This window comes from Xiphophorus maculatus, chromosome 6 (genome assembly GCF_002775205.1).
Source record: "Xiphophorus maculatus strain JP 163 A chromosome 6, X_maculatus-5.0-male, whole genome shotgun sequence".
NCBI lineage: Eukaryota > Metazoa > Chordata > Actinopteri > Cyprinodontiformes > Poeciliidae > Xiphophorus > Xiphophorus maculatus.
In genome coordinates this window covers 29,210,455-29,354,010 of record NC_036448.1, presented here as the reverse complement: position 1 = coordinate 29,354,010, position 143,556 = coordinate 29,210,455, and the positions used below count along the sequence as shown (strand labels likewise).

The window sequence follows — 143,556 nt, the reverse complement described above, 5'->3', positions numbered from 1 at the left end:
TGATCAGACCAGGAGATCAATAAGGCCATCGGTTCCGTCAGTCTAACTTTTAGCCCACCTGCTCTTGGTGGAGCTGACGATGGACATGGGGTGGTTGGTCGCGTCCTTCACCACGACGATGTTGTCCTGAAACAGAGAAGATCTTAGATGACGGCAGACATTCACTGGACTATATGACAAAGAGAGACAAGAGACAAAACTCAGAGACGTGACAAAGTGTCCAGTGACAGACAAAGAACCGCGAAACACGCCGGGGGAAACACGCCATGATTCAACATCAGCCTCATTCTCTCCAGCCAGTATTTTGTCCCTCTTGCTGCACCATACTGTAGAAACTCACCTTGTACTTGCGGAGGATGGAGGAATGATTCATGATCCTCTCGGTGTCGACGCCGTCACGAGGAACGACTACGATGCCAAAATCACCAACAATCACCTCCATCTGAGAGCAGAGAGACGACATTCAGGGTCCAGAACCTCTGACAGAACCAGGTTCAGGCCTAGATGGTCCAACCGGGCCGGACTCCACCCTAAACCTCAAGGTGGAGTCATTAATCAGTCCATTCAGAAAACCAGCTAAATAATCCTGGTTTCATCACCAAATAACCAACAGTAACAGACAAAATCATCACATTCAAACCTGTTTACAGATATTATAGACAAACAAGTGGATTTAAAGGTAATTACCCCACTTCACACAGCAGGGGGTATTATTTCTAGCAATGCACATATTTAGAGAAACATGCTGGATCTGTCCTGAGTTCAGATCTACAAACATCTGACGGGTTCATCTGACGTTTAAAGGATCATTCCAACATTTCCATCTAGAGTTTTTATCATAACTATAAAAACATGGATGGAAACCAATTTAATTTTCACCTTCTTCCCTGAATGTCTGATTAAACTAAGAGTTTTTTGTTTCCATTGAGTCTCGGCTAACTGAGGGGAGGGTCTACATGTAGTTGGGCGGGGCTACATGTTGGTGGGTGGGCTTATGCATGTGGGCGGGGCTACATTGTGCTTACATCACTGTCCTTCCACAGGCCAGGGATGCAGAAGGACTCCAGGAGATCACTGCCACACAGGAGCAAGATGCGTAACTCTACAGAGGACGGACAGGCAGGGAAAGAGACAGACACGTCCTCAGTAAACATGGCGTTTACTCGCTCAGCGCCACGCTTTCTCCGTAAGCATCATGTTTACTGGATCCCAACAAGACCAGAAGGAGTTCAGACAGGAAGGAAACCAGAGGATCCGCTCAGGTCTGGAGAAAACTCACCGATCTCCTCGTACCTCACCGCCGTCCCCAGGTTGGCGTTTTCATCTGAAACACAAACGGAGATTTCACTCTGACCTTTCAACTCCAGAAACTCTATTGTTTCTGTAGCGAATTGAAACCGCTATATTTTATTAATCAGACAGAATAAAGTCAGTTTAGCACAAAGTCTCTGATAATAATGATGGTCCAGTTTAATGCAGCTGCATTTTTATCTTACAAGCAACAAAACCCGAGACGGCTGGACTGTGGTTCTGTCCTGCAGCCATTTACTGAGTTCATCTGTTTCTGCTTTAACAACCTGGTTTGATTCCAACATTAATGTTTTCACATCATGTTGAATCATTAATCCTCCAGATGAATTAATTCACTTTCCCTGATGGATAAAAATATTAAATAATCATTTTTCTTAGGCAAAACATGAAATAAAATCAGATTTTCTTACCAACAAACGTGAAGCGCTCCATGTTGGGACGGACGCAGCACATTTTACCCAAACTCTCACTGATCTTCCCCCAAACTTTGACTAGACAGAAACAAAAGGTTCACATCAGAAATTCAACTGGAACCAACATGCCAACAGTTTCATAATAATGATACATTTATTATGATATGAAGTTAACCAGCAGCAACACTGACAACCTCAGGCTCAACTATCAGAGTTTAATATTCTAACAAGTAACTAATTATTAACAAGCAACATTTCTATTCTTTTCTAGTCTAGTTTATTCTACTCTATGCTGTAGCTCTGGTCTTTTTAGACCCAACTCATGAATATAGTTGGTTTAAGACAAGTTTTACATAAACTTCTGTCTTTCCTTAGCAGGTTACCAAAGTTAAAAAAATGACTAGAAATCATGCTTGAATTTTATTTATATTTTCCTGAGATTCCAGTTTCAGCTTGTGAAACTGGAATAGCATTCTACCATGCTATGCTAGGATGCTATGCTACACTATGCTATGCTCCTCTACTCCTCCACCCAGTGTAACAGCTGTAGCATCCTGTAGCTTGGTTCCTGGTGCCTGACCCCGGCTGAACTGTGGTGTTGGACTCACTGGCTGTGGGTTTGTGGTTCATGTTGTTGTGGTCCTGGTAGATGGGCGGAGTCTGGTTCTGTGGCTGACCAATCACAGGAGTGGTGGAAGGCGTGTTGACGTTGGACAGGATGCAGCCGGTGACTCTCTGAGGGGCAGAGACGCTTTAGAGGTTTGAACTAGGCCACACTGGGTTTCCTGCCTCTGCTCTGGGTCAGACATGAATCAGATGAAGCTCCATGTTTAAAACGTCTATAAAGCTCAGTAAGATGCTGTTCTAACCAATGACAGGTAGAATCTACTGGTGGATGAAACCAGTCCCAGATTTAAACTGGTCTCACTGGTTTGCTCCCACTAGCTCAGGTTATAACAGGAAATAATATTAGCTACCATAACTATGCAGATGACACACAGCTCTACATTACGATGTCACCAGGTGACCTTTGACCCCATCCAATCACTGAACAGAAGCTTAGAACAGATAAATGTGTAGATGTGCCAAAACTTTCTCCAGCTGAACAGAAACAAAACTGAAGTTATTATTTTTGGACCTAAAGAGGAACGATCTAGAGTTATAGGTCTAGAGTCATAGATCTAGAGCTATAGATCTAGAGCTATAGATCTAGAGCTATAGATCTAGAGTTATAGATCTAGAGTTATAGATCTAGAGCTATAGATATAGAGTTATAGATCTAGAGTCATAGATCTAGAGTCATAGATCTAGAGTCAATGCACAGCTTCAGTTATTACAACTGAAAACTAGCGATCAGCCCGAAACCTGGGAGTAGTGATGGACTCTGACCTGAACCTCCAGAGCCACATAAAGACAGTTACAAAGTCGGCCTTCTATCACCTGAAGAACATTTCCAGGATTAAAGGACTAATGTCTCAGCCAGATCTAGAGAAACTCATTCATGCGTGCATCTTCAGTCGTATTGATTATTGCAACAGCGTCTTCACAGGTCTGTCCAACAAATCAATCAAACAGCTGCAGCTGATCCAGAACGCTGCTGCTGGCGTTCTGACTAAAACCAGGAAGTTAGAGCACATAACACCAGATTTAAAGTCCCTCCACTGGCTCCCTGTAGCTCAAAGAATAGACTTTAAAATACTGTTGTTAGTTTATAAATCACTGAACGGCTTAGCACCACAATACATTAAAGATCTGCTGTTGTTATATCAACCTTCCAGACCTCTCAGGTTCTGGTTCTGGTTCTGCTCTGCATCCCCAGAACCAGAACCAAACGAGGAGAAGCAGCTTTCAGCATCTATGCACCACAAATTTGGAACAAACTTCCAGAAAACTGTAAAACAGCTGAAACACTGACTTCTTTTAAATCTCAACTAAAAACCCACCTGTTTAGGATTGTATTTGAAATGTAATCAATTACAAATTTATTGATGGAACTTGACTTAATGCTGTGTTTTGATTATTGATTCTATGTTGCTTTGTGTTTCTGTGTTTGTAATGATGTAAAGCACTTTGAAATGCCTGCTGCTGAAATGTGCTATACAAATAAAATTTGATTGATTGATTGATTTTATCCGGACTCCATCAGATAAAACCACTGGTTTCTGTTCTGCTTATTTTATCCAATTATTGTTTGGTTTTATTTTGAGTTTCATAATTTTTCTCTTTCTTTACTCATGTTAAACTCAGACTGTTTTCATGTTTTATTTTCTCTTTATAACTTTTTCCTCCTTTGTTGTTTCTTCACAGCTTTTTTTCTGTCTTTCATTTTCTTTGTGTTTTTGCTCAGCAGTTTTTTTTTTTTTCTGTTTATAATTTTTTTAGAATTAATTTTTCTAGCAGGTTAAGGTTCTGTTTCCAGTGTTAAGAGGTTATATTTTAGTTTTTACTTATTTCCATCGGTTTTCTTCAGATTTTGTGTCTGTGGATGTTTCAGGTCTCTTTTGGTAGTTTGTGTGATTTTGTTGTAACCTGTAAGTGTCACGATTTACGGTAATTGGTGGTGAGGAAGACGAGTTGGATGGTTGTAAATGAATGATGATGTTTTTCATGTAGAATGTCAGAATATAAAGTCCAGGCAGCACAGGTGAGCAGAAGGATAGGAGCTCAGAAACTGGTAGCTGACAAATGCCATGACACGACAGAACAGACGTGAGACGGAGACCCAGAAAGGAACAAGAGACACAAGTGGGATTAAATACACAGAAGGTAATCAGGGGAAGGAGACACAGCTGGGATCAATCCAGGGTAGACGGGACAACATGGAGACTCAACTGAACACAGAACCTAAAACAAACATACAGAAAAACCAAGTTCTCACAGTAAGTTTTTTATTGTGATCACTGCAGTTTTTCTGACCTGTAATTTTGTTGCATCTCTTTGCTATTCAGTTTTCATTTTTCAGTTTTTAATCTACTTAAGGGCAAAGTTTTTTTGGTCCTTTGACCCCATGTGACCCCTCATCCATTCATTAGGCCTGATTATTAATCACTTTAGAAACAGATTAAAATCCTCCTTTTTCTTCATTCTGTAAATGAAATTCTGACCCAAAGCCAACATACATTTATCAGCCAGTTTGAATCAGCAGGTGAAAGAGTTCATCTCTTGATGTGATCAGAGACAGACCAGTAAACATCCTTTAAACCAGTTTCTGTAATGGGAGTGACTGACCTTCATCAGGTCGCGGTGGTGCTCCAACACGCTGCAGGTGGTCTGCCAGGTGTCCTGGTAACACTCCCAGGGGTCCACCCTGCAGGAGCATCAGCCTCACGTCAAACCCCCACCACTCACAGCCTTTAGAGGAACAAACTTACACTTCTTCTTCAGTTAAAACAGAAAACAAACTGGGTTTAACAACATAAAATGATCGTTTCCCCGTTAGAGGATCACCTGATCCAGTCCGAGGACTGGACGGCCAGCTGGCACATGGTGAGGCGATGGCGGCTCGACACCAAACCCTGCAGAGACACAGAACCAACCATCAGATCTGCAGCAGGAAGGAGGAAAACCTGGAGCTCTGAGAGGAGATGAATCCAGAACCAGAGCAGGAACCTCAGCAGAACCAGACGGTTTTAATCTGGACCTGGTCAGAACCAGGAACAGAACATTTCTCTACTTTATCTTTTAAACCTGCAGCTTCCTGTAGATTTCTCACCTATTGATACAGAACTGATCAAACACGGAGTTAATAAGGTGAAAACTGACATGGATCAATAATTAATGATCAATCTGCTCATCGTTCAGCGGAGAGAGAAGAAAAGTTTCCTGTTGGAGCAGAAAGTGGATTTTTGCTGCATCAATAATTCATGTTGTTTCTGTGGAGGCAGAAAGAAAGTAGGACAAGAATTCATTAAATCCTGCAGAGCTGCAGCTGCAAACACACCGAGGAGATCAGACACAACAGAACCTCCCAACGGTTCTGATCGGGCCCAGGAAACCCGGTTCTGATCAGAGGGAATAGAGGGAAACAAACCGACATCCCAGCAGAACCCGGTTCTGTTCAGAGAGGAACCCAGTTCTGCAGCAACTGAAACAGTCCTGAATAAAGATCGGGTCGGAGCGGACCGATCCACATCCTGGTTCTGACTGTAATTCACCTTGAATCTTTTTTCTCCTTCACAGAGAATCAAACCCGTTTAGTGGAGATGATTTAATAAATCATTACAAACTTATGATCCAACTGTAAATATGAGAATCTGGATTCACGGCCTGATGAAGTAAAAATCACTCAGAGTTTGAATTTTACATAAAACCTGAAATTACTCAGAAAATATTTCAAATCAAATCAATCCAGTCATTTAAATGAATTCAGAACCAGTTTGATGCTAAAGTTAAAATCAGTTTATTAGTTCAACTGATAATCGAGACTTTACAGCAATCCAAGCATATGGCGACAGTGGAGAGGAAAAACTAGAGGATTCATCTAGAACAGATGACCTCTGACCCCAGGGGAAAACAGAGCATGTGTTTTTCTGAACAGTTTTGTTTCTCTGAAATATTCCTAAACTTAGAGAATCAAACTTTTCTTATGAAACATGATAGAAATATTTTCTGCATGAACAAAACGCTGCAGGTTTGTAGAAACTGATGATGAGGAACAAAAAAACTTCCAGTGGTTTCAGTTAATAATGTTATGAAAAACAAAAACATTTTCATTAAAACACTTTTCAGATTTCTGTCAGGTTCTGCTGGTCCATTTTTCCTTTAGAAGAAAACAAATCAGATGAAGGAGAAAGAGTTCATGAGTTTCAGGTTTTACAGTTTATAAGAAAATTACAGAGTCTAACTTACAGCATGGAGACATTATTATTATTATTATTATTATTATTATTATTATTATTATTATTATTAGTGCGTCTTTCTAAACGTTTGCGTCATTAAAGCAGGATTCTGTCGAGGTTCCTGATATGATATAAAACTAATCAGGAAGATAAAGTTTCTCAGACTAAATTAATATTTGATGTTTTCTTATTTTTCTGATTTTCAGCCTGAAATTTAATTAACAAATAAAAATAAGTTCTGTTCATCATCAACATGAAAAGCGTTTCTGGTGATTCTCTGAACTGCTTCATTATTCTGCTGCTTCACTGGAGGAAACACTGCCCCCATCAGGTCACCTTGTGAACTACACCTACACGGATTAGATTATAATCTGGTAAAGTGAAATCTGGCTTACAGGTTTTCCATAGGAGTCGTGAACCGGTGAGATGATTCCTCCGATCACGATGAATCGTCCCGATTGGTGCAGATATTCTCTGGCTTTTTCTGGAGGAACAAAAACAGAAACAAGGAGCTGAACTCAACCTGGGGTTTCAATAAACACAAAAAAGATTTATTTCATGTTTTATCAGATTAAAATCGGTATTAAAATGTGATTATAGCAGAATGAGAACTGAATCCATGGAAACGGTGTCAGATCTGCTCCATGTGAGGCTTCAGGTCTGATAATCCACCAGGAACCCGGAGGAGACGAGGAAGAGGAGATGAAACAGTTTAAACATCTCCAAACCAGATGTTTAATCAATGTTTAAACATCTGGTTGAACATCTGCAGACATCAGAACCAGATTCAGCTCCAGATGTTGCCTGTTCATATCTGTCCTATTGAAATCCTGGATTCGTCGCCATCAGATCAGCTTCAGGTTTCAACCTCATTTTTATTTATTTTTTTTATTCAGGTTGTTTTAGTAAGATCAATATGTCGTTTAAACACAGATCTGATTTTATAAAAACAAACAGTAATAAATGTTATCAGATTATTTTAGGTTTGAACAGAACAAACATGAGGAATCTGTCAGGTTTGGTGTTTTTGAATCAGATTTAAATCATCTTGTTTTGTTTTCCTGTTTCTGAATTATTCATGTTTTCATTTAGATAAAATTAAACTTCGGTTTCCTGCTTCTTCCCATTTCTGACGTTTTAAAAGGCGTTTAGTTGGAGAAGAAGGTCAGAGGTCGAGGTGAACGGCATCCTGATGGTTTCATGTTTCAGTTCATCTCATTTAAATCTTTTACTGGTTCTGGACCTGAAATCCCAGTTCACCAGTTCTGCTCCTCCTCAAACACCAGTTACAGTTTCTATCAGTCAGCCTCTATTTTGACCCAATCAGAAACTGGTAATTAGACACACCTGGAAGGAGGCGGAGCTTCAGGCCACGCCCCCTTTTACTCTAACACCTGATCTGATCAAATCCAACCTGGACGCAAATTTATGAGCTTAGATTTGTAAATTATGAGTAAAATGATCCATAACCTGATATTTGTGTGTATTAATTAGCTGCGGTGGTTTTAATGTTTTCTCAGTGGAGACAAAAATCTGAAAAATAAATATTCATAGAAATCCGCTTTGATATAAATTTGCATAAATATAATTATTTATGTAAAATCCTCCAGATATTTTCAGATCAATATTTTCCAGATGATAATCAATAAATTAATTCTGATATTTTTTAAATTTGAGATGATTTTAACATGAAATGTTTCCAAACACCAAGAAACGGTTCTGGTTCTGTTGGGCCTGTTTGCTCATCCTCAGGGTGTTCTCCCGAACTTCCGGTTCGGTTGTTTGTTGTGTAACGCGTTTGGACCCGCAGAACCCGGAGCGGTTCTTTCTGCGCCAGAACCGAACCTTCGATCTGACCCGTACTTGCTTTTCTGTCGGAACCGGTACCGCTGAATGTATCAGCAGCTGGTCCTGGGTTGGGTGACGTCATTTCAGCACCACCGTGCTGGACAGCACCAGCCGAACCCAGCGCAGATTCTCCGCTATTTTCAGGGCTGGACCGGGCCCAGATGTGTCGGACCGGTACCAGAGGGGGTCCGGCCTGGCCCCGGCCCCCAGCGGGCCTCCAGATGCTCACCGAACATGTGGATGTGTCCCTTGGTGATCGGGTTGAAGCTGCCGCAGGACAGCAGGATCACGTGCGTCTTGCTGGTTTCCGTCATGGCGCTCCGGTCCGATCCGATCCGGTCCCGGTCCAGTCAGGTTCTGTTTGTCAGAGAGAGGCGAGGCTGATGGCGAGTCTGCGGCAGGGCGCTGAAGGAAGCAGCGTCAGGCCTTAAAGAGACAGGAGCAGCGCTGCGGGAGGCGGAGCGGGATGGAGGAGCCTGTCGCTTTAAATCCGAGCTGCAGCCGCCATGACAGGAGGAGGAAGGCTCATCCTCTTCATCATCACTGAAGCATGATGGAAACTTCAAGGCTGTTAAAAGTGAAAACAATGTTAAATAAACATCGGACTACTGTGTTCAGTCTAATAAATATTATAAATGTTATAATAGTTATTTCTGTTTTCCCATAATGCATTAAAACTCACTGAACCAAAAATGAAAAGTCAAATCAAAATCAAAATAAATAATAAATGTTGGAAATGGTTTCTGCAGGTAAAAATCTGACCTTCAGAAAACCTGGAGGAAATATGCTGATCAGGAACATCTGGAGGGCTAAAGCAGATTCTTATGGAGTTAAATTTTAAAAAAATATATTTCAAACAAAAAAAAAAACTTTAAAATTTTTTCAATTGTAAAAAAAAAAAGTAAACAAAAAGAAATGTTTAGAAACCTTTTTTAAATTGAAATCAATCTTTTGATTGCGATTCTCGCATGAACATCCTGGGCGGGGCATAAAGACAAGCGCTGTGTTCCTATTGGTTAGCGCGGACTAAAGTAGGAACTACGTCGCTCGTCTTCAGGCCCCGCCCAGGATGTTCATGTGAGAATCGCAAGTAAAAGATTGACTTAAAGGTTCTGGGTTGGGTGATTGATTTAAAACAAAGATTATGTTTTTTTGTTTGAAACATTGTTTTTTATTGAATAATTGTGAAACAAATTTAACTCCATAGTTCTTAAAGTACTGAGAAATTAACCTGAAGCACAGAGACTCAACACGCCACCAGATGGCAGTAGTGAGACAATGATGCGCGGTAGAAAGCGTGGGCTGTCCTGTCTGTCCTCTGACGGCCCACTGAGTTCTGGATGTCTGAGTCTGTGTAGCAGGCAGTGTGTTCATTCAACCTCAGAGTCAGAGGTGGAGAAACCATCAGAGAGCCGCTGGAGGATTCACACACACCTGGAACCAACAGGTACGCAACTCCTGCAGGGTCCCAGAGGGAGCTGGAGGAGGAGACACTGGGAGGACTGGGAGATCAGGAGAGCTGGAGCCAGTTTGACCTCATTATTAATTACAATGATGAATATTTAAAGACGCTGCAGCAGAATCTAAATAAACTCATATTTATGTCTTTATGAGCTTGTTTATAGGTTCTCATAACAGTTTTACTTTATGAATTACTATGATTTAATAAAATAATACAGAACAGAAAGCTGCTTATGCATTTAGTTCATTTAAAATCCTAATGTAACACATGAGGATGCAGCTCAGCGTTCTGGTTCAGCTGTTTCTTGATGTACAGAACCTGAGAATCGATCCAAAGCCCTGATGAAGCTCCTACATTAAAACTACTATATAACTAGTGTTAGAATTGTAAATAAATATCCCATATAAATACCCATTGATACCTTTAAGAACTGTGAGTTGATCAGTTCCTGCATTGTTGCTACAGAAGGAAGTAAATAGCGACTGAACTTTGCACTTTGCACCATGTCATCCTGTGGGTACAACACACCCATATCTCAAGATAACAGGATAACGGTCGAAGTTTATGACCCAGAGATATGGGAACTGCACTTGAGACCTCAGATGCACAAAGGAAACTTTATTGTATTAGAAAACATTTATGATTGTGTGTTGGCGTCTGGTTTTGCCCCACCTCATAGATGTTGTTAACATCTATGTAACAAAAGGACCGCCTAAGGAAAATAAAAGAAAGTATGCTCAAGAGCGGGTTTGGGAGACTGAGATGGAGATGTCTTTTTTCCCGCTCTCCGCTCTTGAGTGAAAAATCTAAAACACTCGTTTCTCTCTTCCTTTCTGTGGGTGCTCAGGTTCTTTGAACCTGACAACTAGAGACTAAACACTGACTCCAGTGAGGAATCGACTCATTCTGGTCTCCAGTTCATCAGAGTTTGGAATCATGTTTCCATACGTAATTTCAAAATTAAGAAATCAGTAAGTCACATTTTCTGTGGAACAAAGATGAAAAGAGAAACAATAAACGGCTCCATAAGTTTATATCCTTTTTAAAAAGGTTTGAACTGAAACTCTGCAGTAGACATCCTCCGAGTTCAGCGATAACTAGTGTGTGTGCGCGTGCGTTTGTTTCTAATACCTTGTGGGGACTATTTTTCTGACACATACTACTTTGTAGGGACCCTCTGCTCCTTGTGGGGACCAAAGCCTGGTCCTCACAAGAAGAAACCCTGTTTTTGGGTCAGGGGTCAGATTTAGGACTAAGGTGTGAATTGAGTTTTGATAGGGTTAGGGATAGGATAAGGATAAGATTTAGGCTGTAGAAATGAATGGAAGTCAATGTAAAGTCCCCACAAAAATAGCCACACAAACACCTATGCATGTGTGTCTGTGTGTTTGGGGTAGGAGGGTGGAGGGTTGTGTATGCGTGTGTGTGTGAACCAGGTTTTTATATGTTCATGGGAACGTTCTGTCCCTCTACATTGTGGGGACCACTGCTTTTTGTGGGGACATTTCTTGGTCCCCATGAGGGAAAAATGCTGTTTTTGGGTTATGGTAAGGTATGTGATGGGGAATGAATGTTTGGTCTGTGAATGAATGACTTTCAATCATTTTCTGTGAAAATGAATGGAAGTCACACAACCCCCCCCCAGCCCCCCTCCCCAACACACACACATACGTATATCTCTCTATCTTTGCAGGTACTTTCCATTGACTTCAATTAATTTCTACAGCCCAACCCCAACCTTAACCAAAACTCAATACACATCCTAGTCCTAAACCTAACTTTTAACCCAAAAACACAATTTCTTGAGGGCCATATCCTGGTCCCCACGAGCGGCAGTGTCTCCACGATGTAATATGTGTCAGGAAAATGGTACCTCAATGCACCAAATACATGCTAACACACATGGTTGTGTGTGTGTAAAAAATAATTCACAAGTGGAGAATTACAGCTTAAAATTATTAAACTTAGACTCCATCCATGGAAGTTCCTAACACACTTAATAGACTCCTGTTTGCTCATTTCTCATCTGCATTCAACACCTTGCCTCTTCACATCAACGTTATAATTATTACATAAATTCTCCTTTTTATGGTCCCTGTACTCTGTACAAGATGAGATTGCTTTCATATATTTCTTTAGATTTTTGATTTACATTACAGTGACATATTTTTTCTCTTTACCTTCAAAGATCCAAACATTTGTGGCACTTCTACATCTTCTTCCAGGGAACATGGATAAAGAGACTTCAGCAACACCTGAGAAACAGACAGGTAATGAAAAACTTCTTCAGAGTTCCTCACAAGTAAAAGCATGGACCTGGGGAGTCAAACAAGTTTAGCATTAAACCAAATTTGACTTGGGAAAACAGATGACATGTTTTAACAGTATCTTACTTCAAAGGGGACCAAATTTAGATTAATTTCTCAATCTGTCTAGAACAACAGTGGACAGGAAACATTAAAGAAAGAAAAAAATCTCACTGAAACACAGATGTCCTTCAAAAAAGCACAAAACCCTTAGCTTAGTGCAATCCTCAGTGCCAGTAAGTTTTATGAATCTGAAGAAAGCTTTTCTGTATGTTTTGTCAGCACAAGGCTGACTGGAGGTGCAAGGGCACATGACGATCAATGACAGTAAGGACTTACATCAAAAACATGAAGCGAGCAAGTGGGAGCCAGTCACACCGCTAATTCTTAAACATTTTAATAACTCATCTGAAGAGAAGTGAGAATTTGTTGAAGGTTGTGTTGTTCTGTTGACAATGAAGACAAACCTTGCACACCTCTGGTGACAAACTACAAGCAAGGGAGTACAGAAACATGAGAGCAAAAAACAAAACCTCTGACAATCGTATACATTAACAGAGTTCATGACAGACAAAATTAAAAATGTTTGTGTGGAAGTGTCCTCAGGCATAGATTGTTTGCAGTTTTCTTTATGGGACATAATTTTGGTGTTGAGTTCAACTCTAAGCTATTTTAAAAGGGATATTCTGTTTTTCAAAATGTGAAAAATGGGAGATTTGATTCTTTGTTTTGGACATAATGATTTAGCTGTTTTTTTAAATGATGGGGAAATACTCTAATGGGGCACAAAAACACTGAAAATCTCAAAATGAAATAAAAACAGAGCTAAATTGTTGTGTCAACAAATACTTGGCCAGCATTATTTTGTTGTATCATAATTAATTTGTTTCACTGTGTTTTCTTTCTTTTTTAGGAGTTAAATTGAAGGCAGAGGATGTCTTGAAAGCTTTAGATGAATTAAGTGAGGATGAGTTACAAAGATTTGAGTGGTTCCTGCTGCAGCCTGACACCGTTCCTGGGCTCCCACCAATCAAGAAGGGTTACCTTAAAAAGACAAAAAGCCTCAATATTGTGGACGTGATGATGCAGACCTATACACTTGAACGATGCATGGAGGTGACCAGCAAGATTTTAGAGAAAATTCAAAGGAATGACCTGCTCCAGAGATTGATAAAAGATTGGATGAGGAAGACAGATGTTGAAGATCAGGAGATGATCCAGGAGAGACAGCTGAAGATCCAGGAGATCAGAGAGTCGGTGAAGATCAGTAAAGATGCTGCAGACAGAGAGAAAGCAGAAGGTGTTCAGGTCTTCACGGCTCTGATAGAGTCTGCTGAGAGAGGCCTGAAGGAGCTCCTCAAGGAGATCCAAGACAAACAGGAAACTACAGAGAAACAGGCTGAAGACTTCATCAGAGATCTGGAACAGGAGATCTCTGAGCTGAAGAAGAGGAGCTCTGAGTTGAATTTCCACCAAAGTTTCTCCTCCCTCTCTCTGACAAATGATCCACCAAACAAGAACTGGGTAGAGGTCAGAGTTCATCCGCCATCATATGAGGGGACTGTGGTGAGAGCTGTGACTCAGCTGGCAGAGAAGATGGGGAAGATGCTGGACATGAGAAGAGTCCAGCAGTTTGCAGTGGATGTGACTCTGGATCCTGATACGGCTCATCCTAAACTCATCCTGACTGATGATAGAAAACAGGTGAAACATGGAGATGATTGGAAGAAACTTCCAGACAATCCAGAGAGATTTTCTAAGTGTGTTTTTGTTTTAGCAGAGCAGAGTTTCTCTTCAGGCAGATTTTACTTTGAGGTTCAGGTTAAAGGAAAGACTGAGTGGGATTTAGGAGTGGTTAGAGAGTCTGTTGACAGGAAAGGAATACTTGCTATGAGTACTAAGAACGGTTTCTGGACCTTAGTGTTAAGAAATGAAAATCAGTACTCAACAGGGGAAAAGACTTCGACCCTTTTCGATCTCCATCCTGGTCCTCAGAAGGTGGGGGTGTTTGTGGATTATGAGGAGGGTCTGGTCTCCTTTTATGATGTAGATGCTGCAGCTCTGATCTACTCCTTTACTGGCTGCTGCTTCAAGGAGAAACTCTACCCATTCTTTAGTCCTTATCTGAATAATGGAGGTCGAAACTCTGCTCCTCTGATCATCTGTCCTGTCAGTCGGGCTGGTCGTTGATCTGAAGAATCTCCATGAAGAATGAATATAAATGACTGCTTCTCTATTACTACAAAATTGTACTTCTCACAATCTGGATTATTTTTGTTATTAAACCTTTACTGTGTAAAAACCTTTTTTTGAGTGGATTTTGAAACAATTATATTATTCTTCTATAGACTGTGCTATATAAAAATGCCATATACACAATAAAAAAATTACTAATATTTTCCTTATTGCCTATGTGTTTTCTTCAAGAAAAAAGCAACAATGTTCTATTTTTTCTTGCACTTACCCTGGGTGACCTTTGGTTGAAGATCACTGGAAGAAGTTGCACCAATCTCTCCCAAACATCCTGGACAGGAGCAAGCTTGTCAGATTTGATTCAAGGTGTCCAATCTTTGGGTACTTGAAGGTCTAAAGTGACATTGTTTAGACCTGGTAAAGCTGGTAAAATAGTTATACCACCTTATGCATCCCAGAGGCTTTTTATGGCCTCATTGCTGGATCTGTACAACCCAGCAAGAAGAAGAATGATCCACTATGAGTATCCAGGTATTCCTAATCAAAATCAGTCCATTTGTCACCATGGACTCTGAAAAAATGTGAGAAAAGTCATATAATTACAATCAGATGTGGAAGGGAACAAACTGACTTTCTGAGGGAAGGTAAATAATTAGCACAACGTAGCTGAACAATAAAACGAGAGGAAAACACTGATGAAAGAGAAAAAGCACAAATAACTCTACACAGTGCAGCAGAAATGTGCCTCTCTCACTTTCCTGTTTGGCATTTTCTGGACCAAGTAGACCCAAACCAGTCATCTTCTGCAGTTATCATCAAAACCGTTAACCATCCATCCATCCATCCATCCATCCATCCATCCATCCATTTTCTTCCGCTTTATCCAGGGTCGGGTCGCGGGGGTAGCAGCTTCAGAAGGGAGGCCCAGACTTCCCTCTCCCCAGCCACTTCTTCTAGCTCTTCCGGGGGAATCCCGAGGCGTTCCCAGGCCAGCCGAGAGACATAGTCCCTCCAGCGTGTCCTGGGTCTTCCCCGGGGCCTCCTCCCGGTGGGACGTGCCCAGAACACCTCACCAGGGAGGCGTCCAGGAGGCATCCTGACCAGATCCCCGAGCCACCTCAACTGGCTCCTCTCGATGTGAAGGAGCAGCGGCTCTACTCTGAGTCCCTCCCTGATTACTGAGCTTCTCACCCTATCTCTAAGGGAGAGCCCAGACACCCTATGGAGAAAACCCATTTCGGCCGCTTGTATCTCGTTTTTTTGATCTCATTTTTTTGGTCATGACCCAAAGCTCATGACCATACAGTAGATGAGGGTGGGAACGTAGATCGACTGGTAAATCCAACCTTTAACATACAGTATGTACATATTCTCCTGTGAGAATGCGGACGCATATTCGCATACTGATTTTTTGTATTTACCAGCTGTAAGATGTTCTTATCTGTAATCCAGTTTGTTTTGAACTTATAAAAAACTAGAGGTGCAGAAAAAAATTCTGGATCCCATCCTGCAGGGCATAAATAAAAGCAGTGGTTGCCAACCCTGGTCCTCAATGCCCCATCTTGAATGTTTTAGGGGTCTCCTTGCTGCTACAAGCCTGACTTTAATAACTGGATGATTAATAGGATTCAGTGGCACTTGATGCAGGAGGTCATGCACTCATTTAAATCAGGTGTGCTGGTTTAAATGAGCACACCTCATTTAAACATCTAAAACATGTGGGGGGGCTGAGGACCAAGGTTGGAAACCACTGAGTTAGAGGAACACAAATTTTACAAGTTAATATCAGATTTTTCAGCCTTTAATGCAGCTGGTACAGTGTTTGCATGAGAAAGTCCATATGCACAGACGAGTATCCTTTAATAATGTTGAGGGCCATGGTCAGAGGCTTCATCACTACAACATTCACTGCCTAAACTTATATTTCTGTTGGATACAACCTTCAAGCAAAAACTGAATTGTTGTTATTGTTGATACATAAAATACACATGGTGAATGTTGCATTAACACAAAATAAATAAATGTTGACAAAAATTTTCATCATGTCCGCTTAAAAAATAGCAAATATTTTTTAATATACTTTTATGTATTATTAACATAACCTTTGCTAAAATAAGTGGAATTGCCTTTTGGAAATTTGTCCAGTAGTATGTCACCCATCTTTCCTGGAAAAAAATCATTCAAAGAAAAATGAACAATTTACAACTGGCATCCGAGGCAGGCTGGTTGTTAGCCTAGCCAAGGCTAATGATAGCCTATCCAATGTTTATGTCAGCCATATTTGTGCTAATGGACGTTGACAATCCAGTGGTTGGTTAATCCAGGCATGCTAGTCACCAATCTCATGCAAGCTTTGCTCCAGCTCTATTTCTTTTTGTATTTAATCATAAGAAATCAGTCAGGCAGAGTGAGAGAGAGAGTTGCCAAGCCATGAAACAGGAACAGCAGACTTCCTGAAAAATGAGGAAGTAAGTTTACAGTCTGCAAATTTATAGTTGAGACTATTCCTTATTGCCTTGCATGAGTTTTAAAAAATCTATTCTAAACAGTGAGCAATTGAATACAACACAATGTAAAAATAATTATATTGATAAAGTTTTAATGCTAAATCAGAGAAGCTAAAGACGTTATAGATGTGATTTTGACAATGAACTTGAAAGGATGTAAAATGTGTAACTGCAATCAAAGATCACTGATGTTGTGTTGAAGACAGATAGAAGAGCAAAATGTGACTGAGTGGAGCATGAGATGCATGAACCAGCACAAAAGAGGAACCAAAGAAAGTGGAGTGTGCTGTTCAGAAAGCAGATAGAGGAGAGAAGGAAAGAGAGCCGGTGTTCTGTTTATATGTGCTACCTGTAAATCCGTCCTACCTTGTGGTCATGCTCACATCGATGCTACGTCACAATCTGCTGACTCAGCAGATTTCTTATAAATACGTCCTACCTGTGGAAGTTTTGTTTCATGTGTTTTATTTCATCAAAGATTACGGTTAGCTTTATTTAATTTATTTTATAACTTGCTTTTATTAAGCTGCTCTATAACTTCATGTTTTTACTTTACATGACAGCAGCTTATAAATGGCTTCAGTTTGTCGTCTGCAAAGTCATTATTACTGTAAACAAGTTATTGTTTGGCCGTTAATCAGGACGAAATACGTTGTTTTTTTTAGCTATTTTGTCCCTATATTTTAAAATATTTTAGTTTAATCACACTCTTTCTTATTATTAAACTTTGCTAAATAGATGTTAGCGATACTATGTGGGATTGAAGCTGTGTAATAGTGTAATATTAGTGTATATTAATCATATCCTATCATTTCAGGAGAACAGTGACCTGAGCAGTTCAGTGACACATTGTGGCTGCGCTGCATTTGATAAAGTCTGTCATACAACATATACATGCGCAAAAAAGAGTTGTATTGATCTGTGTTTGTCTGTGTTTAATTTAATTCCAAAAAAAGTGTTTCCCCTGTCTGATACTGTTTTGTTCTTACACACACCTTTGAATTTAAAATATTTTTTAACAGGTAGGATATTCTAATAAAAAGATTAGTGCATACTGCTACAGCTTTTCATTTTAAACGGGTAGATATTTAGACGAAGGAAAGGATCTTCTTGTGGTTTCATCATGGATATAAATTGTTCCAATGCTAAGCTACGCAGAACCCCCAAGCTTCCATTTCAGTTCCGTCACTCAAATAAAGTTATCCAATGTATTTAATGTTATCCAAACAGAAAACTGCCATAGTTTTTTGTTTGTAAACATGACATAGCAATTTTGGAGGCGTAGCACTGAAATTGCTATCTATCCTTGCTATGGTACGAAAATCTGATAAGGTAGCACTGATAGTCAGAATACTGGCTAATTTGGAGGGTGACCTTTGAGTAGTCCCTGGAACAAGAACACAAAACAATATCTCCAAGGCAAAGGTGAATCTGAGATACCTAAGCAGACAGCCAATAAAACAAGCATGGCAACAGTGCCAGTCAATGCAAACACGTCCATAGGGTGGATAAACCCTATAAAAGGCAAATTCAAAAGGGGAACCTTTGGTTGGATCCTCCAGACAGATTTGAGCCAAGATCGAGATGGACAAAGATGGGGACCAACCCATCAGCCCCGCAACATGTGGCTCCAAATTGGACTTCTCTCATCATCTGAGTTCAGATCCCAAAGCCAAAGGTCAAGACAAAGGACAAAGACAAAGAAGAGAAACCTACAGTTCTAAATCAAGATTCTTCCTGCCAATAGCCAAGGCCTGAGGAACCTCAGCATCCATGCGGAGGTGAAAGCTCATCAGACCTGCAGGGATGTCTGTCTTCATCGATCAGCACTGTGAGCCTCTTCCTGCTGGGACAGATTCTTCATCATCAGGCTGGTTCCGAGGTTTGATATTCCATACTCAAAGTTTCCCTTTTTAGTTCTCAGTGTCAGCATTAGGGAAAGATAAATTAGATTGAGATGATTTATTTTTCTTATTTGATTATTTCTGCTACTGAATTAAGCTGTACTGACCCTTGCAAAACATTGCCTCAGCTAATAAATATTTATTTAAATAAATATTCTAAAAGAGAAATTACCGCAATAGTGTTGACTCTGATGTCTTGTTCTAACAAAACAGATCAATTCTTACTCATTCAGTTGGTATCCTGGACTAATCAATTCACAAAGGGTTACACTTATTGGCGAGCCAGCCAGGAGTTTAGTTTAATGGCTTGCAATCTTCAACCTACACAATAGTTGTGTTGTATTTCAGAAAATTGATCTTTGTGAGTAGTTTGGGGTCAATAGCGTAACAACCTTGTACATTTGAGTCAAGCTGTTCTAATGATGACAGTTTTAATGTTTTTTGCTGTTAAAGCTGCAGTATGTAACTTTTACAGAAAATGTTGGGTTTGTTTTTTTTACATATTTGTTAAAATTACCACAATGTTTCCACAATATGGCTTAAGACAGATAATCTGTGAAAACATCAAACTCCTCCACATCCTCCCAGGGCAACTAATGACATGTACAGAAATGCACCGTTCCCTGTCAACGAGTCAGAGCCAGGAGAAAGGTCTTTGCACTGCCAATCTCCTTCATGTACACACAGAAAAACAACTTACTGTTATAGCACAACTGTTTATCCAATGAATAAATTAATGAATGCATCTACTTTTTGAATCCCCAGGGGGAAAATTGACATTGCAGTACAACTCATCTAAAAAATATTAATTATAATAAAAAACAGTTTATCCCAGTTAAGAACCAGTACAGTCAAGTTCAGTTTTTTATTCAAATTAGTTAAAATCTAAAGAAATACAGCAATTTGCAGCTTTCAGCATTCACTCCTCCAGAACTTTGAACTACTTGTCTGTTAATGTGAGGAGAAAAAACACGTACGCGGAAGTTTTGCTATTCTGTTCTTGTATCGTGGACAGTTTCTCTGAGTCACTCAGCGTAAGAAGGTGGGCGGGATCAGTTTTATCTGGGAGGGTGTGTGTGCCAGGAAGGAGAGTTGGTGGTAGCTGCATAAAGTTGTTTTTAACTATCAGATTTGTTGGAACAAAGCTCATCTTCGAAGGTGCATATGAGGGTTTAGAAAAGTGCACATTTTTATTTTAAACAATTTGAGTTAAATATTGGAAGTCTATTCAATGACTAAATTATTGAGCCTGGAAGTGAGATATCAGTTGTGGAAACTAAACGTCATAAGGATTGTCTTACGTGACGCGGTCAATGGAAGGAGGAGGACTGTATTTAAGGTGGGACTCAGATGCTTCCAGTTCACTTTGCAGCGAAACAGCAACATATGGATCTGTAACCAACATGGGATCAGTAAGTTCAGTTATTTATTCACAGACCTTCTACCAGAAGAGCAAAGATAAATATAACATCTTATTTTCTTCTTAATATGCAACTTTTCTTTTTACAGTTTTTTTGTAAAGTAAGAGGAAGTGATCGGAATATGTATCGACGTAAGTATTTTTCAAATTGTCCAGTTCATCTCTAATTCTCTGAATGTTGAAAACATTTGTCCTCAGAATTTTATTTATCTGTGAGTCGTTTATGAGCAGCAGGCTGTCATCTTCCTGATTGGAACATGAAACCCATATCTGATCATTTCTGATGTCTTGTGAGCAACAAAAGAAAAATATTTGTGTTTAAAATTTGATTGACTTCATATTAATTTAAGAACATTTTTTCTGCTCCAGAAGAAACTAAAAGCCCTGCTGTGGGTGGAGTCGACCTGCCTCCAGACACTGAGTGTCATGCTGTGGGTGGAGTCGACCTGCCTCCAGACACTGAGTGTCATGCTGTGGGTGGAGTAGATCTGCCTCCTGACGTGGAGTGCCAGGCCATCGGTGGAGTCGACCTGCCTCCATTTGATATCCAACATTTGGACAGTGAGCACAGTGCTCTCGGTGGAATAGATGAATATCCCAAATTCACTCAGAAAGTGGGATAGATCCACCTCCTATATTAGATCTGCCAGGTCTGAAATGACAGGTGAGTGAGTGCCAGCCAGTAACTGAAATAGTTAGTGTTTAAAATAACAGTAGAAAAAAGGTAAAGAAAAAATCTAGTTAACTTGTAAGAACAGAAATGCCAAAGATCCACAAAACAGAACCTTAAGGAGAAGATACTAGAAAAAATTAAATCAGAAAATCAACTTGATAGGAAAAAAAATTGGTGCAGACTGAATGGATTACATTTCTTTTACAGGTTCACTGTGTTGGTTGAAGATTCATAAATGTAATTGATCAAGAAGGAATTCACCTTTAACAGACAGCAACAATTTTAAACAAATATTTAACTATAGGACCATTAAATATGTTTTAATCTTTATGCTGGTGGAGCAAGCATTGAGATAAAGTCCTGAGAAGTTAAGAGCCTGTCAGTCATTAAATCTATGCTGAAATAAACTGGAAATATCTTCATGTTTTAATCTCAGATCATCTATTTTCATCTTTCAGAAAAGAAGAACAACAAGAAAGTTATCGTTCTGACTCACTGGGCTTCAGAGGAAATAAACTCTGGTGATGCCTTTCTAAAAAAAATACAAATGTTGTAGTCTGCAATAATAGACCCTTTGATCAGTTTTATTTTACTAATGGTTAATTGTTAATGTTTGTGAACTATTGAAATCTCATATTTTCTAAATAGATCTATATTTCCTTTTTGAAACATGTTTTAATGCTTAATCTCAGCATTACACAACGTATAGATTTTTAAAAAATATTAAAAGATTTTCACACAAGTATGTAGTTGTCTGAATTTTCATCATGAATTTTATATTTATATTTTATATTATATTTAATTTTATACATAAATTTCCAATATAAATATATTGCAAAATAAAAACATAAGTGAGGGAGATTATTCTGTAGATGTTTTTAAAGCCAGTTGTTCAATACACCTATTGCTTTTTTGTTATTTTATGTTTTTAATTTGAATTGTTTAATTTTAGTTTTTGTACCCTTATATTTGTTCAGTTCTTTGTTTGAAATTGCTTCATAAATAAAGTTATTAATAAAATAAAAGAACTGTTTTATGTCGCTGTTTAGACTTTGGAACTATTTTTAACAAACAGCTTTTAATATTTTGTTTATACATTTTTATTTGTCAAAATCTTGAATATTTAGGAAATGAACATGTGAATTAATCAGACATAATGTATTATTACTAGCATAGTAATATAAAGCTAGAATAAATTCTTAAAAACTAAGAAATCAAGGGCAAAGGATGCATTAAGGAACCTCATGAAATAGAACGTCATGAGAACCAGAAAAGTTTCAAATCGCTGAGCCAAATAAGAAAAAGGAAATTATTTTTCAATTTTGATGAAATAACTGAGGCCTAACATGAATCTTTGTTACATCCTGATAACTTTATGCTTACAGTGTGGTGGTTCAACCAACACAACAAGTAACAAAAAACCTTTCAGGTCAGGCTGGAAAGAGATTTCTATAAAATTAAATTTAAATACTTAACATATAAAATAAAATACTTAATGTTCATTAGTGATTTAATACATATTCACCTCAGTAGGAGCTCACCTCAATGCAGTGACTGTCATGTCCAGTGGATGTGGCCAATCACCTGAGGATTCGATCATCCACACTGTAAAAAAGAGACGCGATCGTCAGGTGGAGAATCTGTTCATAGATACGGGTGAGGAGGAGAGATCACTGCAAAAACATGAAAATATGACTGGCTGCAGTAAAGTTACTATAATTATTATTATTGTTATGATTCTGTTGGGTTGATTTTTTGCAGTGGTTTTTCATTTGATTTTGTGCTAAATAAAAATTAAATATTGGATTAAAATATTGCACAGAATTAAGAATGCCTTCGTTCATAACAGACCACATACATCAAATCAGACATTTATAAGGCTTCTAATACTAAATGAAAAAAGATTTATTAAATGTACAACATTCATATTTACCAAGTTAAGCTAAGAAATGAGGCTACAGATAATAACAGGTTAAGAGCTGCTTGAGAAATAACAGAACCTTCTTTGGGAGTCAAACCACAGGAAAAGATCAATTCTTCCCATCTCTAAATGCAACCAAGAACTCAGTGCAGAGAGAAGAGATTAAACACTGAAGGAGAGGTAGAAGTGGCAAAGGAACCTGAAGAGCAAATCAGAGAGGAGAGAAAACAGCTGATGGAAAACAGCAGCATTGAGAAGGTTGAAGGAAGGAGGAGATAAAACAAGTAAACAAAGGAAACAGCTTGAAACTAACCTGAACAAAAATATTAATAATATTAATAATTAACCTAAGTCCAAAAACACAATAAATAACAAACTAAGAACTAAACACTAATGATGACCAAATGAAGCCTCATGAAGCAGTGAAGCTTCCTGGCCCTTTGCTTCACCCAAAGGTTCATTACTCGGTGGTTCATTCAGAGACAGAGACATCTGCTGTTCAAACTGTGGCAGGACTTACAGTTTTGTGACTGATGGAGTAAGACGTGGTGGAGGGAGCTCCTGCAAATTATCTTTTCTACAAGGTGCATTTGGTCATTTTCGTGTACTTTGCCTGTCCTCTAAATCTTACAACTCTATTACAGCCTAAGATGCCTCCAAAGCCCAAAAATACGAATAATTCGACAACTACGGTGGCGAGGCCTGGTCCACCGCCTACATCCCCGCATCGGCCTGCTGAGGCCGATCCACCGTGGGGCTCGGCTACTGGGCGACCGCCTTCGGAAGAATCTTCCACGGCCCGGAACGTATATTCCCCGGACTTTAAAGCTGAACTCCTCATTTCACATCGGGCAGAGATGGTGGACATTTTCAAGACTGAATTCGAGACGGCGTTGACTAACAATCTGACCCAGATTAAATCGGAACTGCATGGCGTGAAGACCGAGCTAAGTGCTAGCATTGCGGCTATCAGGTCGGAGGTGGATGCACTAAGGGCGACTGTTGCAGACATGGAGGGACCGCTGTCTTCATGCACTGATGATCTGGTCTCACTCAAGAGCAATTTGGACAAGCTATCTACGCAGGTCCTCGCTCTTGACCGTAAATGCGAGGACTTGGACTTCTAACAACATTAGAATCATAGGACTACCGGAGGAGCGTAACCCAGTCAGCGCAGACACGGTTTCCACCCTGCTCAGAGACGCCTTCGGCCTGGAGAAGGAGCCGGTTGTGGACCGGGCGCACCGATCTCTACAAGCAAAACCGAGGCCCAGTGAGCGGCCCCGTCCCATAATAGCTTGTTCACATTATTATGCAAATGACGTGCCAGAGCCCAGCAGCGAGTCAAGGTGGGGGATTCCACAATTTCCATCTTCCCTGATTTTACCGCTCAGACTGCAAAAGCCCATGCAGCCTTCAACGACGTCAGACGCCAGCTCAGAGAGGTTCCGGACATCCAGTTTGGGCTTCTACATCCAGTTCGTCTCCACATCACCAGAGGAGGTGTCACGAGAGAGTTTACTTCACCTGCAGAGGCGACTGCCTTTGTGAAAACACTCAACATGAAATAAATCTGGCTTCATCACCTTAGAGCTAATTTTGGTTTCGAGTGTAAGTATATCTGTGGCCAGGTTTCTCTTTACACCGGCGCATCCAAAGTGACTTTTGGCAGTGATTGCTGTAATGCACAGTTGGATGACATGTAATGTACCTGCTCTGTTATTAGTCACACTTTTGTTTTCACATGTTTGCAGGAGCTCCAACTGAGTTGGGGTGAATTGAGGATGACTGTTTGGTCCAAAACCTTAAGTTTAGTCTTTAGGTTCATGACTCCATTTGGAGTTCGTACTGGTATCCTTTTGTTTGGGGACAGGGTAGTGGTAGGTACTAGCTGGGGTGGGGTGTGGGAGGGCGGATGTGTCAGTTCAGAAATATTATCTTTTTTTTGTCCTCTTTCTTCTCATCCTTGCATCTGGTGCATGGGGGCAAAATCGGGTTGTCTCTTCAATGTTAACTCATATCTCACATGGCTAATACGAACAACTCAAATGTAAGATTTATCAGCTGGAATATTCGAGGTTTAGGGGGTGCTGTCAAGCGGTGTAGGATGTTTTCTCATTTAAAGCGTTTGAAACCTGACATTATTTTTTTACAGGAGACCCACATGAGAAATAAAGACCAGTTCAGACTTAAATGTCGATGGGTTGCAGAAGTACTCCACTCCAGTTTTAATTCAAAGGCTAGAGGGGTTGCCATCTTAATAGGTAAATCTGTACCATTCACATTGACCAAAACCATCTCAGACAGAGACGGCAGATTTCTGATAGTGTAAGGTACTCTATTCCAGGTACCCACCCTACTGGTTAACCTATATGCTCCTAATTTTGACAACCTATCTTTCATGAACAAGTTGTTCGAAATTCTACACTCTTTAAATAATTGTGTTTTGGTTTTTGGAGGGGACATGAACTGTACTATTGATCCCTGTTTAGACCGTTCTAAACCTGTTTTAACCCAACCATCAATGGCTAGAACCCTACATAGTTTCATGCTAAATAATGGTTGTGTTGACCCCTGGAGATTTCATAATCCAACCAGTAGGCAGTACTCTTTTTATTCACATGTTCACCAGATGTTTTCACGTATAGATTATTTTTTTGTAGATGCTAAACTTATGCCTAAAGTATCAAATGTTACATATCACCCAATCATTATTTCGGATCACGCTCCTGTCTCTCTCGATCTTCAGATTTCGCCCGGACCTCACTATCCCTCTCAATGGCGATTTAACACTTCACTATTATCAGATGGTAATTTTCACAAATTTATTATGGACGCAATAGAGGATTTTATTGCCTTTAATGACTCTGAATCTGAACCAATCTCTAGAGCGCTCCTGTGGGATTCTTTGAAGGCATATTTACGTGGTCAGATAATTTCATATGCTGCACATGCGAGAAAACTGAGAAGGTCAAACATTCAGAAGCTTAGAAGTTGGAATTGGTTGACCAACAGCTTGCAACCACCCCATCTGACAGTCTTTCTAAGCGTCGCTTGGTCTTACAAACTGAGTTGGACCTTAACACAACTAATGAGGCGGAGCGCCTTTTGCTGCATTCCCTTGCTAGATACTATGAATATGGCGACAAGTCCAGCAGATTGCTAGCTCACCAATTGCGCCGTCAAGCTGCTTCACGTTTAATACCTCGCATTAAAGATAGATCGGGGGTCCTGCAGGAGGACATGCAAGTTATTAATTCGGTTTTTTCATCTTTCTATGAGTCCCTATATAAATGTGAACTCCTCCAGATTTGTCTGATATGTATACGTTTCTGGATGAGCTTCAGTTTAAACTCAGAACTGATTGATCGTCTTGAAGCTGATCTGACTGTTCAGGAGTTAAATGCTGCTTTACAAAATATGCAAAACAACAAAGCTCCGGGACCCGACGGGTTCCCAGTTGATTTTTTTTAAAGCATTCCAAACCAAACTTATGCCATTGCTTCACTCTGTCTATGTTGAGTCTTTATCACTTGGTTCACTTCCCCCCTCCCTAAGACAGGCTTCTATCAGTGTTCTCTTAAATCTCAATCTCTGTACTTCCTATAGGCCAATTTCTTTAATGAATGTGGACACAAAAATTCTCACAGAAGCCCTGGCCCAGCGACTTGATCAAGTTCTCCCATCAATTATCTCCAAGGAGCAGACTGGCTTCATAAAGGGGCGTCAATTTTATTACAATGTTCGCACCTTGTTAAATGTTGTTTATTCGAGGGAGACAACAGCTGTGCCTGAGGTTGTCATATCAATCGATGCTGAAAAAGTATTTGATCGCTGTTGAGGAAAAATGATTATTTTTAGTGCTTAATACAGTTAATCTTACGGCATGTGTAAAAGGTATATTGAACATTCTTATTTTGAACAAATTTCTTAATTTTGAACAGGTTTGTGTTAAGGATTTAAAACTAAACTATTGATGGGTAAGTATTCAAAGTACAGGAACCAAATGCAGATCAAAAGGATCTCTCAATGAGGCTCCTGCTGTGTTGTCAGAGGACAGGAGGCCATAAAATTAGCATCTCCTGCAGGGCAGAATCACTTGAGCCTGGAGGAGAGAAGCCTGTTTGGTTCACAGAAGATCAAAAGTCTTCCAGAACCAACATCTGGGATGGTGTAAAACTGAATACAACATAGAATGTTGAAACCACTAACATTTAATTTCTAAGACATTTTTCTAGGTACTAATAGCATGTTTATAATGAAGATTGTATTATCTAATTTTAGAACTACTAATCTAGTAAATGATGAATGTATTTGAAAATTGTACTATCTGTGACAATATCAGAATCAAATGGAAATTGTTTGAATGAAAATGTTTTGTTTAGTATTAGAAAATTGCTCAGGATTTATGCTAAATGGGGTTTTGGAAAATGATTGTGTTAACCTGTATACTTAGGATTGAATATTATGTTTCATAGGTTAGAAAAGAAATTATACCTCATTTTGTTCTGTTGATTTTATGTGTTATTTTTGGCAAGACTTAATCTTTTGAGGTGCTGACTGTAGAGGAGCAAAACTGGGTTTTGTGAAGATAACCTTTCCTTGAACCAAATTACTGGATTTAAGTTTGTCCTGAGAATTTATGTAAGGAGAGATAACGGGAGAGACTCCGGATTCCACAGGTATCTGTGAAATCTTATCTCATGTTTTTCTTTACCCAAAATGACCGTAGAACCCAGAAGGTCAGGACGCAGCTGTTGGCTCTTTTGTTTTACCAGAGAGCAAATGGCCTTTGATCTTTGGCATAAATTAGGGGGAGTTTCTAAGTTTCTCTGAGTGTCCAAGGTAGCTTCCAGTTGGTCAACCAGAGGTACGCCTTAATTGAATATATTAAAAAGGAAAGACACACCTTCCGTATAAGAGTTCGTGCACAGGAGTAATAATTCAGAAAGCTGCCACTATTTTGCTTTTTTGCATCAGCTCTCTCCAAAGACGCGTCTTTGTCTTTTCTTTCTGTATTTTTTTCCTGTCTCAGGTAATGAATGTATATCTCTGTTCCTCTGCGGTTTTGTTGTTAATTCATACGTTGCTTTGTCGGGATTAAACTCTGTAATTCTGTGACGTCAACACGCCTTGTTGTTTTCCTTGTGGCCGCACGTCGCCCGCTGAGAGGACCTGGGATCCAGAGGAAGACAGAGCCAAACTTTTTTCCAAAGTTAATTTATAAATTATTCTTCCTTAACATCGGGTAGAATGGAGTTACCTGTTTGCGGTTCTAACTACATTTGGAATAGGGAAAAATTTTTTTATCATGGATACGCCTTCTTTATACACTGCCCTGTGCCAGTATTATTAACAATAACAACCGATCCGGATATTTCTTTTTAAATAGAGGTTGTAGACAGGGTTGCCCCTTGTTGCCCCTCTTGTTTGCACTTGCAATATGACCTCTGAGTATTTTTATGAGAACCTCTCCCAGTGGTAATGGAATCATCAGGAGTCATGCAGAACTAAGGCTATCGTTATACACAGATGATTTGCTTTTATATGTCTCTGATCCAATAGGAACCTGCTCCGCTATTGTTAAATTCTTTCACAGATTCGGCCAGTTCTCAGGGTATAAAGTTAATGTCGCCAAGAGTGAACGTTACCCTGTTAACCACTTGGCACTGCAGCTCTCCCAATCTGATGTTCCTTTTAAACTGTGCCCTTTGGGTTTTCGGTACCTTGGGGTCAACATAACCAGATCTTTTAAGTCTTTGTACTCTAAACATTTCCTCCCACTCTTTGTAGACATTAAAAAAGACTTTCAAAAATGGGGGTCCTTCCCGCTCTCTTTGATTGGGAGAATAAGTACTGTTAAGATGAACATCTTGCCAAAATTTCTGTTTCTTTTTATGTGTCTACCTGTATTTTTACCAAGAAGTTTCTTTAAATCATTAGATGCAGCTGTCACTTTCTGTGGAGCGGCAAATCTCCCAGAGTAAGACAAAAAATACTTCAGAACTGTAAGTTTTATGGCGGCCTCTGACTACCCAATTTTCAATTTTATTACTGGGCAGCTAACATAACTAAAATTGCTTTATGGTCTAATTCAGCTGATGTACCTTGGTGTCAGCTAGAAGCACACTCATGTCCCTCAGCCTCACTTTTGGCTTTACTTACAGGTCCAACTTCTTTAAATCCCTCTGGCCAAACCAACAATCCCATAGTTGCAGATACTTTGAGAATATGGTTTCAGTTTAGGAAGCAGTTTAAATATACAGGCCCCATTGTCCTATCCCCACTTTTAAAAAACCCAGTGTTTACACCCGCTCTTACCGACCCGACCTTCTCCCTGTGGCAGGATAAGGGACTAAAATGTTTCAAGGAATTTTTTTTTGATTTTTTTTTCTGTGGGTTCTAGTGTCCCTTATGTGACAGTAGGCTGACAGGAAACAGGGAAGGAGAGGGGGGAAGATATGCAGCAAATGTCGTCGGGTCCGGGAGCCGAACCCGCGACAGCCGCATCAAAGACCCAAGGCCCCCAAACATGGGTTGCGCCAACCGCTACGCCACCACGGCACGCCCCGTTTCAAGGATTTTTATAGGGAAGGGTTGTTTTGCTCTTTCACTGATTTGGCTTCTGAATTCGATTTCCCACCCTCCCATCTGTTTAGATACTTCCAAATAAGGACATGTGCAAAATCCTTATTTCCCAACTTCCCTCACCTGTCACCTGAGCAATCGTGGAGTGAATTTAAGATAAGATAAGATAAATCTTTATTGTCATTGTCACAAGGACAATGAAATTCAAAGGGTGCCATCAGTCGGTGCACATGCCCAAAAACTTTCCAACTACGAACACTAAGAGAGCTTGGGAGGGTGAACTAGGGCTGGTCTTTGATGAACACTGACAACCATTCATAAAACTTCTATATGTGCCCGCCGAGTTTGATACAGTTCAACGTGCCATTCAGATGTCATTATTCAAAAACTAGACTGGCACAGATCTCCCCAAATATGGTAGATGTTTGCAACCGATGCGGGAGCTTGCCCTGCAATCTTGCACATATGTTTTTCACCCGCTCAGCCTTCACAAATTTCTGGCTAATTTATTTTCACATGCTAGTGCGCTAGTGGCTCGTATTTTTTCTACAGTAGGCAGACAGGAAGGAGGGTGAGGACAGGGGGGAAGACATGTGGCAAAGGTCGTCGGGACCGGGAGTCGAACCCGCGACGTCCGCGTCGAGGACTAAGGCCTCCAAACGTGGGGCGTGCTAACCCCCTGCGCCACCACAGCACGCCCCGGAAGTGATAGCTTTTACCTCTTTGATCGCAAGACGCCACCTTCTCCTTAACTGGAAATCAACTATAGCCCCATCCAGCACAAAGTGGATAAATGAGGTCATGTCCTTTCTGAAAGTGTAGAAAATTAGATATACAAAAACTGGAAACTTGAACAAATTCTACTCTAAATGGCAACCATTTATTGACTTTGTTGCTTCGACGTAGAATTGTAACCCCCCACCCCCCCGCTTTCTCCTCCCTTTTTTTTGTTTGTTTGTTTGTTTTTTGTTTTTCTCTTCTCTGACGTACAGTATATGTGTTTTTTCATTACTAATTTTCTTTCACTATGTTTTACTATTGGAGTTGTTATGTATGTGTTTTGTTCCTGAAAACGTGTATCTTACTGTTAATGCTGTAAACCAGGGATGTCGGGGTCAGATACTCCGAGGACCAAAGAAGCAAGTTCCCTGTGGACCGAGGGCCAGACTGGTATGCTTAGTGAAACATATTGATATGATACATTTATATGTCTGGGGTAAGGCCAGGTCAATAGTGATATGACAACAATCATTATAATTTTGTATTGTTTTCAATTTCACATTTTTGGTTCTGAAACATCAAGCTTGTCAATTAGTTCTACTTGATCTCATGTATTACCACTGAAACATAGGAGAGGTCAAAGGAGTAATGTGCATTTCAGCTTCATAATCTATTTTAAGTGTATTGTACTTGTTACTGTAATCATATAGTTACACATTTTTACTTTTATTCATGTCTTTTACCATCAGTCTAGGAACTGCAGGTGAAAATGCAGCCTTCTTATGTACAGAAATGCTAATAATGTGTCGTCCCTGTAATAAATAAATAAGTAAATAAAAAACTGTGGCAGCCCTGTCACTCAGATAGACATATTTCAAACAAATTAGTAAATGCAATATTGTCACAAAGTTTTTGTCAAACTCATGTTTAGTAACAGGAGAGTCAATTAAATCCTATTTAACTAATCTTTTTTAGTTATTAAAAGTTTTTGTAGCCAGTCGTGGTATATGTTGACTGTCAATGGCTGTTTTCTTTTGTCATTGACTGATTTGGCAATAAAGTGTCATGATATCCTGAACTCGCCGAACCATCCATCCATCCATCCATCCATCTTCTTCCGCTTATCCGAGGTCGGGTCGCGGGGGTAGCAGCTTCAGAAGGGAGGCCCAGACTTCCCTCTCCCCGGCCACTTCTAGCTTTTCCAGAGGAATCCCGAGGCGTTCCCAGGCCAGCCGAGAGACATAGTCCCTCCAGCGTGTCCTGGGTCTTCCCCGGGGCCTCCTCCCGGTGGGACGTGCCCGGAACACCTTACCAGGGAGGCGTCCAGGAGGCATCCTGACCAGATGTTCCTCAACTGGCTCCTCTCGATGTGAAGGAGCAGCGGCTCTACTCTGAGTCCCTCCCGGATGACTGAGCTTCTCTCTCTAAGGGAGAGCCCAGACACCCTACGTAGAAAACCCATTTCGGCCGCTTGTATCCGCGATCTCGTTCTTTCGGTCATGACCCAAAGCTCATGACTATAGATGAGGGTGGGAACGTAGATCGACCGGTAAATCGAGAGCTTCGCTTTTTGGCTCAGCTCTCTCTTCACCACGACGGACCGGTACAGCACCGCTTCACGGCAGACGCTGCGCCAATCCGCCTGTCGATCTCTCGCTCCCTTCTTCCCTCATTCGTGAACAAGATCCCGAGATACTTGAACTCCTCCACTTGGGGCAGGACACCCCCCCTGACCCGGAGAAGGCACTCTACCCTTTTCCGGCTCAAGACCCTGGCCTCGGATTTGGAGGCACTGATCCTCATCCCAGCCGCTTTACACTCGGCTGCGAACCGCTCCAGCGAGAGCTGCAGGTCACGACCTGATGAGGCCAGAAGGACCACATCGTCTGCAAAAAGCAGAGATGAGATCCTAAGGCCACCAAATCGGATCCCCTCAACACCTTGGCTGCGCCTAGAAATTCTGTCCATGAAAGTGATGAACAGAATCGGTGACAAAGGGCAGCCCTGGCGGAGTCCAACTCTCACCGGAAACGAGCCCGACTTACTGCCGGCAATGCGGACCAGACTCTGACACCGGTCATACAGGGACCTGACAGCCCGTATCAAAGGGCCCGGTACCCCATACTCCCAGAGAACCCCCCACAGGGCTCCCCGAGGGACACGGTCGAACGACTTTTCCAAGTCCACAAAACACATGTAGACTGGTTGGGCGAACTCCCATACACCCTCCAGGATCCTGCCGAGGGTGTAGAGCTGGTCCAGTGTTCCACGACCAGGACGAAAACCACACTGCTCTTCCTGAATCCGAGGTTCGACTATCCGACGGACCCTCCTCTCCAGGACCCCTGAGTAGACCTTGCCAGGGAGGCTTAAGAGTGTGACCCCTCTATAATTGGAGCACACCCTCCAGTCCCCCTTTTTGAACAGGGGGACCACCACCCCGGTCTCCAGTCCATGCAATATTGCAGAGTCGGGTCAGCCAACACAACCCTACAACATCCAGAGCCTTAAGGAACTCCAGGTGGATCTCATCCACCCCCGGGGCCTTGCCACCGAGGAGCTTTTTAACCACCTCAGCGACCTCGCCCCCAGAGATTGGAGAGCCCAACCCAGAGTCCCCAGGCTCAGCTTCCTCAATGGAAGGCATGTTGGTGGGATTGAGAAGGTCTTCGAAGTACTCTGCCCACCGACCCACAACGTCCCGAGTAGAGGTCAGCAGCACACCATTCCCACTATAAACAGTGTTGGTGCTGTACTGCTGATCCCCAGCAATGATGAAAACGCCTTCTGTGTATGAGGATTGCAACTCACTGATGGTCCGGTAGAGAAAACTCATAGCCTCTTTAGTGTTAGCACTGGGGGGCACATACACGGCAGTGATGCTAACAACAGTAAACTCCCTGGGCAGGTAGAGTGGTCTGCTGTTAACAGTCAGAAGCTCGATATCCGGGGAGCAGTAACTGGCGACAGTCATGGCATTTTTACACCAGTTGTTGTTGATGCAAATACACAGCCCCCCTCCTTGGGTTTTACCGCTGAGAGCGCTGCTCCTGTCTGCGCGGAATGTAGCGAGCCCCTCCAGGCTAACAACGTTGTCCGGTATGGACGAGTTGAGCCATGTCTCTGTCAGAATAAGAGCGCAGCAGTTCCTCAGCTCTCTCTTTGAAGACAGTTCTAGTTGCAGATGGTCTATTTTGTTGTCCAGAGAGCGAACGTTGGAGAGGAAGATGGACGGAAGCGGCGATCTGTGGGGGTTAGCGTTTAGCTTAGCTGTTAGTCCAATTCGACAGCCGTGCATCCGCTGCCGGTCGCACCGCCTTCGCTTTCTCCTCCTCCGACTAGTGCTGCTAGGCGAGTCCGCTGCGCTGTGGGCCGCTGGGTCTTGCCTCCGTAGCACTCCGAGATCACGTAAACACTCCAGAGTAGTTCGTATCTATGAGTCCAAAATCACTTGATGATCGTAATTCCAGCAGACGCTGGCGATCACATGCTAACTTAGAATAGAATAGAATAGAATAGAATTCAACTTTATTGTCATTGCACTGTCACAGTACAAGCAACGAGATGTAGTTTGCATCTATCCAGAAGTGCTCCAGGAGATATAAATATTTATTTACAGATGTACAAGACTAGGTATGTATGGACTATAAGGGGTTATAGCAAGAGATATAGATATTGTGTATAAATATAAATATGGGAGCTACATGCACAGATTATACAGATTATACAAGAATGTTAGGGAATGGATTATAGATAAATAATGGCAGATAAAATGTACAGGTTGTATGTGTGTGTGTGAAGAAAACAGTCCGTGATGTGTGTGTGTGAGGATAGTCCATGTGTTATTGTTGTATGAGAGGAAAGGGGAGTACAGTCCTTATAGTTTATGTTTTATGTCAGGAGGCGTTCAAAGGCCTGACAGCTGTGGGAAAGAAGCTGTTCCGGTGCCTGGTGGTTCTGGCCCGTAGGCTTCTGTAGCGCCTCCCAGAGGGCAGGAGGGAAAAGAGTGTGTGTGCTGGGTGAGTGGAGTCCTTTGTGATTTTCCCGGCCCTTTTCAAACACCGCTTCCTGTAGATGTCCTTGATGGCAGGGAGCGGTGCCCCGGCGATATACTGGGCAGTTTTCACCACCCTCTGCAGCGCCTGCCGGTCGGAGACAGAGCAGTTCCCATATCAAGCTGTAATACAGTTGGTGAGGATGCTCTCAATGGTGCAGCGGTAGAAGTTCATGAGGATCTCTGAGGACAGGTGGTTCTTCCTCAGGGTCCTCGTGAAGAAGAGGCGCTGATGCGCCTTCTTAATGAGTTTGGAGCAGCTGGTTACATTTTACAGTTACATTTTTAGGCCTTGTTATTTTTTTATTTTTATAATAAATTAACTGGAAATCTCATATAAAATATATAAAACAAAAACTATGGAAAGATATTGGACTTTTAAACAATGTTAAAAAAAATTAGCATTCTCAACATTCCAGACTTTATTTTATTCATTTGCTGTTTTACATCTGACTCATGGAGGTTTGGGCTGACGCTCACACAACCAACACTGAGCCTTTGTTTGTGACACAAAAGAAATTATAATAAGACATGAAGAGAACATACAAATAAATTGTTTATTCAATCAAATATTTTGACATTAAGGGATTTGGTTAATTTAAAAATGTGTTCAGTTATGTTTAAAGCTAGAAAGATGTTATCGGCATTTAATTTACAAAAGTTTTTATTGTTTTAAGCTCAAGTGGCAGAAATAACTGAAGGAATTTTGATTTCAACAGTAAAATTGTGCAACTACTTTAAAACAAATATGTATTTGGGTGCATGGAGTTAAATTATGGAATAGTTTGAATGAGGATTTGAAAAAATGTCCTACTTTAACCAATTCAAAATACTTTATAAGAAAAAAACAATTCTTATACATGTTTGAGTTAATAATGAGGAGAATGATAAGTTGTTTGTAAATTATATTTCTAATGTTCTATATGGAGACATGAAAACGGAAAACATTATTTTGTAATTATTAAGAAAGGGGCAGGTTTTCATAAGGTTTTTTCTTCCTTTTCACTCATGCAGATGAATTTTATACGTTGGTGATGTCGTGTGTTTTGAGTGAATATTGATTGATGTTATTTTTGAGGGATTTTGGTTACTGATCTGCTATTTATCAGAATAACTATTATTATTTCTTAGTTTTATGGCTTTTTGAATAAATCTATTGTTGCTCAAAATCAACAAATTCCATATTAGATGATTCCATGTTTATTTTATTAATTTGTGTGACATATTTGACCTGATGCCTCTTGATGAAATTGTGAGTTCTGCTTTAAGTCAAGCTGAATTTACACATTTATCTAACACTTATTTCCCCAACATTTGAGTTAAATCAACCTGAACAAGATTTTATTTTGCTTCTGTTCATTTCTAACAGCCTGAAAAGAGAAATTTAATCAACATGGTTTCATTTTTTTCCTTACAAGATATTATTTCTTAAAGCAAAACTGTAACTTCAAGCAGAGTGTAAATAGAATTAAAAACTAATGTAGTACCATCCAACATTTTTTGCGCTAAAGCAAATATATTAGCAGCTTCATTTAAACAGCTGAGATAAATTGTTCTCACCTTCATGTCCAAATGAAACTAATGATGGTATGAACTGCAAAAAGCTTTAATTATTCACAGGTTTAACCCACAGATTATTTTGTTCCCTTTGCTCTTTGGAGTTGCAGATTTCTTTATGTAAGTGTATAAAGTATATATTTTATAATTATCTGTGACCTGACCTGTAGAACCGCTGGAACCGACCTGAAAGCAGAGAAAGACGAGTCGAGGTTCACTTCTAGTTTTCTTGTTAACTTTTTATTATGCTTAAAAAAGAAAATTAAAAGACAAAGGAGGTGGTGATCAAAGAAAAAGAAAAATATATATATCCATATTCAAATCTCTTTATACGTCTCTATTCATATATGATTACCAAAGCAAAGAAAAGAATCCCGTAGTGCTGAAGTTCAATATAGACTTTCATTATAACAAAATAGGCAGTTTACCGAAGGTTAAATATCTGTCAAAATCTCTGTTTCACCTGCGAGCGCCTGCAGGGGGCGCTGCAGCTCCAGGCGCAGCCACAACAACACGTGGTAAGACACTGACGCTGCTGACGGACGTCGCCATAGCAACTGCCGGGGTCACGCTTCGGCCACAGAGGGCGCCGCTGAGCACGACCGGCCCTGGCGTCGCCATGGTAACGAGAAGAAACCCAGAGGAAGAGAAAAAACTATTTAAGATTTAATTTAATGCAGTTTGGAGGATTTCATGTCAGAATGAGGTAAACTGGTTTTAAAAAGAAATATATTGATTTTACTGTAAACTTTGTAAATATTTATATTTTTATATTATTTTATAATCTGTAGCAGCTTTGATTAAATTCTGATCATTTTTTATTTTTAAACATTTTTTAATAATTCGTGATGTGCAACTAAGCTTGTAAAAATAATGTTTCTTTATATTTATGATTTTTTAATCCTAAGGCAAAAATGTTTTCTTCCTTCCTGAGTTTTTGGTTTTAATTAAATAATTTTATTTCTAACTGAAAATAAACATGAAAATTAAAAAAACTTTAGTAAATATTTTCTTTTAAAATAATTTAAAATAACATTTAAATTCAGAATCCTGGAGAATTTCACAGTAAAATGAAAACTACATTTATTATAAATGTGAATTTTTAAATTTCATCCAATTCATGATTTCTTGTTTTATATTAAAAGTTTTATGATTTTTGTCCCTTTAGTTTTAATTCATTTAAATCTTTGGACATAAATTGTGCAAATTTATGTTCTTTTATTTTCTTGGTTATATGAAATATTTCCAAAACTAGTTTTGGCACAATTTTAACAAGACTAAAAGAAAAATATAATTATTAATAATATTTTGTCATTAAAAATAGGATAATTTTTTATTCTAAAAACAAAATCATTAAAATTTTATTTCTAACTTTTTATTTAATTTTTTTACTAAAACTTTTAATTTCTCACTTTCTACAGCTGAATTTTATAGTATTATAAAATGTTCTGTTATTAAAATAAAAAGGTTTTCCTACAATTTCACTCTTATGATAAAATTAGTAAAAATAAACGGATGATTTTATGCTTTGTTTGATTTTTGGCACAAAAGTTCCTTTAAAACGTTTTTGAGTGTATTTAGTGTTAAATTTACCAAAAGAAGTTGTTACTTTAAATCAATGTGAATTTGACTCAGTCTAATAAACCGTTAATCATTTCTGTTTATTTTGAATTATGAGTTTAAAATCAGCTCGTTTTTCGGGGAGAATTTGTTTGGCACCCTCTGGTGGCAGAGCGCTGACCCTGCAGCTCCCTGACAGACGTCCTGCAGCAGAGGAGCGAAAATGTTAAAAACTAAACATGAATCAATAAAAAAAGAAAGAAAAGCTGTGACAGAAGCTGTGATGTCAGACGCTGAGGTGAAGGGGCTGATGGGAAATCAACGGGTTTAAACCGACATGCTGTTAAAGCTCAAACGTGCAAAGTTTTGCTTTTTGTGTCTCTGATTCCTCCGACCCGACAAACGGAGCCGGCTGAAAAAAAACCACAAAAAAAACAAGAAAAAGGAAAAAAATCTGCTTCGTACGTTTCCGAACTCTTCTCCTCCGAAGTTCTCCGTCCTTAAACATTAAGGAGCTGTACCGTGCTGAGTGTGATGTCACTTCCTGTGTGCTTCCAAATCAGGCGGAACAACATGAAGCCGTCTGCTGATCGCTGAGGGATGGATGGATGGATGGATGGATGGATGGATGGATGGATGGATGGATGGATGGATGATGGAGGGTGGGGCTGCCGCCTGCAGCTGGACTCCTCTCTCAGAATAACGTAAGTGATGAAGAGGAGCGGCGGCGCCTCATAGCTTCTCCTTGGACAGAACCCAGATGAACGGACCCGACTGATCCTCGATAATCTGCTTCACCTGATCGTAGATCTCCTCCAACGTGTCGCCCTGGACAACGGCTGCAGGAGGACAGAGGAGGCGGGTCAGTGGTCAAAAACACAGCAGAACCAATCAGAACCACAGCAGGATCAAACAAAATCAATTGGAACCAAACAGAACCTTAAAGGGCCAGTATCATCACTTCCATTCTTATTGGAGAAATCCTTCAATCTCCATGGCAACCATCTGCCCAAAATGCCTGGGGGGATCTAGCCCCGCCTCCGAGGCGCAGCTCCTCCTCCACTCAGCTCCTTCAGACTAGCCAGCAGCAATTAGCAAACAGCTGAGCTCATTATAGGAGTTGCTGCTCAGAGCAACGCTGGTAAAAACGTTAAAGGGTTAAAAGAGGAGCCATGTTGGGACGACTTCCTGGAGGCGGAGTTTCAGGAAGACCAGGAGTTTTTAAAGAGACAAGACCCAATTTCAAGGTGTTAAAATTACAAAATCAAATTTCTTTTGAGTCATTTTTGATTTATTTTTATAGCAGCTGAAGGAAACACAATAACTTGATCATGTTATGAAATGACTCCATGTGCCTGGAAAACACGACACTGCCCCTTTAAATAGAATCCTCCAATTAAAACCTGGGAATTGTTTCAGAAAGTAAAAGTTCTGGTTTCATCTGGTTTTATAATGTTCTGAAGAACTTTACCGCAGGTACGGGTCAGAGCCAATAAACAGGTTAAGCAGACCTGGTTCTGACCCAGGTGGTTCTGACCCAGGTGGTTCTGACCCGGTTCTGACCTGTGAAGTGCTCGGTGAACTCCTGCTCCAGCTTGGCGGCGCGGTCGAATGTTTTCCTTCCCTGTTCGTCCGTCAGACGTTTGTTCATCTCCCTGCAGGAAGAGCAGAACCGGGTCAGCGCTGTAGAGATCTCCGGATCGGATCGTTGAAACTGGGTCAGACCGGACCGGACCGGGCCACTCACATGATGTTCTCCACGGATTTGGGTTTGATGAAGATGGCGATGGGGTGCAGCAGCGCCAGCTGCAGCCTCTTGATGGCGTTGCCGGACACGTCCAGGATGCAGTGCTTCCCCTGAACAGAACCAGAACTCAGGCTCCGCCCCGGGCCGCAGCTCGGCCCGAAGCGGGGCGGTTCCGTACCTTCTCGGCCACCTGGCGGACGGACTGCACGCTGGTTCCGTACAGGTGGTTGTTGTACTGGCCCGCCTCGATGAAGCGGTGCTCCTGGATGTCCTTCTCCATCTGCTCCCGCGACGCCACAAAGTGGTAGTCCCGCCCGTCCACCTCGTAGTCCCGTTTGGGCCGGGTCGTATCTGCAGCGGGACACAGGGACAGCCGTTACCCGGGTCCGAACCGGTCGGGTCAGAGGAGCGGCGCCGGCTGGACGTACGTGGGACGCAGGAACCGAATTTATCCGGGAATTCGGAGATCAGGTCGTCGTTGATCCGGTCCTTCATCGGGCCGAGGATGATGACGGGTCGGGTGTAGTTCACTGCCAGAGAAGAAGAAAAGCCGTTTCTGAGGAGGTTCTGGGTTTAATCAAAAGATTTTGAATTTTAAAATTTTATTCTTTAAATTAAAAGATAAAACATTAAAATAAATGTTCAGATTTTCATCTAATTCTGTTTTATTTCTACCAGCTGTTTTTACTGCCTTGCCCAGCAGGTGGCAGCATCACCATCTGTACGACTCTAATCTACATTTATTTTATTTTCACCTTAATCTGATTTATGACTCAAATTCAATTAAAAACAATTCAAACTTGACAGATAATTAATCCTGAAACTTAAAATAGAAAAATTTCCAATAATATTTGTAATCCTCATTTTTTTTAATTTGATGAAAATATTTTTACTTTTTTTATTTACAATGTAAACCAATAAATTATTTATGTTAAATTACAGTCATTAAACCTGTAATTAAAAATACTATCATCATAAATCTATACTTAAATTTCATGAATTTATTTAAACATCACTGAAATATATTTTCATTTTTCTGTTATGTAGTTTATCAAGTTCTACATTTTATATATTAGTAAAAAATGTAGTTTTAATATTTAGTATCCAGTAATAATGATAATTTTAAACTGAGTCGATGAATCCAGAACATTTCAAGTTTTTTTTCTGGATTCTTTAATAATCCGAATCAGAAATATTTTATTATTATTCCAAAGAATCTGGAGGTTCTGATGGATGAGGAGGAACCCAGGAGAACCGCTGAGGTTCTGATTGGTTCTGAGTTAAATCTGTGATTCCTTCAGCTTCGATCTGAATCACCAGTCAGGCGGACTGGGCCGGTTCTGGAGAACTCACCTTCCTGCTGCACGACGGGTTCATACGACAGAACGTACTCATCCTGCCCACCTGAGGACAAACAGAGACGTTACACGGAGGAGGAGGAAGAGGAGGAGGAGGAGGAGAAGGAGGAAGAGGAGGAGGAGAAAGAAGAAGAGGAGGAGGAGGAGGAGGAGGAGGAAGAGTGGTGCTGAGGGACGAAGGGCAGCAGGAGAAACAGGAGAACGGACAGACAGACGGACCGGCTCCTCGATTTCAGGAAGAAACATTTAAATCAACGGCCAGAAACAAAAAAACGTTTATTTAAAACTTTACAAAGTCAGCAGAGCTCAGGTTAAAATGAGGAACCGGATCTGGAACCGGACCTGGAACCGGACCCGATTCCATCAGGTTAAATTCTGGTTTAGATTCAGGTTCTGTCTGTGGCCTGCAGCTCAAGATACAATCCAGGATCATCACATTGGTATCACCGGGTCGGTTCTGGTACCACCGGAAAGCTTCTGGAGCTGCCTCACCAAACAGAACCAGAACCAGTTCAGACTGGGACTGGTTGGGTTCATAAACCAGTTTAATTTAATCACCAGTGATAAATATGAATGTGATGAAATATGAAAACTTTTCAAATAAAATAAAAGATAAATAATCCAGATGTTTTTCATAAACATGATAATCAATAATCTCAATCTGAGGTGGAAATTAAATATTTAAAGCTCCACAGACAGAAAACTGAAACCATAAATCATAAACTTCCTGCAGATCATCAGTTTCCATTTAAAGGTCCAAAAACAAAGAAATCCAGAACCAGAACAGAACCAGCCTGAAGAAACTTTAATTAAACAGACAAACTGTGATGTCATGCTTTATCTGTCCAATCAGCAGTCAGAGTTCGTTAAGCTAATGGGTTAGCCGGTATAAACCACTCAGCAGTTAGCATTCGTTAAGCTAATGGGTTAGCCGGTATAAACCAATCAGCAGTTAGCATTCGTTAAGCTAATGGGTTAGCCGATATAAACCAATCAGCAGTTAGCATTCGTTAAGCTAATGGGTTAGCCGTCAGGCTTCAGATCGTTAGTGAACCAGAACGGCGGGAAAACTTACGGTAGCTACTTTCACTATCGCTGGCGTTAGACGTCACATGTTCTGAAATCACAGGAAACAGCCAATCAGACGCCAGTGTTCCCACAATGCTTTGCTCCAAGCCGGCATCGACGGCGCAGAGTTTTATGAGTTCACAGAAATATAATGATGCACAGATGGTAACAGAGTCATTTAAACACACAACCAACCAATCAGGAGCCTCCAAACTGAACCTTTCACAATAAAAGCCTTGATTAAACATCTGAGGTCAGCTGGACACGTCCAGCAGCTCAGAGACCCGATGACCCGGTCCATGAAGCTGGGTCAGAACCGGGTCAGACTGTAGGTTCTGGTTCCAGATCATACCACTGGGGGAACCAGGATGGTCCGGTTCTGTAAAGTCCAGCTGGACAGAACCAGGTCTGAACTCTGATCCAGCTCTCTGATTGGTCCATCACTAAGAGGTCCAACATGCTCTGGCTCTGGTTCTGGTTCCACTCTGCTATCCTTCTGGGTTGGAAAGGTTCGGTCCAACCGACAGCTGGAGCTTCCTGAAGCAGCAGAACCTATCTGAACCCAGATGTAACTTCCGGGTCAGATTCTGATGGAACCAGGAAGTTTCTGCTCCATCTGGGAACCGTCAGAACATTTCCGTGGTTCTGGCTGGTTCTGTTCCAGACCGCTGTGCAGCTGGAAGGATTTCTGCTCTGACTTTACTGCAGTTATGATGCGTAACCATGGCAACAAGATGCTGTTTATACACCTGGAGCAGCAGATTAGAGTCTCAAAAGCTCAAATAATCAAATGAACTTTGACCCCAAAGGCCAGAGGAGTGAAAAGTTTGATGGAGCAGCGAGAAGGAGGAAGTTCAGAGCATCACTAAGAGTTTTACATTCATTCAGTGGAACATAGCTGAAGGATCTTATCCCCAACTCCAGCATCTCTCTGACCAAACAGTCAGAGGAGCAAAAGCAAGGGAGGTGGATTAGCAGAGCTGCTAACAGCTGGTGGAGTCATCCAGTGTGTTGCTGTGGAACATCGTCTCTGCTGGCTGGATACTGAACTGTTAGCATGTTAGCATGAGGCTGCCATGCAGTCTTCAGTCAGAGGCCTCTTCAGATTCACTGTGAGACTGACTGCTACAGGAGTTCCTTCCAGCCCACAGCATCACCGTCCACAACGACTGAGGATTCTTAAACTGTCTGAGATACACCAACATTTAATGTCCCTTTGGCAAAAATAAAGTTTAAATTTGAATTATTGAATTTTGAGAAGGTCCAGGATGTTGGACCGACTGTGGAGCAACGAGACGAAACGAGACGAAACGGAGATGAGAAACAAACAAACGGATCCATGAAGGTCTGAGGAGGAAGAGGAGGAGGAGGAGGAGGAAGGTCTCAGCCTGCATCTCCACCAGGATAAAAAATATAAAAACATTTTACTTTTCAGAATCAATTCTGAGCTGCAACTGAAAAAAACCCTGAAAATTTACTAAAAAGCTACTATAAAATATTAAATATTTATAATTATACATAATTAATAAAGGAATTATGAATCCAATTTTTCTAGTTTTTTTAGCTGCAACCCGTCAGAAGCCGGTCGGCCCTCAGCAGCACGTCCCTCCAGTAGGACGTCCCTCCAGAGGGACGACCGGACGTCCCCTCAGAGGGACGGCAGAATGTCCCTCCAGCAGGACGTCCCTCCAGAGGGATGACCGGACGTCCCCTCAGAGGGACGGCAGGACGTCCCTAAAGAGGGACAGAAGGACGTCCCCACAGAGGGACAGTGGGAACGGCATGGACAGGCGTCCTCCTGGTGGAGACGCTCGGCCCGCCGCCTGTTTCTACTCACTGTGGCTCTTGTTGGACGGGTCGTCGTTGTTGTCCTGCGGTCGGCAGAAACAGAAACAACCAGAGAAACACAGAGTTACTGAGATCCGGCGGCAGACGAGAGAGCAGAGGAAGCGCAGCAGGTCGGCAGGGCGGCCATGTTGGCTCCCGCAGGAAGAGGAAGGAGGGACTTCCTGTCTGGGGTTCTGGATCGGTTTTAGCCGTTAGCCCAATCTGAGAGGTTGTTGGGAGCTCAAGGCTGTTGCCATGACGACCGCTGCGCGTGCCGCCGCCAGCTGATCTCTCCTCCTGCCGCGGAGCAACGGGCCGGCGGGAACTTACGGTCGGCGTCGCTGGTCTCCTGCTCGCTCGGCTCTTTGCTCTTGTAGAAAGGAAACTTTCGGGTAAAGAGGTTCTTTTTACGCTTGTCATTGACGGACTGCTGAGGAAGAGGAAGGTGAAGGGCGTGAAAACAAAACGGGAGAGGAAGAGGGCTGGATGATGACGCGCTGATTCTCTGGTGCTAACGGCACAGACAGCTCAGAGGTCAAAAGGTCAGGCCCTGGACCACATCCGGGTCCCGGAGCCAGAGGTTCTGGTCCCGGCCCGGTCTGATAACTGTGGTTCTGTTAGAGCTTCTGAGGCTGGGATTTCCTCAGAGTCAGTGAAGGCAGCACAGCGGTGAGGAAGAGGAGGGAGGGGGCATGCCGAGGACGAGCAGGAAGTTAGAGGCAGCAGGCAGGAAGCTGTGGACCCGTCCTGGCCAGGCCCGGTTCTGGTTCCACAGCTTGGTTTGGACAAACGGCTCCCCTCCTCCGCCTGTTGCTGTCAGTCAGCTGGGCCATCAGTGTCCCGACTCGTTAATTCACATCCAATCTGGATTTTAATCCATTAAATTAATTTATGCAGATTAAACTCAGCTGGATGTTAATCTGAAACATGATCTGGTCGACCAGAAGGACTCGCTCTAACCAATCACAGCTCAGCTAAAATGACGCTGAGCAACATAATCAATCATAGAATAAAACAAGTTAAATATATTTTAATTAAAACAAGATAATGAAAACATCATTTTCTAGAAATATTTAGTTATAAATTAAATCATGTTTTGGCCACCAGAGGACAGCACTGTAATTTAATTATTCTTAATTAATTTAGGATAATTTAATAAAAAGCTGCTTATTTCTACATGTAACTAAATGATAATAATTTATTATTTTGTCTACAGTTTAGTTTTTTATTCTCCTTTTAGTCTCCAGACATTCGAGCTGCTGGAGAGACCGATGGGATCAGAGAGAGGAAGAGGAGGGAGGGACGAAGCAGGCAGTCAGACATCAATGTCAAGCGTTTCTTTGTGAGGGGGTCGGAGGTCATGCAGGCTCTGTGGGCGACGCGTGTTAAAGTAGCACATGTTCTAAAGGGAGAGCTGCTGCTGAGTCTCAGGTGGGCATGCTGCTAAAGGCTAAGAGGCTGCTAACGGGTCAGATGCTGCTAATGGCTAACAGGCCAGAGGCTGCTAACGGTCCAGGCACTGCTAACGGCTAACGGTCCAGGCGTTGCTAACGGTCAATGCACCAGAGGCAGTTAATGAACAAGAAAATACTAACGGACAGGAAGTTGCTAATCTCTTGTCCGTTGGTACGGATCAGAGGCCAGGTCAAAGGTTAACAAGCCTGAGACGACTAACGACTAACAGACTAACTGTTAACGCTGCAGAAGCTGTTAACGGACTAGAGAATGCAAAAGGTTATCTGGCCTGAGGTTGCTAATTGTTAATGAACAAGAAGCTGGTAACGGTTAAGAGGCTAGCAGTGGCTAACAGTCTGTTAACAGGCTAGCAGTGGCTAGCATTCGGTTAATGGGCTAGCGGTGGCTAGCATTTGGTTAATGGGCTAGCGGTGGCAAACGGTCAGTTAACGGGCTAGCGGTGGCTAGCATTCGGTTAACGGGCTAGCGGTGGCTAACAGTCGGTTAACGGGCTAGCGATGGCTAACAGTCGGTTAACGGGCTAGCGTTGGCTAACAGTCGGTTAACGGGCTAGCGGTGGCTAACAGTCGGTTAACGGGCTAGCGATGGCTAACAGTCGGTTAATGGGCTAGCGATGGCTAACAGTCGGTTAACGGGCTAGCGGTGGCTAACAGTCTGTTAACGGGCTAGCGGTGGCTAACAGTCTGTTAACGGGCTAGCGATGGCTAACAGTCTGTTAACGGGCTAGCGGTGGCTAACAGTCTGTTAACGGGCTAGCGATGGCTAACAGTCGGTTAACGGGCTAGCGGTGGCTAACAGTCTGTTAAAGGGCTAGCGATGGCTAACAGTCTGTTAACGGGCTAGCAGTGGCTAACGGCCAGAGGCTGCAGACATTAGTCATTAGTAGGTGGAGAGATCAGGTGGCAGCAGCTCAAACACTTTAAATCCACATTGCTGGAGGCAGAGGGTCAAAGGTCATGCAGCAGATAAAATGTTTCAAACATTTGATCAGCTCTACTCTAAAAGCAGAGACCATGGTACTTTAAGCATCTTCTGGTTTCTTTCAGCACTCACCCCTCGGTCTCTTGACTTGGCGTTGAACTTCACCGTCTTTAACCTCGCTCGCTCCTTCTTCTCCACTCTGCAGAAACCACAGAAGAAGAAACAGTTGAGCAAAAAGCGTCGAGCTGCTGTCGTCAACCGGAGGATCAAACCAAGCGTAGGATCGTTCTGGTCCCATCAGCAGGTCCCACTGGGTCTCCGCTGGGACTCACCTCCTCTTGCTGGGGATCACTCCCACCTCCTCCTGCTCCCCCTGAGGCGTCAGGTGCCGGGCCTGCCACCACTCGTCGTCCGAGGCGTTCACCACATGCAGGATGTCTCCGAACTTGAAGTTGAGGCCCTGGCTGGGCAGACCCGAGTCCCGCGTCTTGTCGTACTCAAACAGAGCTCTGAGATGCGAGACAAACGCAGTGAATGAAACGGGTTGGTCTCTGCTGACCTCCAGGTGAACCACCTCACCTGACGTAGAGAGACCTCTTCTGACTCGTCCGCAGCGACCCGGAGCCCGAGCTGATGCTGCTGTTCATCATCTGCTCCCGCAGGTCGTGGATCTTGGCCTCGAAGCGGCTGTACTCTGAGCACAGAACACGGCGGTCAGTGATGCCCAGGTGAGTCCTGAGGCCGTCCTTCCTCAGGTAGCCTCACCTTCTGGCCTGTAGTGGGCGACGATGGTCACCGTCTGGCCGGCATTCTTCAGGGCGGCGGCGGCCTGCTCGTGCGTGGCGTTCCGGAGGTCCACGCCGTTCACCTGGAGGTGGAACATCACCTGTTTGTTGGAACCAATCAGAGTGCGGGACGGTTTAATGGGCGGAGCTCCTACCGACACCAGGCGGTCTCCTTTCCTCAGCTCCCCGCTCAGGTCGGCCGGACCGCCAGCCAGGATGAAGGAGATGAAGATGCCCTCTCCGTCCTCGCCGCCCACGATGTTGAAGCCCAGACCCGTCGCCCCGCGGTGCAGAACCACCTTCCTCGGCTCCCTGCGGTCATACAGCCATCGTCATCCTCAGGTCAGGTGACCTCTGGTTAGCAAAGCAGCCAATCCAGGAGCTCCAGCCGTTTGTATTTATTAGCTTCTGTAGTTGTGATAAATGATTCCCACTGTGTGTGTTGATGTATAATGAGAAATATTGAGCTGTTAAAATCTGCAGTAATATCTGACTCTTTTAGAGGGAGAGTCAGGTGTTTGTTACAGGCTGTGAACCTTGACCCCGATGGTTACCAGGGTTCACTGTAAACAGCTAAAGCCTGCAGTTTGTTATAACTCCTTGGCTGATCGTTTATTTTTCATGTATCTCTTTCTGTTACTGTTCAGGTTCTAATAAAACTGGAAAAGTGAAAGTTAGGGGGAAATGAAACCTGAAGCGTTTTGTTCCCAGAATCAGCCGGGGTTAAATAACTGAACCATCATCATCCATGATGGTTCAATATAGAAACCCTCAGCAGTTACTGAACTACAGTTCATGTTAGCCTCACTGGTTCTGATCCGGAAAACCCAAAGAGAGTCTGGCTGCTGGAAGCAACAAGCATCAGGAAACCTAAACGATGTTCTCACCGTGTGACGTCATCTTCTCCCAGAATGCCCTTCGGCGTCGGCGAGTATCGCCCAGACGACGCCGGCGGGGGGACGGCCTGGCCCAGGAAGCTGGGGGGGCTGATATGGTTCTCCATGTGCTGCGTGTAGGCTGGAACAGAACCGGAGAGAGGAGCAGGTGAATACAGGACCCCACCTGGCCCCTCCCCCACCTGTTGGCGCCGGTTACCACCTGATGACCGGAGCCGTCGGGGGGAGCCAATCAGCTCGCTTTGCTTCAAATAAACTCAGAAATAACCGGAAGGTTTTTCATATTCCCAAAGATTTTTCAGATTTCCACGATCATCAGGAATTAAGAGAAACTCCAAACAAAAAGAAAATCCCAATAAATCCAACATCTCTCCACTTCCAAACTCTCTCCAAACTCAATTTAAGAACTTAAAGTGAGTTTAAGTTTGGCAGTCAGTTTCCATATAACTGTCAACGCTTAGCCCCGCCCACAAATTTTAGAAACAAATGCACCAAAAGGGGCGGAGCCAAGATAGCCTGATGGGCGTGGCCAAATGAGTGGAGGGGCGATCGAGGTCAGGACGAGAGAAACATCGATACCAACTCAGCAACTTTGTCTCTACATGTAGCAACTTTTCAGACGCTCCAGAGATTTTCTTTTATAGCAACAGATCTAGTGAAATTCTGTTTGGTTTTTGAAACTAATGACAAATCTGGCAACTTTTTTCTGTTATTGGAACATTTATGGCGACATGTGAAAGCACCAATGGCTCTGTAGAAACTGTTGCTGATTCCAGAGATTCCCAACAAACGGAGGGAATGTTTGGTGATCTACTGGAGATCTGGCAGCAAGAAGGGAATCATTTAAGGAACTTTCAGGAACCAGAGGAAGGTTCTGGCGGCTGCAGCAGCAGCTGGACTCACAGTTGGTGAGGTCTGGCGGGGCGAAGCTGTCGTTCATGAAGACACTGTTGGGTTTTGCCACTTTCAAGTAGACAACATCAGGAGTGTTTTTCAAGGCAGTGACGGCGTGTTCGTGGGTCACCTCCTCCAGACAGACGCTGTTCACCTGGAAACATAGAGAGGAACATCAGAGGGCGGCCATGATGGACACCAGAGCGCCCGGCGGCCATGTTGGCTCTGCGGTTCAGTGACTCACAGCCAGCAGCTTGTCTCCGATCTGCAGCCTGCCGTCCTTCTGCGCGGCGCCGCCTTCGATGATCTTGGTTACGTAGATGCTGTTGTCTCCGGGGATGTGCTGGTTCCCGACGCCGCCCGCGATGCTGAAGCCCAGACCTTTGGGTCCTTTCACCAGCTTGATCTCCATCATCTTCTCTGACAGCGGTTTCCTCCGCCGGATGTAGAGGCGCACCAGAGACCCCGCCTCCTTCAGCGCCTCCACGGCCCGGCTGTGGGTCACGTCCCGGACGTCCACCTCGTTCACCCGCAGGATGACGTCGTTCACCCTGAGACGCAACGCAAACACAACAGGTATCAACCTGAGCTCATCATCATCATCATCATCATCAGGGCCGGCCTTCCCTGATGCTGAAGCAGAACCAAACAGTTTATGAACATCAATTATTGTCGTGTCATAAAATCCTGACCCACTTTATTCCCACCTTTAAAATATTTTATTAAATTTCTTCCTTATTTTGTTAAAACAAATTAATTAAAGTCCTGGGAGAAACGTTATACCTTCATCAGAATTCAATAAACCTTTTTTCAGTTTGATTTGGATCATGTGTTTAACTGGAGTCAATATTTCATAAATACACATCAGTAATGAGTTATGAACTTTACTGCAGAGGAAAATAAAACATCCAAACTGATTCAGTGGAAGTAAAATATAAGATGGAGGCTTAAAGCTCAAGCATCTGAAGCTAACGGTTCGTGCTAACGGTTCACGCTACCTTTGCTTTACTAAGATTAACAGTTTTACTCATGTGAGATTTTATGCTAACAATAACACCAGAGTGTCATTTATCAAGCTGACATGCTAACCGTTATCCATGATATTTTCCATGAGTGCAGCATATTAACTGTCTAATCTAAAATTAGTAAAATTATCTTAGTACAACAACTTCACATATAAAAGATTAAACTCTCCAGCATAACAATGTGTGATTAACATATTTAAGAATGACATATTTTAATGAATTTAATGTATTTATAGAAACATTAATTTAAGACTGATGTCTGGACACCTGAATGAGTTTTTCTGCTCATTAAGAAACAAAGTCGTCACGTTCTCCGTTTCCTTCATGTGTCTGGTGTCTTACCCACAATGCTCTTTGGTTAATGCTGGGATCTTAACCTCAGATAAACACTAGCCTACAACCTGGAGCTGCCATTGTTCTACAGTAGCTGCAGTTAGCCTAGCCGCCAACATGGCGTAGCGATGCTGTTCCCTGATAATCTGTTTTCTGAAACGTTTAATCAGGATAGATGTTAAAAATCTGAAGATCTGGTTGGACGGATCTGAGCGTTGCCATGGTTACAGCATCACGGTTAAACCACAAAGAGAGGATCCTCATGAAGAGCGCTGCTACCTGAGCCGTCCATCCTGAGCGGCTGCCCCTCCAGGGATGACTTTGGTGATGAAGATGCTGGGGTCTTCACCGATGTGGGGGTTGTCCGTCCCTCCGGCGATGCTGAAGCCCAGCCCAGAGTTTCCCTGCATCAAAACCACAAAACATGCTCAGCTTCCATGTTTTTATGATGATAATTGAAGTATTTCTTAGACTCTCCAGTCTCATTAAATAACAAAAACATCTCAATAAAACACAGTAAGTGCTGAGTCACACCTACAGCGTTTCTGTCTGGTTTGGGACGGATTTACAGAAACCTGCTGCTGCTTCCATGTTGGAGGTTTTACTAAACTTTTTAGGACTTTTCTGAGACGGCTCCAGATTAAACGAGTTTTAAACCCAAATTTCCGGCTGATGTGAGACTCTGAAGCGCTGCAGCTTGTTTGACTCGGATCCAGAGTTCCTGATGAATCACAGGTTTAAACTCTGAAGCAAACGGCCGCCGGTTCTTACCCTCTCCAGCGTGATTTCCTCGTACTCATATTCAGCCTCCGTCCCGTTCACCTGCAGACACAAACAGCAGGAAGGTGATGAGAAACAGAGCAGATTCACACGTTCACATTGGCCTGGAGCTCAAAATGCCCAAACATTTCTGACATTACTTCACTCTGCAAAACTGTTTTTGTTTTTTACATAATCTGACTCTAAAAGTCTACAAGTCTGAATATCTATAACTGTAGTTTACAGAAGTATGTGATCAACTGAGTCACTGACTGTGGATATTAGCATTAGCATGCTAAATCTAGCACTAGCATACACTGTAAACTGAAGCCAGACTAAACTGTGGAATATATTAAAATCAGAAAAACTATTTTCTATTATCAAAATAAGTGATAAACAGAGTTAGCCTGCTAACACTGGTGCTAGCCTGCTAACACTGGTGCTAGCCTGCTAACACTGGTGCTAGCCTGCTAACACTGGTGCTAGCCTGCTAACACTGGTATACCAACACAGAACGTAAGTTTCTCTGGTGCGATCTGCGTTCACTCATTTTTCTGGTGATGAATTTTAGTTGGACACAAACTGAGTCTAAGGACAGAACGAGTAAATTATTCAAATCTGCGTCTCAATTTTAGATTCAAACAATCAGAAAAATTTTCAGCATTGAAATTATTTGGCTCACTGCTGCATTTGGAAGTCTGCAGTAAATCTGAAAATCAGTTGGTGATATTAGCATCAGTGAGCTAACACTAGCATTAGCAGGCCAATATTAAGTAAGGCTGGTTTCCGGTTGGTTTGAGCTGATGGAGACTCACGTATGGCGGCGTGTCCAGGCTGTCGGTGTTGACCACCACAGGCGGAGGATTGGCCTGAGGAGAGAACAAACATCAGCACCACCACCAGCATCCACCAGAAACCCTGAGCTCCACCCTGCTAACGCCAGGCAGACGCACGCCGCGCCTCTTCACACTGCAGAAGCAGCACTTCTGAAGCATGAAGGCTGGAATTAAAGGAACGGGACGCTGCGAGGCGGACCAGAGGCTCCTGCTTCCTGCCTCTCCTGATTGGCTGAAACCAGACGGGTTTCTGCAGCGACTGCCGACTTTAATCTGCTCCGTCCATCAGCTGGACGACAGAAACTGAGCTAAACACAACAAAACGGGGAGCCAAGCAAACCAAGGGATCACTGGATGGATGGATGGATGGATGGATGGAGCACAGAGAGAGAAAGAAAAGTGAGGGAAATAAAAAATGAAACCTGTGACGCTGCGGGGATGGCGGAGGTCTCGGCTGGGATTGGAGCGATGGGGATCACAGGGATTATAGGAGAGCAGGGCGGGGCGGCCTCGGCCTGCTGAACAATAGCATGGTGAGGGTCAAAGGTCAGACAAACACAGATGAACAGCAGGAGGATGGAGGATGCAGTAGAACTGGACTGAAAACAGCTGGAAGGAATCGACCAATCAGAGGAGGAGTTCCTGAAAACTCCCGTCTGCTGCTCTAAGGATCACCGCCTTACAGGGCGCGCGCGTGTGTGTGTGTGTGTCTGTCTGTGTGTGTGTGTACGTGTGTGTGTGTGTCTGTCTGTCTGTGTGTGTACGTGTGTGTGTGTGTGTGTCTGTCTGTCTGTGTGTGTACGTGTGTGTGTGTGTCTGTCTGTCTGTGTGTGTACGTGTGTGTGTGTGTGTGGGGTAAATCCTTCGTCCTGCAGGAACTTCCCCAGCAGGGGGTGGATGTCCTTTTAGTCACCACAGAAAACCAAATCTAGACGCTCACAAGGTTAAAGTTCAACGGAACGCCAGAAACCGCAACAACTGGACCAGAACCAGCGACTGGAATATGAACCAGAAACAGAATCTGAGCCGGTTTAGTTCTAGAACCTGATCAGTCGGGTCAGAACCAGTGAAACATGAGAGCAGACCGAACGGCTTCATGAATATGAGCTGAACATTAATATAAATATGAAACTATGGAATATGCTTTAGTCACCTAATTCTACTTTTTCTGTTTTAATCTTATTTATTAAACTAAATAATAAATAACATTTATTCTGATTCTGATTCACATCTGATGATGTGAATCAGAAGCCAAAGGTCCAAATTTACTGTTATTCAGGTTCAACACGTAGATTCAGAACATAAATTATTTTAGAGATTAAAATCATTTCTTCATAAACTCAGATTATGTGCAAAACCAGAAATCTCATGTTTTCACATTTTATAAAATATCTATTTTATAAAACTGTCTTAACTCAACAGCAAACTATTGCTACATAAAATCCTTGTAAACAGTTTCATTAATGATTCTTTAAGTTTTATTTCCGTCTGTTTAACTGTTTCTGTTTTCAGCTTTAAAAATGAACGAAGGAAAACCTTCCATAAACTCTCACCGCTTATCTGATTCATTTAAATGAATCATTTAAATCATTTCATTTAAATAAATCAAGCTCCGCCCCCCAACCAGGTAAGAACATCTACGGGAAGCTGCAGCGGCCAAAACTCTACAGAAAAGATGCAGAGACAAAAATCACTAAATTATAGGAAATTCTGCATTTTGGTTTTTTAACTTACACAATAATTTAAGCTAAAATAAATGGATAAACTACCAAGAAAAAGAAGCAATATTGTTTTAAAAATGACAAAAATAAAGATTCATGACTTGGGGGACTGTTTACGTTTTATATTTTTCTGTTATTGCCATGGAAACCTACAGGAGAAGGTCCTCCTTCCTTCCAGCTCTAAACGGACAGACACTGAATTAGAAAACTGAATCCTAATTTTCCCTTCAGGACGTTAAACTTCCTGCTGGTCGCTGATCTTCCAAACGTCAGGATGCAGCGAGCCGCACGCTGCCTCCATCATCGTTACGCAACAGTAAAACCTGACGCAGCAGCTGATGGAAAACCAGCCGCCGCTAAATTTAGGCGGGAACATCGACGGCATCGATCCGCAGTCCTACTTCTGGAACGCCACGGAGCGACAGCGCTCCCATTGCGGCACCACGGCCAGGAGAGTGAGCGCTCCTGAAACAGAGAGGATCTCTGTGCTGCAGGGGGAAAGTTTGAGTAAAAATACTAAAAAAAACAAAACAGAAAAATTGGAAAATCCACTGAATGAATCAGTTTGAGCAGAAAAACCATCAATGTGAGAATAACTAAAGTTGGGAAAGCAATCGGTGACTGTAGAGAGGAAAACATCCCACTGCTCTGAACAGCCCGACCGGACCGCAGCGCTAATCCAACAGAACCGGGTCAGTCCGGTCCAGACCTACTGGGACTGAGGCCCGGTCGTTCAGGTGGGCCCGGTAGGTCCGGCTGCGGTACCTTGCTGAAGGCGAAAGGCGTCCAGCGGACCTCCCTGCGGCTGTCGGCCATCTTGACCGTGCTCTTGGCCGGGTTCTTCTTCACGCTGTCGCGCAGGTTCAGGAAGCGGCTGCGGGCGCGGCAGGAAGCCGGGACGGTGCAGGAGGTGAAGGTGGACAGCGACGCCTGGACCGGCAGGCGGTTCTGGAGCTGCAGGCGGTTCTGGTTCTGCCTGTGCAGCTCGATGGCGTGCTGGCGCTGCAACGGGTGCAGGTGGGCGAGGGACTCCTGGAGAGCCGGGTCCAGCAGGCGCCGCTCCGCCCTGCAGGGCAGCGGCTGCCGCGCGTGATGCGCCGTCATCCTCCGCAGCCGGTTCCTTCAGAACCGGGTCAGCGTGTCTGATCCGGGCCGTCCAGAACCCGTCCTGCTCTCCCTCTGAGCCAACCTTCCTCGTCTCTCTGCAGCCGGTTAATCAGCAGCGGGTGGGGGAGGGGAACATGAATAATCGATGCGACCCCCCGGGTTCAACAGCAGGATGACGCAGACAGGAAGCTGCAGCTGCTCAGAGCAGAGCCCGGTACTGGTTCTGATCCACACGGGTCGGGTTCCAGGATCAGAACCTTTCAGAAAAAAAAAACAAGAACTAAAAAAACCAAAATAAAAACAAACTGCTGTCTGGTACCATCAGAACCTTCTGGACTGAAGGAAATCCGTCCTGGCATGAAAACCGGGTCATTGGGTCGAGCTGAACCCGGTTCCTGAACGCCTCATCCACAGTAGTTCTGAAGGTCCACATAAACCGGGTCAAACAGAACCTTTGCTGTTCCTGAAAGTCTGGTCTGGTGAGGCTGCAGCGCCGCCTGCTGGTCGGCCCGCCTCACTGAGCCCAGAACCAGAACCCAGCTCTGGTTCTGGTTCCAGCTGGTGGAACGGGTTCGGCTGTGGGTGCTACCACAGTGGCCGGTTCTGGAAGCTCCAGATTCTGATGCATCTGGAGAGAAAACTGAAAAACACTCCAGAACCTCCTGTCCGATGGTGAACCGGGTCTCTGACCAGAACCAGTGTCAGAACAGTGGCCTAATGTTCAGAACCCAGCCGCCTGGTGTCAGACCCGGTTATGAATTCTGCTCAGGTGGTTCTATGGGTCGGTACCGTCCTGCAGATCCAGTAAGAACCAGAACCAGAAACGACCCGGTTATGAGACACAGCGTCCGACCCAAACTCCAAACCCAGAACAGAACCGTGAGTACTGACTTCTCAGAATCGGACATGCAGATGACGGGTCAGAGGTCAGAACCGGCTGATAGTTCTGAGAAGCATCGACCCGTTTAGAACCGTCCTGTGAAAAAAAAGCAGCAGCAGAACCTCTGCTCTGATCCGGTTCTGACCCAGACACAGCCAGGCGAACAGAACCAGAACAGGAGACGGCTCACGCAGGGCTCTGGTTCTGGATGCAGCAGCGACCCGGTTCTGACCCAGCCGGGTGTGTTCTGATGTTGACGTGTTTGAGGAGTCCAGCGCATCCGGGACACCACGGGTTGCTAGGCAACGGCAGAAAGACATGTGCAAGAGGCCGGATCCTAACAGAACAGATCAGTTCTGGACCGACCCGGACCCGGCTCCGATGATCCGAGAGCAGCCGGAAGATCCGGAACGTTCTGCAGCGGACAGAACCGGACCGGATCCTGACTCAGACCCGGACCGGAGCGGGTTCCTGTTCTTGACCGGAGCGTGACGCAGCAGTGGGGGGGAACCTACCAGCAGGCGGCGGTGCAGCCTCTTCGTCCTCCTCAGGGTCCCCATGATGCGGCGGCCCACCTTCTTGGCGTACCACACCGAGTTCAGCATGCTGCCGCGCGGCGTGGCGCGGCGCGGCGAGGCGCCTCCTGCTGCTGCGGGCTGCGGGGCGGCAGCGCTGCTGCTGCTGCTGGTTGGAGAGCAGACGATGGGAGGGGGCCTTCGCTCCACCCGGCGCCCCCCTCCTTCCCCCTCGCCGACACAAACAGGGAGGCTGAGGAGGCGAGCGGACGCTGCAGCGGCGGCTTCAGGAGGCGCGGCGGAGCGGCGGAGGCGTCCTCCGCCCGGCGGCGGTCATGGCTCTGCAGCGGCAGCCTCCGTCTGTCTGAGGCGCAACAACAGACTGCAGGGCTGACGGAGGACGTGCAGCGAGCGCGGCGCCTCTGATCCCTCTGCAGTCTGACAACATCACGCTGCTCTTCCTCCTCCTCATCTTCCTCCTCCTCTTCCTCCTCCTCCTCAGCTCAGAGGGAGACCCAATCAGCTGACCTTTGTCCCACTTCGCTCCTTTTTCCAAGGAAAGAAAAAAGGAAAACGGTTCGATGGGGAAATCTGGGTCCGGAGAATCGCTGAGTCATCAGATGTGCGACCCGTCACGACGGAACCGGACCGGTTCTGAATTTACATCCAGGTACACACCGACTGTTTCAGCTTCACGCTGTTCACAGGGGAGCTGCTGGTTTAAACAAGTTAAGACTTTTTAATGAACTTTAAGACAGAAAGCCCGCGGGATTTCAGCTGTGTAACCCCGTAGCATCATACGGTTAGCAACGGAAACGAGCCAGCGATCAAATGTCATCGCAGAAAAGCTAGCTAGCTAGCTAGCGAGGGTCCATTATTTTTTATTTAACTTTTATTTTTACCAGAATAAAAACCCCGTTTAGATCACAACCTATTTTAAGTAAGTCTTGGCCAAGAAGCGGCAACAAATATAACAAAAATTAAAAGAAAATGTCAAGTTACAATAAACAAGTTAGCAGTAGCCTGAACCACAGAGTCACTGAACGCGATGGAGATGTCCGCTGCAGCTGGTCTGCCACTCTGGGTCAGAACCACAGTGGGTCAGAACCAGGTATGGAGAATATATCATCATCACAGTTTAGAGAGCAATAGTTGTTGGCTAATGCAGAGTTTTTCAAAGTGGGGGTCACAGTCCTCTGGAGGGCCACCAGGGGGAGCTATGAGGGCCTCAGGATGTTGGAGAGAAGATGAAGAAAAAAAGGAAAGATAATTTTTTTATTTTTTAAATGATCAAATCTGATCTGTTTTTCAATCGATATTATAAATATGTTTTTAAAAATGTCTTCCTACTCAGTTGCACGTTCCTTGGGTTGATGATCTGATAACTAGACATTATTTTTGACTTTAATGTAATTATTAAATCTTGTTTATATATATACACTGCTCAAAAAAATAAAGGGAACACTCAAATAACACATCCTAGATCTGAATGAAAGAAATATTCTCATTAAATACTTTGTTCTGTACAAAGTTGAATGTGCTGACAACAAAATCACACAAAAATCATCAATGGAAATCAAATTTATTAACCAATGGAGGTCTGGATTTGGAGCCACACACAAAATTAAAGTGAAATAACACTACACGCTGATCCAATTTTAATGTAATGTCCTTAAAACAAGTCAAAATGAGGCTCAGTACTGTGTGTGGCCTCCACATGCCTGTATGATCTCCCTACAACGCCTGGGCATGCTCCTGATGAGGTGGCGGATCTCCTCCCAGACCTGGACTAAAGCATCCGCCAACTCCTGGACAGTCTGTGGTGCAACGTGACGTTGGTGGATGGAGCGAGACATGATGTCCCAGATGTGCTCAATCGGATTCAGGTCTGGGGAACGGGCTGGCCAGTCCATAGCTTCAATGCCTTCATCTTGCAGGAACTGCTGACACACTCCAGCCACATGAGGTCTAGCATTGTCCTGCATTAGGAGGAACCCAGGGCCAACCGCACCAGCATATGGTCTCACAAGGGGTCTGAGGATCTCATCTCGGTACCTAATGGCAGTCAGGCTACCTCTGGTGAGCACATGGAGGGCTGTGCGGCCCTCCAAAGAAATGCCACCCCACACCATTACTGACCCACTGCCAAACCGGTCATGCTGAAGGATGTTGCAGGCAGCAGACCGCTCTCCACGGCGTCTCCAGACTCTGTCACGTCTGTCACATGTGCTCAGTGTGAACCTGCTTTCATCTGTGAAGAGCACAAGGCGCCAGTGGCGAATTTGCCAATCCTGGTGTTCTCTGGCAAATGCCAAGCGTCCTGCACGGTGTTGGGCTGTGAGCACAATCCCATCTGTGGACGTCGGGCCCTCATACCATCCTCATGGAGTCGGTTTCTAACCGTTTGTGCAGACACATGCACATTTGTGGCCTGCTGGAGGTCATTTTGCAGGGCTCTGGCAGTGCTCCTCCTGTTCCTTCTTGCACAAAGGCAGAGGTAGCGGTCCTGCTGCTGGGTTGTTGCCCTCCTACGGCCTCCTCCACGTCTCCTGGTGTACTGGCCTGTCTCCTGGTAGCGCCTCCAGCCTCTGGACACTACGCTGACAGACAGCAAACCTTCTTGCCACAGCTCGCATTGATGTGCCATCCTGGATGAGCTGCACTACCTGAGCCACTTGTGTGGGTTGTGGAGTCCGTCTCATGCTACCACGAGTGTGAAAGCACCACCAACATTCAAAACTGACCAAAACATCAGCCAGACAGCATAGGTACTGAGAAGTGGTCTGTGGTCCCAACTGCAGAACCACTCCTTTATTGAGTGTGTCTTGCTAATTGCCAATAATTTCCACCTGTTGTCTCCATTTGCACAACAGCAGGTGAAATTGATTGTCAATCAGTGTTGCTTCCTAAGTGGACAGTTTGATTTCACAGAAGTTTGATTTACTTGGAGTTATATTGTGTTGTTTAAGTGTTCCCTTTATTTTTTTGAGCAGTGTATATATTTATTTTTAGTGTTTTCTTTTGTATATCTCTTTAATTCCTTAGTAGTATGTTTTCCCTTTTCAAAGTTTCTTGGGGGGAAAAAAAGAAAGGAAACAAACTGCTTCGTAAACAGCCGTATTCCACTTCAAAATAAGAGCATGAATATAAATATCTAACTACTTAAAGAATTAAAGTAGTCTGCCCGAACGTTCAACACAGATGTTAAAGTTCATTCAACTGAAACAGCCAAATAAATCTGAACTTTATCCGGAGAAATGTATTTAAGGGAAGCTAAGTGCGCTAAATGTATTCAAAGTTAACAAAATCGCTAAGATTAGCTCTGCTATTAGCACATTAGCAGAACAGTTCCCAGCACCGATGATAAGAAAAAGTTTGATAGCTAAAGATTCAGAATAAAGGTTCTGAGATAATCAGATTAAATTATTTCTACATTTTTCCAAACAACATTCTAACATTCCAGCTCAGCTTAAAGGTGACATAATTTCCTGTCCAGTCTAAGGTCAACATCCCATCCAGAACCATTGGTTCCGGTCCGGGTCAGAGCCATGCTCCAATCAAAAAGCTTTCAGGAAAACTGGATTTTAAATCAACCCAGTGAGGAAACGTAAGAAAAATGATTCCGGATCTGACTGAAGGAACGTTACAGGAACACACGGTTCCGGTCGGACCCGGTTCTGTTTCTAAACCCGTTCTGCTTGGATTTCATGTTATTGGACAGCATATGGGAGCCGGGGGCGGGGGGTATTACCTGTATGGGGGGGTAGGGGTTGGACGAGCAGGAGGGGAGGGGGCTGTCCTCTCCGTGGGGGTAGAGGGCGGAGGGCGTGGGGGAGGGGAGCTCCGGGGGGAAGAGTCCTAACGACGAGGAGCCGTCCAGGAGGAACTCCAGAGACGCTACCTGGAGGACAACAGGGGGGGAGGGGCAACAGCTGAGACTGGACCGGTTCTGGACCTCCTCCAGGAGAACCAGACAGAACCAAACAGATTCTGACACTTCCCACTTCTCTGCCTGCTGGGTTTCCTTGTGCACGGACCCAAACCCTGGGTTCTGAACCAGCAGGGTCCACTAAGGAGAACACCCCGGTTCTGGACCGGGTTCTGGACCTAGGGGAGGCAGTCTGGGAATGTTTTGAGGAACCTCTGAGGTTCTGGGTCCTGAACACGGCCAGAACTTTAACAGGAGGTCCGATTTGTCCGAGAGGACATGATGAACCCAGCAGGGAGGCTTCAGCTACAGCAAGTGTCCACTGGGGGGCGCCAAAGGACAAGCTGGTGATCAGAACCAGGATCCGGTTTGGGTCTGTGCACAGAAACTTCAGAAGAAGAAAGCGGGTCGCCATCAGGAGGAACAGGAAGTTCAGAAACAGAAACCACAGAAGAAGAGTGAGACACATGGAGGGACAGAGAGCAGCTGACTGAGACTCTGACAGGACCGGACTGGACCGGACCACTGAGGTTCTGAAACAGGTCACATCATAAGAACAGCAGCATGCTGGCGGTTCTGGTCCGTTCCAGAGGACGGACCGGTACCAGCCAGGTTGGTTTTTAATGATGTGACGATGCAGACGGGACCGGAGACACTGAGCAGACGAGACATGGATCAGAACCCAAGACAGCAAACAGAACCATCAGAACCGTCTCAGCTGGGTCTCATTCAGAGTCCGAACAAACAGAACAAACCCAGATGGATCAGAGCTTCAGAACCAGAAACACATCGGGGTCCAGCAGGACCATCCATCAGAAACTCAAAGATCCAACGTTTCTCTGGTCAGTGAAGGCAACAGGTCATCAGAACCGGACCGCCCTTTAGTGTAGAACCGGCTACTGAGTGAAGACAGGACAGCCTGTCCAGCTTCTGTCCTCAGAGACAGACGTCCTGCATGTGTCCAACACCGCTGACGGACCTTCAGCTGGTTCTGCTTCCTACCGACCCGACCACTGGGTCCAGATGTTCTGATCCGGGAGCACATCTAAAACATGCAGAACACCGCTGCTCTGGGGACACAGACTGCTGTTTTAGCAATGCTAATCATGCTAAAAGGTAATGCTAAACATGCTAACATCTATTGCTAACTAAAGTTTTCACCTTTAGTGGATTTTGAACATTTGGAGCAACGATGCATCTGCAGACACCTTCCAACGTCAACAAGTGAAAAGCAAAACGTGTTCAACAGTTATTATTATTATTATTATTATAATTTCAGAATTGGGTGAAATGGGTCGAACGGAGTTACAGGAAACTGTTCACTGGTTTTATTATATTTAATTACTGTGCAAAGTTTGGAGCAATACTTAAAATAGAAAAACAAAATCATTAAAAACACTTTAAAAAGAGCCATAAGGATAATTAATAATGCCAGCTACAAAGGTCAGACAAATTTACTACTTTAAAAATAAAAATAATTATAATTTCCTGACCTGGTTCACTTTCAAACATCAAAAGGATTTTCAATAGAGAGGAAACTATCTAAATCTAAAACGTCTTCATGTCGTTTAAAAAGTTTCATATTTCTACATGTGGAGTGAAACTGTGGGATCTTTGATTACTAAACCATTAGACAGTAATTTCAATCATCAACTCATGTGATGAATCCACTCAGCCGGGCGGCACCGAGAGTCCAACCGGATCAGATTAAACCAGAACATGGAGGTTGGCTTCCCTCTGAGTCGCCACTGGGGGGCAGCACTGCGCCGTCAGCACCGCTGCTCCCTGAACAGGAAGTGACCCTGAGTCTAAACTCCCTCAGACTGAAACATGAAGCAGCAGAACATTCTGACCAGGTCAGAGGTCAGAGGCCGCGCTGCGGAAGAAACGACTCAACTCATGAGATCCTGAAGATGAACTGTTTTCTGACGCCTGCTCTGGTTTTTATGGATTTATTCCACTCCAGTGGATGTTTCATTTACAGATGATATTAAACCAAAGTGACTCTGGGGTTGTCATGACAACCAAACATTACAGACATCCAGAGTAGGATGAATGAACATCCAACCAGAACCCACAAGAACCGGTCCCAGCTGGTGGCCATGAGGTTCTGGACCTCTTGACTTCATCATCATCATCATCATCATCTTCCTCCAGCATTAGCAGCTAGCTCGCTAACATCTGCTCCAGGTGAGGGCAGGACACACACTGCTGGCCAGATGCATTATGGGTAGGAAGGATTCATTAATATGCGTCTGTGATGATGATGATGATGACGAAGAGCAGCTCGGTCCATAATATTAAAATCATCCTGAGTTTATCCTAAGGACATAAACCCCCCAGTGGACATCAGGTGATACTGCAGCTCCTGCAGGACGCGACACACTGAGGTTAAAACCATGACTTGGACTACACCTGGATGACTTGGACTACACCTGGATGACTTGGACTACACCTGGATGACCTGGACTACACCTGGATGACCTGGATTACACCTGGATGACCTGGATTACACCTGGATGACCTCAGAGCAGCTTCAGAGCCTGATGAATCACATGAAGGCAGCAGAGAGAGAAACATCCTCCCTCTGATTGGGTAGGGTTAGGCTAAGCCCTGAGCTGCAGTAAGGAGGTCAGAGGTCACTGGAGGAGCTCCAGCTGATGCAGGTCGGAACATGCAGGAACATGAACAGGTAAACAGGTAAACACATCCAGAATGAGCAACGGATGGACAGAGAGACAGGAAGAGAAGAAACTCCTGATATAAACCTCCAGTCCTCATGGTTAACTGGATCTGGATCTAAATAGATCAGAACTGGATCTCAAACTAAAGTGAATCAAGTTTGGATTTGGATCTAGTCAGGTCCTGGACTGGATGTTGATCTGGATCCAGATCCATACTGAACTGCATCTCAGAGAGCTGCTGCTGTGAACCCTGTAGACCTGAGGATCTGGATCAGGATCTGGATCAGGATCGAGATCAGCTGTAGCACAGAAGAAGTGTTAGGCTCCGCCCCCTACCTTCATAGGTGAGATGTGGGCGTGGGAGACGTATCCGTGGACGTTCTCAATCTGGTTCAGGTTCTTCTCGGCGATCTGGACCAGCTCTGGCCCCGCCCCTTCCTCCGTGAGGGGTGGGGAGCTCTGGTCCTGGGGGGACGAGTCCTCATCGTGGTGCCGGTACTTCTGGGGAGGACAGGAAGGACAGCGGGTCAGAGAGCCCAGAGTTCTGACTGACAGGCTTCAGCAGAACCTGCAGCAACCAGAACCCGGCCGAGACCAAGATGAACTGAACACAAACTGCTCGGTTCTGACCCGCTTCACAACCAAAAGCGTCGTGATGAATGGAAGCATGAGGAGACGATCCAGAACCATTTAACTGGATCAGTTCTGATCCGTTTAAAGTCAGGGGGATGTTCTAACTCTGACTGGTTCTGACAAAACCCAACAGAACCAAACAGAACCAGGGACAAGGTGACGGGCTGAACCAGCATCCAGCAGACTGATTAAACTGGACCAGTTCACCTCTGACCCAAATGGTTCTGATTGGACTGAACAGCTGAGAAACTATTGATTTATGATTGATATCTTTATAGATCAATAATCCTCAGAGGAAGATGAAGCAGCTGGAGCATCAGGAAACAGAAACATTCAGTTTTAAATGACAATTAAGAGAAAATTTATTGGTAACACTTTATTTGACGGGGTGTGAATAAGACTGTCATGACAGCGTCATAAACACGACACCGTCATAAACATGACATGACACCGTCATAAACATGACATGATACGGTCATAAATATGACATGACACCGTCATAAACATGACACGGTCATAAACATGACAGCGTCATAAACATGACATAATACGGTCATAAACATGACATGACACCGTCATAAACATGACATGATACCGTCATAAATATGACATGACATCGTCATAAACATGACACCGTCATAAACATGACACCGTCATAAACATTACATGATACCGTCATAAACATGACATGACACCGTCATAAACATGACACCGTCATAAACACGACATGATACCGTCATAAACATGACATAATACCGTCATAAATATGACATGACATCGTCATAAACATGACACCGTCATAAACATGACATGATACCGTCATAAATATGACATGACATCGTCATAAACATGACACCGTCATAAACATGACATGATACCGTCATAAATATGACATGACATCGTCATAAACATGACACCGTCATAAACATGACATGATACCGTCATAAACATGACATGACACCGTCATAAACATGACACCGTCATAAACATGACATGATACCGTCATAAATATGACATGACATCGTCATAAACATGACACCGTCATAAACATGACATGATACGGTCATAAATATGACACCGTCATAAACATGACACCGTCATAAACATGACACCGTCATAAACATGACATGATACCATCATAAATATGACATGACACCGTCATAAACATGACACGGTCATAAACATGACATCGTCATAAACATGACACCGTCATAAACATGACACCGTCATAAACATGACATGATACGGTCATAAATATGACATGACACCGTCATAAACATGACAGGGTCATAAATATGACATGACACCGTCATAAACATGACACCGTCATAAACATGACACCGTCACAAACATAAGTAAGTCTTCATGAATATTTATGACTGTTGTCATAAAGTGTCATTCGGTAAATCATTACATTTTTAATAGAAAGTTGACATTATACAAAATGTGTTATGACAACTTGACATTAACCCAGATATCATGATCTGTCAAATTTGTTATAAAAGTATTACTGATTAAACTTTAAAAATTATGTAGCTTTATCTGGTAATATATTGCTCTGCCATTTTGTTTAGTCTTAAATTTCTAATTGATCTGAAGTTTTACAGCAAGATGTCTACAAATCACTTACAAACTTTGCATTTGAAACATTATTTAAGGCTGTTTCAAGTGGTGCAGTACACCATCTCCACCAGTGAGAGGCAGCAGTGCACAAACAGGCGTGCAGTAAGAAGAAGTGAAAAAGAAATCTTCCATCTTGTGGGGCCAACCTAACAAGTTATAACCAAGTCCACCTCGCTGCAGCAAACAGAAAGGGGCGGGACGGACCACTGTCAGTCACATACCTTATTTGGATATAGGACCATTGCACTCTGGAAGTGAAGGGGGCGCTATTTCCTATATTATCCACGGTTTTCAACAAATTCCGTAGCTTTCTGTGTACTTCTAAATCTACTCCTTAGTCACATCTTTTTGGGCCTGCTACTGCCTCTAGTGGTTTGGGGGTGGTAACACAACTAATATAATTACGTTACAAAACGAGAATACCAAAGTCTTTATTGTTTACTATTAATTTTGCCATTACTGGCAATGTAAAAGATGAAGTGTCTTCTAAAACACCATATTTTTCCATTTTCTTTAGGATGTAGAGCTAATTAGGTGACATAAACAATACTTGTATACATTATAAATAATATCTATATACAGTATGTATATATATATATATCCATCAATTATGGGAGGAACAAAAGAAATAAGACATGAAAAACAACATGATCAACTATAATAAAAATACCATTTACAATGTATACATAAGAAATTTAATTGAGCAAAAGTCAATAAACAAATTAATTAGGTTCACAGAAGAATAACCAGGATTGTTAAACAGATACAAGCAATAATTTACATTTTTATTTTTACTGTGCCATCTTATTCTTTTGTTGATAGAGTCTTATATATAGGAAAAAATATGGTTAAACTATTTAGTCTTCCAAAGTTGAAATTTGTCTTCGACTCTAAAACTATAAAATAAAACTCTTTTATAGAATCACAATATCAACAATTTGTGCATCAAGTAAAATACTTTGGGTGCTACAGGTAAATGTTATCATTTAGTTTGGCTAAGAACAATTATTGCATTGTCAATAAATGACTTCTAATCGATGTTCTTAGTTACCAGAGGAAAACAATAAGGCCTTCATGAGCTCAAACTATTTCCTGCTATTTTACCTGCCATTGAAAGTTTTCTTTAGTTTTTCTCTGTTAGTCTGCAGCTCATGTGACCAAACCAGCTGAAAAGATGAAAAGTTAAAACACTCAACAGTTAAAACTTGAGATGAGTTAAAACTCAAGTTAAAATGTAAAGTTTTAACATTTTAACTCAACAACCTCTACCTAACTGGTTGTACACAACCTCTGGTTGGGTGACCCCAAGATCACTGGGTCTTCTAAAAAGATAAAGTCTCTGAAAACATTTCTTAAAAATATAACCAGTGTTTTCAGCAAAACTGAGCTGACTGTCCAGGAACGACCCGAGGTATTTAAAATTAGCCACAGTTTCAACAGGTTGGCCATCGAGTGAAACTGGAATCACTTTCAAGTTTTGTTTATGTAATTTAATTAGCTCTACTTACTAAAGGAAATGAAACTGTATGGTGTTTTGTGAGGGAATTTATCTTTTAAGGTTCCAGTAATGCCAGAATTAATAATAAATAATAAAGATGTTGTAGTATTCTGATTTAGTAATGTAATTATATTAGTTGTGTTACCACCCCCACGCCACTAGAGGCAGTATCAGGCCCGAAAAGATGCAACTAAGGAGCAGATTTAGAAGTACACAGAAAGCTACGAAATCTGTTAAAAACGGTGAGCTGAACTGAAGTAAATAAAAGAGAGAAGTTCAAATACATGTTGAGAGTGAAAATCCTTCCTAAAGGTAAAAATATATCAGATTTCAAAAGAAAACAAAAACCGGAGGTCGCGGATAATATCGGAAATAGCGCCCCCTTCACTTGTGGAGTGCAATGGTCCCATTTCCAAATAAGGTCTGAGACTGACAGCGGTCCGTCCCGCCCTTCCTGTTTGCTGCAGCCAGGTTCTTCTTGTTATAACGGCCAGACCTCCTGTTTAAAAAGAAGCTGAAGTTTGACACCTAATACATATGAGGTCTAATAATATGTGTCGTATTAACTACATTTTCTTTGAGAAAATAACATTGACTATGTTGTCTTTCTTTATAATGTTGGCTATGAGCAATTCAAACCAATCCTACCTTGCTGTAAGTTAATGTTAGCTAAAGTTATTAAACTCCATTACTGTAACATTAGCCCTTAATGTTAAACATATTTTAAAGGCAGATAAATGAGTTTTTCCCCTCCAATATTAACCTAACAAATTAAAAGCTAATTTGTTAGTCACAGTTATCCTTTATGGACATCAATTAGCAACTTCTCTGATGTGACATGGTGCTTGTGTTCTTTGCTTTGGCAACTTTATCCACATGAAGACCCATTTCAGCCTAAGGACACATGGGGGGGACAAAGGTGACTAATGAAGACGAGCTACAGGTGTGGAGGATGATGATGAGGACCAGCCACCAGAGGAAGAAATCCCTGTTTGACCAAAGAGAAAGCAGCAGATGAAATATTCCCCAAGAAAATTAGGTAAGTCATTTTTGTGTTACTATTTTCTCCAGGTGAGGGGGGGGGGGGGGGCAGGAATCAACATCCACCAGCTGACAAGTTACGTTTTAGACAACTAATTGATGTCAAATGTAAAACTGGTGTTTAATCTATTTATTAATAAACTTCTTAAGCCATAAGCCAGAGTATCTGGTTGGAAATAATTTTGAAAGCTCATTAAGTGAAAAGATCCTAAAACTACACATTAAGTGATGCAATCTGAAAACAACAGGCTGTATGAATTTCTGCCAAACAAATATTTGATCAGAATAATTTTGTTCAGCTCTAGTCAGTATGCTACTTGTATTAAGAAATAATTGCATTGCACTTTATAACAACCAGTCAAGTTAACTAGACATTGTCTGCCAGTCTAGCATCCTGACAGGGTGCAGCAAGGGACATTTTTGGAATGATATTTAAATAAATGCTGAATTAAAATCACATTATATTTTTTGTTTATTGGTTTTTATCTCTTTTTTTGAAGTGACCACAGTGGATTGGTCACTTCAAAGAAGACAACATGAAGATCTCCCTGTTATCAGAGCGTTACAGGAAGTCTATAGAGGAGATGGCTGACACAATCACTGCAAAAAAAATATATTAGGACTGTTGAAAGAACCTATTTTCTTAAGTTAAAGAATAAGTAATTCTGTTTTAGTTTTTCAATCAGTGTTTCACAGTTACAATATACTGACCAGAAGTTAAACCCTGTTTGAAGAACAAGTAATTTTTTGTTTTATTCCAATGTACAAAGTGTTTGTTCTACTATATGGTAGTTATCAGTAATCCAGTGTTTCTCACTTCACTTGAGGTAAAACTTAACATTAATGACTGTTAATGCTGACAATTAATTACATCTTTATAACTGTTGCTGCTTGTTTCACTTGATGTAAGAGGAATTATTAATGACTCTTATTAACTCATTTGACAAAGTAATAAAGCTTATTGAAATCTTTATTGTTGGTCCTATTTGTTCCGCCTTATTTCAGGAAGGGGGAAATATTCATTTCTGTTTCGTTAAAGCTTTTGACAGTGTAATAACACTTAATGACATTATTATGACTACTATGACATATTAGTCATAATAATATGTCATAATATGTATGGCATTAATGAAGAATTAATGATTCTTTATTAATGTAAAGTTGTGATAACAAAGACATTTTGAATAATGTCAATGCTGTCAAAGTGTCATTATTTACCAAATGACATTTTATGACAACAGTCATAAATATTCATGAAGACTTACTCATGTTTATGACGGTGTCATGTTTATGACGTGTCATGTGGTGTTTATAACGGTGTCATGTCGTGTTTATGACGTGTCATGTCGTGTTTATGACGTGTCATGTGGTGTTTATGACGGTGTCATGTCAGTCTTATTCACAATCCGTCAAATAAAGTGTTACCAAATTATTCATATTTTTGCTCTGAAATGATTCTCCTAAAATAACTAAATGATCCAGAGAAGTTGCTCCACTTGAGGAAGAAGTTAAAAACGAGAATAAAACTCATCAGGGCTGATACAGGTCAAAGGTCAGCTAACATCTCTGCAGACCCCACACATCCTGGACACATTCTGGTCAGCCTTTAACCTCCAGGTGGCGCCACATAGTTTATCTCAGATGAACCCATAGCAGCCTGGTTAGCCGGCTGCTCTGCTGTTAGTCCTTTAGTTTCATATTTCACCTTTAATATGTTAAAAAATATTGGATGCACTTATTAATATATTGCTTTACTTTTTTAAATATTCATTAATATGCATCAGTAAACAGTGGCAGCCATCTTACCGCTAACTATTGTTTTCCTCGTCTCCACTCTCCGGGTTCAGCCAATCAGCTCCTAGATTAGTTGCCATGCAACCACCAGCCAATAGTATGTCTAGCAGCATTGAGACTTCCCAACATACATTTCCTTAAAATATTTCAGGATATTTTCTGGTTTGTTTTAACAGGACAGTTTGTTTCCCAGTTGGTCCGGATTCGATCCAAACCGACTGAAGTTGGAATAAAACAAACGACCAGAACAGAACTGGTTCTGGCTCGGTCTGGCTCCATCGATTCCGTCATCAAACATCATTTCTGACTGAAGATCTTTGTTCACAGATTATAGACCCGATACGAGAGCAAACCACCAAATGAAGAAATGAAAGTCCGGTTCTGGTCCGGACCAAACGAACCAACAGACTTTCCTGCTGTCAACAAATCCTGAAGTTACAGAAAAATCCCTGATCCTGTCTGGGCTCCTGCTTCCCGACCAGAATCGGGTCCAAACCTGGGATCAGATCTTCCAGCTGGAGTCTCTGATGTTCCATGAACTCAGAGGAAAATTTATTCAGATTTAAATTATTTATTCTCATCAGTCCGTCAAAACCTGAAGATTCTCCAGAATCAGAACCGGTCCGATGTTCTGCTGGATCCACACGGCCTGCAGAGACACGCTGAGCTCCAGCAGCTGCAGCAGGTCAGTGAATGCCACTCAGAAACCCCGGCAGTCAGCAGGTCAGTGAATGCCACTCAGACATCAAAACGGTCAGTGAAAGCAGCACAGGGAGAACCGGGTTCTCGGTGGAACCAGAGCAGAACTAATGGAGGAGTGGGAGATCCACGGCGCTGACACACAGCTCCTCTTCATCCTCCTCGTCTCTGCGCTGTGAGGAAGAGGAGGGGGAGGTCCCGGCCGCCTCGTTGCTATAAATAGGAGCAGCAGAGAAACGAGGAAGAGGAGGAGGAAGATGAAGCAGACCGGACCAGAACCAGCATCTGGGTTCAGTTCTGCTGCTCTGAGCCGGAGTAGAACCTCCATGTTGGTAACAACCAGAACCAGCAGAACTCCACATCCCAGACAAGGTTCCGGTTCTGGTCTCAGTGAAACAAAGCCCAGAACCTGGCTGACAGGCAGCCAATCAGAACCGTGGTTCTGGACTTTGACTAGGCCACTGAAGAACTGCAGTTCTGGTTCTTCTCTTTTCCAGTCTGTTCTGGATCTGCTGTTGTGTTTGGACCCTGGTTCTGCTGATGACCCGGTGTGGACCCAGCTTCAGCTGGACTCATCCTGGATCTTTGGTCTACAGGTGAAACCACAACATCCCGGCCCACAGCATGAACCCTCCACCACCGTGACGGACAGCCGGGGAAATTCAGTTGAACTGGGTTCTGGTTCTGTCCAGCATGGTTCCATCGGTCCCAGAGCTCCGGAGCTTCATCCAGCCCGGCGGCCATCTTGTTTCTAGAGAACAGGTTTTGTCCTTCAACCCTTTAAAGCAGACATACGGGCTCGGAGTCCTGACCTTTGACCCCTGGCAGTCAGAGACGGAGCTCAGGTCTCTGCAGCAACGATCCGTGGAGCGCTCGCCCCAATCGATCCGGCCGATCAATCGGGTTAATTAAGAGGAAGAGGAGCGGAGCCTTCATCACCGATCTGCAATCAGAACCAAGCTGAGAGCCATCGGGTCAGTCCTGCTGCCGAACAGAACCGGGTCCAACCAGAACACTTTCCACTGCCTCTCTGATAAACAGGATTCATTGTTTTATTCCTGGGTGACCTCTGACCTCTTGAAGTATTAAAGGTCACCTATTTCCTTCCTTCAACAGGTTAGCATAGATCTATGGGCTACAGAATGTGTTCATTACAACTTTTGTACAAAATCATTCTCAGTTAATCAGATTTTATTCTGCTCAGTTCTGCCTGTTGATCTTTCAGAATGACGTTTTAGAGTCGCTGTCTCTTTAAATCCAAATCCAGAGCTGCAAACAGATGTGCAACGATGCAACTGTGTATCTTTGAAAAGCAGAACTGGAGCCTCCTGCACAACCAATCAGAATGCAGCAAGTGGTTTCTGGATGATAAGTCAATAACAGAACTTCTGTCTTTTCCAGCAGCCATTGTACAGCACATACAGCTCTGCTGTTGCTAGGTGACGGGCTGGGCTTCGCTGAAACGACTGATGTTCTTCAGAACTTTTCAGGTTGTTTATCGTCTCCAACTCTGCTGCAGATCAGCTGTTCTGATGTGTTTAGATGTATGTTGATATCACAATACAAACTTATTTCAGTTTAATTCATTAATCTGATCAATATGATGTCATATCTATCAAAACAAAAGGATGTAATTTTACTTATTTATTCCTGAGCTCTTACAGGAATGAAATAAAAAGTTCAAAGTTTTAAATGAATGTAATCGGGCCGTTAATCATTTAATCCATGGATTCATTGTTCCTCACCTACAGCTGACCTGAGGTCACCAGGTCATCTGGTCTCCAACAGAACCAGAAGATCATCCTGATTATTTCATGTTTTTAATTTTCTCTCTGAGAGACGGATTGTTCACAAAGCATCATGGGTAATGAAGCTCCTCCAGGACTCTGTTGTTGTTTCCTGTGGAGCACATGGACCTCACACATGCACCACCACGCCTGCCGCCTTCGGCCAATCACAGCTCGGCCCTCCAGCTCAGCTGGCCTCTGATTGGTCGGCTCACAGAGGGAGAAGCGACAGGCAGCTGCGGCGGCCAATCAGGAGACGGCAGGTTTAGCGTCTATAATAGGAGGTTTTATTCCCTGAGTTGAGTCTGACAGGTGTAGGACAGGAAGCAGGTCGGGATTCTGCAAGATGTTCCGGGTCAGAGGTTCTGCTGAGGCCCGGAACGCCGCAGCGCCGCGTTCCGTTACATAACCACAGCAGAACCGGGTCAGCATCAGAACATCCTGTTCCACATCGCTGCTGTTCTGAAGGAGGAGCGTCTCCAGACCAGCATCCACCCCGGCTCAGGTCAAAGGTCACCGGCCCAGTTAAGGTCCAGTTCACTGACCTCAGAATGTGGATTTATTCCAGCTGTTCCCAAAACCAACCGACTGGATGGAGGAGGTTCCCCTGCAGATCCGTCAGAACCGGGCCCTGGTCCAGAACCACCAACAGAACCGGTCTGATTATGGCTCTGGATGTCCTCCAAGCAGAGCGGACCACCACAAGGTCCGGCTGAGGAACAGAACCCAACCGGGCTGCCGCTGGATGCCGGGTCCAGAACCAGGAACAACAGAACCAGAACCTCTACTGGACCGGTGGAAGGATCCGGGAAACATCCAGAGGGGTCTGAGGGGTTCTCCAGAACCGGATCTGCTGGGCCCTCTGGACTGAGACCCGGTTTATAACTGTGACTCATCAACAGAACCAAACCTGACAGTGACCCGGACCCAAACCGCACCCAGAACCAAACGGGATTCTGACCCAGAATCAGACTCAACTCTGACCAAACAGGACTCTAACCTGGAACCAAACATGGACCCAGACCGGACCGGACCGGACCGGCCCGTGTCCTGACCCACCTTGCAGCCGAACATGAGGGAGATGGTGCTGCTGCTGCAGGCCACCTTGCAGTGGCAGAGCATCGGGGAGAAACATTCCCCCCTGCCGGATCCGGGGGACTCGGCGCCGGGACATCGGGCCGCCAGCCGGCTCCTCCGGGAGCGCCGCCGGCTCCTGGCGCGCTGCCGGCCGCTGCCATTGCTGCTGCCGCCGGCCGAGCTGCCCCCGCCTCCTCTTCCTCCTGCCTCTCCTCCTCCTCCGCTGCTGCTGCTGCTGCTGCTGCTCCCTGCTCTCACCATCCGCCCTCATTCCTGGCGTCGCTGCATGGCGGCGGGGAGGAAACGACCCCCAGAGCTCTTCCTGCATCCAGGGAGAACCCCCCCAGGATGAGCGGCGTGTTCTCTGCTCTCAGGCGGCGGCTCGGCTCCCTCCGTCTCCTCGCCGCGCCGTCCTCCTCTCTGAGCGATGAAGAGCGCTCCGGCGTCTGCGTGAGGCTCCGCTCTGTGGGGGCGTGAGCGGGGGGAGGGGCGGGGGCGACAGAGGCTGGTCACATGACGCGTCGGAAACGAGGCGCGAGGGGGGTGTATCCTGAGGCGAGGTAGAGCGATGTAGGACAGAGGAAGAGGAGGAGAGGAAGAAACAGTGACGAAGAGGAGGGATGAAGGCTGGAGGTGAGGAAGAGGAGGATCTCAGGAACTTTTGTCTCTTGGTGTTCGGTTCGGTTCGGTCCACTGAGGAGACGGATCATCTCCATCTGAACCTCACCAACACCAGCGGTTCTGATTTCCTGCAAAGTTCTGACCCAGCAACGCTACAGGAAGTGAGCCTCCGGTTCTGTTGGACCGATCAACCGGGCTGGGTTCTGAGTTCCTTCAGGTTCTGGATGAATTCAGATCAAGATGTTTTTCTGCTTCTCTGTGAGAAGCAGGGACAGGACCGGCCCAAACTGGACCGGCTGTACTGGACACCGCATTCAGAACCACAGCAGAACTTTCTGACGGTTCTGTCCATCGGGGTCATTTGGACCCACAAGCTTTTTACTCTGGTCCGGTCTGACGGGTCGAAGTGACCCCATGTGTTTTTTCTGTGTAGTTTCGGGAACTGACGGTCTGACGGGACGACCCTTCGCCGTCTGACTCCAAACACAACGAACTGCAAACGTATCAGACAGGGCGGAAAATCACATGAACCAATCACACATTCACACATGAACAGGCTGACCAATCAGCATTCAGATTAAAGAAGAAACATCTAGATTCCCAGGGGAGGGGCTACGTGTGGGAGGGGGCGGGGCTAAGCGTCTCCAGACCTGCTTTGAGAAGCATCAATTATTCCAACTACAAACCAAACTGAGGTTTCCTCAGGAGGACACAAGATCCAAACTGGGATAGAATCAAACCCAAACTGGGTCCTCCAGTGGTCTGAACTGGACCTGGTGCCCAGAATTGGACCACCAGAGGAGTTCTACTGAGCGATACTGGTCCCCAACTGGGCTCCAAACAAATAGTGGTCCATAAATGGACTTCGCAGTAGCACTACAGCGCCTAGGGGGCGATAAAGAGCTGCTTTATACACTTTCTACTCAGAGGAGAAGCTTTTATTTCAGCAGGAAATAAAAGTGTTTTCTGTTTCTTTGCTGTTCCTCGCTCTCTCTGGTCTGCTCTGTGTGGCGCCACCATGTGACCGGAGGTGTTACTGCTCCTGCACACCCAAAGGAGCCTCCATCGTTTACTACTCAGGTAGAGAGAGGGGAGGAATGGACCGGATCCCAGACGGACAGGGTCTGGAGCGAACCGGATCCCGGATCCAGTCTGGAGAGGCAGGAAGCAGAGATTCCTCCTCAGGCTGACAGCAGCAGCAGCCTGGGAGTGAATGGTTGGGATTGTTGGACCGGGCCGTTTCTCTGCACGTCCGCCCACCGTCTGTCGCTGTCCTCCGCAGAGCGTTAGTCATCCAGAGAGGGGGAGGGTCGGAGCGGGGGGGCAGGAGACGGGACAAAATGTGAGAACGGAAAGACAGGCTCCGCGTTGCCTTCAGATATCAGTCCCATGTTTTAATGTTTGATTTAAATCTGTAGAAGAAAAACCTGCTGGACGCGACCGAGATGAAGACATGCAGAGTTTGTAGTTGGAGATGAAGATGAGGAAGAGGAGGGACTCAGATGCTACTGATGAATTATAGATTTAATCCAGAACTCTGCTGCAGTAAACAGAGATTGTTGTTTCCTGAACCAGAACTGCTTCTGGGTCAGATTCATTCAACAGAACCAGGAACAGTACCTGGCCTGGAAAACGGTTCTGGTTCCTTGAAAAGCTTCAGGATGTTAACGTTAAAAAATCAATTCACAAAAAATGTTCCAAAATCCATTTGAACAAATAAAACTAATCTGCTGGCCTCCATTTTGTGACGTCCGCACAGGAAGCTGTTAAAGTGAAGCAGAGGTTCAACCGGCCCGTCCAGATGTCTTCCTGGAAGGAAAACATCTGGACAAAATTCCTGTGAAGACCGAGCTGCACATGAGCGCCACAGAGAGCAAAACGAAAACCAGGGAACCACAAACACACAGAGCCAGACAGAAACAGAGCTGAAGACGCCGTGAGCGAACACAGGCTGGGGCCATGTTGGATGCAGCCATGTTGGATGCAGCCATGTTGGATGCAGCCATGTTGGATGCAGCCATGTTGGATGCAGGCATGTTGGATGCAGCCATGTTGGATGCAGCCATGTTGGATGCAGCCATGTTGGATGCAGCCATGTTGGATGCAGCCATGTTGGATGCAGCCATGTTGGATGCAGCCATGTTGGATGCAGCCATGTTGGATGCAGCCATGTTGGATGCAGCCATGTTGGATGCAGCCATGTTGGATGCAGGCATGATGGATGCAGCCATGTTGGATGCAGCCATGTTGGATGCAGGCATGTTGGATGCAGCCATGTTGGATGCAGCCATGTTGGATGCAGCCATGTTGGATGCAGCCATGTTGGATGCAGCCATGTTGGATGCAGGCATGTTGGATGCAGCCATGTTGGATGCAGCCATGTTGGATGCAGCCATGTTGGATGCAGCCATGTTGGATGCAGCCATGTTGGATGCAGCCATGTTGGATGCAGCCATGTTGGATGCAGCCATGTTGACTTCTCGCTCCATCCAGCCGGCTGGATGAATCTGCTCGTCTTTTTATCTGCAGACGATATAAATACTCAGAGTTTTTTCTGAGAGAAATTATGTACATTTTTAAAATTCTTCACTGAAAATCTAAACCTGCTGGATGGAAATTTGACCGTCGTCATTAACGGAGGAGGCTGTCTGCAGACAGGTGGCGCTCTCTCTCTGAACGCTTCGTTAAAACAAAGCAGAGTGGATTCATGTTTAAAGACACTTTAACATCTAGTCACCAGGATCCTTCACTTACAGATTAAAACTGAAATTATGAATAATCTGAATCAAATCAACAGAGTGAAAGATTCTAGCCAACATCCCATAATAATCTAAACCCACCAAGCTGTAAAATAATCACAGTAGGAAGCCATGTTATTGTTGAATATCGCCATGACAACAGTTTCCTCATCTTCATTTTAAATACATCAGGATTTAACTAGGCCAACAGTCAGAGCCTCCTGGTGGAGGATTACTGAACTGCAGGCAGGAAGCAGAAGGTCCAGAGCTCCAGGAATCCTGGAGAACCGTCGGTCCGGACCACCTGACCGGGTTCAGGATCTGGACCGGAAGCACAGCGGCCTGAAGCAACCCGGATGAAGGTTCCACTTCCTGCTGTTTCCACCAATCAGCCGCCATCTGAGCGCCGCTGCCCGAGTGCCTCATTATCAAAGCCTGAGTCAGGCTGCGCGCGCGCGCGCACACACACACACACACCCCACACACACACAGTGACAGTGATGGCAGCTGACAAGTTCAGACGTGATGGACTTCTAATTTTACCCCACTGTTGTTTAACGTAGACCTGCTGCACTGAGGTGCGACAGCGACCCGGGGAGCCCACCAGAACACACCCACACCCACACCCACACACACACACACACACACTCAGCCACGATCCATATGATGGGAAACCCTGGAAACCAGAACTAGAGGTTCTAGAAGCTGGTGGGTGAGCAGAGGATCTGAACCTGAGGTAAAGCTCTGTGGAGGTGGCGCCCCCTGCTGGACAACAACCATCCCAGCACTGTGGATCCAAGCTGAGCAGACAGACACCTGACCGGCTGCTGAAGCTTCTTCTGCCAGACGAAACATCCTGGATAAAATCCAACAGAACCCCAAAGAACCCGATCCGGACCTTCACAAGCTCAGAACAGCAGCGTGCAGAACGGTTGGCCTGCATCATGATCACCTGAAACTCTCAGCTTCACATCGAGACCCGTTTTGACCCGACACCGTGAAGAAGAACCAGGAATGATCGGATCAACATCTGGAGCTAAAACTCTGCTCAATACAGAGAAACTTTTAAAAGTGCAGCTTTGAGAGTTTCTTCTGCGTATGACGGATTATTTATGAGAGCAGTCAGACTGAGGTCAGCAAATATTCCTATGTGAACAAAGAATATGTGTTATTTACATCTCAACCGACCCGTGTTCTGGCAGCGTTTGGTTCTGTCTGCGCTAAAAGACAATAAATACATTTTAACAATAACTAAATGTTGTTGGTGAAAATGACTTTTTTTGTGAAAATGATTATTTTTTCCACCAATCAGGATGTTTCCACAGTTCAGAGTGATGTCAGGTCGCCCAGGGCCGCCATCTTGTTTTTTAGCTGGTTTTTATGTCGACTCTGAATTCAGATCAACTCCCAGAAAAACGACTGAAAACATGTTTTCAAGAATATTTTCTGTCATTTGTTTTTAAGAAAATCGAATCTAATTTGGTCACATCATTCAGCTCAGCCAATCACAGTCAGGCCTGATTCAACCAATCACAGGATTCCTTGTAAACAAAACAACCAGCAAATAAAATTTACCAAAAACTTTCAAATTTACAAAATCTAATGTAAAAAATACTTTAACTTTTGCAGCCTAAGAATATTTGGTGAAGCATAGAAATACGCTGACTCATGATTGTCCACTTTAGGTCATGTGACTTTAATTAACGTCACTTTTAAATGTGACATAGAAATCGTTACATAGATCATTTTGAGATCTACTGGCTGATTACTTCATTAGGATTTAACTGGAGAAAATTATAGTTATTATAAATGCATTTCTATATAGTTATATTTTCAAAATTCCTGTCAACCTTTAACATTTGAACACAGAACCGCTGGTTCTGATCCAGCAGAACCAGCAGAACCTTCAGCATCTTTTCCTGAATGTTTGAAAACGTTTGAAATGATCTGATCTGGTTTCTGACCCTCCAGCAGGGGGCAGCACTGCATCAGACATGCTGCAGGTTCGTTTTCCTCCCTGGACTAACTTCTCTCTCTGACTGGGTCGACCTGCCGACCAGAACCTTCATCACGAGCTTCGTTGCTGCCTGAGGGTGAAGAGCAGCTCCTTCCTCTTCCTCCAGATGTTTATGAATAGAGACGGTTTTAGACGTGAAGCTGAGATAGAAAATATTTTATTCCTGATCAATTCTGCTGGTTCTGCAGTCAGGTTCTGACTCAGGCCCGGTAAGTCCAGGGCAGGAGATCCGTTTGGATCCGACCCGGATCAGCGGCCCGCCTCTGGAGCTTTCAGAGGAAACTCACAGGAAGCTGCAGCCGTTTGATCCGTCAGCAGAGCGTGAAGCACTTCCTGTCCAGACAGCAGGATGGAGCGGCTGCTGACGACCCGACCCGACCCGGTCAGGTCCAGACAGGTTCTGAGAGACCTCATGATGAAGACCACCAGACCTTCATCGCGCTCCACTTCCTGCTGACGATGCAACTTTTTATCCTCAGAAATCAACAAAAACTCCTGATCTTTACTGTCATCCCTCCATCATCCCTCCATCCTTCCTCTCTCATCCATCCATCATCCATCCTTCCTCTCTCATCCATCCATCTTTCCTCTCTCATCCATCCATCATCCATCCTTCCTCTCTCATCCATCCATCCTTCCTCTCTCATCCATCCCTCCTTCCTCTCTCATCCCTCCATCATCCATCCATCCGCTCTCATCCCTCCATCCCTCCAGTAAAAGCGGATCAATAATTCAAGCTGCTGCTGCAGTCGAGGTTTAAGATGCAGAGATCGACCGAATGGCGCCTCCTGCAGGTCAAAGGTCGCCGGATTTTCTCCTCTGTCTGCTGCGGCAGCTGGACCAGAAACTGAAGCCATGTGAGTCTATCTGTCTGACAGACTGGGTCAGAACCGGGTAATCAGCAGAACCATGATCCAAACAACACAGCCTAGTCAAAGACTGAACCCTGCAGCTCAGAACCGTCCAACATCTAGTCTGGGTTTCCAGGATCCAAAACCCAGATGAATCCCCACCGGATCGGATCCGGCTGAGAGCGGCTAGCTACAAACCCAAACAGAACCAAGCAGAACCAGAGGTTCAAAAACATGGAGGAAACCCAGAGAGGCGATCTGATTTTACACTGACAGAACCTTTAAAGTTCTGTTCACCAGAACCATCTGGAGAACCCGGAGATGCTGCTGACTGTCTGAGACGGTTCCAGAAACCCGCCTGGAACCAGAACCATTAACCACTGAAACCATGGAGGCTCCAGTTCTGGTCAAGCCTGAACCAGAACCAGCTTAGAACCTGAGTTACTTCTGGATCATATATCCAGATTGTCTGGAATGGGTTCCGATCATCATCACATGAAAAAGAAAAAAAACCTGATGAATAAAATAAAAAATCTAAAAAGAGAAATAATGTCATAAAACTCAAACCATCAATAATTTGTCTTTAACTCATAATTAGTTTTCATTCATCTTTAAAACTTTGGAGTTTAAAGCCAAAATCCATTCAGAGAAATTCATAAATGAAAATGGTTCCCGATTTCCGAAGAAATAAAAACTTTCGAAATCTAAAACAATCCATATTTTAGATTTTCAGTACCGTACTTTTAATTCGGCGGTAGTTTGGTTTTAAAAAAATAAAGCATTCTAGTTAATAGTCGTCTTTTTTTTATTTGATGCCGAACTCTTAATTAGCCGCGGTGGGAGACGAGCAGCTGAAAGGCTGGAGCGGACCGATAAAAAAGTACATTTTGTACCAAAAGAAAACGGTTTGATGATTTATAAACCCGCCGAATTAATCACCGACTCCTGCTGAATTAAACCTCCCGGAAGCAGCGCGTGTGCGGCGGCGTTTCCTCCGGTTTTTACCTTGGTTGTAACGATACAAATGCAGTCCATCGTTCCGAGGCAGCGGGAGGATAAACCCCGGCAGCATCAGCATCTCATCCCGCGGGTTCCCTCCACAGACTCCGCTACATCCACACGGCCCGGCCGGCTGCTGCGGTCTACCCGGACAGCCAGCTCCTCCCTGCCCGGCCCGCCTTCATACCGGACCGGAGCGCAGCGGGAGCAGAACCCCTCTGACTTTTCCGTTGCTCAAGAGCCAGGACGCGTTCAAGTGCTGCCACACAGCTCGGAATTTTCATCACTTACACACCGTTTTTAAAGGGCCAGTATTATGTAAAGTCATCTTTGAGCTTTCCATCACGTTATAATGGTCTTCCCTCAAGAACACACCTGGAGTTTTACCTTGATTTTTTTTCACATTTGAGAAATCCTTTAATCTCCATGGCAACCACTCAGCTGAGTTAAACACATGGGTGGACCTAGCCCCACCTTCAAGACGTAGCTCCTCCTCTGAGCACCCCTCCCCCCCCGCTCCTTCAGACTAGCCAGCAGCAATTAGCAACAGCTAGTGGACGTGCTGAGCTCATTAAAGGAGCTGCTGCTCAGAGCAACGCTGGTAAAAATGTTAAAGGGTTAATAGAGGAGCCATGTTGGGAGGCGGAGCTTTAAAAAGAGCAGGAGTCTTTAAAGAGACAGAGACCTCATTTCAAGGCCTTAAATTACAAAGTCAAATTTCTTCAGTCATGTCTGATATGTTCAGCATTTTTATAACTGCAGATTACATAATTACTCAATTGTGCTATTAAATGGCTCTGAACCTGGGAAACACATAATCCTGCCCCTTTAAGCAGAACAGGAACAAATATCTCCCTAATTTGTTAAAAGTAAATTAAATAAAAATTATTTTAAAACAGGCAGTTAATTAAATAGCTGAAGCTGGAAATTTTAACTGATAAAATATGCTAAAAATTATGAAGCTTAGTGAAGACGACTCAAAAACAATTTAATAATAATAATAATGATGATAAAACACCACAAACAGGCGTCATTCTTTAATTAAAATGTATAACTGAATTATCAAATTAAAGATAATTTCTCTCCAAAAAGCAGTTAAACCTCTTTAGAAAACTTGAATTTTGGTTCTGGAGGTCAGCCCACTGTGGGGAGGACCCGGACCTCCCTGGGTCGGTTCTGACCCGGCGCCGCCTCAGGGTGGAGGTGAGACGGAGCGGCTCTGATGCCACCCTGCTCCGGCCTTTGTTCTTCATCGTTAAACACACCAGCTGCCTGGAACCAACATGTATGATGACTCAACGCCAAATGGCTCAGGAGGAGGAGGAGGAGGAAGAGGAGCAGGAGGAGGAGGAGGAAGAGCGTGTGCTTCAGCAGCAGACCAGGCTGAGTGGGCGCGCCACACAAGTACCAATCATTCACACTTCCATGAATCCGTCATGCGGCTGCGTCGCCGTGTGTGCGCTTCCTCATCATCATCATCATCATATGGCGTGTTACATGGCTGGTTATGCAACAGTCCACAGGAAGTGATGTCAGCAGTCTCAGATGTACCTGTCCTTTGTTTCTCCTGTTTATTTGTAGAAATTTATCATCAGTTTGGTTCTAATACAGATAATTTTCTATGATTCTGAATCAGATCAATAGATGAATTATTGGCAGCCATAAGAGAACCGAACAATGTTCCTCTTTGGTTCTGAGAACTCAAACCGGACCCGATCGGTTCCGTTTCCACCTGGTGGGATTTGCTCGGTCTGCACCGTTTCTTCTAATACTGATGTAATATCTTCGTTGGCCTGTCACAATAACTAATGTTATAAATTATTCCAGAAATTATTGCTATAAATGATGATGTTTTGAGACCGTTTCCCAGTAATATGACGTAATAAAGGCGAAATAATTTAAGAAAACTCTCAAAGATCAATAAACTTTATATTCTAATGAACATTTAACACTTTAACTGGAGACATTTTAAATAGAAAAAAAGTAAATCAACAAAACAGAAACAAATCAAATGAATTATGCAAACGTTATGAACAAAATGATACTTAAAGGAAATGGTTAGTTGAGTCCCAAGCAACAAACCAGAGGTGGGGACTCGAGTCACATGACTTGGACTCGAGTCGGACTCGAGTCGTTAAAATCACGACTTGAGACTTGACTTGAAAAAATGCTCAAAGACTCGGACTTGACTTTGACTTTCATGCCATTGACTTGGGACTTGACTCGACTTGAAGCTGTTTACTTGAAAAGACTTGATATTTTTTACTCAAAGTCTTAAAATTTAAAACACATTATTTATAAAGTGGCGTCATTAATTAATGTCACTCATTCCGTATCAATATGCGCAGACCGTCTGATAGGTATTTTCCTTTCGAACCTAAATAAAAGAAAGAACCACAGACAACGTATATGAATTTTATGTAGAGCTTTTGCAAAAGGAGAACGCTCTATCAAACTTCTCCTCCGATCAGTTCCACAGAGCGTTCTGGTCTGCCCTCACAAAAACTCCTGTTTTTATTGTCAAAGAAGAACAGGCAAGGGGCAGTCAGGAAAAACAACAGAGGTCGTAAAGCTTCTAACCCAAACATCTAACAACCCAGGTCCAGATGTGATATCTGATCAAAGGTCTGAGCCCGGTTCAAATCTCGGTCAATACTGTCAATAAAACAAAATACGACTGCTCACAGGTGGTTACTAAATTAGGAGGTGTTCTTGCAAAAGGGTTTAAGGTCTGAGAAACTTAGTGTTATCTATTTCTCGTAAAGTTGAACAGACAGTAGTGACCTCCAGGTCATTTAAAGAAGAGAACACTTTAAACAGAAAATCACAAAGATCTATAGACTTAATGTGAACTAGAGTAAGAAAATAAAATGATAATACCAAAAAATCTCTAACACCGTCACTATGGTTTTCCTCTCTCCTTATGTATGTATGTGTACGTAGCTGCAGCACAACCAATCAAATTAACAGGATTTGGACGTTTAAAAAAACGCGGCAAAGCTACAGAGCTCAGGGAACGAAATACGAAATAACCGCTGGAATATGCTTCCGCGAGTAATTTCTTTTGGCTACGTAGGTTATGAACTTTCGACTAAAAAACGAACTGCAACTTGTAAAACATGCAAGAAGAGAATATCGGATGGAGATGCCACGACGTCCAACTTTGTCCGGCATTTGAAGCTTCATAAAGATCGGTAGGTGGCGCTTTTCTTTTGCTGTAAGATAGTTGACTTTAGCTAACTTCGTGTTAGCATGTGTACTCCGGGTTAAATTGGTGATTATTTACCATAAATCCGGTCCTTCAAATGCCTCCACAAATAATGTGCACCGTGTTAGCTCAGGAAGCCGGTGGATAGTGAGCGGGGCTCCGGAACAGAAAGCAGATTCTGGACCTGAACACAGGGAACAGAGTCTCTCTGTCCCATCATGATGATGAGCCGGGTCTAGTATCATCTAAGGATGGTTGGTGTATTTGAAGACATCTACGTTGGGAAATTATATTGACAATATATTGTTTTGACAGGTCAGAGAAAAGAGGAAAAAACTGCTGTTATGGTTCTTTGTATTGTGCTGTGGAAATGTCAGCATTTTCCTCTTTTTTTATTGAATATCAAGTTTAACAGAACTGCGCAATAAAGTGGTCCAATTTAAAAATGTTTTTTATACTTTGTGTTCAGCTACACATGTTCTATCATTTGAGATAAATACATATTTTAAAACGAACAAATGGTCTATTATTTGAATTTTATGTATAATTGCAAATAAAAAAAATAAATAAAATAAAAACGACTCGAAATGACTTGAAATTAAAAGTTCCTGACTTGAGACTTGACTCGGACTTGAGGACAAAGACTTGAGACTTACTTGAGACTTGCAACACAGTGACTTGGTCACACCTCTGCAACAAACTGAAGAGTTTCATCATCCAGTTTTTGGCAGAAAGAGAAAAATTATAAATTATGCAAATGGAAATTATTGTGTTCGTTTTAATTTATCATGTGATTCATTGATTTATTGCTTATGTTGGAAAACTATTATTATATTAAACTGTTACAAGTTAATTTCATACAAGAGTTGACAGAAGAAATGTTTCTTTAAAGAATATGAATTCATATCAGTCGCTATGAGCCTAATATATTTATGGCACTAAAATCGAATTGTTTTTTTAAAGGATTATTGTTTGTGTCACTTTCTTCAAGAAAATTGTGATCTGTACATCAGCAATCAGCTAGTAAGTCTGTTCTGCAATCGACTGGTAGTGGCTCTACCGTCCACTAGGGGGCGTTCGCCTGTAGAAGAACAGGAAACCACTCCCTGGGTTTTAAGGTGTAACAGCAGAACTTTGTGTCCAGCTCAGGTAACTTGATATCGTCGTTTTTAGCAACACAAACTGAAAATAGTGCCGGATTTAGAAACGTAAGTCGTTACGTTGCTGCTGGTCTCCACCAGACAAGAGGAAAAAGCTGCAACATGTTTCCACTGAGAAAAATGACAAACAGTAACATGTTGACAGGGAAAAGTAATCTGATTACTGGATTGGAAACAGTAACGCTTTAGATTGCTTGTTAGTGAGAAACGGGTTGGAATGAGCCGCAGTTTGTTTTAATCTGATGATTTTTGAATATTAAAGCACAACATCCATCTGTTCATTTATTTCATTTAACACACTTCTGTATTTTTTAACTTGTTTTCAGAAACATATTTTTTGCAGTGTAAATAAACTGACCAGATTTTGCTTTGGAAAAACAAACATTTTGTTTCACTTTCTATCAACCAAACCAGCACAGAGAGTTTTTATTGACCTTTTCTTTCCTTTCTCTGTGGAAGTTGTGATTGTTCAGAGCAACGCGGCGCCTCGGTTGTGTTGCTGCTCACACATCATCGGCCTGCAGAGTCCAGCTCATGTTTTATTCTCTGCTGAAGAGCAGCAGCCTGGCAGCGCGTCGCCCCACACGCTGCACATCAAACAGCACCACAATATTTAATAAACTGAACTTTCTCTGGAACGTGACTCAGGATTATTCATGAAAAATTTGCTTATTCACAGATTTTTCCTTAGAGAACATCTAAAACATCCCAAAGAAAATGCAGTTCAGGAGCAGCAACGCCATTGAGGGTCACATGACTGCTGAAGGCAGCAGAGTTATCAAAAATAATCAATATTTTGATATAATTGATGCTATAAAGTCAGAATTGACACAAATCGAGCCATTTAATTTCCCATAGCATCACACATCAGCACTGCAGACACTAAGCCCCGCCCCCTTCACCTGGCCAATCAAACTCCTGCAGCTTAAGAGCAGAAATCTGATAGTTTTAGAACTTGTTATAATTTGTTCTATAAGTTCATATTGAAACAGAAACAATCTCAGGAAATAGACTTAGTTTGAAATGCATCGCGATGAAAACAAAAGCCCAACTCCATCAGACGTCATCCTGGTCCAGAGAAACCAGTCCTGCATCCTGATTGGCTGCGGAGCCGCCACTCCAAACCAGACTGGAGTTTAGGAATCACTCACGTCTGAGATCACGCTCTGATGAAACTAAGCCATAAAGATCATTTTTATATTTGGAAGAAAATAAAAGCAGCTTTACACCATCAACAGGTTGCAGAGAGCTTCCCGTTCAGACCAGAACCTTCAACACGGGCCCACCAGAACCACTCGGCTTAAATACGTTAAAACATTAAACAGATGAGAAAATGGCCGATGTTTCTGCAGCCGGAGCTGAAACCACACAAACCAGATCCCCACCATGACTCCGGGGTCCACCAGTACAGCTCCAGTCTGACCAGAGGACGACCACCAGTACAGTTCCAGTCTGACCAGAGGGCGACCAGGAGACGGCGCCTGGATCATCCTGATCTGATTTGAAACAGCCGGGTTTTCTGGAGAAGTTCCCTCCATGAGGTTTGGGACGAGCTGATGAAAACTGAGGCACCGCCCCTTTAAGGATGTCAGCCAATCAGCTGTGAGGATCTCATGCGTTTGGGTCGTCACCTCGGTCATGCAGATGCCGTCAGAAACCGGATGGCAGCCATATTGGCCCACAGCATGACCCTCCCCCTCCTTTGTTGTAACAGTTGAAAGTTTCTGCTTTGGTTCTGATCCGTATTCAGTGGGAACATCTTTCTAGAACTCTTCAGCCTCCTTCCAGGCGGTACCAGTGATGGTTCTGCTGTCAGCAGCAGTGGTCGTCCTCCTCTGTCGATTCAGAACTCAATGGAGTTTCCAAGCAGGTGATGACAGTTCTTCATCCTCGTGACCTTTGTCCTCTAGGTCTTCCTCATCGTGACGTTTATGTCTTTATGACTTCTGTCTTTGAAGGATTTTTGTGATTTTTGTTTCTATAATTTTCCTGCTTGTTCCTTTGCCCTTGTGACGTCCATCTTCATGACCATTGTCCTCATGACCTTTGCCCTTGTGACGTCCATCTTCATGACCATTGTCCTCATGACCTTTGCCCTTGTGACGTCCATCTTCATGACCATCGTCCTCATGACCTTTGCCCTTGTGATCTTTGTCTTCAGGACCATGTTGTCCTTCTAATATCCGTCTTTCTGACTCGAGTCTTCACAACCTTCATCTTCATGACGTCCATCTTTATGGCTTTCATCCTTTTTCCTTCTGACCTGAAGCCTCTTCATGATCTCATGTTGAAGACTCCACATCGCAGAGGTAGGCAGGAAGTTGGAGTCTCTGAACGGACTCTGAGTCAGAGGACGTCTGTCCCAGACATTATGGAGGAACTGCTTCAATAAACCCGTCTTTAGCTTATTTGGGGAAAATTTGTCAAACAAACTGAACATGTTTCACATCCTGGATCATTATTAATATTTGGTCTTCAAGACGGTCCTCTCTGCAGGTTTTGTCCTGATCAGAACCAGGAGCCCCCCCTGTGGACCGGAGCTGTACCGTTCAGACCCAACAACATGAACCAGAATGAATGAAGCACAATGAACCCTGAACGCCTCACAGACCGCCTCAACGAGTCGCTGACGGTTTGACGCCACAACATCCAGAACTTTCTGTGAAACCAGAGGAGGTTCTGATCTGCTCGGACCTGGTTTCACGCCGGTCCAGACGCTGCCGTCATCAAACTACAGCGACGCACTGAGAGCCCAGAACCCCCGTCCTCCTCCCCCCGTCTGATGGTCCAAAGCACATGAGGACTGGATGGGACATGCGGCGGAGGTGGACGACACCAACAGCCCCTCTCACCAACAGCAGAGTCCGGTTCTTACCTGGCCGTCATGGCGGGGGGACAGCTTGGCCTGCGCCAAGGTGTGCAGGATTTCGTTAAGGAGAGGGGACTCCTACGGAGGTCAGAGGTCGTTTACAGTCAGAGGAAACAGGAGACAGAGAGAGAGAGAGCATTCAATGACAACAACAAGAGCAGAGTGGGTCAGAACCTCCAGTCTGGACCTTCGTCCTTCGTCCATCATCTCCATATTCATTCAACACACCCAGACCGGTTCTGTTCGGAGGCAGTTAGCCTCCAGAACCATCCAGAAATGCATTGGAGGAGGCAGAATCAGCAGCAGAACCGCCATCAGGTCCAGAATTACATCTCCTCCTACTTTCACCTCTGAGCCGTTACTGTTCTAAACCGTCTTACTGTCGGCTGCGTTTACATTGATACGGGTTCACAGGTTCTGGTTCTCCAGGTTCCCACTGACCCGGCGGTTCCACTGACCCGGCGGATCCCACCGACCCGGCGGTTCCACCGACCCGGCGGTTCCACCGACCCGGCGGTTCCACCGCGGGAGCATGAGAAGGTCTGAGATTGATTCTGAATTTCCCCTTTGTGGGACAAAATGTTCAGAGTCAGGAATCTGTTCAAAATAAAGAATCTGTTCAAAATTAACCTGTTTTTTAAGAATTTGTTGAAAATGCAAAATCTGTTCAGATTTATGACTCATCAAAAAAGAATCAGTTCAGAGTTAGGAATCTGTTCACAATTAAGAATCTGTTCAGTTTCATAAATATTTCAGAAATGGGAATGTGTTCAAATGAACGATTCTGCTGTGTGTTGGGAATCTGTTCAGATTCAGAAAACTGACTGATCTGAATGTTCTGGTTCAGGTAGAAGAACTGAACAGAACTGAACAGAACCGGAGAAGTGAATCTCTGAATTACTTCCAGAAACCTAAAGAACTGTTCATCAGACCACCTAAAAACTGAGACTCGGATCGGAACCAGATGTGGCGCCAGATGAATCAGAACCTCCAGCTGCGATGATTCAGCTTCTCAGTGAGAAAAAAAACTTTCAGTTAAAAATCTCACCTGTCTTTAAATAACTCCCAGTATTCCCAGTATTCCCAATACTCCCAGGCCTCTTGTACACGCAGGACCAGAACAGTTTCCCTCAGAACCGGACCGGTTCTGAGGCATCAATCTGAGCCTCCTCTTCCTGACAGACAGCAGCTGTCAGTTCTGCTGCGTTCCTCAAACTTCCGACCCAACAGAACCACAGAGACCCGGTCGCACGGCGTCCTCTGCCAGATTACCCATAATCCCAGAGAATCATGTAAACATGGGATTATGTGACTGGAAGAACCCGGCCGTCCGTTTCCATCACGGTGACGGGTCACTGGTTCTGATGGTCGGGTTCCAGTCGGACCGCTTGTTTACAGACAGGAGCTGCTGCTACTCATCCTGTTCACCAGAACCAGAACCACAGCAGGTCCGATCTGCTCAGATCAACAGGAAGTGACCCGGTTCTGAGCCTCAGTACCAGCAGATGGAGGGGAACCGGGCCGGACCCGGTGGTTCTGTTCCTGTCACTTTAAACAGAACCAGGAGCATCAAACGTGGACCCAGCTCCCCATGGAGCGGCCGGTCGGCGCCGGTGCCGGTCCAGTTCTATTTAAACTCCTCTGATCTATTTTTACTGCAGCTATTTTTGCGGCGGCAGGACGGGTCCATTCGGCTCAGCAGAAGACGAGCGGCGGCGCCGGTTCCGGCCCGGTTCCTACCTCGATGCTGGTGCTAAGGCTGGGCAGCGTCTCGGAGGTTCCGGTCGGGCTCTGCAGGCTGGACAGGTCCCACAGGTGGAGGGGCACGCCAGGCTCCGCCCCCCGGGAAGACTCCGCCCACCTCTGGCTGTCCGATAAGGTCACTTCGTAAAATTCCTGGATATCTGTGAGGACAGAGAGGAGAGTCCATCAGAACCGGGACCGGAACCGGGTCAGAGGTTCTGCTGAACCCAGATTGTTTTAATGATGTTCTGATATTAACAGCAAAGGTCCAACATTTAATCACGACCCGACAGAAACCAGAAGAACCAGAAGAACCAGAACTGAAGAACTAAATGTTTTTAACAGGAAACAGCCGAGGTTCTCCAACTACAATAAATAATAACAATAATAATAAATAATAACAATAAATAATAACAATAATAAATAATAACAATAAATAATAACAATAATAATAAATAATAACAATAAATAATAACAATAATAATAATAATAAAATGATCATCTGGAGCAGTTTCATCTTTATAAGCATGTTGACCAGAAATAAATTATTAAATATTATGCGATTTTATTAGTTTATCAAAGTTTAACATATTATTTTTCTCCCACGGTTCCTGCAGTTTCCATGGCAACATTCCTTGGTTTTCCAGACTCAACTTCCCAGAGTTCCCGGCTTTTATGTTCAGCTTGAAATATTATCAAAACTAAAACATATTTACTTTGAGTTTATGGAGACAGAAACCCACTAAAGAATGAAAAATGGAAACTTTTTTGTCTCTTTCATTCTGACAGAAAGAAACGTTTTTGATTTTAACACGTTTATTTTTAATATACCATCAGAGTTAAACCCGAGGAATCATTCACACACAGAGTAAAAACTAACCACAGAACAATGAAGTTAAAACATAAACAGAGGGAAAAACTCAGTCAGATTATCAGTCATTAAAATAACAAAAAACTTTTATTCTATGTTTAACATTCATGTCTCAACTTTTCCCCTGAAATTGTTTCTCTCATTTCTTCTACTAATATAAATATAAAGACAGAAACAATGAGGGAGACAAGAACTGGGAGAGTAAAGGACAGAAGGAACAGGAAGGACGACCTGAAACTTTACACAAGTTTTGATTTTTCATCTTCAGGATAAGAAACATTTCCTGGCCTCCAGGGGGCGACGGTGAGCCGAGAGCAGCCTGAACATCTCGGAAACTTTTACCTCCTCAGGAAACTTCAGGCTTCAAGCTGACAGGAATGTCTGAGCCTTTAGCCCCGCCCACTCTGCAGGGCTAACTAACGAGCGCTAACTAACGAGCGCTAACTAACGAGCTCCTTAACGACCTGCTGTCACATCCATCTGCTAATTAGAAATATGATGAAGATGATGATGATGATCTTCAAACACTTTCTGCTTCCATCAGCTTCACACGGATCGGTTCTGACCCGCTGGACCAGAGCCTTCCTCCTGGACCTCCCAACAGAACCAAGGCTTCTGGAGAATCCTGGAACCCTGATTCTTCTTCATCACTACCATGCATGATGAAGAGGACAGAACCGGGCCTGCAGCAGCTGGAGGAGACCCAGTTCGACCCGGTTGGGTATTTTTGGAGCAAGCGTCCAGAATAATCAGCCGAGCCGCTGAGGGAAGCCCGGACCGCTGCAGATGTTTCCTCATAAAGCCTCGGATCACCACTTCAGCAGCTCCTCGCCAGAACCGCCGGGCCTTAACGCCGCCCTCTGACCAGAACCACGGCGTTTTCAGCCCGGAAACCACGGAGCGGATCTATTCCGGTCCGGAGCGAATTTATCACCAGCTGCTGCGTTCCTGAGGGCTTTTACGGCCCGCCGTGTTCCAGAGCGGTTCTGTTCTATCAATAGAACCGGCACCGGCTCCGTTTTACTGCCTGAGGATCAGGGTTACTCACATCCTCCAAACCCGACCCGCCAGTCAGAACCGGACCAGCTGGAGTCAGCAGAGCGCCTCCAGAACCAAGGCCCGGCCGATCTCAGAAAAGTTCTGCAGAACGCCTGAACTTTGACCTTTAGGTTCTGAACAGCTCCTCGTAACCACCAGGGTTCTGGTTCCGGACGGAATTGTGTGAAACTCCTGAGCGGTTTCATCTTTCAGGAGCTTCAGTCAGAGGAGACGATTCCACCCTGGAGTCCCGATTTATCTCCTCCACCAAGACCCAGGAGGTTCTGCCCGACCCGGGTCCTGCTGGGTCTGCCCGACCTGGGTCCTGCTGGGTCTGCCCGACCTGGGTCCTGCTGGGTCTGCCCGACCCGGGTTCCTGCAGCAGTTCTTCACGGCGCCACCTTCAGAGACCCGACAGTTCCAGCCGGAATGAGATGAACGTCCTGCAGGCTGAGGAGAGCCTGGAGGGTAGACCCGGTTCCTTCAGAGGAATCGGACCTGAAGCAGAACCGGGTCACTGAACAATGAGGAACCGGACCTGAAGCGGAACCGGGTCGGGGAGGAACTGAGATTCGGATCAGGAAGTGAAACTGACTGACTGTTGGGAAACCAGAGAACAGATGACGGGTCAGAACCTGGACCTGATGAAAGGTCTTTGGGTCAGAGTTCTGACAGCCTTAAATCTCCCACAGCGACCCGGTCGCAGGGCGTCTCTGCCGTTCTACTGGACTGGACTGGTTCCGACCCGGTAGAACCGCCGCCACCTGCAGCCGTTCTGGGCCAAACTGTAGAAATGTTGAGAAACGACTGTTTCTGTTTGGAGCCATCTGTTTACCAGGAACCGGGCCAGCGGAGCTGCTGGTGGGGGATTACTGGCTGGAGGTAATCATCATGTCCACAGAGGGATTACACCGGGCTCGGCCCGGCTCGGCTCGGCCCGGCCCGCTGCAGGCAGAGGGGGGATTGGACACTGAGGCAGAAAATTAATTTTCAATAAACAGGCCTGGAAGACGGGTCGGAGCAGAACCAAGAAGTTCCTGAAGGAACCAATCAGAGCTGGGCTGAGTGGTCCAGTCTGGGTGGTTCTGGTTGGTTCTGGTGTGAGACCAGCAGAACCACCCAGATTACAGATTACCTTTATGCTGATGATGTGGTTCTGTTGGTGTTGGTTCAGGGTCCGCTGGAGGAATCCGGACCAGGTGCGGCTCGGTCTCTACCTGGAGGAGATTCTGAGTGATGGCCAACAGAACCAGAACAGAACCAGGTCCAAACAGAAGGTTCTGTCTTAACAACCAGGTGAGCAGGTCCAATCATCCAGGAGAAGCTGCTCCTCCGTATCTGACTGGGAGACCCCGACCCGTCACCGTGGAAACCTCAGAGGAAGACGGCGGCGCCGTCCAGACGGGTCCGGATCGGGTTCTTCATCCCATCCATTAATCACATTAGTACATTAATTTGATTAAAGTTCAGCGGGTTTGAAGCTCCAGAGTTTAATCTGACAAACGGATCCTGATGAGTTCAGAGAACTGAGCTCATTAAGCACAGAACCGGCGCGGATCGACCCAGTTGGGTCCGACACAGACGGATCAGCACCAGATGCAAGACAGAAATCTGGGAACACACTAAACTATTCCAACAGAGAGCAAAGGAACCTTCAGACAGACTCCTGGTTCTGGTTCTGGTAGCAACCGGCTGGAGTCCAAACAGAGACATTCTAGATATTATTTCTATGTAGAAACACACAGGAAGTTCTGGATCTGAGAAAAACTCCTGAAGCAGAAATAAAGATCCGGGATCGAGGGATGGATGGATGGATGGATGGATGGATGGATGGAGGGAGGGATGGATGGATGGACGGACGGATGGACGGACAGAGGGATGGATGGATGGACGGACGGACGGATGGACGGACGGACGGACGGACGGACGGATGGAAGGACGGACGGATGGAAGGACGGACGGGCGGATGGATGGAAGGACGGATGGATGGAAGGACGGATGGGCGGATGGATGGACGGATGGATGGATGGATGGAGGGATGGATGGATGGATGGATGGAGGGAGGGATGGATGGACGGACGGATGGACGGACAGAGGGATGGATGGATGGATGGATGGATGGACGGACGGACGGATGGATGGATGGATGGACGGATGGATGGACGGAGGGATAGATGGATGGAGGGAGGGATGGATGGATGGACGGACGGATGGATGGAAGGACGGACGGGCGGATGGATGGACGGAGGGATAGATGGATGGATGGATGGATGGATGGATGGATGGATGGATGGATGGAGGGAGGGATGGATGGATGGACGGACGGATGGAGGGATGGATGGACGGACGGATGGATGGAGAGATGGATGGATGGACGGACGGATGGACGGACGGACGGATGGAGGGATGGAGGGAGAGAGGGATGGACGGACGGACGGATGGATGGACGGATGGATGGACGGAGGGATAGATGGATGGATGGATGGATGGAGGGAGGGATGGATGGATGGACGGACGGATGGACGGAGGGATAGATGGATGGATGGATGGATGGATGGATGGATGGATGGAGGGAGGGATGGATGGATGGACGGACGGATGGAGGGATGGATGGACGGACGGACGGACGGACGGATGGAGGGAGGGATGGATGGAGGGATGGATGGATGTTCTAGAATGGACGACTTGATGGAGAATCTGGATCAGAACCAAATCCTTTTTTTCTGAAGGAAAACATCGGTGATTGTTGATCAGAACCCGGAAACGTTCCTGACCTTCCAACGAGGAACCGAATGATTCTGCCAGGTTCTGGTTCTGGTCGCGAGTTTCTAATCTTCCAGCAAACAAAGTGGGAATATGTGACCAGTAAGGCTGAGCTCTGAGTGGACCGTCACTGATCCAGATGCTCCAAACAGAACCAGAACCAGAACCTGGACCCCAGAACACACGATACAGATCCAGAACCGATCCGATCCTTCGTATCGCTGCCATGGTTTAAAGTTCAGTGAGATTCCAGAGAAAGTCCTGCTGCTGCTGCACACTGCCAGCCAGCTGGCCCAAAGCAAGCTCCAGAACATTAGCAGAACCTTAGCAGAACGAGCAGCAGCTTCCCGGGTCAGAGTTGCATCCCATCCGGGTCAGAACCGGAGGTACAGCAGGTCAGGAAACAGTTAAACTGTCCAAACTGGAGCTGCTGGACTCTGAGCTCAGAGTTCTGCCTTAAAGGCGGCCAGAAATCCCAACAGAACCTCAGCAGAACCTGAGTAGAACCTCAGCAGAACCTGAGTAGAACCCGACTCGGTTCTCCAGAAAGTTTATGTTTTTTTGACCCGGTAACGGTCTGAACCGGATCAGAGGAAACGTTTTGGTCACATGGAGGGAAACCGGGTTTCCTTTCACCTTCATCATCATTAATTCTGCAGGACGGGCAGAGGTCCAAACGGGCCGGTTCTGCTGAAGCTGAGCTGCATGACTCCTGGCTTGGCCTGGATCGGTACACCAAAATGATCCAACGGTTCTGTTGATGTTTCCGGACTAACCTGGGTCCAGAACTGACGGTTCATCAGCAGAACCCTGCAGATTGGATCAGAACCTTCCGGGTCAGGAACCATCAGGGTACCAGTGACAGTAATTCCAAACTCAGCAGAACTTTCAAGGTTCTACTGGTCCTCCAGCTCTGGTTCTGGTTCTCTCTCCTGCAGGAACAGAACCGGTTCTGGAGCCCGACCCGTCCTGGTTCTGACACAGAACCGTCCCGACCCACAGAACCAGAGTCAGAACAAACGCATTAAACTCCAGGAACCTGCTGTGGTTCCGGTCCGGTTCAGAGTTTCTCTCCAACCGGGTTCATTAAAAGCACAGGACGGGTCCGGAGTTCTGAATGAGGTTCTGTCAGCTGCTCGGTTCCGGTCGGCATGCGGGTCACATCCCAGCCTTTCAACCCGGTCGACGGATCAGAACCGGGACGGAGCTCAGAGCCCGGCCCGGTACGTGTTCTGACTGACAAAACCGACCGGATCGGAACAACAACAGAACAAAAGGTCCGACTCGGACGGGCCAAGGCAGAACCTGGCACCGGACCGGACCTTTAATTTACAACCCGGTTTGAACCGAGGCCCGGTTCAGGTTCTGAAGACTCATCCTGTCTGGAAAACCCTGTGACCCGTTCAGAACCAGAACCAGAGGGACAGAACGTTTCACACACCAAAGATTCCCTGGTTCTGTTCCCGACCCAACAGAACCTCCGGTCCAGTTCAAACCTGATGTCAAATTAATTCATTCAGTTACTAGAACCAGCAGAGTCCAGACTGGGACAGTCCCAGTTCTTACTGGGACAATGAACTCCAGGTTCTGATTCTGGTCCATACAGAACCCAGAAGAACCTTCATCCTGTCTGCCTGAGCAGCACCAGAACCACCTGCTGTGGAATCAGATTTTTACAGTCAGAACAATCAGAAGCAGACCCGGTTCCGGGGCCGACCCGGCAGCAGCCAGAGCCGGGTCAGAACGGATCAGAACCGGGTTTACCTATGAGAGCCTGGAACAGGTTGCTCTGGAAGATGTCGATGACTCTCTGGATGGAGAGACGCAGCTGCCGGTCCTCCGTGTGGTTCAGCTTGTTCCGGTACTCCTCCAGGAGCAGCAGGGCCCGCTGGGCGTCTGGAGGCGGTTCGGATCAGAACCGGGGCGGAGGAGAGGAAGAGGACGGACAGTTAAACTCTTCATCACATCTCAGGATGCTGCAGCACACAGGACACTCAGAGACACAGACCGACAGAACGGATCAGAACCGGATCAGAACCGGTAGCAGTTTAAAGTATAATGCTTCTGCAGATGATTGGGCCTGTTGCAATAAATCAATAAATCACATGATCAATTAAAACAAAATCAATATTTCCGTTTCCATGTTTTATCATTTTTCTCTTTCCACCAAAAACTGGATAAAATTTTTAAAACTCTGGAGTTTTGATCTAAAATAAAACTTTTTTGGAAGGAAAATTTATTTATAGTTTATTTGTTTGTTGTTTTGTTTATTTTTTGGACATTTAAAATGTTTAAGTTTCAGAGTTAAATGTTAAATTTAAAGTTTATTAATGTGATCTGACATTATTTTGCCATTATTACCGTTTTATTACTGGAAAATGGAACAAAAATATTATCACAATAACTTCTGCTGTACTTTATCGTCCAGCAGAATTAGATCCACAGAAGGATCACTGATCCACTGAAGGATCACTGATCCACAGATCCACTGGCGGATCTTATCCTGATTCCGTCTGAACCCCGGAAGACGAGTTGGACTTAAACAGGAACGGTTCGGATCGACCCGATGTTCGGATCGCTGGGAAATCCAGCATTTTATTCAGGGTCTAAATCTGCTGCAGAAATCCATCAAATGATTCCCTGAAACGTTCCGGATCAGAACCGATGATCCATCCAGATGTCAACGTCTGTCCAGGGTTCTGATTCACATGTAAAACCAAACTGGTTTATCATTTACTGGTCTTTATTTCTGACTCTAAACTGGAGCGTTTTTTCAAATCCAGATAAACTCTTCGACCTGATCCGGTTCTGGAAGCTGGTTGAACAGAACTGGGCCGGGCCCAGGATGATCTGGAGCTGATCCAGAGGTTCGACCCAATCCAACCCAGATTCATTACTTCAGAACAAAAACAAATCCAGGAAGTAAAAAGCAAATCCCAGGAATCTGACCGAAACGTCAAAAGAGCCGGTTTGGAAAACCTCAGAGTCCGAGCGGAACCAGAGGTTCTGGATCTGAACGTTCAGACCGGACCAAAACAAGAGGTCCATCTGAGAAAATCTAATCATTTCATTATTATAGAAAAATACATTCGATTCAGTTTATTTCATTTTTATCACAGCCAGTATTTTCTATGAAGTTCAGTTTTGGGACCAAAGAAACTTTTATAAAGATTTTGTGATAATTAATATTTTACATTTCCAGTAATAAAGGCTCTAACATCCCATAATTACCTGCTACCTGGAACATTTGCAACACTTTAGATTTTGAGCCTAAACTAACTTTGCTTTGTGATTTTAAATCAACTTTCTCTTCACTAACCGGTTGATTTGGATCCTCTGAGCAGAACCGCTGCAGCGTCACCGCCTGCCGCTAATGGAAACGTTTTAAACATTAATAAACGAAAAACTACGACCATCCATTATAGTTTATATTGAGAGAGAATATTTTTAAGACTTTTTCGGCAAACATACCTCAAGTTAAAGGACCTTTATGAGGACGCGGTAAATATTTTATTGATATTCCAGTTTATTTTTAGTTCCCACAAGGTGCCCCATTTAGAAGTTGGTTAGCAGCTGAAGCTAAGAGGCTAGCTGGGTTTTAACTTCACCTGGTGCGGTTCGGCTGGGCTCAGCAGGACCGAACTGAGCCGTGTTTAGCACCTTTAGCCCAGGTTCCTCCCGGGTTCGTGTAGCTCTGCATTTCTGGGTGTTTTATGTGTTTCTATTCAGCTGCAGTTGGACTTTTTCCTCCTCAGCAGGTTAGCGCACACCGCGCTGAAGTTGGCCTCTGACTGAGAGCACCTGTAAAGGGCCAGTCCACAGTTTTTAAGGCGATCGGCTCTAGAATAATGAGACTAAATTATTGCACAATACAGAGATTCAGAAAGAACAGTTTAGTTGTCAGAAAATTTATTTTAATTCTGGTTGTAAAGGTTTTTATATAATTATGATTAGGCTGGATGGAGCTTAAGAACTGGACATGGACTGGATTAATGTATAGAATTATTTGTTGCGTGACAGATTATATATAGAGAAAAAGAGTCATGGAGATTATGGAAGCAGAAAACATTATCGTATCACAAAATGTAAAGAGAACTTTAAGAGCCTGGAGTCAGATTAGAATCTCTTGATTTTGAAACTGATTTCAGTTTAAAGTAAACTTTATTTTATTTTACACACAGTTTTGTCTATTTTTGAAAAAATCAGAAAATGTAATTTTTAACTTTTTGTTTTTATTAGAGCAGAAATCTTCAGTCTAACCTAAAGGTTTAACTGTTGGACCCTGGTGGAAACGGAAAGAAAAACTTTGATTACAATAAACTAAAAGTAAACATTTTTAAACAAATTTCTCTTTAAGTAGTTAAAATATAAAAAGCCCAAATCAAAGTATCTCAGAGATTCGACTGTAATTTTCTAACTTTAAGGGTCAATTCTGATGTTTAGCAGCAGCGATTAATTATTGTTATTGATGAGATTCAATCACAGAAAAACCCAAAAATACCAAAACACAGAACCTCTGACCTTCCCGCTTCACATCTACTCACCAACTCGACTGGAACTCCTTCCCAAAAACATGAGGGCTTTACAGAAACCCCACCAAGAGAGCAGGGAGGTGCTTTTTATGTTTACTGGGGAAAAAACTATATCTATGGAGGGCCAGAAGGGACAAAAATAAACTCCACAAGTTAGAAAATCATGGCAGTCATTGCAAATGGAAGATATTTATGAGCTTTCCTATAATGACAATTCTAAGTTACGATTAGCAGACGAGTCGTGGAACTCATTGCAAAACTAGTGGAGGTCAACAAATCTGTATAAGCTCCGCCCCACAATTTTGATGGGCGATTTTTACAGATAAAATAATAAATTAAGCATTTAATTATTTTATGGCCCTCCGTATGTTTATTTATATGAAGGATGTTCACTTTAAGATGTATTAAAAGAATCAATGAAAAGGCTTAATAAACTCTATGAAGCTGTTTCCATATTTAAGCACTAGAGATTAATTTAATATTTTTAAAGTGTAGATCTGAGGTTCAGAGTTCTTAAAACCTGCGGAACAGCCCTTTATACCAGCTGCGATTGTGACACCAACTTCATATCCTTTTAGCCGTTAGCTTTCAGTCTGTTAGTCTGAAGAAGTGAAAGCGGCTTACCTTTCTTTCTAACGGGCATGTTCTGACTCGGCTCGGTTCAGTTCGGAGCTCAGAACCACACACACACTTCCCGCACAGAACAGGTTTCCAATTGTTTTTCCCGTAAAATCCAATAAAAATCCCTCCACGACGACACCAAGTTCCACACCGAGCAAACTTCCTGACCCGTCCAAGAAACACCCCAGAACCGAACCGGTCCTGAACCGGGACAGAACCACGCAGAAAACTTAGAATCCGGGGGGGGAGGGGAGCTCCGGGGAGGACTCGACTCTCCGAGCTGCACTTCCCCGCCTCAGAGGCTCCTCCGGCCGGGGAGCAGCGCTCAGGCTGGCCGCTGCTCGGCTCTGGATGGAAGTAAAGTGGGAATCTGTTTTCCAGCAGCTGGGATCCGGGATCTGCTCTGCGCCAAAGTCCGCGGTAAACACACCCAGTTTGAGGGCAGGCAGGGAGCCAGACAGGAGGAGCTGCCCGCCGCTGCAGCTGCTGCTCCGGCTGCAGAGGAGGAGACCGAGCCGCTCCGGAGCTCCGCACCTCCTTCCAGAAAACCCGGGACAAACTTCCAGCCTAGAGGAGACACTCCTAACTCTGTCCCACCGCCTAATCCCGCACCGGCCCGCAGACCTCAGAGCCCTGGAAGCCGCAGCCTGAGAGCTGTATGCGTGTCCCACTCCCCGAGTGGACGAGTCCTCCTGTTTGCTCCTTCCCACTCCTCCTGCTCCTCTCCCTGCAGCCTTCCAGGTCTCACAAATCCCAAACTTTCCTCCAAAATGGCGTCTGACAGAGCTGCAAACGTAAACCATGTGATTCCTGAATCCCTCCCTCCAACCTGGCGCCCAATCATGCAGCTCACCTACAGGAGCAGGAGGAAGAGGAGCAGGGGGAGGAAGAGCAGCAGCAGGAGGAGGAGGAGGAGGAGGAAGAGGAGCAGGGGGAGGAAGAGCAGCAGCAGGAGGAGGAGGAGGAGGAAGAGGAGCAGGGGGAGGAAGAGCAGCAGCAGGAGGAAAAATGGAAAACCGGAAAACTGAAGGAGAATCAGGAGATAAAACCAGAACCGGTCAACCAGAACACAGACTTCCTGGTTCTGATCATTTAAAATCAACCAGTCGGGTCCAGAATCCTGTTACTCCTGAACCTTTTCTGATCTCTGGGTCACCAGCAGAACCTGGACCGGTTCGGCTCTAGTCCAGGTTCTGTCGTTTGATGACAATTAATTGGAATAAAAACTGTTATTAAGGATGGATGGATGAACAGACGGATGGATGGGTCTGAGTTTGGTTGGATGAACAGACGGATGGATGTTTCAGATAAATCCTTCGTTTCAGGATCAAACTTTGAGATTTCTCTGATTTGTGATCCGTTTTCTCGGAGGCCCAGAGCTTCACAGGAACCGAGGACGAGTTCTGGGGATTCATCTACGACTGAAGGTTCTGCGGGACGGACGGATTGCTCTGATGGTTCTGTTCTGGGTCTGTCGCTGAGACCGTCCTGGCTCCACCGTCTCCATGGTAACAGTTTTTTTATTGGCTGTTGCAGCTTGGAGACTTCCTGCTGTTTTCATTCCTGAAGTTCTGGACCAACAGAACCACCTTTGAACATGTCTGGTTCTACCAGAACCCAACTGGTGCGGTCCATCAGAGCCTTCCTGATTTCAACTCTTCTTCTGTGGTTCTGTTTTTACTCTGATGTCTAACAGGAACCACTGGACCGGATGAAGGACTGAATATGACCGGTACCGCTCAGCTTATTGTCATCTATTCTAACTATTAAAACATTTCATCACTGATAGTAAGTTGGTGGTTTTGGGTCAGAACTTTTCCCGGGTTTCTGTGTAAAGTGAAGAATCGGTGAAGTCATGGTTCTGGGCAGAACTCGGACCCGTCCATGAGTTTTTTCAGGCTTTATGGGAGTTTCTCCCTCGGATGTGACTGTCAGGCGCTGAAGAACCACCTGAACCACAGGAGCCAGTGACCCGGTTCTGGACCGAAACTGAGCGGTTCTGAAGTCGAGCGGTTCTGGACCGAAACTGAGCGGTTCTGAAGTTGAGTGGTTCTGGACAGACAGCTGAGTGGACAAGGTCCAGAGAAGAACCTGGAGGAGTATCAGGAAGTCTCCATGGCAACGAGACAGGTCCAACCTGATCACGTGACCTGTTGACTGACGGGTCAGAAGGTTAAAGGTCAGGCCTGAGCTACTAAACGGCGAGGTCAGAGGTCGAGCTGTTCAATGACGGTGATGAAGACGCCTCCTCTTCCTCTCTCTTTGTAGCTCCGTGTCTCTGATGTGAGGCACTCGGCGAACTCGGAGCTCCGGTCCAGATTAAAGGAGAGGAGGCCTCCTTTATTTTTAGACCTTCATGTTTAATGGATGGACCCGCCTCCTCCTCGGGCCGCCGCCTCGTCGCCGTGGAAACCTGCAGGAAGCAGAGAGGAGCTGTCACGCCATCCTGCTGCCGATGGAGACGAGTCAGACCTGGAGGGGAGGATTCGAGTCACCAAAGCACCTGAGGAAGGGATGATCTGAGTGGGACCTGGAGTCCGAGTCGGTTCTGAACTGAACCATCCTAGTCAGACCTGAATAGGATGGAAAAAATGAAACGAGTCAGACCAAGACATGAACAAGTTATCCAAGTCAAATCTAACCAAATTATCCAAGTCAGACTTGTATAGGACAAAAAAAATAATCCAAGTCAGACCTAGATGATATAAACAGAATCATCCAAGTCAGACTTGGTTGGGATCAGTCAAGTCAGACTGGTAGGATGAAAAAATGATCCAAGGATCTGCTGGAACTTTTTATTTGATTTATGATTTTTCTTTTCTCCTGATTATTTTTACAGAGTTTTATGGTTCTGAGCTGGAGAGTTCCTCCGAGTCCAGCAGGTCCGGTCTGGACCAGCAGTTCCTCCGAGTCCAGCAGGTCCGGTCTGGACCAGCAGTTCCTCCGAGTCCAGCAGGTCCGGTCTGGACCAGCAGCTCCTCCGAGTCCAGCAGGTCCGGTCTGGACCAGCAGTTCCTCCGAGTCCAGCAGGTCCGGTCTGGACCAGCAGTTCCTCCGAGTCCAGCAGGTCCAGTCTGGACCAGCAGTTCCTCCGAGTCCAGCAGGTCCGGTCTGGACCAGCAGCTCCTCCGAGTCCAGCAGGTCCGGTCTGGACCAGCAGCTTCTTCCTTGTGACTTTTTGAAACTTTGCAGGTCTCAGTAGAACTTTGGGCTGATTTCTGTTTGATTATTGATCCCAAACTGTTTGGATGTTTTTGATTTTCCTGTATTTGATCAGAATTGTATTCTAGTTTTTTCTGGATTCTGTTTATTCCACATCCTGGCCTCACAGTTTAACGGAGTGAAATCAGATCAGATTATCCTCTAAACTCGTTCATGTTTCGGTTTACAAGTCAACACAAACTGGATTAAACGCAAAGTGTTCACACAGTTTGGACCCTTTATTACAAACAATAATTACAAACAAAACTTCAGATGATTTTATCAGGACTTTATGTGACAATTAAACACAAACTAGTAAAGTGAACAGCCTGGAACATGATAAAGTTATTTAATATTTTACAAAGAGAAAAACTGGCATTAATTGTAAAGTTACTGCGATTTCAATAGGAGGATAAAATCCTTCCTGTTTTTTCTGAAAAATAAAATCAATCAGTTTAGTTTGAATCAAAGGAAATAAAATTCAAGTTGAGAAATTTGGATTTAAAACTATTTATAAACAGTTTGTGATTGAAATAAAAAACTGTTATAAAGACTCAGATGTGCAGAGATGAAAGGACCTTTAAGGTCATCAGAACCAGCTGATCAGAACCGGGTCAGAACTCTGAAGCAGCTGCCTGAACATTAAATGGACCTGAAGAACGACTGCAGACAGGAACCGGACTCGGTTCTGCTCCAGCCCGCGGTGAGCAGCTCGGGGTTTATCCGCCCCTCTGCCGCGGTTCTGGCCCGGCTGGATGTGATTACTGCTCATGTCAGATTTCATCGGATCGGGACAACATGCTCATCATTAATCTACAGCTCAAATCTGGTTCTTGGCAGCCGGAACCAGAAACACACACGGGCCGGGATAAACGGACAGGCGGCCAGCGCTGGCTCCAGCATCATCGCCTCGCTGGCCGTTGCCATGGTTACAGACAGGACTGCAACCCGGGAGCATGCAGGGTAAAGCTTCACCTGGTTCCGGTCCAAACGGGTCGGACCGGAACATCTGAGCTAAATGTTCGGATTGTTGCAGATTTTTTGAAGGAAACTGAAGTTTCCAGTGGTGAAAACTGAACTGGAAGGTTTTCTACATGTTTGTTGATATTTCTGTATTTATTTGTGGAATCTGCAGGTTTTCTTGATGTTCTGCGTTCGGTTGCTGGGTGAAATGTTCAGGTTGTGTTTGTTAACTAGGATGATGCTGCAGTGGCCAGTGATGCTGCCTTGCAGTGAGAAGGTTCTGGGTTTGAATCCCAGCCTTAAGCAGGGGGTTCTCCCTGTGCTACAGTGTCTCTTCCTGGGTACTCCAGCTTCCTCCCACAGACTGTCTGTAAATATGTCTTGAATTCCTGTGGAACCAGCCTCGGAGCGTCTGTAGCTTTTATATTTGACTTGTATTATTTATAAAGTTGTAATTCCCGTCAGATGTTTGAAATCCACTTCATTCCAGTAAAACTGAACCTGAAGTCGCGTTCATGAGGGAAACGTTGTTCAGTTTGATCCCAGTGATAATAAAGTGTTGCAGCTGCTTGCAACATTCCCTCCTCCTGACCAAGCATGTGGTGACAGTGCACAGGAAAAACTCTGTTTTCACAGGCAGAACCAGAACCCGGCTCGGTTCTGGTCCAGTCCAGCGCGTTGCATCCAGTCCGTAATGAAAGGTTTTATGGATAAACTTGATTCAAGCTGACAGAAACGGGTTTCCAGCTGCAGCTTTGGTTCTGCTGGTTCTGGAGGACAACGAGGCCGTTGAGCTGGAGAAGCTGCAGAAATGGTTCTGGTTCACATTATCACTATATCAGTTTTAACAATCCGGTCCAATCTGACCCGGAGAACCTCAATCCGATCTGAAGGTTGAACGGACTACAGAGGGATCTGGATCAGCGGTTCTGGACAGGACTGGGTCTCAAATGGAGCAGCAGTCTGAACATACGATCAGCTGTTTTCTGCTCCAGTGGGTAACAATGCAGCATGTGAAACGGTACCAGAGCGGTACCAGAGTGTGACGGGTCCAACCTCCCAACAGAGGACCCAGTTTCTGTGAAACAATCGGATCCTCTGTCATTCTGCAGCTTCTGCAGAACAATGTTTCTGGGTTCTTCCAGAACCTGAAAGGCTTCACCTGAAGGCTCGGGTTCTGGAGGTCCACTACAGAGAAGCTGGTTCTGGAACAATGAGGCTGAGGGAGCAGCAGCTGCGTGCCGAGGATTTCCAGGCTGATTGTGATCCGTCAGCGCAGGATAAGGAGGATTAACACTTCTTATGTCATCCTCTGTTCATTCCTCCATGTGTGTGCTGCAGGTCAGAGGTCACCAACCAGTCTGGGTGGAGGCGTTACATAACTGGAGGAGGTATGGAACTACATCATGTTGTTTATGTTTTACATCATAATATAGGTAGAAAACCCAACCGGGTCGCCTGTCGGTTCTGCTGGTTCCTCATCTTTAGATCATGACTTGTTATTGTTTGTTATCGATCATTAATGATTAATTCACGGAAATTCATATTAACGTGTTATTCAAACTGCAGCTACGCGCCTGAACCAGCAGAGGGAGCCAAACACCAGAAAACATTCTGAATCGTTTTAAAAGCTGAGCTTTGGTTCTGCAGAACATTTCACTCACCGATCAGAACCAGATTCCTCTCAATGTTCTCTCCATGGACAGAAGTTTAAATATTATTTATCTATTTCTGCTCTAGTTTTTCATTTTTGTTTGCTTGTTTTGAGCATTGTGCTTTCTTTTGTTGACTTGTGTATGGAAAGGTTAAAAATAAACTAAATAAATATACACATTCTTTTAAGAATAAAAAATAAACTTATATCAATAAATAAATATTTTGCTGCAGGTGTTTGATATTTTCCTGGTAAAAGCTCCTCGACTGTCAGTGATTTATCCAGAGGAAGTCCTAACATGACTGAACCACCAGTTCACAACACAAACGCTGCACATGAATGAAAATATGGATTTATTATAATAAACTCAGATCAGACCACAGACTGACAGATCAATGAACAAATGAATTCATCCCATAAAGAAAAACAAAGGAGAAAATTATTTTCTGTTGCAGAAATGATCTGTGATGCGTTCAGGGTACAGTATAACATAGTGGTTTTACTTCTAGCTACAGAAGAACCATGAACTTTGACCTCCTGACGGATGTAATCATCAAGAAAAGTAGGCTCATCATATGAAGACTTAAACTGATGGCGCCCTCTGCTGGACGTCACAGTAAAATACAGCAAAATCAAATAATTCTCTCCAATCTGCTGTCATTTTTAAGTTCAAAGTTTTTGTCTATCCATTGTGCCACAAGGCTAAGCATGCTAACAGGGCTACCACTTCACATCCAAATGTCTGTGGTAAAACTCAACCAAGGTTATTGGCGTCTCAATGGCGTCTGAAGTGACGGCTGCAGCTCGGATAAGGCTACGTTAAAAAAATATTTCACATTTTATTCCCAAATTTCTTGTCTGTAAAATGAAAAATGTAACTTTTCACTTTGTATTTGTTTATTTTGCACTTAAAAGATGATCACTAGGGGGCGTGCCGTGGTGGCGTAGTGGTTAGCACGACCCGTATTTGGAGGCCTTGAGTCCTCGACGCGGGCGTCGCGGGTTCGACTCCCGGACCCGACGACATTTGCCGCATGTCTTCCCCCTCTCCTTCCCCGTTTCCTGTCAGCCTACTGTCGTATAAGGGACACTAGAGCCACAAAAGACCCCCTGGAGGGGTAAAAAAAAGATGATCACTAGGTAAAATAGAATACAGGGTCTGTTAGACGACAAAGTGATGCGACTTGGAGCCTTGCACCGTCGGTGTGTGAAGGTCATCCTGAGGTGTGGGAGTGGGTGGCAGGAAGGGTAGTTTCAAAATAGAGTAGTTTTGTGTCTGCAGCCAGAGCTCTGAGAAACGTTGCTGATATGACAAGATTTAATAAAACTAAAAGTCAAAGAAAATCTTTGATAGATTATTTTCCAGTTTCTTCAAGACTTTTGATGCAGATTAGGGATCCACCGACTGCAGTTTTCTGGCCGATCGGCGATTACCAATCTTTTAAAAAGCTTAACCTGCCGATTCCAATTTTGGCAGATACCATTTGTTTTTTTTGCATGAAATGTTGCTCAATATAACAAGAAAGTTGTTGAGTTGGCAATAGTTAATTTACTATTAACTTCTGTTAATTGTAAAAGTGCAGACATAACTTGGTGTGCCGGTCTGGCAGTGAAACCATTTTCACGGGACAGCAAAACAGGACAGTGGTTGATTCTTGCACATTTGCCAAGCGAGAGAAGATCGATGGATAAGATAAGTTTCATATGTAAAAGTCGGCCGATCAGCGATCTCCCAAAATTAAAGAAAATTGGCACCGGAAAATCTGTGCACCCCTGATGCAGATACTATAAACATAAAGAGCCTGGAAAGATCAAAACTGTTTTTAATAGTGGAAAAATATTTGGCGTTTTAAAAGGTGTCAGAAGGTCAATCCTGACTTTAGTATCATTAGTAACTTTCGACAGGACTGAAACTCTCCAAACACACTACTGTTTAGATGCTCACACACTTAATTAGAAACTATTTTCCAAGTGTTTCACATCCGAAGGAAGATTAGACAATAGTCTGTAATTTAAGTCACTTCTGTGATTTGGAAACTGAAGAGATGAAGAGGAGGAGGATCCATTTTTACTTCCCTCAAGAACCAGGAACATTTCATGACGTGTTTGTGTTGGATTTATATTACCTACTGAGGACCTATTCTGATGTGTAACCAGGATGCAGAGGAGTGTAACGGTACCTAGGACATTCAAAACAGGAGACGGTGCGCTCAAAGCTTTCTGCCCCTGAGAGACACTATTGCTAAGCAACGTTATCAAACACTACATTCGTACAAATCGGTTGCATGCTGTGTGGTTGGAGGCATGTGTGTACAAAACGTCATCACGCAAATACGCCACACGTTACTGGAACCCATAAGCAACCAGCTTAACGATCACATGTCATTGAACTACGGCGAACCGGTTCTGATTCCCATCCTACTTTTCTCCTCAATAAAACAATTTAGATAATCTCAAATAAAGGCAACACAGTCAATTACAGTTTTACATTTTTATTTCTGTAAATGCAAAAAGAAGGTTTTAAGGTTTTTTGTTGGCTCCAGAGTCTGACCACACAGGAAAGAGGATAATGAAAAACAGGAACACATGCGGCAAAAGGTCATCAGGTTGGGACTCGACCATGTGACGGCCACATTGAGGACTAAGGCCTCCTTATGTGGGCTGTGCTCTATCTATGTGATCAAAAGATGAAAACGTGCAGAACACAGAAGAAGAAGTAGCTGCAGCAAATAATCCAGCTGTGAACTGAACTGTTGACTTCCTGCTGAGACGTTTCCAAGCTCATTTCTCCACCAGCAGGACTTCAACCACATGATTCTTCATCATTTCATCAGATCAACGATCAGACTGATCAACAGGACAGATGATCAGAGGAGCAGAGTTTTTACCTCCATCACTAAGGCTGGGACTAAAGTATGGGTAGAGTTTCTCCTTGAAGCAGCAGCCAGTAAAGGAGTAGATCAGAGCTGCAGCATCTACATCATAGAAGGAGACCAGACCTTCCTCATAATCCACAAACACCCCCACCTTCTGAGGACCAGGATGGAGATGGAGACGGACTGGCGAGTCAGCACAAACTTCATACTCATTTACATTTCTCAACCCAACAGTCCAGAAACCGTTCTGAGGATTCAGGTTGATTATTCCCTTCCTGTTGATGGATTCTCTGGCCACTCCTAAAGTCCATTTTGTTTTTCCTTTAACTTGAACCTCAAAGTAAAATCTTCCTGAAGAGAAACTCTGCTGTCCTAAAACATTCACGTACGTAGAAAATCTCTCTGGATTGTCTGGAAGTTTCTTCCTTACATCTCCATGTTTCACCTGTTTTCCATCATCAGACAGGATGAGGTTGTGGTGAGCCGTATCAGGATCCAGAGTCACATCCACTGCAAACTGCTGGACAAACTTCATCTCAACCTCCATCTTCATTTTCATCTTCTCCCTGATTTTCTCCTCAACCAGAGCCACAGCTCTCACCACAGTCCCCTCATGTGATGGTGGATGAACTCTGACCTCTGTCCAGGTCTTGGTGGGTGGAGCATCTTTCAGTGGGGAGAAGCTTTGGAGGAGGTGGAGGTGATCTTCATCCTGTGACAGCTGCTTGACCTCAGAGCTCCTCTTCTTCAGCTCAGAGATCTCCTGTTCCAGATCTCTGATGAAGTCTTCAGCCTGTTTCTCTGTAGTTTCCTGTTTGTCTTGGATCTCCTTGAGGAGCTCCTTCAGGCCTCTCTCAGCAGACTCTATCAGAGCCGTGAAGACCTGAACACCTTCTGCTTTCTCTCTGTCTGCAGCATCTTTACTGATCTTCACCGACTCTCTGATCTCCTGGATCTTCAGTCGTCTCTCCTGGATCATCTCCTGAACTTCAGCCTCCGTCTTCCTCAGCTCTGCCTTCTTTCCTTCAGATTCTTCTCTCAGAGGAACCAGCTCGTGGTTCTTGTGGTCTAAAACAGGACAGACCAAGCAGACGCATGTCTGGTCGGTCCTACAGAACAGCTCCAGAGGTTTATCGTGCTGCAGACACATCCTGTTTTCTGAATTCTTATAGCAAGGCAATCTTGTCCGTAGGTCATTCCTGTTTATTTTTTCCAAAATCTTGCAGATCATCTCCCTGCATCGATCAAGTGTGTATATCTGCATCATCAAGTCCACAATGTCGAGGGTTTTTGCTCCTTCCAGGTGTTTTTTCTTGATTGCTGGGAGTTCAGGAAGAGTCTCAGGTTGCTGCAGGAACCACTTGAATTTCTCAAACTCTTCCTGACCTAATTCTTCCAAAGTGTTCAAGATGTCTTCTTTCGCCATAGCAGCTCCTGATAAAGTCAGAAAACAAAGTGAGACATAATCTGGCTAACCGTTTTTACAGTAAACAACTTTTTACTGTTGAATGAAATTAGCTCTGTATTTTCATTTTAATTAAAAATTTTCAGAGCTTTACTTACAGTCAGAGATAATATAATTGAAATATGCTGAAGGTGTGGAAGGTTTGAAGAATAGACTTATTCGTGCTTCCACACAACTAAGTCTCTGTTCTCTCCTCTCTAGTTGCGAATGAATCAAACCACCAGCCAAACACAGATGTCTTTAAGATCCAGTCAGATTATTCCTGGGAAATGCTGCATTCGCTGGAATACAAAATACTGTACCAAAGCCTGGACACTACAATCAGAAGAGGAGCTGCGCCACAAAGGTGGTGCTAGGTCCACCCAGGCGTCTTGCACATCTGTATGGTTGCTATACCATACAGATGTGGTATGGCAACCAAATCCTTTAATCATAATGATTAACGGATTTCTCAAACATGAATGAATGGATCAAGACAACACTCCAAGTATGTTTTTGATGAGGGAATAACATTATAACATGATGTAAAACTCAAAAAGTTGAATGTATATGTATTGAATACACATTTCAGACACGATTCCTCGCCAACAAAATCAAATTTCCAACTTTAAGCAGTACAGCTGTAGACCTACAGCTGCATATATAATAAATATTCATACATTTATATATAGCACATGCATAAAAATTATTAAAAATTCAATCTGAATTATTATTTTTCAGTAGTACCACTGTTGTTGTCTGGCAACAAGAAGGTTGTGGGTTCAAATTCCAACCTTTCCACCTGGAGTTTCCATGTTCTCCCTCCATGTCCGAGTTCCTCTGGGTACTCCAGCTTTCTCTCACAGGTCTAAAACGTGACTGGTTTAACTGGTCTCCCTAAACTGTCCTCAGGTATTGGTGCGTACATGGTTGTCTGTCCTGCATCTCTGTTGTCTGGTGATGGACTAGAGACCTGTCCAGTCACACTCTTTTCCTATTTAACACTGGAAATAGCTTCATCAGAGCTTCATGAAACTTGCTGTTGAATGCTGTGCTAGCACAACTTGTTGAAATTCAGTAACTATCAGGGGTTGTACTCACCACTGTATGATTCAGTTGCTGAGACGGGTTGTCTGGTCTGCGGCTTTGCTGACACGGTTTCACTTTAGTGAGTCTATTTCAACCTCCTCCCTGGTGTTGCCCCACCTCCAACTTCCAGTATTTCTCTAGATTTGTTTTCTCCTTCATGTTCATTTTAAGCAGTCATAAACTAAAACTTCAGTATTTCAGGCATCAAACCAATGTGCAGTTTGGCTGTATCAAGTTAACTTTAAGATTTTGTTTCACAATCCCAAAATGAACTTGTTAGTGTCATTGAGTAAACTGAACTTAGCACAGCTGCAATGCAAGCTCAAGCCTTGGGCATTAACTGTTGCTAAAGACAAAAACATTCATCCTGTCATACTGGTTGTACAGCACATCTCAATGTTCTGAGAACACTGAACAAAAGATATTTAATATATTAACTACTGCACAAGAATGGGAGTGTTTTCACACCTGATAGTCTGGTAGACTCGGTTTGTTTGAGGACCAAAATTGCAACATTTGCTACAATGGATGCTATGGATTCAGGTTTTTTATTGCTGATTCCGATACTGATCACCCATGATGGCCAATCACTGCCGATTACCTGAATTGGCTGTTAAATTCTCACTTTAGGTATAAACGCTACTATGTTGTCTGGCGAAATTAAAACATTATCTGGCAATAAATTCACCCGATTTAGACATAAACATGCAAAATACTTGCAGTTACTTTACAGCAGCTACTCCGTCAAAAGGGCAACTGAAAAACCTGCAACCAGGAAAATAATATTTGTCAGGTTCTCAGTACCCTAAATTATACAAGAGTCAAATAATCTCACAACCCTGCCTATATCAAAAAATGTCAAGTAAAAAAGGAAACATTCATTCAAAGTCAAATGCATTCACTCTCAGAGCGTTAAAGTTCCTCACCGCATTGCTTAGGATTTATCGCCGCGCGCTTCCTCAGTGTGAAGGACAGAGGAGATCAGTTGCACATGCAGACTGCGAAGTGAGATACAGGTGATCGGTTTTTGTGATGGGAACAAGAGACAATGATCGGCGATCACCAATCATACACTTTTTGACTGATTTGATTGATTGCCACGCCCCTATTTGCTACATTTTCAGCAGGTGTGATTCACTTTCAAACTGCACTGTAAATGATCCAAACTACAGTGAACCCTCGTTTTTCGTGGGGGTTACGTTCCAAAAAGAACCGCGATAGGTGAAATCCGCAAAGTAGGAACCTTTATTTTTTTACAATTATTATACAATGAAATACTCCATAATACATTGAAACCAAAGAACAAAACCTTTTTACAGGCCCACACATTTGTTTAACAAATAAAAAGTACTGTATAAACATTTATTTATTTTTTTACAAATAACTACTGTACTGTAAAATAATAATTTTAATCACCAATACAAACTGAAAGCGGATTCCCTGCCCGAATTGCAAAGATCAGCGCCGCCCCACCGCGACCTGAGTTATTGGATTAGAACGGAAGAAAATAAAAAATGATTATGAAAAAAACAAAGTACAGTAGCACAAATAGTGACTCACGTGTATTTCACTGCTCTTCTGACTGAGCCGCTGCAGCCTGACTCCGCTTTGTAGTGTTTTTTTTTCTTCTAAAGCCTGCGGTGCAGGTGTGTTTTTTCGACAGAAGAACATAGTTATCGGTAGCTGCTGTCACACTTTTTTCTTCTGGGCAAAAAGATTCTTATAAACCGACATGCCACCATCGATTAAGTTAAATTTGGCAAGCTGTTTTACATACGTGTACATATTAAACCGCAACGTTGTTGACACACAGGTAGAGAAGCAGAGAGACTGTTTAGCCAATCAGAATGCAGAACACAATGCAAATCCGCGAGACCGCGAAAGGTGAACTGCGATATAGCGAGGGTTCACCGTATATGAAAAACCTGCACCAAGAACTACTGAGGGAAACAACATGAAAACCTCAGAAGAAAACAAGTGCAAATTCCTTCTTCAAAAATGTAAACAAAAACAGTGTAGCGTCAAATTTTAGTGGTTCAAGGTCAAGCGTATTTGTGTAGCCCATTTCATCAGCAAAGCAGTTTTAGGTGCTTTACATCATAAAAACACAAAAATACAAATTTAATTGAAGCATTACATTTTGTCAAGTGTTATCGTTACAAATCAGAATGATGATTAATGTATAATTTATAATGTTTCAAAAGCAATTCTAAACTGGTGGGTTTTCAGTCTATATTTAAAGGAAATCAGTGTTTCGGCTGTCTTGCAATTTTCTGGAAGTTTGTTCCAGATTTGTGATGCATAGAAGCTGAAAGCTTGGTTCTGGTTTTGGGGATGCAGAGCAGAACCAGAAGACCTGAGAGGTCTGGAAGGTTTATACAACAGCAGATCTTTAATGTATTGTGGTGCTAAGCCGTTCAGTGATTTATAAATTACAGTATTTTAAACTTTATAATAACTCAGATTAAGCTCAATATGTGCAGAAACAGAGGAGGAGTTGCAGTAAATAATCCAGATGTGAACTGAATAACTGACTTCCACCTGAGGACTAATGATGCTCTCAGGTGAGCTAAGACTGTTTCCCAGCTCACCTCCCCACCACTAGGACTTCACCTACAGTCACACAGGTCCACCAATTATGGACATTCATCAGATCAACAACCAGCCTGGTTAACAGGACAGATGATCAGAGGAGCAGAGTTTTTACCTCCATCATTAAGGCCAGGACCAAAGTATGGGTAGAGTTTCTCCTTGAAGCAGCAGCCAGTAAAGGAGTAGATCAGAGCTGCAGCATCTACATCATAAAAGGAGACCAGACCCTCCTCATAATCCACAAACACCCCCACCTTCTGAGGACCAGGATGGAGATGGAGACGGATTAGAGATCCAACAACAGCTGAATACTCGTTTCCATTTCTCAATATAACAGTCCAGTAACCTTTCTGAGGACTCAGTGGTTTAAATTCTTTCCTCTTGATGGATTCTCTGGCCACTCCTAAATCCCATTTAGTTTTTCCTTTAACTTGAACCTCAAAGTAAAATCTGCCTGAAGAGAAACTCTGCTGTCCTAAAACATTAACACACTTAGAAAATCTCTCTGGATTGTCTGGAAGTTTCTTCTTCACATCTCCATGTTTCACTTGTTTTCCATCATCAGACAGGATGAGGTTAGGATGAGCCGTATCAGGATCCAGAGTCACATCCACTGCAAACTGCTGGACCCTCTTCATCTCCAATATCTTCTCCTTATTCTGCTCAACCAGAGCCACAGCTCTCACCACAGTCTCCTCATATGATGGTGGATGAACTCTGACCTCTGTCCAGGTCTTGGTGGGTGGAGCATCTTTCAGGGAGGAGAAGCTTTGGAGGAGGTGGAGGTGATCTTCATCCTGTAAGAGCTGCTTGACCTCAGAGCTCCTCTTCTTCAGCTCAGAGATCTCCTGTTCCAGATCTCTGATGAAGTCTTCAGCCTGTTTCTCTGTAGTTTCCTGTTTGTCTTGGATCTCCTTGAGGAGCTCCTTCAGGCCTCTCTCAGCAGACTCTATCAGAGCCGTGAAGACCTGAACACCTTCTGCTTTCTCTCTGTCTGCAGCATCTTTACTGATCTTCACCGACTCTCTGATCTCCTGGATCTTCAGTCGTCTCTCCTGGATCATCTCCTGAACTTCAGCCTCCGTCTCCCCCATCCAATCTTTTAACAATCTGTTCCGCAGGTCATTTTTTTTAATTTTCTCTAAAAGCATGCAGACCACCTCCCTGCATCGATCAAGTGTGTAAGTCTGCACAATCAAGTCCACAACCCTGAGAATATTTGCTCCTTCCAGGTCTTGTTTACTGATTGCTGGGAGTTCAGGAAGAGTCTCAGGTTGCTCCAGGAACCACTTGAATTCATCAAACTCTTTCTGACCTAATTCTTTCAAAGTGTTCAAGATGTCTTCTTTCTTCATCGCAGCTCCTAATAAAGTCAGTGTTTCATTAGTATGTGAACAGAGTTGAATGGGTCTCCTATGAAACTAAATATATCTCAAAAACATTCACAAAGATCACAATAAGATTTGTAAGTTTACAACATAATTCACAAATGTGTACAATGCATAAAGGTGTATCTCAACATTCACAAATGTGTAAAGTCTCTCAAATGTACACGTTTCAAACTGCACAGGTACCAATACAGTATCCATATAATTGGGCCAATGCATGGGCACTAATTGCCATGGATCAGTCAACAAAACTGCACAGATAAACTTGCCTGTGCTTTTGACTTTTAAGACTTTCTTACTGCCTGGGATTCATAAATCAGACGATGTGTTCAAGGCTGGTGAAAAGCTGGGATATCTAAGAATTAGAATTGTAAGAACAAAAGGTCAGATATCTGAGCATTACCAGATTTACTGGAAATATCATACTTCTGACTTGGCCAAGAAACCAAAGAACACTATGCTAAAGACATGCATTTATATTAAAGTTACTGGACTCTAGAAATATTAACTTAATAAGCTGCACTACTGAAATATTCTAATTTAAAAGGAAGGTTCTTCTTTTCCAGGAAAAATAAAAATTCCCTGGAAACTAACAAAAGCAGCAGTGCCATTTTGTGGGAGCGGTTTAGAATTCATCGAGTTCACATGATGAACACAATGCAAACCATCTTCTGAAATGTGATCTTAAAGGGATGGTATCATGTATTTTTCCAGGAACATAGTGCCATTTCATTTTAAAATTATGTCTCTGTCATTTTAAAACGCCTTGAATGCAACATTTCAATGACAATTCTTAGACATCAGAACTTCTCACCAGCCCTGAATGCATCATTTCATTTGTGAATCCTGCACGGCAAAGTCTCAAAACTTGAAAGTGTCATTTTGTGGGCGTGGCTGGACAGCATTCCCTTCATGCTGTCCAGCCACGCCCTTTGTCCGTTGAACATTGGAGATAGCCCCATGCTACTCTATGTAGGCTTTCTGCCATAATAAGAAGCCGCACCAAAGGCCCATTATAGAGAATGGATCATTTATTATCTATATGTCACAAACATAAAAACCAGAAAAAATATTCAAAAGTTACTATGGATTTCAGTCACTATTGTTTGGTAAAAAACTAGTCTTTCTACAAAGATAATCTAATAAGAACTTTATGAAACTTGCTGTTGAATGTTGCGCTAGTATAGCTTGCTGAAACTCTGTAAATATCGGGATTCGTACTCACCACTATTTGATTCAGTTGCTGAAACAGTTTGTCTGGTCTGCAACTCTGCTGATGCTGTGAGAAGGCTTCACTTTGGTGAGTCAATTCAATCCTCTTCCCCTGGTGTTGCCACACCTCTAACTTCCAGTATTTTTCTAGATTTGTTTCCTCCCTCATGTTTATTTATAAGCACAGTCATAAAATGAAACATCAGTAATTCAGGCATCAAGCCAACGTGCACTTTGGCTGAATCAGATTCACTTTAAGATTTTGTTTCCTGATCTGAAAATAAAGGTGCTAGTGTCATTTACTGCCCTATCAGTGAGATCATTCCTTATTACATCTCAGTCTAAATTTCATAACTGAAGAAGCCTTTCAATGAGAGGGGAAATGTCTCCAAAATAACAAGACAAGTTCAACTTCCTTCACACATAAGTCTCAAGATAACAATGTCCAGATCACTGAATCTACAGTCAAACTCGTTTTTGTTTTGGGCCAAATTAAGATCTATGTAGTTCAAACTCATTTACATTCTCTGAAGCTGGTTTTGCATGCGCATAAGACGAAAGCCGAGGTTTTCTTGCACTCTTGAAAACTTTCAGAGATCCCTCTATTACTACAGCTCTAGGTGCTGTTGAGGAAAAATGATTATTTTTAGTGCTTAATACAGTTAATCTTACGGCATGTGTAAAAGGTATATTGAACATTCTTATTTTGAACAAATTTCTTAATTTTGAACAGGTTTGTGTTAAGGATTTAAAACTAAACTATTGATGGGTAAGTATTCAAAGTACAGGAACCAAATGCAGATCAAAAGGATCTCTCAATGGGCCTCCTGCTGTGTTGTCAGAGGACAGGAGGCCATAAAATTAGCATCTCCTGCAGGGCAGAATCACTTGAGCCTGGAGGAGAGAAGCCTGTTTGGTTCACAGAAGATCAAAAGTCTTCCAGAACCAACATCTGGGATGGTGTAAAACTGAATACAACATAGAATGTTGAAACCACTAACATTTAATTTCTAAGACATTTTTCTAAGTACTAATAGCATGTTTTTAACGAAGATTGTATTATCTAATTTTAGAACTACTAATCTAGTAAATGATGAATGTATTTGAAAATTGTACTATCTGTGACTATATCAGAATCAAATGGAAATTGTTTGAATGAAAATGTTTTGTTTAGTATTAGAAAATTGCTCAGGATTTATGCTAAATGGGGTTTTGGAAAATGATTGTGTTAACCTGTATACTTAGGATTGAATATTATGTTTCATAGGTTAGAAAAGAAATTATACCTCATTTTGTTCTGTTGATTTTATGTGTTATTTTTGGCAAGACTCAATCTTTTGAGGTGCTGGGTGCAGAGGAGCAAAACTGGGTTTTGTGAAGATAACTTTTCCTTGAACCAAATTACTGGATTTATGTTTGTCCTGAGAATTTATGTAAGGAGAGATAACGGGAGAGACTCCGGATTCCACAGGTATCTGTGAAATCTTATCTTATGTTTTTCTTTACCCAAATGACCGTAGAACCCAGAAGGCCAGGACGCAGCTGTTGGCTCTTTTGTTGAACCAGAGAGCAAATGGCCTTTGATCTTTGGCGTAAATTAGGGGGAGTTTCTAAGTTTCTCTGAGTGTCCAAGGTAGCTTCCAGTTGGTCAACCAGAGGTACGCCTTAATTGAATATATTAAAAAGGAAAGACACACCTTCAGTATAAGAGTTCGTGCACAGGAGTAATAATTCAGATAGCTGCCACTATTTTGCTTTTTTGCATCAGCTCTCTCCAAAGACGCGTCTTTGTCTTTTCTTTCTGTATTTTTTTCCTGTCTCAGGTAATGAATGTATATCTCTGTTCCTCTGCGGTTTTGTTGTTAATTCATACGTTGCTTTGTCGGGATTAAACTCTGTAATTCTGTGACGTCAACATGCATTGTTGTTTTCCTTGTGGCCGCACGTCGCCCGCTGAGAGGACCTGGGATCCAGAGGAAGACAGAGCCAAACTTTTTTTTCCAAAGTTAATTTATAAATTATTCTTCCTCAACAGTACACAAATTGAGTTTGTCAGTAATTATAAATATCTTGGTTTTATTTTAGATAAAGAGATTTCTTTTAAAAAGCATATAGAAAATTTGTTACAAACAGTGAAAACAAAAATTTGTTTTTATTATCGTCATGGATCCTGTTTTTCTGTCAAAGCTAGAAAAAAAATTACTATCAGCAACGTTCTTATTACTCCTATGAAAATGTGTTTATTTGTGCAACATGCTTTAATCATATGGCATAAAATTACATCATTTTGGATTGATCACGTTTAAATTTAGCAATATTGATTTGTAGGACATGAGACTGTTCAACAGTAATGTGTGACATCAGGTTAAAGCTGAAGGACAGAGCAGCCGCTTGTGCAGAACGCTGCGCTGAGCAAGTCACCCCAACGAAGATCTGACATCAGCAACCATTTTGGATTTAAAACAAGAAATGACAAACAGCTGGAAAATCCAAAGTGAACTGAAAGATTTACCAAGCAGAGGTCAGTTATTGTAGAAACCACATGAAAAGGTATTTTGCAACAGTTCAGTAATTTTCATTCTTTAAGAGCAAACTGAACTGAATCTATTAAGAAAATGGGCCACAGTACGCAGACCTACCCTCAGCACACAAACGCATACAGTTTGCACTTCACAGTGGAAGATTTAACACATACGTGTTGCGAATATTAATATCTCACCCTGAATCACTGGAGACTGAGAAGGTTTGGTACACCAGCAGGACTTACCTGAAGGCCCCAGGTGTGGCAGCGTTTCCTCAGTTACCTACTCAGGTGGGACTTTCATCCTCATTTAAAGAAAACAAAGCAGCACTGTTACCTGAAGCAGCTCCTCCCAGCTTTAACTTTGTGATGAAGGTAGATGGAGCGTTAAGGGGGGCTTTGGACTTTCACAACATGCAACAGAACCAACCAAAAAACGCACTGGTTCTGCTTAGAGGAAGTTCTGCTGTTGTTCTTCCTGACCCATTCTGTTGGCTGTTGAGATTCTCTTTGGAATCAGAACCAGAGCCAGACCTGAGGTCATCACAGAACTCTGCACTAATCATAAGACCTGTGTAAAGTTCTCCCAGGCAGGGGAGCAAATAAAAACATTTCACCAGACACAATTTGCTATTTTGAGTGCAATTCTTCCCTTGGCTACAAACTCTACCCGCAATCAAATTATAGAAATCGTATGATTTATTCAAATGTCTGTCAGATAAAGCATCTGCTATTGTGGGGAGCACAATAACTTTTTTTTAAACCGATGTTGGTAATCAATAGTTTTCTCATTCCAAGCACTGATAACAGATAACACCAATAGCCGATAGCATACCTGGAAATGACAGATTGGTGAACAAAACTGTAAGGCTGTAACATCAATAATCTAAAGACCAAAAACAGTTGACAGAACTGAACAGAAAGTCTCAAATTCACATATATTTGAATGTGGTTCATTGATTACTGATGTAAAAAAAAACAAGGTTTCTTGAATTAATCAGGGATTTAAAATAACTATGATTGAAAAAAAAAAAATGCATCCCACAAGTTAGAAAATGCTGAGACGAGTTAGATTTAAAGAAGACACATTTATGTTGCTAATGTATAATTATAGATATTTATAACACTTATATCCTTGAAGCAAAGACCAGTGAAGGCACAATTACACTAAGCCATTATTAGCAGAAGAAGAAGCTTATATTATTAATATTGCTGTCAATCAAAGCTTTTAAGTCAAATCATACTTATCTAGTAGAAGAACATCAGTCGCCGTCATTCCCATCGTGAGATCTTTCATCACTTCATCTCTTGTTTCTTCAAGGGCAAATTCTCGTCAAAAGCGGATGGAGTCCCGACGGTTTCTTGGAGGCTTGTTGCTATTGTCTTTAGCATCGAGGCGTCCTAAAATGCTTTGAACGCTCCGTCAAAACAATAGCTGTGTTTAAGGTGGCTGATCAAATTGAACATGCTAAAGATTGTGCTGGTTTTCTCATACCAAAAGATTTTTTCAACATTTGTTACTCAAAGCCAGCAGATTGTCTTCCTTTGAAACCTTAAAAAATGTTCAAACTTCAGCCTCCATGTTCTCTATTTCCTGACAAGCTGGGCTGCATTCACAAGGTGTTGGAAGTTTTCAGAGTGGGAGTCGTTCTGACCTCACGTTTACCTTTCTGTTGTTTGAATAATTTATGTCATTTTGGAACTACATTAAAATGATCAGAGCTGTTTTCTGGTGTGAGGAGATTTTGAAATGATTTATTTCCAGTCAGAAAGTTGTTTTCTCCCATTATGAAAATACCACTTCAACTTTGTGCAGGTGAGACCGCTTGATTAAAAGAACCACAACACTGAATATGTTATCAGTGCTATTCGTATTGACAGCCGAACGATAAGAATAACGTCATAATTTCTTGATAATTATCATGCTCCCTTATAAATAAGTTTACCATAAATATGTACGTACACAAACCAATTTAACATAACAGCATGGACACCTTAACAGATGTGTGGTGCAATAAGTTATTTTAACTAACTATTAACTTCAAACTTTAACAGTCTACACAACCCCAACATTCAAAAAGTATTTTCCTTACAAATATGTAGTTATACTACATAAATATCCAAATGTGAAAATGATCTTAATGTTGAAAGATATTATGACAAAGTATTTACCTTCACAATGTTTTACCATAGACTTCAGATCCTCCAGTTTGGTTGCATGAAGAACAGTGGAGTTCATGTCCTTGAATCGGTTCTGCAAGTTCTCACGCAGACAGATTTCTGCTTTCCCCACTGAGTTTAAGGCCTTCTCGTTGCACTGGTGCTGGTCCACGCAGGCTGCCAGATTAGTACACTTCATTTATTATAGAAAATCCTTAACAACTTTGCAATTTGCATTTACTTGCTGGATTTCTCACCTTGTGTTGTATTTTCCATGAACTTGAGCCTCTTGCTTTGTTTCCATTGACCAAACAATTAAGCAAATTGGAAATAAAAAAAATAAATTCCCTTTATGGAAATATGCCAATTACAGGTAAAAAAAAAAACATGTTTGTTGCTAAATTTTAGCACTAAGGTGAGATGGGTTTTCAGCTGTAAAGAAAATTTGTGTATTTAGCTAAATTGCAATGGAAACAGTTCCTTCACATCACAGGATCAATAACCGGATGTTTCTACAGGCAGAAAAAAGGAAGAAGATGACAGGAAGTCAGAGGAGGAGGATGGCGTCACGCAAACAAACTTATTCCTGTACTAAATTATGTTTTGTCAACATTACAGACATATCTACAAAGTTTGTAACGGAAACGCAGCAACTGTTGAGGCCTGAATTTTGAGGGAGAAGTTGCTCAAGTGAATCATGTGTGAAGTTTGACTCCATCCACACAGCAGGATCCCGGCAGGCTTTGAGGAAGCACCTCAATCAAAATTGCTGACATTTGACAGGCAAAAAATCTTTCCGATTACATAAACAATACCTTACTAGTGGCTTCTCTCACTTCAGGATGACACAGGGACACCTCTACAAGACCAATTTTAACTGAGGTTGCACATATGTGCTTTACAGGAATTTTCCCCCCTAACAATATATTTTTATTTTTTTCAGATACATAATGTCATTTGCAAGTGAATTAACTCAAAGCTTTAAACATTTATAGCCGCCGGAGAGAAACTTAAAGTGTTACTCAAACATAAACCGGAGGTGTGCTTTTATTTTGAAAAGAGGGCGCCGTAACTTGTGCCATCACACACATTAAAATCGAGTGCAGGCTTTACTGCCATTTCTGAAGAAGCTGCTAGCTTCACCGCATTGGTAGATGGGGATGCTGGCTGTCAGCTTCTATCTAACACTTCTTTTAATGCTGACACTTCTGTAGGAGATTTAACGATGTTATTTAAAATATTCATTTTCTCTGTGAGTTCTGCAGCTCAGCTATTTTCCTGTCCGTGAAAACCCACCTTATCCTTTTGCCTTATCCAATCAGAAACTGAGATTTTAAGTTAACTTTTGTTGCAATCAAACTCTGTAAGAAGGTTTGATAGTGTATGTGAGAGTTTGATAGTAGAGGGTTTGTAAGGTTTGGCCCATGGGGGCTCTCATAGGTGAGCAGATAGACTGAACTGAACTGAGTAGCTGATGGTTACAGTGTAAGTGTAGCTTTACAGACGAACCGCATAATAAATTTAGATAAGATAAGATTTATTGTCATTGTCATCAACAGATTACAACAAGATTGAGATTTGCTCGACTCGAGTTAAGATGCAGGTTATGTGTATATACATAATATACAAAGATAAAGAAATAAATAGTACAAAATGAGAAATACATTTTAACAAAGTGGTGTCAAGAGCAGAAGTTCTTATGCCTTTGAATTTAGTGCCATGATTGCCATCGGGTAAAAACTGGTTTTTATTGCTCTGCTTTTTATTGCAGCAGTTTCATATCATCCTGGTCTGAACAAACGGCTGGCGGAGCGTCGTGGCGGTTCATGGCTGTAGACGAGTTTCTGAGTGTGACGAACGAAGGTGCTGTAAATACCCCGTATTGCTGCCCCAGTTCTTACGTTCGTCCCCTGGTCTGCCGGTCGTGTCTCCCCCCCCCAACACACACATTAGGTTTGTTCGTTTGTATTTTCACTCCCTTCTTACGTTCGCCTGCACCACCACCACCATTCCAAGTCCCCCAAACTCCAGGCGACATTTCCCATTTTCTCAAACCCAAAGCTTGTTAGGTTAAGGGGCAAAGTGAGAGTTCATCTATTAAACTGACTGGAGATGAATACATAAACTAAAAGCTGGAGTATAGACATTTTTTTTATAAGGGTATCTGTGAGCCTCTTTATTATTAAATTGAATATAATTTCAGATTTTTGTATAACTTCAGGTTAACTTAGAAAGTGAGATATTATTGTTACAGGTTAGTTTTCTAAACTACAGAAGATTAACTGTTAGAAAAGTTCAAAAATGAAAAATTAGACTGATATTGATCTCTGATAGTAACACCGGCGTTATACCAGATTTACCAATATTTTATTTGATCATTTTTTTTATCCGATTACTCGATTAATCGCAAGAATAATCGATAGATTACTCGATTACTAAAATGTTTGTTTACAACAGCCCTAGTGGAGAATAAACTGGCTTGGTCTCTTTCTGCCCTGAGGGACTTTTGTAAACTTCAGCTTCGTGCTCCATAACCACTCTGGCCTCCTTACTGTTCACACTGGTGCCATCTGTCTTTATTCACTTCTTTTCATGAAGGAGGAGAAATATTTTATAGCATCGCCTGATTTTCAACATAAACTTTGATAACTTTAGTTGGAACACCAAAATAACTGTACACTCAGTTAATATTCAGTCTATAAAGGGTAGCCATTTGCCAGTAATACAGAGCATGATGTGTTACTATAAGACAAACTTAGCTAACATTATGATACATGTTTAATCTTAAATGGATTACTTACTTGCAGAGCCATTCGTAGTCGTTAAAGTGTCCTCCTTTTTACCCATGGGGTGTGAACTTCTACATTCAGCTTTTCATGACGGCCGGTTTTCAGGCTCATCAACAGTTTTCTCCGGAGTCGTAATTCTTTGAACGATGCATTTCACCTCCTTGTGGCATTTAGAAGATATGACGTCCATTATGGCCTCTAATATAAATATTTTATACCTTTAATAAACCTACTTGCCTTACTGCTGGAGGACGCGTACTGCATATGAAACAAAACACTGACTGGCTGCTCTCATCAAACATGAGCCAGTCAAACTTACCTGTCGGTTTGTTCCAATTTTTAATTAAAAATAAAACATTTAACTTTCAGTTCTTCCCTTGACTCCTCTTTGAAATGTTTTTATCAACTCCTGAAATGTAACGCCTCATTGCTACAGTTACTGCTCAAACCTTCTTCTTCTTCTAGTGGCATTTACAGCAAACTAGCAGCAACTCAGGCGCACTGACTGCTGCTAACGGCCAAATATTACTACAGTTTAATTGGAAAAATTACAAATTATTTTTATTTAATTCTTCAAAGCTAAAAAACAACAACAAATGCACTTACATGTGCATTTATAACAGTTGTAAAATTATAATTTCTAACACATAATAATTAATTATAATAATAATTAATTGTTATTATTATTGATAATAATAATGATAATAATAATAATAATAGTGATAATTAATAATTAAATTAACATACATTAACATTATCATCTCCCAAGTAGTGAACACAGCAGATTTGTTTTTAACAAGATAAGAACAAATAACTAATGGAAACCCAAACCTTTCTCTCAAAAATGCCATTAACCAGTAACCTGGGCCTTGTTTCTAATAAAGTGATTGATCCAGGTCCAGCTTTCTAAGCAACTGAATTTCAATTGACAACATGTAATTACTGCATAGTCTTTCTAGAGACATACTGGACCTCAAATAGTTTTTAAAACAGTTTTAGCTCTCTCCCCACAAGCAACAGCCACTGTACAAAATACTGGTAATGTAAGGCAGACTTCACAAAAAATGCTGCATTTTGTTAATTGCATTTAGGAGCACCAGAGGGATAATTTAGAAAAGAAAGTGGTAGCATACCTGTAGCTTAAATGCAAACCGCCAAGCCTCCAGCCCAGAGTTTTCATTATTACTATTATTAATGGTCGTTTGAATTTGATATTTATAAATATTTCAGTTTTGTTGTGCACTAGTAAAAAGAGAAAAGCAAGATAGATTTCCTCCAATGATGATAACTAGCCTAGCATGTCATTGATCAGTATTTCTCATGTTTTTCACTTTGAGGCGGAGCTAAGCTAGTCTGGGGAGTTGGAGCTGCTGCCTACTATAACTTATCGGTTTTAAATGTGGTACAAAAGTACAGAAACAAGCTAAATATATGAATATTTTACTAAACAATTTCCTTCACAGATGAAATGCGGGTAAAACGGAGGCGAACGTTAGCCTCTAGCTAGGCTAGCTGAGCTAACAAACTGATAATCACAAGATATTTTACTAACCTCTCTCTGAAAACCTATGTGGCAAATTGACATCTTTGCTTTCTGTTTCTTCTTTTTTATCTTCCCTCTTTTTAAATTCTGTTTTGTCATATTTTCCTTGGCAGTATAGTTATAATTTTCACTATCTTTCTTTCTTCTGACTGCTAACAAACATAGCCAAGCGCGCTAAGGCGGAACAAACCATTTTACAAAAAACAGGGGGGTGTTCGGTAAATACAGACGCCTCCTTTTTACTCTGGAATGTTAACACTTAACTTTAAACTCCCGAAAGCAAATAAAAAGAACTATTTGATTTATTTTACTATTGACAATGCCTATAATATGTTTTATATTTATAAAAATATGAATATGTTAACAGTTCTGAAGTTAAGAACAGATGTTTGACACTAGCATGAAGATCTTGGTAACTCCACCACACAGGAACACCATGAAGAGGCTGTCTAGTTAAAGTAAAGACAGCAAAGAGATTTTTTTAAGACATGAAAATAAACCTCTAGAGTTTGTGCTGACATCAGGGAACTGCAGTGCAGCCAAACACCTTATTGAAATCATCACTGTTTAAACATGCAGCAGTCCAGTTACTTCAGCTAAATACATAGCAATCTGCCGGTTGAAGGTTGAAGTCTAGTTATTGATAAGCAGATCAGTGAGGTGGGAATCAAAGTCATTACTGGAGGGAACCACTGGTCTGCTTACTGAGCCTGGTTCTGGTTCTGGTTCTGATGGAGGTTTCTTGATGCACTGATTGATTTTTAGGATTATATTGGAGTGGATTAACTTTATCTGTAATATGTTGTATTGAATTAACTTTTTTGTGAAATGCATTGAGACATTTGTAGGCTGTAAATTGTGCAGAACAGATAAACTGACTTAAGGACACAGGTTGCAACTCTGAGTTTGGACACCAGATGGCAGCACCGCACTGAGGAAGAACTGATCTTACATGAGGAAGCTGTGTGTGTCTGCTGCAGGCCTCATGTTCTCCCTGTACCTTTAAATAATCTGTTTTCCTCTCTGAAGGATTAGTGATTAATAACTGAAGCATGTTGCTGCTGCTGTGGGAACGTCTGGACAGAAATTAAACCTTTATTTGCAGCTTTTTGCGTCGTCCAGAGAGCGCAGGATCGATGAAGATCCACTGAACTCATGTTCAAGGCAGGAAACTGCAGATAATTACACCAACTGTTTACTGCTACAGTTAAAAACACACTGTACCTGTTTATCCTGCTCAGCTGTGCAGGAGCTCAGACCGCCCCCTGGAGGTGCAGGTGCAGCACTGCAGCCTCTGAACCTTCAGGTTGTTTCCACTCAGCTTCAGTCTGATCTGATCGTCTCCTCGCTGAGGCAGAAAAAGGTTCCTAGTTTCAACTCAGGACAGGGAAGTCAGCAAAGACCCGAATTTACATGCTGCTTTCTGATTGGCTGACCGCTGAAAACAACACCTGTGGGTTTAAATTCTAGACCTGGACTTCTGATTGGTGAGTTCATATCCTGAGAGCCAATCAACAAGCAGCACAGGTGAGCCGTATGTTTTCTACCTGCAGCAGGTCTGGCTTGATGTTTGCAGCCTGCAGCAGTGAGTTCATATCAAGTCTGAACTCATCAGAGTGAAGGAAGCAGCTGCTGGCTGCACATCTGGCTCCGAACCTCAACCTGAGGAGGAAGGAGGGAAGGAGAGGAAGCTCAGGAAGGAAAGGAAGCTCAGGAAGGAAAGGAAGCTCAGGAAGGAAAGGAAACTCAGGAAGGAGAGGAAGCTCAGGAAGGAGAGGAAGCTCAGGAAGGAAAGGAAGCTCAGGAAGGAAAGGAAACTCAGGAAGGAGAGGAAGCTCAGGAAGGAAAGGAAGCTCAGGAAGGAAAGGAAACTCAGGAAGGAGAGGAAGCTCAGGAAGGAAAGGAAGCTCAGGAAGGAGAGGAAGCTCAGGAAGGAAAGGAAGCTCAGGAAGGAGAGGAAGCTCAGGAAGGAGAGGAAAGTTAGGAAGGAAAGGAAAGTTAGAAAGAGGAAAGGAAACTCAAACTGGACAGGATTCAGGTTTTCATTCAGGTCCCAACGATCATTTGGCTTCACAGCTAATCACCAAAACAAACCAGAATTATTGTGAATCTAGAAAGAAACGAAAAAGGATTGATTTTAAAAAAATGATGCATGTAACTAATCTACATTTATAGTGATAATAACTGAGTTAATTGTCTTCAGGGACCTAAAAAGGTTCAACTATCTGATAAAGTGAAGGAAATAAATAAATACTTATTATTTTTTTTATAGTTATTTAATTTATTCTTAATAATATTCTATAAAATATTATTAAACTTAGCGTCTGACTCTAGTCCTCCTGGATTCTGGATTCAGAACCGATGGAACTGGGTCGGGCTTGCAGGACTCTTTCCGGCTCCGCCCTCAGATTTCCTCTGGGTCAGAGGTCAGAGGTCACAGCTGAGGTGGACGTTCCATCCTTCAGCCTCTGCCAGGTGTTGCTCCAGAAGCCGACAGTGATGATGTCATCACCTGCTTAATAGGCAAAGTGACCTGTGTGTATGTAAACTTCTGACCTGATAGAAGGAATTTACAAAACCAGAAAAAAAAAACAGAAATTATTCTGGAATTTAGAGAATTTTCATGACTTTTTCTCAGAACGGGAAGGTGAGACAGATGGGCTGGGGTATGTAAACTTCTGGTCCCAGCTGTGCCTCGTCCTTCCAGAAGGTTCTGGTTCTGGATCCAATCCAGGTTTGTATAAAGTATTCACACCCGTATTTGTTTTAGTTCTTATTCCAAATCAAACAAATAACATAAAATAACAAAAACGTTTTCATCGTTTTAAATGTTTAACTGCACTGAAGGTTTGAAATCTGAAAATAAAATCATAAATTTGTTAATATTTACACCCTTTTTTTATCAGTTCTATGATTTTATAATTTAACCAATCAGAACAGAGTCTTTAGTTGGATGTTTGTTGATTCATGAATCTTTTCTGCACATTTTTCATTAATTTTACAATTTTCCTCCTATTATTGTCCAAATTTATCTTTCTTGTTTCTTCACATGATTTTAGTTTGCTTCCATAAACCTGAACAGAAAGAAGTGATAACAACATGATTGATTGATTGATTGATTGATTGATTGATTGATTGATTGATTAGTTTAGAGTCGTTTAGCTGCAGAGTTTTAACTTCCAGAAGCCTTTGGGTTAAAGGTCAAAGTTTTGACATAAATTAATAAAATATTTTCTTGTTTCTTCCAAATGTTTGATGAAGATGAATAAGTTTAGATAATTAGACTGAATTGAATCTGTAAAATGATCAGAGATGATTTGACCTGCTGACCTGCTGACCTGCAGCGTCAAGCTGACATGGAAACCAGTTTAACCAGCAGCTGCTGGTTTAACTGGTTCTGGAAGCTGATCCCAGTCTGATCTGCTCCAACCTCTGAAACCTGAACAAATCAACTCATCAATGTTAACATTTCAGTGACTGAAAGTGTTCAACTCTGAATGGAGAGACTGGTGTCCAGATGGGGGCGCTACAACGAACAGAACCGAAACTAATGTTTAAATTACTGGAGAAAAATCTCCACTAAATTAATGCATAAATAAAAAAATGATAAATACTAAATACCACAAAGAAACATTTAGGAAGTACTTTAGAAATAAAGTCAGACTAATGAAAAACATAAAATCCAATTAAAAATCTAAATTAAATGAATTAAAAAATAAAATATATGAAGAAATTATTTAAATAACTGAATTAAATTGTTCCAATAAAATTCCAATGAGATCAATGAAAAAATAGTCATAAAAAATTATTTTAAAAATGCATTATATAATTTTATCATAAAAATGTACTATAAAATTGATTTAGTATTTATTATTAAAATAATTTAATTGAATGTATAAAAGTATACAACTGTAACAGGAAAAAATAGAATAAATACTTTAAAAATGAACTAAATAATATTCACATCATAATCAAGATTAAAGATCAAAAGATAAAAAAAACAAAAGTAATCATATTTTAGATAATAATCACCTTATTTTAGAGTGAATAAATCAAACCAGTTGGTAGCTCGGCTGCCTTGCAGCCTGGAGGTTCTGGGTTCAAATCCCAGTTTGGGGTCTATCTGCATGTTCTCCATGTTATTGTTGGGTTCTCTCTGGGTACTCCGGCTTCCTCCCACAGTCCACAGCAGGTTACTGGTGTCTCCTGGAAGGACTGGAGCGAACAGACTGAACAGCTGGCTGCATTCCTCTCTGAGTGCTGCAGGCTGAAGCCAACATGACCCGACCCGACACGCAGCAGAACCTCCTACCATCAGATCCTCCTACCATCAGAACCTCCTACCATCAGATCCTCCTACCATCAGATCCTCCTACCATCAGATCCTCCTACCATCAGATCCTCCTACCAGGTTCAGACTCTGACATGTTTCTGCTGAAGCAACTGCAGTTGGTTGGTTGGATGGTTGGTTGGTTCCTACTGTATAAACAGTTCAACCCACATGAAGAAACACAGCAGAGATTAAACCAGTGACCGGTTCAGGTTCAGTGGTCCTTGTTGGACCCAGGATCATCTGGACTCAACTTCCCAGAGTTCCCTGCATCAGCTGGCTCTGAGTGAAGATGTTTAGCGGGCCTGTTCCTGTTATAATAATTTCAATACAAAATGTTGGATCTTACAGTCGTGTCTCCATGTGAAGCTGCTGAACTGCAGTGACAGGCGGCTGCGTCCGCGGCGCGCTAAGCAGCGTTAACACAGATCCTTCCAGCGGCTGCTAACCACTCCTGATAAAACCAGGAAGTACTCACACCCCTACTGCTCATTTTAAATTACATCTGTGCTGTTTTTTGTTCTTCATATATTGTAATAAATGCACATACTGAACATTTAAAAGAATTAATCCCACTCAAATATACTGACTTGGATGGTATGTTTTTATTTCTTGTAACTCGATTTATGATATTTTTGCAATATTTTATTCTTAACTTTTTAAATATATAAATATATATACTACTTTTGAATTTTGCTGTGTGAATCTACCTAAATCAGTTATGCTGAATATACCTGAATTTCCAGTGGGACAATAAATATATTCAGTAAATTAAAATACACATCCTGATGAGACTCATTTGTCAGATTTACCTTTTTAAAACCAACAATTTTAAGATAAATTCATTTCTGTATAATAATGTTTTTTATTGTTGTGATGTAATCACACCAATAACAGAAAAAGACAGTGAAACATCTAATATGTTGGCTACTAAAGTCCATTTATTTAGGAATTTTATCACAAAGTAAAACATTGTGTTAAAATTTCTGAACTAAATTGACTTAAAAAATATCTGAATTTAAAGGTAGTAAATCTCTAAAATTAATTTGAGACATTTCTGGAGGCAAAAACAGGTTTAATTTTCCACAATATTGACTTTCATAACAAAGCTCATCCAGATTAGGTGTTTTTTCAGATTAAATCTAAAAATCTGCGTTTTGTAGGTCATGCATGTCGTAAATCAACATTTCCGGAGCGACTTCCTGACTCACCTTGAGCGGGTTTTCCCGCCGCCAGGAAGAGGAAATGAAACCAGGCAGAGATGTGAAGTACAACTCACAAAATAAAAGTCCGGTTTATTGTCAAACAACAAACTTCGCACATACATCAAAACAGGCCGTCATAAAACAAAATGTCGCTGACAAAGAAAAAAAAAAAGAACAAAAGGAAACAGAGGCTCTTCTCTTTGGCCTTACCCTCCCATACAAACAAACTAGTTATGGTACAGCTAAAGTACATACATTAAATTTACTGGAATGCTCTGAGTTCAGCGGCGTTAACAGGTTGCCTTTCAGCTTTTATTCTTTTTTTTTTAGCTTTTTTGTTTTTTACAGGTTTTCTAGTATCTGAGATATTGTAACATGGTCAACCAAGTAAAATCTTTTCGTTACAGAAGAAGCACCGATTTGGTCTGACGAGATCGCTGCCGAGAGAGAAGCTGCCCCCCCCCTCCCTCTCCTAACAATATGTACAAAAATATAAAATGTAAATAAAAATACAAACAAATTCTCCGTTGGGGTTGTTGTTGCTGAAGAGAAGCCAGATTTCTGCGTCGGGCGAGGCGGCGGGTCCTCTAGAAAATTTGTCTTGCAGCCTGGAGGTCAGAGGTCAGGGAGATGGGAGGGGGTGGACGTGGTGATGCTTGTTGAACTCTACTTGCTAATGACCATGTTGGTTTTTTTATTATTTTTTTCCTTTAGGTCAGTCCTCCCGCCCCTCCACCTGTGACGTGTCAGAGAGGTCAGAGGTGAAGAACCAGGAAGTGGTTCAGCAGGTCGGCGCCGCGCGGAAACGCATCAATCGTCGGTTTTCTGCTTCTTGGTTTCGACGTCGTCCTGAAAGAGGAGAGGAGACACCGTTAGGATGGGGGGCGGCGTTGGGATGGGGTCAGGACGGGGTCAGGGCTGCCGGCGGCTCACCTCGTCATCCTCGTCGTCGTCGTCAGCTGCCCGTTTTGTGCCGCCCTCGATCTCGTCTTCATCATCTTCCTCGTCCTCCTCATCTCCTGCAGGAAGCAGAAAGAGGTCAAAGGTCTGGAGGTTTTAGAAACACCCACCCCTTCCGTTCCCATGGTAACAGATGGCGTCCCACCTTCTCCGTCGTCCTCCTCTTCTTCCTCTTCCTCCTCATCCACCTCCTCCTCGTCTACCTCAGGCTCACCGTTCTCCTCATTCTCCTGAAGGAAGAGCAGCTGTCAGCTAAAGTTTTCATCCCTTTACAGGATTTTGGCCAGAAGTTTTGGGCCCCTACCTTCCCGTTGGTGGCAGCATCCTTGCCGTTCTCCTTCTCCTCTGCCAGCTTCTTCTCCTTCAGGTCCTGCAGCAGAAGCAGCATTAGCGTTAGCGTAGCGGTTAGCGCTGCCCTTCTACCCACTGGCCTACTTACAGCTGCACATTGTTCAGCCCTGTTAGCCAGCAGATCCTCTGCAGATCCTCCCCTGCCTCCTCCCCCTCCATCCGCTCTAATGTGTTGTAATCTGATACTTTGATGTGGCCCCAGGGGAACTCTGGGTATTGTAGTCCTCAGCCTGCCTGCCATTGCTGCCATGTCACGAGACACGCCCGGGAGAAGCACTGCGATACCCAGGATGCATTGCTCGATTTAAAATAACACAGGAGGGCGCAGAAGGAGGAGGAGGGTGATGAAGAGGAGGCGGAGGAGAGCGACGCACGCTGCTGCTGCTGGCCGCTTGTTGTAACGGAGGACAATAGAAGACGACACATGGCAAAGGCTGCGGGTCCGAACGGAACCGAAACGCGCCGTTAAACCGCGTCCACACAAACACTTTCACCGGAAACACGCTCCTCCCTCCCGCGCGCCCCGCAACACGCGCGCCCACGCACCCACTGCATTTACAGTTATTGATTAATTGCTTAATATAATCTCATTGGTTGGAATCCATTAAGCTGTTCAGAAGCGCCGGAGAGCGCGTGGTGCGCGCCGCGCGTAAAAAGACGCGTGTGCGTAAAAATGCCCCAGAACTAAAAATAGAGGCAGCAGGCGCCCCCCGGATTATAACACCTAATACCGGAGCCGAACTTTCCCCTCTCTGCCTCCCTCCGGATGTTCATTCATCACCAGCCGGAGCTGCGCTGCCGTTTGCCCGCTGCGCGCCCCGCCGCCGCCGCTGCTGCGGAAACACGGCATGCCCCCCCCACCCCGACCAGAACCGGTTAAAGTTTCACCAAACCAGAACCAAAGTCCGGCTGAAGCCAAAACAAGTGGGCTCACAGTCGGAACGGCGGAGGGAGAACCACAAAGAGGGGAAAACCAGCGCCGTCACATCACACCTCCACGGCGCGCCCGCGCACACGCACGCAGGCGCACACAATGAAGAAGGTTACAAAATGAGACAGAAAAAGTTTCCCCCCGGAGATACAATCGAAACACGCTGCAAGAGAAAAAAAACGCTGAAGAAGAAGCGGAAGCCGCGCGGCTCCCAGGCGGCGACCCGATCCCGTCCGTAAACAAACCGGGTCGGACTGCGGCGGCCGGCAGGTGCCTGCTGGGTCACACACCGAACCAGAGATGGACCAACAAGAACCAACAAGCTGGAGGAGGTGAAAGTTGACAGCGTGAATTCCGCACCTCCTGCCGCTCCGCGCTCCATTCAAACGCATCAACTTCTCTCCACATCCGAACCGGAGCGCCGCCGGAGCCCCGGCAGCTCCGCCGACACACACATCCGGAAGGAGACTGGACCCCCCAGAAAGTCCGAACCTGATTGTCCTCTGAATGTAAATCACTTCCAGCATCTCTCAGGACGCGAAGGAGGGAAAAAAAATGTGAGAATCGGCGCCTCAATCGGCGATAAGAGTAGCGGAAAAACGCGATAAGTGCGTGTTGGAGAGCGCGCCGTGCGTAACGCACCGGTTCGGGCTGGACGGCAGAACCAAGCCGCTTGTATAAACAAAGAACCCCGCGCAGACTCTTCCTCTCCGGACAATGAGACGCGGCGCTGGAGGCGCAGATCTCCATGATGCGGAGCTCCGACTCCCAGCTTTATTCTAGGGGTCCATTTACTGGCCCCCCTCTCCCTCCCCATCAGTATCGGGACCCCGGCTGGTTCGGCCCGGTTACTCGATCACTGGTTCCTATGATCCTCTGGGCTCGAATGAGCGCGAGAAAGGTTTGGTGAAAATCTAGGTTACGGCTTGGAGACGCGTAAAGCTGGAGAGGGGCTTAGGGAGGAAGGGGAAGGTGAGCGGCGGCTTACCTTGGCAGAGATATCCGAGCCAGAGTCCACCTGCGTGTCCGCCATTGTTTTAGTTCAATAAAATAAAGGACGGCTGAAAGGAAAGCTGGAATAAAGTAAATCCCCTCTGCTCGGCTGCGGATCTAGCTGGATTAGATTGTGCCAGTGGCCGACGGTGCTCACGGCCGAGCCTTTAATATAGGCTTATGGGCGGGGCCTCGCGGAGGTCGCCGGCCGCTGATTGGCTGCTGGCAGCACAGAGGTGTTTTCTTCGCGCGCCGGAGTGGAACAATGGGTAGAATTTCTATCTGCTTAGGCCACGCCCCCTTCTGTTCTCCCCATGCAACCGTCCCTATTCCGCTAAAAACAAATAATCCGAACCGATTAAAGGCAGCGGAACGGACCGCACCGTGACTCACGGAGCCCGTCCGACACCGTGGAGGCCAGAAAACCGGGTCCGAACCGAGCTGCGCAGTGAATTCATCGAATAAACGAGCGCTCCGTTTGACGTGGTGTCAGTTTGATTGATTGATGGCCGGCTGGGGGAATCAGGAGGCGAACCCGGACCGGTTCTCCCGCCCACCGCCGCGGAGAGGGATTATAAGCGCAGAAATGGAGAAACTGTGAGAAAACAGTCGGTTTTGGTGGATAAAAGTATCTTTTTTGTGCTGCTGAGAGAGTTTGGGGGAGAAATGGAGTTTAATTGAAGCGGTGATCGGCCCCCGCTCGGCTGCTCGCCCCTCCCCCTTCATAACGTCCATTTTTGAAACTCCCTCTCAGCTCTGAATGTGCGCACTTCACACTCTACACGTTTTTTTCACACACACTTCACTCAAAACCCGTGCGGGAAGGTGGCCCCACGCACAAACACGCACTATCCGTCGAGTAAACGCACCAGAGCGCAGTTTTAACGTGTAGTTTGGTGTGAACAAGCTGCTGGCCTCATTTCCTCCATTGTTGGAGCCCACAGAGAAAAGCCCCGCCGAGAAGGAGGAGGAGGGACCAGAAGTGGAAAAAACCAAAAAACAGTGCGACATAACAAAAACATGCGATGACAAGAGTGCGGGAAACAGAAAATCATCGTAATAATTATGTGCTCATGAGGCGCGACCCTCTGTTTTCTTACCCACTTATGAACTCATGTCTGTTACAGGCTGACTGAGAGCGGGACAAAGCGACACTCAGAAAAAAAGCGGCCGCCATTACTCCTTGTTGCTGTGGGGGGATGGGAGCAGAGCAGCGCGTGCCCACATTCACATTCTGCTCTGGTGACGCACTCCGACACAGCGCCGCGCTGATTGGTCGATGGAGTGAAATAAACAAGGCTTAGGCGCACAGCGGCCGCTGATTGGCTCCCGTGACCGTCCGTCAGTTTAAACCGGTGCGAGTTGGTTGTTTGTAAGCAGCGGCTCCGGATCGCGGATCTGGAGTCGGTGTGGAGTTTCTCCCCAGCCTGTGGCCATGTTATGTTTTCTGATTACTGCCGAGTAAAATCGCCTCTTTTTCACTCTGGTTCCTCTAATAATCTCTCAGATAAACATGAGTTCTACGGAACAGCCCAGGCGAACAGAACCTGGCCTGTTCCCTATTGCTGTTGCTGTCATGAAATATTAATGTGGTTATCAGAGAGAACAGATGGAGAAAGTGATCCTTCAGCAGAACCAAATCTTCTCCCTCTGACCGTGTTTTACTGAGACAATTCAACTATTTCAACCAAACGGCTTCAATTCACCTTGAATTTTGTGCAGTCCATTTAAACGGACTAAAATTCAATATTTCAAAATCCCACAAAAGTTTTTACTTCCCCAAAGCTGCTGGACTGAGCTGAGTATGTTTTAAACCCCTGAAGGTTCAGTTTTAGTGTAAAGAAAAGATAGTCATACTGTGGGAAATGATGAATAACTTTCCTCACATGAGATAAACAGAAATCTCATATTTCCTTCACGGTTTCTACTTTCACACTCAGTTTCACTGTTTGAGCTTTAAATGATGTCATCTTCTGCTGAAACTCTTTGCTGGTGTTTTATTTCATTTCTGCTACTGAATCTCCTAAAAATATTTTACACTTCCTTTATATGTTGGAATAATAAAATTAGCACAGACCATCTTAACTTTCTGTGGAGTTTTTAATAAATAAATAATTACTTTATATAAAGATCCATCCCAGTTACTGATTATTTACCACCAAATAAGGCTCTTCTCACCCAAACATCACCGTTTAGTGTTGATTTCTCAGACTCACAAAGCATCGCTGCCTCATTACTAAAGCCACACGTTAAATGCAAATATCATATTTTCCTACAGCAGTCTGTGTGGCCGTGGTTCCTAAAACAAACCTAACAGAAAATTCAACCTACAGAAACAAACGGAGGAAAAGCAAAACACTTCAGCTTAAAAAAAAAATCATAAAATGAGTTTTAAGATTCATTTGTACCCTGCTTCTACATGGAAGCAACAGAAATAGGTTCCAAAATGAAAGATCCTGTGAAAACATGTTAGTCCAAATGCTAACCTGATCTATAATGCATAACAACAAGATTCATGGCTTACATGTTCGTCTTATGTTTTATTAGCTTTATAATTGAACATGACGCTCATCTTCATCATCGCTCCACACAAAAGTCTCCAGACGCGCTGCATTGTTTGAGGTTCTTGCTCTTGTCTGCTAACATCATGCTTTACAGGCATGTTGTATGGTGGCTGATGGATCCAAAAACCAGCAAACAGTAAAACAAGCTGCAAAGCGTGAAGGATCCCAACTCCAAACACAAAACACTCATGCAAACAAAAAATGCTGCAATCATAGGAGATGAAATCAAAATGCCACAAATAGCAAAAACAACAGCAAGTCTGAAATGCTGCAAACTCACTCCACAAAGCACAAGTCCTCCAGACCACTAGGGGGAGTCTGGAGCAGGTAATCTTACCTATGTAAATATGCTCCCGTTGTATAATGTAAAAGACATGAAGTATAACGAACCTTTTTGTCCTTCCTCCAACTTTCTTCAGAAGGTTCCGTCTTTGCTGAGAGTCTGGTTCAGTTTTTTACTCGACTCCCTCTCAACGTCTGGACGACTTCTGCTTTTGGAGCGAGTTTGCAGCATTTCATACATGTAATTATTTTATCTATAAATGCAGCATTTTCCTTCATTCTTCTCTTACTTCCTGCATTAATTTTGTTTATTGATCACAGCAATTTTTCTACATTCGCAGGTTTTTTGTTTGCATTTGTTTAGTTGATTGTTGGTTTTTGCTTTTTGTCTTTTGGAGTTTGCATCATTCGTGTGTTTGCAGCTTGTTTGACACCGATCAGAAGCATTTATTTATTGACGACAGTATCCATGTTTCTATCAACGTTATTTTAATGTGAATTTTGAAATATTGCATTCAAACAGCTGAAGGAAACAAAAAATGTTTCTCAACTTCCAAAAAGTTTTTGAGCTGGTTTTCGGATTCTCTGCAAAAGAATAAATGTTTTAGAGGGGAGATAGAAACACATTTGCAGAAAAATGTGAATGCTCCCATCAACTGCTGCTCTGTGCCTTACCACAGGCACGAAAGTCAGAAACATTTCTAAGTCCACTCTTGTATTTTCACTGAGACATGTGGTCCATGCTGTTTCTTATAGTCTCTCTTATTCCAGCCATGTTCTGATGAAATCACGCTCTGCGAAGCCTGAAGACTGAAAAACAAGTAATTCACATTTTCTTTTTTGCAACTTTTGAAAAGCTCTCTCAGAATTCACATGACAATTTCATCGAAACGCAGCTGAAAGGTGTCAGTAGTCTTTTACTAGTAATATTAGATAATAATAAAGGAATTATTATCAAAACATGGCATAAATATCTAATAGTTTCTGATCTACAGCAGAAAACTCCATGACTGTCTCACAAACAGACATAAAACCAGAAGATGAGGCTCATGGCAGGAGAATCTGTCCAGGTGTTCATAACCATGCATGCAGGTTTCAGCTCAGGGTTCCCTGATATGTGCCGGTACACGAGTAACGGATTGTATCCATCAATCTTATCTGCCTCTGCAAAGCTCTGAAAATCAACCACAGTCCTCTTCTTTGTCACCCCAATGTTGTCAACTTATTTTAAACAAAAAATGGTATTGGCTAAAATCTGAATTTTTAAAAATTGGTCATCAGCCAGAAAAGTGTAATCGGTGGACTCCTAGTTTTTACTGCTCCTAGCTGTCTGAAACATCTAGTGAAGAAAGAAACTGGTGGTGGGCATTAATTATCTGCCATACAGGAGGTGGAGGGTTTACCAGATGATAGTTTTCCTCCTTGGGATTAGGATTAGGTGGATCAGGAAGCTTCTTGGCTCCAGTTTGGAGGTTTTCCAGGAGAGCCGGATTCAGACCACAGTGTCTGGAGGGACAGAAGCTGGATGCAGGTTCCTTCATCAGCTCCTCCCACTGCAGCTCAGATCAGTTCCTCCAGACCACACATGACTCAAACAGCAGTTGGATCCGTCTTTTTCCGGTTTTTCCTGCTCCGTCCCACACAGCCTGATATAACAGCGGTGGATGAAGCGCACTGGGAGATAAGGATGGAGGAGCGCAGCGGCATGTCTGAACCTGCTGGACGGGGATGGATGCTTCAGGAGCGGCAACTTCAGCTCAGCTGCTTTCACTGTGTTTTCACACCTGATAGTCCGGTGGACTCGGTTCGATTGGGAACCAAACTGACAACATTTGTTTCATCTCCAGCGGCTGTGGTTCTCTTTCACACTGCACTGAGCCAAACCATCTGAACTAATTGAGCAACCTGTTCCTTTCCTCACCTGTGGGGGCGCTGCACCAAGAAGCACTGAAGGAAACAACATGAAAACCTCAGAAGAAGACGCTGAACACAACTTCCTTCTTTACCAAACGGAAACAAAAATAGAGTACCGTCAGATTTGAGCAATTGTAGGATTTCTCTTTTGCCTTTGGTAAAAGACTAAGAACCATGATCTCTTGGTGTTCATAAGCCACATGGTTCATACGGTTCAGTTCACTTCAACCAGAACCAGAGCAGCAGAACCCAAAGTAGCAGAGCTGTTGGACTGGAGGAAGTGCAGCTGGCTCCTCTGATGGAACTTCCTGTTATGGTGAACTTCCTCTGAGCAGCTCGGAACGAGCCGTTTAAACCCAAAGAGGTCGACTGGGTGAATCGGACCGGTGCTGTCTGTCCAGAACCGGTCCGATTCATTTGATCCACACTGAACGGGTCATCCAGGTCCAACACGCAGAAATCAGGCTGGACTGAGGGAAGGAAACCCAGAACCACTTCACAGAATCTCTGCTGGAAAAACAACTGGACACCACGAGGACCGGTTGGATCCGGTCAGAACCTCCTGACCTGGTCAATAGTATCTCCAGTATTTCATATAAATCTATTAATTATTTTGGTTTTTTTTCTTTTCTTTGTTCTGTTAAAATGTTTCTAAGTTTGGTTTGTAGATAAAAAATTCAGACATGTTTAGAATCAGATCACTTATTGATCAGCTTTCAAGCCTAAATGAAATAAATCTGTGAATCTCAGGCAGATGAAAAACAACATTTTGTATATTTTATTAACTTCACAGACTCCTGCATGCTGATACTCTTTGGAGGTTAAAGGTCATCCTCGTAATCCTTGGAGGTTTTCTTGGCTCTGGTTTTTAAAGTATTCTCCATAGAGACCGAGACCCGAACGGAGAACCTTCATGTTGTTGTGGCTGGTGATGCTGTTGGCAGGAAGGATCTCCAGTAGCAGTCAGTATCGCAGTGAATCAGAAGAGGTTTCTGACTGGAGATGCTAATCCACCTCTTTGGCTTTTGTTACTCCTTTTTAAATCTTTGTCTGATGATGAGGTTAGAAAGATGTTGGAGTAGGGGATGTGATGCGCATGTCTCTCTCTGCTCTGCCTGCTTTTCAATCCTCCAGAACGTTTTGGAGTCAAAGTTCTGGTGTTATTTGAACTATTGAGAAGCAAATATCCACCAGGACGGGTCAGTGTTCCTCCAACAACAAACCCTGGATCAGCCTAGAGGCTCTGCTGAAGGAGAGGAAAAGAGCATGAGAGTAGAAACAAGGAGGTGAAAAGAGAACATCTACAGGAAGAAAATGGAGCTTCAGCTTCCTGTCTGGTACCGGAACCAAAACCAACCAACAAAAGAACCTGAGCAGCTTCGCCTCCTCCACAGGTGGAGTCCAGGCCACCTGTGCATCTCCAGGGATGTGAATAGTTCTGAATACAATATGTTCTTAGTAGGGCTGAGATTTTAACTTGTTAATTTCTAATAACTCATTCTTTTAAAAACATTTTTTACTTACAGAGGTGAATCCTTGTGTTTCTGGTTGCCCATAAATCTGATCCACAAGCAACAGCTGCTAACAACAGTGAACGACGGAGCTGCTTCCCTCGGGGGTTCAGTTCTGCTTTGAAATGATCTGATGGGTCGCTGGAAAACACTATTGTTGTGTTCAAGTTGTGCTTAAAGGAATTAGCCTATCAGTGAAGCTATTCAAGCCTAAAATAGCATCTCAATGCCAGACATGTTGCTAATGCTAATGTCAGCATCCAGGATGGATGATCAGGACTTCCTGAAACTCTGGAAACCTGAATGGATGGAAAAACTCTTCTCTTCAATCTGATGGCTGAAGAACCTGAAGAACAGATTAAAAACAATATCGCTGTTGTTGAGCTCATTTGTCTATTAAATCAACAATTTGGCAGCAAAAAGTGTTCTTGGATTGAAAATGCTGATTCTTTTGTCAATATATGAGCAGTTAACTTGATTAAAAATTTAAATCCAGTCCCACCACAATCATTATCATGACCAAAAGGCTTAGAGCACCGAACACTCATCCCTGAGGAACTCCTTTCTTCATTTTATCAGGAGGCTGATGTTTCTGCCAACACATGATGCTGGTTGTTCAACATTTGATGCTCTACTTTATCAAAAACTGAAATAATTGTAAACATGAATGATGATTAAAAACATGTATTTTTATATCCAGACTGACATGTAAACTTATTTTATGTTAGTTTTTTTTTGCACAGTTTCCTTTGTTCAATAATGGATGGATGGATCCAGATCAGCTCCAGAACATCAGATGTTCCTCTCACAGCCAATCACAGCCTCCCCTCAGAGTCACATGACTCGTGCATCCGGCCTGCCTCTCTATCTCCTCTGGATCTGTGTGGATCTATCGATCAGGCAGCAAGGACGCGATGCTGATGGATGTCGTTACCCGGAGGACGGAGGATCAGAGACGTCCTGCAGACCAGCGTCTCAGTCTGGAAATATTAGTCATGCAGTTTAGGAATGTGCATCTATTTAGAGTTTTCTACGTGTTTTTAATTTGGCTACTGATCATCTCAGAACAGGATTCAGAAATATTCATCATCTTTGTAGCTTTTTGACAACATTTTGTGACATTTTGTTAGTTTTATATGAAAAGGAAAGAAAATTGGGAAAATTCTGAAAAGTGTGGCGTGCATTTGTTGACATAATTTAGTCTAATATATGAATATGCAACATATATGATGATGGCACTCGATAAAATGTCCTCAAACTGCTGGCTGTTTGATGTTTTGGTGCCTTTTTGATTTTGATTTTATGACAAAAAGCTTTTTATCTGAAATCTGCTGCACAAATGAACTTGATTGATAAAACATAAAATTCCAGGTCAATCAGCCACCAACCAGTCCAGGCCTGCAGTCGATTCATGAACTTTGTGGCCTTCATTTATCAACCTGAACACGGTCATGATAACAGATGGTGGTGGCAGCATCATGCTGTGGTGTTTTTCTGATGAAAGCAGCTCATTTATTGGAGCTTCAGTTCCAGATTGTTTTCTTCCAACCAGTGAATCCTTCTGGCAGAATCTGCTTCTAAACTGGAGCGATGAAAAACATTTTAATATTTTCTATTTGATCATATTTTTAGAGTTTAGTGTGAAAGAAAAAATCCAAAGAGGAGAAAGTTTGGTGGATGGAAAACAAGCAGGATTTTAGGTTCTCTGAGACGGATGAGCAGAAGAAGCTTTAGAGGATTTAAATGAATTAAACCAAATAAACTGGAAGGAAAGAAAAGACTTTTACACAGAAGTTTAGTATCTGCAGCCGGTCGGGTTCTGCAGCCGGTCGGGTTCTGCAGCTGGTCGGGTTCTGCAGCTGGTCGGGTTCTGCAGCCGGTCGAGTTCTGCAGCTGGTCGGGTCCAGTAGGTATTAAATAGTAAAGGACGTTGAATATTAGATGAATTGATCCCGTCTGGGTCAAAGTGGAATTTCTCTTCCCAATCCGACGGTTGGTTAATATTTAACAAGCTGCTGGCGGCCAGATAAACGAGCGGTTCAGCCTGATGGATCTGGTTCTGGTCGGCCCAAACACTTCATGGACCCGACCCGCCAGCAGGAGGCGGAGAGCGGCGCTGATATCTGGAGCAATAAAAACACAATCAGTAAAAACTCAATATTTTCATTATTTTAACTCTAAATCTGAAACTTTGGACAAAATCTGTCAGAAACTTTGAAACCAGCCAAATCTAACCTGATCATTACGGCTGAATCAGTTAATCAATCGATTGATTGATTAATCGTTACGGACAACAGAGACTAAAAACCTGTTTTATGGGAGAACAATTCACTCAAAACTGAACAAATAATAAACATATTTTGCATTTAAGATGAAAACAACATAAATGTGTTTGACTCCTCTGGCAGCGTCGCCTGCGTCGCATCCTGATCAATAAATCTCACTTTAAGCTTCTTTTCTACCCAATTATTAATCAGTTAATGAAAAAAATAATTTTTATTGATGTTCAGTCCAGCAGGAAAGGTTTTCACAGGCTCTGCTAAAAACGATGAAGCGTTCACTAAAGGAAAACTGTTCTTGACTTTTAGTCAATAAAATGCTTATTTCTGATTTAGAATAAAAAAAATTTACAAGAAAAAATATTTATTTTAAACAAGCAAACATTAAAAGATGCATATAAACAATTTAATGTTGTTTATTTGCATCTTGTAATGTTTTTCTAATACATTACATGAAAAATAAGCAGAATGTACCAATTTATTTTATATGAATAATTGTTTTAATTATTAGAATAATTGCCTAACTATAAATAACTTTTCTGCAAAATACAGGAACTGATTTTATATCAATAATTATTGAATGTTGATCACATTCTCCAGTCCCTTTAACCAGTTTTAAAAAAATGTTTTCTGAATTTTGAACTTGATCCCAGCTGGAATCTGTTTTATTTGGTTATTAACATTTTTCTTCCTCTGGTTTTTAGGCTGTAAATCAGATTTTTAAATCAAAACATTTTTGCCAAAAGATCAGAAAAACGTAATTTTGACTAATCTGAATTAAAACCAGGTCTGATACAGATCAGCTGTAATCATGTCAGGAAATGTAAGGATGAAGATCCAGATTGTTTCTCTGCAGGACAGAAACGGTTCAGAGAAACCTGCCGACCTCCGACCCCCGACCTCCTCACCTGGCTGAGTGTCGCTCACATCCAGGTGAGAAGAGGCCTGGGGGGGCAGGGGGGGCAGGGGCCCAACGGTGAGCTCGGCTTGTTCCAGAACCAGAACCAGAACCAAACGAGGAGAAGCAGCTTTCAGCATCTATGCACCACAAATTTGGAACAAACTTCCAGAAAACTGTAAAACAGCTGAAACACTGACTTCTTTTAAATCTCAACTAAAAACCCACCTGTTTAGGATTGTATTTGAAATGTAATCAATTACAAATTTATTGATGGAACTTGACTTAATGCTGTGTTTTGATTATTGATTCTATGTTGCTTTGTGATTCTGTGTTTGTAATGATGTAAAGCACTTTGAAATGCCTTGCTGCTGAAATGTGCTATACAAATAAAATTTGATTGATTGATTGATTGATTGATTGATTGATTGATTGATTGGTGCAACTGGAGTCAAACTGGGAGGAAACCAGCATTCAAAGAGCTTCAGGAAGGAAAGTCTGTTAATCCAGAATAAATGAACAGATCAGCATTTTACTGACACAGCTCTCCGGTCCAGTACTCAGTTGGTTCTGGTCCTACATAGAGAACTGGGATTTCCTTGTTTCAACAGGAAACTTCTCATCAAAGAGGTCAGAGGTCACATGTGGAGTTCCCCAAGGTTCAGTCTTAGGACTCCTCAGCTTCAATATCTACATGCTGCCACTGGCTCAGGTTATTACAGGAAATAAGATTAGTTACCATGACGACACGGATGACACACAGCTCTACATTATGATGTCACCAGGTGACCTTTGACCCCATGCAGTCACTGAACAGATAAATGTGTGAATGAGACAAAACTTTCTAGTTGAACAGAAAAAAAACTGAAGATATTATGTTTGGACCTAAAGAGGAACGATCTAGAGTTATAGATCTAGAGTTATAGATCTAGAGTTATGGATCTAGAGTTATAGATCTAGAGTTATGGATCTAGAGTTATAGATCTAGAGTTATGAATCTAGAGTTATGGATCTAGAGTTATAGATCTAGAGTTATGGATCTAGAGTTATAGATCTAGAGTTATGAATATAGAGTTATAGATCTAGAGTTGTAGATCTAGAGATATGGATATAGAGTTATAGATCTAGAGTTATGGATCTAGAGTTATGGATCTAGAGTTATAGATCTAGAGTTATGGATCTAGAGTTATGAATATAGAGTTATAGATCTAGAGTTGTAGATCTAGAGATATGGATATAGAGTTATAGATCTAGAGTTATTGATCTAGAGTTATTGATCTAGAGTTATTCTATACGCCACAGATCTGAAACAAACCAGAAAACTGAATAACAGCCGAAACACTGCGTGTCTTTAAGTCTAGACTATAATCCCAGCTGGTTAGCTTTGCTATGGAAACATTAGATGAAACATTGATAAACATTTTTGATGTAACGATGATCTTGATGAAGCCAATCGTCAAAATGTTTGTTCCTTTTTCTCTGATTTTATGATGTTTTTATTGTTTTGTGATGTGAAGCACTTTGAACTGCCGTGTAGCTGAAAGGTTACAAATAAACTTTATTGATTGATTGATTGATTGATTAGAGAAGTCTTGGATCTCAGGAGGGAGAACTGCTGACCTGAGGAGGTGGAAACACCTGGAAGCCCCTGGTGGCCGCTGGAGGAACTGCAGCCTCAGAGGTTTAAA

General features: G+C 43.3%; 6 protein-coding genes and 2 long non-coding RNA genes across 29 annotated transcripts in view; 3 read left to right on the top strand and 5 right to left on the bottom strand.

Annotated features, from left to right (window-relative positions):
• nmnat2 (nicotinamide nucleotide adenylyltransferase 2) overlaps positions 1-8,845 on the bottom strand; it is an 11,280-nt gene extending 2,435 nt beyond the window's left edge. Inside the window, exons 1-10 of the mRNA XM_023335386.1 lie at positions 8,640-8,845; positions 6,958-7,046; positions 5,172-5,239; positions 4,953-5,031; positions 2,333-2,459; positions 1,722-1,802; positions 1,280-1,324; positions 1,026-1,102; positions 341-442; positions 59-126 (exon numbers count right to left, since the gene is read on the bottom strand). Of these exons, the coding sequence (XP_023191154.1) occupies positions 59-126; positions 341-442; positions 1,026-1,102; positions 1,280-1,324; positions 1,722-1,802; positions 2,333-2,459; positions 4,953-5,031; positions 5,172-5,239; positions 6,958-7,046; positions 8,640-8,724 (821 nt within the window). The 5' untranslated portion in view covers positions 8,725-8,845. The remainder of the gene's footprint in view (positions 1-58; positions 127-340; positions 443-1,025; positions 1,103-1,279; positions 1,325-1,721; positions 1,803-2,332; positions 2,460-4,952; positions 5,032-5,171; positions 5,240-6,957; positions 7,047-8,639) is intronic.
• Positions 8,846-9,758: 913 nt separating this feature from the next.
• Positions 9,759-14,568, top strand: LOC102221161 (E3 ubiquitin-protein ligase TRIM21-like). Its single transcript, XM_005813465.2, has 3 exons — positions 9,759-9,857; positions 12,061-12,142; positions 13,092-14,568. The coding sequence occupies exons 2-3, from the start codon at positions 12,103-12,105 to the stop codon at positions 14,366-14,368; spliced, it is 1,317 nt and encodes a 438-aa protein (XP_005813522.2). The 5' UTR covers positions 9,759-9,857; positions 12,061-12,102; the 3' UTR covers positions 14,369-14,568.
• A 3,892-nt stretch (positions 14,569-18,460) lies between these two features.
• On the top strand, positions 18,461-21,849 carry LOC111608914. Its single transcript, XR_002752888.1, has 4 exons — positions 18,461-20,194; positions 20,292-20,334; positions 20,572-20,866; positions 21,334-21,849. It is a non-coding gene; the product is annotated as an uncharacterized LOC111608914 (long non-coding RNA).
• A 15,042-nt stretch (positions 21,850-36,891) lies between these two features.
• On the bottom strand, positions 36,892-98,387 carry LOC102220044 (discs large homolog 1-like protein). Of its 19 annotated transcripts, none has more exons than XM_023335284.1 (26): positions 98,222-98,387; positions 94,830-94,961; positions 88,391-88,554; positions 86,657-86,728; positions 62,372-62,536; positions 59,175-59,324; positions 51,623-51,718; positions 51,180-51,233; positions 50,377-50,427; positions 49,885-50,009; positions 48,492-48,798; positions 48,257-48,401; positions 47,345-47,474; positions 46,613-46,769; positions 46,438-46,540; positions 46,252-46,366; positions 46,005-46,181; positions 45,805-45,871; positions 43,606-43,705; positions 41,456-41,497; positions 40,376-40,426; positions 39,451-39,552; positions 39,201-39,373; positions 39,023-39,132; positions 38,839-38,930; positions 36,892-38,114 (listed from the first exon to the last, which is right to left on the bottom strand). In XM_023335284.1, exons 1-26 carry the CDS (start codon positions 98,238-98,240, stop codon positions 38,008-38,010), a joined length of 3,006 nt encoding a protein of 1,001 aa, XP_023191052.1. In that variant the 5' UTR covers positions 98,241-98,387; the 3' UTR covers positions 36,892-38,007. The 19 variants fall into 19 exon arrangements, with proteins under 19 accessions (XP_023191052.1, XP_023191054.1, XP_023191055.1 ...); XM_023335286.1 differs by having other exon boundaries at positions 43,606-43,702; XM_023335287.1 differs by lacking the exon at positions 43,606-43,705 and adding an exon at positions 43,286-43,319.
• Positions 56,007-67,815, top strand: LOC111608920. The gene is made up of 3 exons (XR_002752899.1): positions 56,007-56,093; positions 66,672-66,828; positions 67,331-67,815. It is a non-coding gene; the product is annotated as an uncharacterized LOC111608920 (long non-coding RNA).
• Positions 98,388-106,498: 8,111 nt separating the features above from the next.
• On the bottom strand, positions 106,499-110,752 carry LOC106700124 (E3 ubiquitin-protein ligase TRIM21-like). Of its 3 annotated transcripts, none has more exons than XM_023335345.1 (2): positions 108,476-110,752; positions 106,499-108,346 (listed from the first exon to the last, which is right to left on the bottom strand). In XM_023335345.1, the coding sequence occupies exon 2, from the start codon at positions 108,336-108,338 to the stop codon at positions 106,872-106,874; it is 1,467 nt and encodes a 488-aa protein (XP_023191113.1). In that variant the 5' UTR covers positions 108,339-108,346; positions 108,476-110,752; the 3' UTR covers positions 106,499-106,871. The 3 variants fall into 3 exon arrangements, with proteins under 3 accessions (XP_023191113.1, XP_023191111.1, XP_023191112.1); XM_023335343.1 differs by having other exon boundaries at positions 106,499-110,210; positions 110,372-110,752; XM_023335344.1 differs by having other exon boundaries at positions 106,500-108,346; positions 109,458-110,752.
• Positions 110,753-111,830: 1,078 nt separating this feature from the next.
• On the bottom strand, positions 111,831-115,143 carry LOC102220902 (E3 ubiquitin-protein ligase TRIM21-like). The gene is made up of 2 exons (XM_023335358.1): positions 114,651-115,143; positions 111,831-113,400 (listed from the first exon to the last, which is right to left on the bottom strand). Exon 2 carries the CDS (start codon positions 113,390-113,392, stop codon positions 112,100-112,102), a length of 1,293 nt encoding a protein of 430 aa, XP_023191126.1. The 5' UTR covers positions 113,393-113,400; positions 114,651-115,143; the 3' UTR covers positions 111,831-112,099.
• Positions 115,144-129,249: 14,106 nt separating this feature from the next.
• ptma (prothymosin, alpha) lies at positions 129,250-132,587 on the bottom strand. Of its 2 annotated transcripts, none has more exons than XM_005813459.3 (5): positions 132,416-132,587; positions 130,450-130,515; positions 130,291-130,375; positions 130,119-130,204; positions 129,250-130,034 (listed from the first exon to the last, which is right to left on the bottom strand). In XM_005813459.3, the coding sequence occupies exons 1-5, from the start codon at positions 132,458-132,460 to the stop codon at positions 129,996-129,998; spliced, it is 321 nt and encodes a 106-aa protein (XP_005813516.1). In that variant the 5' UTR covers positions 132,461-132,587; the 3' UTR covers positions 129,250-129,995. The 2 variants fall into 2 exon arrangements, with proteins under 2 accessions (XP_005813516.1, XP_023191169.1); XM_023335401.1 differs by lacking the exon at positions 132,416-132,587 and adding an exon at positions 130,585-131,282.
• Positions 132,588-143,556: the final 10,969 nt, after the last annotated feature.

Excerpts from the sequence above, each read along its gene's own strand:
- ptma (XM_023335401.1), bottom strand. The coding sequence starts at position 130,746 with ATGGCAGCAATGGCAGGCAGGCTGAGGACTACAATACCCAGAGTTCCC. Across the intron at positions 130,376-130,449 it reads ATGCTGCCACCAACGGGAAG|GAGAATGAGGAGAACGGTGA; the intron begins GTAGGGGCCCAA and ends CTCTTCCTTCAG. Across the intron at positions 130,205-130,290 it reads AGAGGAGGACGACGGAGAAG|GAGATGAGGAGGACGAGGAA; the intron begins GTGGGACGCCAT and ends TGCTTCCTGCAG.
- LOC106700124 (XM_023335345.1), bottom strand. The coding sequence starts at position 108,338 with ATGGCGAAAGAAGACATCTTGAACACTTTGGAAGAATTAGGTCAGGAA.
- LOC102220902 (XM_023335358.1), bottom strand. The coding sequence starts at position 113,392 with ATGAAGAAAGAAGACATCTTGAACACTTTGAAAGAATTAGGTCAGAAA.
- LOC102220044 (XM_023335284.1), bottom strand. Across the intron at positions 51,719-59,174 it reads ACCCCTACCCCCCCATACAG|CAGGCCGAGGCCGCCCCGCC; the intron begins GTAATACCCCCC and ends GCTATTGTTCAG. Across the intron at positions 50,428-51,179 it reads GCCTGGACACGCCGCCATAC|GTGAACGGGACGGAGGCTGA; the intron begins GTGAGTCTCCAT and ends TTGTGTCTGCAG.
- LOC102221161 (XM_005813465.2), top strand. The coding sequence starts at position 12,103 with ATGGATAAAGAGACTTCAGCAACACCTGAGAAACAGACAG. Across the intron at positions 12,143-13,091 it reads AACACCTGAGAAACAGACAG|GAGTTAAATTGAAGGCAGAG; the intron begins GTAATGAAAAAC and ends TTTCTTTTTTAG.